Here is a 105,639-nt window from a genome sequence, read left to right on the forward strand (position 1 = left end):
TATGCAATTGGAAGATGAATATGTTTATGTTCGTGCCTTTGGTATGATGGAACCATCTGAAAGTATCAAGAAATATTTAACGCTATGATATAAACTAGTGACTTAAACTCACCAACTTCGACGTCATAATCCAACTTGCGTTCTATATCAATTCTGGCTGTATAAACGAAGACCTTCTTTAACCACGCATTCCATATATTCCATTGCATTTATATCTTTAGTACTGATGCATTTAGCATCTTCAATAATACTTGAGATCTCTTCGAATAACTTCTCTTGAACATCCTCGTGCTTGGAGAGCTCGTAAAGGATACTCGATAGGACAGACGTCACCGTGTGATGACCCTAAATCATCTCGCACTAAGTAATCGAACTCAATAATTTAAACTCACCGCAAGCAGAAACGTGCTGAGCTCCTCTTGATGTACTCGTAAGGCAAATCTTCATCAGTTTTAAATCGCTCCAATATAATGTCCAACAACGTGGACTTCTTTCTAATACCGAAATCCGAATCTTCGGAGGTATCATCACCGCTTTGTTGCTTCATTTCTTCCCTCTTCTTATCGACGATAGCAGATGTAAAATTCAAAATTTCTTGCAGACGCTTTTGCTGTCTTTTTGTTCAGGCTTAGTTGGTACAAAAAATCGCTTCTCTTGATGGCGAAAAAATGCGCTAAGCAAGTGTCTATGTACTGGTAAATAGTGTTCGAATACTTCAAATTTTCCTGATTTTCTTCGAAATTCAATCCCAGTATACTTTCTACTATTATCAAATCATTAGCAACTCAAGAACATATTCAATTAACTTACCATATGTAGTTTCCATCGTACTGCTATTATGTAAGGGCTAACATCCACTTGACGTTCCGAATTTTCTCAAACTTTTTCAGCAATTTGTCCCGTTTTATTGAAAATTTTATTGAAATCTTCGAGCATTGCATATTGAAATGCCGGCTGCAGCGCTTTTCTATTATTATGCCAAATTGGCCCTAGAAAGTTTAAAAAATGTATATTTCATTTTCACGTGTAATACCATCATCATTAAATCCTACCTTCAACACTTACAATTCCTTTTCCAGTAATACCTTTGAAGAAATCGTAAAAATTCGTTTTTTCTATATGCTCCGAAGAATTCTTGAAGATTTTCTTTAAATATTTCGGATGCGAAACCACGACTACAACCGTCTTCGGACCTAAGAACAACCTGCAAATTCCGTTGTAGTTCGAGCATATTCTGCTGAAATTTGTCATCATATCTGAAATTTGTTCAAAGCAAAATTTATATATTTCTATTATTTTTATTTGATTTGAATTTATTAAATTGATATTTTTTATTATAAAACTTTTTGTCTTTAAAATTTTATAAATTGTATTACTAGTAATGTCGAATCCGAATTCGAGTATGTTTCCGATTATGGGAAGGGGCTTCGGCCCTGGGATTGTTGGCATATTGTACTTCTTGGTATGTCTTTGCCATTTTACCAGCAAATTCGAGAGAAACAGAATGCACGCGGTGAAGATTAGCAAGGCAATCATCATACAAGGAATGCTTTAGAGAACTGCATCGAGAATTTCGTTGATGAGAAAAGAACGTTTGGACTTATGCGACTGTAACAGATTAATAAATGTTTACATGATCTTTAACGAGTTTTTATAAATTAATCAAATCAATAACAGTCTGTAAAAGTTAGATTCGTCATTTTTATCAATAATTATGAATGTTTTCAAGAACTAATATTTGCCTGTTGTTGTTTCATTTTTCGAATAAAACATATTTTTGTAATTAGATCTAATGTTCTACTTCAGATGTAAGAATTCTTGGAATAATTATTATATATTTTTAACAATCTATTGCTAATTATTATTACTAATAATATATATATATTGTAGTTGCAGAGATGTCAAGCGTTGAGTATTAAAATGTGAGCATTGAAACTAGGAGTTCACAGCAGAACCGTAGAAAAGTAGTTGTTGTTCTACAATTTTTTACTTATTCCATTTTTCTTACATTACTTATATAAGTTTTGCCACGTGTACATTTTCATAAACAAATAATTTAAAATATATACATTATTTAATATATGTATATATCAAAAAACTTAACTTGATTTCATATAAAGCAAAACTGAAAAATTGTATCTTGTAACACTTATTGACTACAAAAGAAACGCATATACAAATAACTATTGGCCGTATTCACAATTATTATTAGTGAGTTTTTAGATATGGTTTGAAGAGACAAATCATCTTCTTGAGAGGTTAACGGGAAAGCCGTTCTTGGATTTCAGAAAAATATCGCTATACAATTGAAGTTCGAAGTGTTGCGACAAAGGTTGCATTCTGTAATTGTAGATAATTTTGGCCAGGAGACACTTCATCTGAATCATGGCGAATTTCCATCCCATGCAATTCCTGATCCCAAAACCGAAAGGAATGAAAGCCATAGGGTCTCGTCCATCCATGTTGGCAGCGGAAAATCGATCCGGGTCAAATTTCAATGCGTTTTTGTACACCTGTTCGGAGCGATGCAGCTGGAATATGAATATGTTTATGTTCGTGCCTTTTGGTATGATGGAACCATCTAAAAGTATCAAAGAAATATTTAACGCTATTGATATGAACTAGTGGACTTAAACTAACCAACTTCGACGTCATAATCCAACTTGCGTTCTATATCAATTACTGGACTGTATAAACGAAGACCTTCTTTAACCACGCATTCCATATATTCCATTGCATTTATATCTTTAGTACTGATGCATTGAACATCTTCAATAATACTTGAGATCTCTTCGAATAACTTCTTTTGAACATCCTCGTGCTTGGAGAGCTCGTGATACTCGATAGGACAGACGTCACCGTGTGATGACCCTAAATCATCTCCGCACTAAGTTAATCGAACTCAATAATTTAAACTCACCGCAAGCAGAAACGTGCTGAGCTCCTCTTGATGTACTCGTAAGGCAAATCTTCATCAGTTTTAAATCGCTCCAATATAATGTCCAACAACGTGGACTTCTTTCTAATACCGAAATCCGAATTTCGGAGATATTATCACCGCTTCGTCGCTTCATTTCTTCCCTCTTCTTATCGACGATGGCAGATGTAAAATTCAATATTTCTTGCAGACGCTCTTGCTGTCTTTTTGTTCAGGCAATAGTTGGTACAAAAAATCGCTTCTCTTGATGGCGAAAAAATGCGCAATAAGCAAGGTCTAGTACTGGTAAATGGTATTCGAATACTTCAAATTTTCGTTCTGATTTTCTTCGAAATTCAATCCCAGTATACTTTCTACATATTATCAAATCATTAGCAACTCAAGAACATTATTCAATTAACTTACCATATGTAGTTTCCATCGTACTGCTATTGATGTAAGGGCTAACATCCACTTGACGTTCCTGAATTTTCTCAAACTTTTTCAGCAATTTGTCACCTGCTTTATTGAAAATTTTATTGAAATCTTCGAGCATTGCATATTGAAATGCCGGCTGCAGCGCTTTCCTATTATTATGCCAAATTGGCCCTAGAAAGTTTAAAAAATGTATATATCATTTTCACTGTAATACTCATCATCATTAAATCCTACCTTCAACACTTACAATTCCTTTTCCAGTAATACCTTTGAAGAAATCGTAAAAATTCGTTTTTTCTATATGCTCCGAAGAATTAATGCTTGAAGATTTTCTTTAAATATTTCGGATGCCAAACCACGACAAGAACCGTCTTGGGGCCTAAGAACAACCTACAAATTCCGTTGTAGTTCGAGCATATTCTACTGAAATTTGTCATCATATCTGAAATTTGTTCAAAGCAAAATTTATATATTTCTGTTATTATTTTTATTTGCTTTGAATTGATTAAATTGATGTTTTTTTTATAATAAAACTTATTGCCATTAAAAATGTATGAACTATCTTACTAGTAATGTCGAATCCGAATTCGAGTATGTTTCCGAGTATGGGAAGAGGCTTCGGCCCTGGGATTGTTGGCATATCGTACTTCTTGGTATGTCTTTGCCATTTTACCAGCAAATGCGAGAGAAACAGAATGCACGCGGTGAGGATTAGTAAGGCAATCATCGTACAAGGAATGCGAAAGACAACTGGATGGAGAATTTCGTGGATAAGAAATTAACGTTTGGAATGACACGACTACAACTGTATACTAAATATTTATTCGATCTTTATCGTGTTTTTATAAATGCATCAAATCAACACGATATTCATTTCCTTATATTTTAACTGCACGTTTTAATTACAACATCGCACTAAGATAATCAATAGCAGTTCAAGAGAAGTTCAAGTTGATTAAATGTTAATGAAATCTGAAAAATGTTACTTGTTTCGACTTTATTTCTTGTTTTTTGACTACAAAGGAAACACAAATAACTATTTGTCGCATTCACAAATATTATTAGTGAGTTCTTAGATATAGTTTGAAGAGGTAGATCATCTTCTTGAGAGGTTGACAGGAAATCCGTTCTTGGATTTGAGAATGCCGTCACTGTACAACTGAAGTTTGAAGTGTTGTGATAAAGGTTGCATTCTGTAATTGTAGATGATTTTAGCGAGGAGACACTTTATCTGAATCATAGCGAATTTCCATCCAATGCAATTCCTGATCCCAAAACTGAAAGGAATGAAAGCCATAGGGTCTCGTCCATCGATGTTGGCAGCCGAAAATCGATCCGGATCAAATTTCATAGCGTTTTTGTACACCTGTTCGGAGCGATGTAACTGGAAGATGAATATGTTTATGCTCGTGCCTTTTGGTATGATAGAACCATCTGAAAGTATAAAAGAAATATTTAAAACTATTGATATAAACTAGTGGGCATAAACTCACCTACTTCGACATCATAATCCAACTTGCGTTCTATATAAGTCGCTGGGCTGTATAAACGAAGACCTTCTTTAACCACGCATTCCATATATTCCATTGCATTTATATCTTTAGTGCTGATGCATTTAGCATCTTCAATAATACTTGAGATCTCTTCGAATAACTTCTCTTGAACATCCTCGTGCTTGGAGAGCTCGTAAAGGATACTCGATAGGACAGACGTCACCGTGTGATGACCCTAAATCATCTCCGCACTAAGTTAATCGAACCCAGTAATTGAAACTCACCGCAGTCAGAAACGTGCTGAGCTCCTCGTTGATGTATTCGTAAGGCAAATCTTCATCAGTTTTAAATCGCTCCAATATGATGTCCAGCAACGTGGACTTCTTTTTAATACCGAAATCCGAATTTTCGGAGATATTATCACCGCTTCGTCGCTTCATTTCTTCCCTCTTCTTATCGACGATGGCAGATGTAAAATTCAATATCTCTTGCAGACGTTCCTGCTGTTTTTTGTGTTCAGGCATTAGTTGGTACAGGAAATCGCTTCTCTTGATCGGCGAAAAAATGCGCTCTAAACAAGTGTCTATGTACTGGTAAATAGTGTTAGAATACTTCAAATTTTCCTCCGGATTTTCTTCGAAATTCAATCCCAGTATACTTTCTACGTATTATCAAATCATTAGGAACTCATGAACATAATTCAATTAACTTACCATATGTAGTTTCCATCGTACTGCTATTTATGTATGGGCTAACATCCACTTGACGTCCCAGAATTTTCTCAAACTTTTTCAGCAATTTGTCGCCCGTTTTATTGAAAATTTTATTGAAATCTTCGAGCATTGCGTATTGAAATGCCGGCTGCAGCGCTTTCCTATTATTATGCCAAATCGGCCCTAGAATGTAAAAAAAAGATATCATTTTTACACGTAATGTCATCATCATTAAAGTATACCTGTAACAATTGAAATTCCTTTTCCAAGAATGTCCTTGAAGAAATCGTAAAAATTCGTTTTTTCTATATGCTCCGAAGAATTTTTGAAGATTTTCTTTAAATATTTTGGATGCGAAACCATGACTACAACCGTCTTCGGGCCTAAGAACAACCTGCAAATTCCGTTATAGTTCGAGCATATTCTGCTTAAATTTGTCATCACATCTGAAATTTGTTCAAAGTAAAAATTTTATATTTCTCTTATTATTTATCTTTGTTTTGAACTGATTATTTTGACGTTTTTACAATAAAACATATTTCCATTATAAATTTGTAAATTATCTTACTAGTAATGTCGAATCCGAATTCGAGTATGTTTCCAATGATCGGAAGAGGCTTCGGTCCTGGGATTGATGGCATGTCGTACTTCTTGGTATGTCTTTGCCATTTTACCAGCAAATTCGAGAGAAACAGAATGCATGCAGTGAAGATTAGTATGGCAATCATTGTACAAATAATGCCTTAGGCAACTGGATCGAGAAGTTCGTGGATGAGAAATGAACATTTGGACGTATTTAACTGTAACAGAATAACAAGGATCTTTATCGTTTTTTCTATAAATGCATTTTTTTGATAACACATTCATGTCACGTTTTTCCTAAATTATCAATGTTATCAAGACCCAATAATTTCCATAGAAACATATTTGTGTGTAATCACTTCTTCTGATTTAACAATTTTTGAAAATATTATTTACTTTATTATATAGTTTTAACAATCTGTTATCTGTACTATTCATTATTGATAATAATAGATAATATTGCTATAAATTTCAAGCGTTGAGCATAAGAATGTAAGCATAGAAACTACGATTTCACAGCAGAATCGAAGAAAAGTAGTTGTTTTACAATTTTCTGCTTACTCCAGTTTCTTTTATTACTTTGAAAAGATTTGCCGCTTGTGCATTTTCATAAACAAACAATTTACAGTCGTTATATATGATTTATGCTCATAAAAAATATTAATATAAATAGGAAAATTATTAATTTTATTAAATATGTAAACCTGAGATTAACTTAGAAAAAATAGGGAAATTAAAAAAAAAATGTCGATGGATGTGACTATAATTCTTCCAGCGCTCTTTTGATTTGGTAAGTGTTTATTGACACAATTTCACCAGTCTCTCACAACTGACTATATAGTTATATAATAATTTGAGTTGGTATACGTGCCTCGGTTAGTTGTCAAATTGACAATACCATTTATTTATTATTAAACATGCTAGTTTCATAGTTAATTTTAAAATGTTCATTATTTTTATGACGTCCTTCACAGACAACCTTCGAACGTAAAATTATTCTATTATATTTATAAAAATTAAACATCGACATCAATAAAATTAGTTTTTAGTTCAAGAAATTCTTAATTCATTTAGTTTTTATATCTTAATTACGTAATATTTAATTCCAAATTGGAAATTACATTGATTAGAGCAAAACGTAACTCAAATTATACAGAAAATGACTTTTTTTTCAATATTTTACCAACAAAATAAAAATCCGCTTCTATTTATTTATATAAATCTATTAATTCTTAATAAAAAATATTTATATTGGCAGCAATGATTATATATCCAATTCGTCCTTGTTTAAAATGTTACATAAGAATATCACGTAATCAAAGATAATTTTAAAGATTTTTAATATAATATTGTTAATTTAAAGATTAATTCGAACGTTTATTGTTTATTTTCATTTAACATAGTTGGCAAGACTCGTTATAAATTAGAAATCGTCTTCCATCAAACTTAACCTCAAAAAGATATAGTCGTATCTGTCATGATACAAATCCATTGTAGTTGTTGATAGTAAACATTGGAATATATATAAAGTTCAGTTACTTTTCGTTTGTTAAGTTAGTAACTAAGTTTAAGCTTGTGTCAGTTAAATTAAAAATAATCGTAAGTAATTTAAATATGTTTCCAAGAATTTTTTTAAATTAATATATCTTTATATACAAAATATCTTTTATATAACATTTGTGCATCAAGTAAATGCTTTTGTAGAACTACGTTGTTGCGGCTATTTATTACTAGCAGACGAACGGAATTCTGTAATTGCCGTTCTTCCTTTGGTTTCCAAGACGGAGTGATCGTTTTCTTGGGAAACAATTTATTATACGATGTTGCTCGATTCTTTTTTTCCTCCAACCTGCTTCACTATCATTTATCTTCGATGCTCTAGACCTGCTCCAGTTTCCATACCAGTTGAAACTTATCCTCCATTCGCCAACAAAAATATTTTCAAAAGCGTACAAGATCCGAAGGTTTATTTAAACTCTTTTTACTTTCGATCAAAACGTATATTTATTATGCTCTGAATATGTTTTATTTAGTCTAATATTCGCAAGAATTCTTTCGACTTCTCGTTATAATTTTTGTTGTTTGGATGTTCGCGTTGTGAAAACAGAATGTTTTATTACGATGTACTTAGCATGTTTGCTAGAATTAATGAATACATTAAACTTTCGCTGATATTTTCATTTTCCTCTTATAAATAATACATGGATTCGATGGAAAATGTGTGTTTACAAAACAAGTCGAAGAAGGGCGAAATGTATGTGCTTATTTTATGTAAACAGCGGAAAAATATATACAAAACAGAGCTAAATGTAATGACCATTTAATTGTATTGCGAATTCAATGTTTCGGGCATAAACATTTCCAAAGATAATTTGTATAATGGATGTTGATATGCAAGTTCTTGTAAATAATTTGCGCGTGTGAGCACAGTTGGAGTTTCCTTTTGGTGGAGAGAAGGAAAGTATTCTGTAGTATTGAAATTTTATAATTGCCGCTCGTACTTTCTTCAGGTCAACAACCTACATTTGGTACGAAATTTTATACACATCCCAAAAGCGGCATGTTTTGTATTTGGTATAAAAGTATCGATTATTCCGCGTCTGGTTTACTAATTGTATTCGTTTTTGTGTGAACGCTATTTTTTTTTATTATTATTTCGGTGTTACGCTTTAATTGCGAACGGTATTTGTTGTTGTGCAGAGATCTTCGTTCGCGCCGGATGAGCAAAAAGAAAGAGAATGAAGTGAGTGAAGCGAGTGTAGGATTTATATTTATATACATATATTCTTCGCAGGCATTTAATAATGAGAGTTTCGTTGCGTTGCTGAAGTGGAATGGTAAAAGTTAATAACCTGCATTTCCAAACATAACTTAGTGTGCGGAGTGCTAGCATGCCGCTTGCACTGGTCTATTTCAAGAACAATGTCCGATAGAAGTACGTGGCTCGAAGAATCCTAACGGAAGGAAAGGAAAGAAGTTATTAAATTGTTGATAGTAGAGTTTAGTGCAGAATGTTCGTCGCTGTATCTCGCGTTTGCGTTTCTAATTAAATTCACGATTGGCGAAAATCCGTAAGTACTTGCACTCATTGAACGAACAGAGACATGAAGAATATCAGCGCTCATTAAAGTAATTCATTAATCGTTGATCGATATTGGAATGGAGGGAGAGAGAGAGAAAAAGAATGAAAGAGAGGTGTTGGGCTGCTGCGCCTGTAATATGGGTCAAACTAGTTTATTTTTAGGAAGGAAATGCGTTTACTGAATATCTGTATTCTTCCGTTCCAGCACCTGTTGAGATTCCATCGAATGTGTCGTGCTTTTCGCCGGAGGATTGGGTTTTATTAGATGCGATGGGGTGCACACCAATCCCCGGCTGCTCCGGCCGCTTTCTAACGATGCATAAAAGGCGCCGTAAAAAGTTGCAAACTCGAGCCCTCATCCAGGATCACGGCATCCTCGACGACATCCACCATGGCCAAGTTCAGGTATCCTCAATCGTTTAATATCAATATTTGAACGATATTTAATATCTTTATTTAATTTTTTTTTGCAGAGGATATTGGATAACTGCGGTTTATGGGGATTCAACGCGTTCACTTTGGAAACAGTTGCAGGAGGACGTTCCCTTCCGGTCCTCTGCGTTCACTTGTTCTACTGGTACGGATTGCTGGATCATTTCAAGCTGGACGTAGTCAGAGTTTGGAAACTATTTAGTAAGCAATTCCGGGTTAATTTCAATCGGCGAAACAATCTTATTCTTTTTGTATTCTCAGCACTCATTGAGGAAGGTTACCACAACACGAATCCCTATCACAATTCGATCCACGCGACGGACGTGACGCAGGCGATGCACTGCTTCTTGCAGGAGGAGAAGATCAGAAGATTCTTGTCGCCCATCGAAATCATGGCTTCGTTGATCGGAGCCGTCGCGCACGATCTGGATCATCCGGGCGTTAATCAGCACTTTCTCATATCCACATCCAATCATCTTGCCACCTTGTACGAGGTACGCATTCTTGATTAATTTGCATTTTATTCAATTACTCATCTCATTTATTTATGAATTTTGCAGAATAGCTCGGTCTTAGAGAACCATCACTGGAGATCCACAGTCGGATGTTTGCTAGAAAGTGGCGTCGCCGAACAATTGTTACCTTATCGAAATGAATTAGAATTGCTAATTCGTGATCTCATCTTAGCCACGGACATCAATAGACAGCAAGAATTTTTGACGAAATTTAAAGTATGCATAACTCGTTTGTGATTTATTTATTTTGGCTTTTATTAATTTGTTTTTTCTTTTTCGAGTAGAAACATTTAGATGAGGGAACTCTGGATTTAAGCAAAACGGACCATCGTCACTTCATCCTGCAAATCTCGCTAAAATGCGCCGACATTTCGAATCCCACTCGACCCTGGGACATCTCGCACAAGTGGAGTCTCAAAGTCTGCGACGAATTCTTCAGGCAAGGGGAATTCGAACGAAAACTCAATCTTCCAGTTACTTCCATTTGTGATCAACAATCCACATCCATCGCTAAAATTCAGACTGGTGATTTGTTGTTTTTTTAATGTAACATTGAGTGAGTTAATGTTAAATCCTTTCAGGTTTCTTTAAATTTGTTGTTACTCCGCTGTTTATGGAATGGCACAGATTCTTGGATAGTAATCTTTCGACGAACATGATGGATCTGCTGGAGTCGAACAGGAAGCGCTGGGAAGCAAAAGAAGCGGCCGAGCAAGCCGAAGAAACGCATACGGAATTGTCGGATGCTGAGCCGGAGATTGACTTTAGCGAGGAGGAAATGTCGAAGACCACTTCGCCGGAAACGCTGAGCGTCGCTGAATTCGTTAAGCCCACCAGGTAAGGAAAAATTATGCGAGTGATGACAATGTTTGTATTCATGGTACGTTGAATTGCAGCGATTTTAGGAGTTCGAGAAGACAATCATTAGCTGTGCCAACGGTGGAAAGTGCCATCGGTTTGAGGAGACATTCAGTACCTGTGAATATGGAACCGCTATCACTGCCAAGAACGATTTATAGACGCGAAAGCCTTCCGATACGACGCCACAGCCCTGCAAGATCAGAGTCGCGCATTTCGAGCGGACTGTGCGAGGAAGATGAGCTGATGCGTTTCGAATCCAGATCATCGATTTTATCGTCTGGAAGTGGAAAACAGCATTTTTCGGGTAATTAACTGTCCGCGTTCGTAGATTGCAAATTGTAACGTCGATTGTTTTATAGCTGAGGATAACATGGAGAGACCGCTGAGCGCTGAGAATTTATTGCCGGAACCGAGTATCGCTTCGATGACGAGCTGCGCGGCAGCGAGTCGATTGAGCTCGGTGCTCCAAGGCCATCAGCCGGTGAAGGCTCTCACCAGACAGCAGACTTTCCCACCACCGCAACCATACATCAGGATGAGATACATGTCCGCAACGGTTGAAATGTCCACATGCGCCGAAACCGTCCATGAAGGTAATTTGCGTCGAATCAACTGAAAGAACTATTTTTTTTTAATACCACCATGCATTGTTTATTTGCAGACGAGAGTCGATCATCGTCCTCTCACAGCTCACACGAAAACATATCAAAGATCCCGCAGTACACAATTCCGTCTATAGCAGTGCTAAGTCCGAACAACGGAAGACAATCAGAGCTGTTGGAAGCGCTTGCTACGAAACCGGCGATGTCCTCTAGCAACAAGAGGGAGCAGGAGGAGAACAAGGAGAAGTGCTGCAAGATGGCAAAGCTCACAGATTCCGGGCAGAAGGAGAACGTCGACCCAAGAAGAATGTCCTCCATAGTAAATATACGATGCATTAGAACCTAAATTCATTAACTCTCATCTATTTTTGTTTTCTTTGTTTCACCTTATTAGATTCTATCAAAGCGACGAGGCTCGGCTCCGGTTACATTACCTTTCATACGAGGCGAGGAAAGCATTATATCCGCTGGCGGAGTGATGCGCCCTCCTGACATTAATGCATTGCGTCGGGGCTCTATGCCGGCGGATGTTATTAAATACAGTGAGTGATTTCACTACATATTTATTTTCTCTTTTCGTCCCACAAGAAACCTATTTAACGTCGCTCGATGCTTCTTTTCTCTAGAATACGATGATGGCCATCAGGAGAAGTCGAATGTGCAGCCTGTAGACCAACCTTACAACCTATGGCAGTACCAGAGAAGAGGATCTGCTCCGACGGATCTACCTCCATTGGGTTCGAGCGAGCGGCGGGATCTGCTCACGCGACACACCAGTCTGAACGGGAAAAGGCGAAAGAAACAATTGCGCAGAAGAAGCTCCGGCGGGTCCGAAACTATTTGCGTATCTGCAGATCACACGTTGTCCGAATCGTGTACCAGACTTCTTATTCATAGGAACGACATCCCTGAGACGCTGCTGGCTCGGCGCAGAGGGTCGCTCCCTATCGAAGTTCTTACAGTTGGACACTCAGGTATACTTTTTGCTCCAATTATTCAAATCTAGATTTGATACCTACTAGAATTCTTTCACGACACACTCGAACAAACCTATATATATAAATACACAAGATACACATGCAAATATATATATAAATATATTCAAGGAACGACGGGTTCCAGGAGAACTCGCATCATTTTATTCTACTTGTTTTAACGTAAATATCTTTATTTAAATATATACTTAGAAAGTCCTTTTTTAATTGCTGTTTTAATTATTCACATTTCTTTTATTACAATTACATACATGAAAGATCCATCAATAAACAAATGTTTAAAACAATCTGGTTTTATATAGAAAAATTGCTAACAACAATACTATTTCGCATTAAGCATTACAAATTTAAAATCATCACATGATCATCAAAGTATTTGAAAATAACGATTTCAAGCCAAATCAAGATTTTGTAATTATTAATTACGATGGAAATTTACTAACAATTCAAAATATAAAACCAAAAGAATTATGCATAAATAAATTAAGATTGGTTTTGAAAGACACTTCAGTGTTAATCGTTCCACGAATTATTTAATTATGGAAAAAACACTGTTATCACACCTTCGGTAATTGATCCAAACATTCCCATTACTAATTATTCTCGTGTTTATATTTATTTTTTGACTATAAGATCTTGGCGATTCGATAAACATATTTGTATGACTCTACGAATGGTCACGAACGTACACTGTTATTAGTTCAATTAACGAATATCGCCAACCGAATTTATTAGTTAATTAGCATCGGACGTTTGCTATCTTCGTGGAGGATCACCCGGCGGACGCACAATGGACGTGGTTGGTTGTTGCTAATTAACGAGCGCAGTAATGCACTTTAATTGATATCGATCTATTTATCGTACTAATGCTACGCCACAATCACGATTAGTTTATGCATTGAGCAATTCAAACGACTAATGCGATTCTCTCTCTACAATATCTACACGAGGTTTTCACAATTATACGTGTTATTACCAAGATTTACATCTTTGCACAAATCTTTCTTCAATCACGTTGCGCTAATCATGGAATAATCAATTGTTCCATTATTTTCTTTAATAATGTCAATTTGTACTGCGCAACTTGAAAACAACATTAGACAACTAATTTTACTTTCGCGTGATTCGGATTATCAGCAAAGTTCACAAATATTTCCAATCGTTTATTTAACCGAATCTTGATGTTCATTAACTAATTTCCTATATTGTTTGTACTAATTTTCGTCATGAATTATAAAGACGTCAATCTATTACTTTAGCCGAAATGCGTAATTACTTTTGTTAACTTTAAATTACATTGAATACTATTATTATTGTTTACTAATATTTTTTAGGAATTTGAAACTTCCTAATTACATATTATAATCTCAATATAAGATTTAAATTCATAAAACGTACCAAATTATTCAAACTGCTACTATATTAAGATAGTTTTAATAATTTGGTGGTGTATTTATCGATTTTATTGTCTGGATTACCGATGTTTTCATTATAGACCAGCGACATCAACCTTTTTGCTGCATAACGCAAAATATTTGTTTGTAGTTTTAAATGATACCAATTGCTAAGAGTATTTCTCAATATTAGATTGGTTGAGAAACGCTGTTATAGACTAAAGCGAGAATTGATTATGATAATACAATATCCCAATGATGTAAATGTAATGTAAAGATTTCATTGTCACCATTCTTCAACTTTAGACAGAAGACCATAATTTTATATATATGTAGCAAAAATCGTCGAACATTTGCAAATAAAGGAAAACCATACATTTTTAACGCACATGAGAAAATGCGCAAGAACAAATAATATATTCTAATGTTAAGTTATTATCTTCATTTGTTTAGTTGTTAGCAACCTTTTTAGATCTGTAGTGTAACGTGAAATTCGTTATTTTATTAGAGAATTGTATTGTTGTTTTTTTTTGATAAATGTATTTTGTTTTTTTAGTATTTTGACGGTTGCCTCTGAAGCCGTTTTTCAGGCGCAGGACATCGCCGTCCGACATGCAATAAGGACCAACGCACTTGACTGATAAAACCATCTTCAAGCTAGCTAGTTCATTAAGATAATCTATAATATACACACTTACATACTACATACATACATATATATATTATATATATATCTCTATATAATAATTATTCATCCCAAGCCAAATTTTATTCGTAAATGTTAAACTTAATGTGAAATAATCTTTGTAGGATTCTTTCTTTGTTTCTTTTTTAAATGTACGACTGTGTCTGGACGAAGGTAGTAGCTTAATGTTAAGGAAGTATAAGAAACAAAGTTCTTCTAGTTTAATGTTCTCTCAGTATACCTATAAAGTGTTCATTGTAAAATTGACCCTGACTGTAATGTTAGTTTTATTTTTTACTTCTCCCCCCCTTCGAGTATTGGAAAACAGTTTTCTTTTCCTTTTTTTCCATCAACAAGAATCTTGGGTTTGTTTTCTTCTTTGCTGCGAACATTTACCACAGTTTTAGTAGATGTCATATTATATATAAATTAAGTGTGCAATTCATGTATTCGTGATGTTTTCTCAAGATTATTTATTCTCAACTTATTTATAAAATATACACGCATATTGTAATAGTGTTTAGTGTTTTGCGCCAAAAAAAAAACGGAAAACTTGTATGGAAACAGAATTTATTGTACCGCAATTTAAATTAATGGACGTAACAACATTTGTAATAATAATAATAATCTAGGACGTCTGTAGACTGGAAAAATAGCATCGTCAAATCAAAAATAAATAATTTAAAAATGTAAACTTTACTATTTATAATGGTCATAATTTCAAAGTAATTGTTTTGGTTTTCAGTTGAAGCGCTGCTATTTCACCTTTCATAGAACAACTAACATAAAATTCATAGTAAACTGTGAACTTTCAACTTGGGACTAACTAGATATACTTGTTTATATCTAAAAGTCAATTTAAGCCAAAAAAAATATGATATATACATGTATAAGAACAAGAATGATGAACTTTACCATTTATAATCCGTATTAAAATAAGTCTCTAGAAATTATTAAATATATATATTTAAAGAAAATCAACAAATATTTATAGTGGAATTTCTTTGTACTGAAGATGCAAAAGCCATATATAATCATCAGCGTAATCGTTAAACTGTACCTTTTTGGGTTTATATATGTACTAAATATACTATATGTCGTAGGATTTAAAACGTGCAATCTAAACAAGAAAATAATAATATATATAAATACTTAATAACAATACGATCACTCTTGTTGAGGTGATCTCGTTTCCCTTTTATGTAACGATAACTTAAATACCCTTGGTAATATTTATAATGTTTTTTTTTCGTTCGATGAAGATGAAGCAACAACAATTAACGTAATTCTCTAATTGCATGATTTCAACTATGATTACTTACTGTACTCGAATATATGATAATATGTGAAATGTCGGGAAATAAACAAGTAATGTGTATGTTTGAAGGTACCAATTGCAGGACCACAAACCGTTAAACTTACAGGGTTAATTAAGAAGTGTTTCCAATAAGACTGTTTAAATGATGCCACTTTGAAATGAGAAATGAAGATGATAAAAAATTGAGATGACTTACGAGCGAAAGTTAAGAGAGAAAATGGAAAAAAATGAAGTATATATATGTATATGAATATATATGTATATGGCATAAGGGACATATGGGAATTTTCCATTGTTACGCTTAAATTCAACATTATTGAGTTCAATATTATTGTGTACTCATTAATTAATAAAGTGGTAAAAATATAATCAACGTAGTTTCTTTCTCAATCCCTGTCCTGTTTTGTTTTTTTGTTGTGATCTTTAGGAGGTTGTGGCAAGCCATCGGTATGTTCCTCTTAACATTATCTGACCTTTGCTATAGTTAGCTTAAGAATATTTAGAATGAGTATTTACGGATCGTGTCAGGTTTGTTTTTAACATTAGGACGACTATTTATATGGTGACACCGTTCGGAGCAGACTGTAAATTGGACCTATTAAGGTAAGGAATATGATTCAGTGACGGATTTCCACTCTAACTCCACGAGGGTCCAGAAATTCTCAAATATCTAGACAACTGAATCAACATTGGATGTTATGGTGATAGTCCATTCATCCCTTGACATGCTAACCAAATTAAAGGATAATTCCTCTTTGCAAATCTTAAAAGGGGCCCACAATAATCTTAACTTTAAGAAGATACTTTCATCATTTTTTTTACTGGTACCTAGTGCCCACAAAAAGCAGTGTCTTCACATTTTAGTAATTTTCTCATAAACTGTAACAGATAGAATAGTTTCGAAAGATGTATATGAAATTTGGATATTTGGGGAATGCAACGTATATTCAATTATTGATGCGGTTTCATCCCTTTCGCTGTAATTCGTATTCAAAAATGAAATTACGACAAATTAACGCTCGAAAAAGCAGAGCCTTCACATTTTACTGATTTTCTCAGCAACTATAACAGATAGAATAGTTTCGAAAGATGCATATGAAAGTTGGATATTTGGGGAATGCAACGTATATTCAATTATTGATGCAGTTTCATCCCATTCGCTGTAATTCGTATTCAAAAATGAAATTACCAATCAATAAAGCAGTGCTTTCATATTTTAGTGATTTTCTCAGCAACTATAACAGATATAATAGTTTCGAAAGATGCATATGAAATTTGGATATTTGGGGAATCCAACGTTTATTCAATTATTGATGCGGTTTCATCCCTTTGGCTGTAATTCGCATTCAAAAATTAAATTACGACAAATTAACGCTCGAAAAAGCAGTGCTTTCATATTTTAGTAATTTTCTCTGCAACTGTAACAGATAGAATAGTTTCGAAAGATGCATATGAAAGTTGGATATTTGGGGAATGCAACGTATATTCAATTATTGATGTAGTTTCATCCCTTTGGCTGTAATTCATATTCAAAAATGAAATTACGACATATTAACGTTCGAAAAAGCAGTGCTTTCATATTTTAGTGATTTTCTCAACAACTATAATAGATAGAGTAGTTTCGAAAGAAGCATATGAAATTTGGATATTTGGGGAAAGCAACGTATATTCAATTATTGATGCGGTTTCATCCCTTTCGCTGTAATTCGTATTCAAAAATGAAATTACCACTCGATAAAGCAGTGCTTTCATATTTTAGTGATTTTCTCAGAAACTATAACAGATAGAATAGTTTCGAAACATGCATATGAAAGTTGGATATTTGGGGATTGCAACGTATATTCAATTATTGATGCGGTTTCATCCCTTTTGCTGTAATTCGCATTCAAAAATGAAATTATGACAAATTAACGCTCGTAAAAGCAGAGCCTTCACATTTTAGTGATTTTCTCAGTAACTATAACAAATAGAATAGTTTCGAAAAATGCATATGATAATTGGATATTTGGAGATTGCGATGGATATTCATTTATTGTTGAGTATCGTATCAGATTTTGAGGGTCTTTATTGGATATTTGTAAGGAAACGTTGAAAAACAATGGTGTAAAGAATAACATAAATAAATTTGTATAGATTTTAATGAAAACATCGCCATGTATGGGTAGATAGCTATTGGGTTTCATTGTGCAAGCAACTCCTTTAAGAATAGACTGATCATTATTCAAAGCATTGTAACAGCAATTCAATGGCTAATTCATAAATATTTAATTCACGTTTCGACATCTGTCGGCCCATTCAACTTTGTTGCGAGTACAAAACCATATTCACGTATGCAACCAAACGAACAATTTCAACTTGGAATATTGCACGATTTTAAAATGTATGGATTTGTTTGCTCCTAATTAGAAGTACGAACTATATTTAGATAACGCTCTTGACGAGTACATGCATGGATAGATACTTTTATCTGAGTTTTATCATCAGCATTCCATACCTTAAGCATATTTTTTTCTCAACTGTCACACCGCCATTTGCCAGATGTAGTTGAAAATGTTGAAAATTCGCTGGACAACAAAATAAACAAAATAGTGCCATTCCATTTGTTCGCGAGTTCTCAACGTTTCGAAATTGTCGCATCTTTGGTTGCGTTCCGTCCAGTGTACATCGATAATTGTTCAAGTGCAGCGTTTCTACGATTCAGTAGGAGACGTACATCATCATAGTTTGTGTACAGGGAGTGACGAATCTGCAGGTGTTAGGAATCCTAGTTTTTTTTGTTCAGTTCTCGTGCAATGGTTTAAACTTGATGCGATCATGGATACAAACAAGTTGAGCCCTATGATGACTCTGCAAGGTGGTAAAGGTAGGTTCACAAGCAGACAAACAAATGAAAAATACTAAAAAAAAAAACATTGAATTAGTTGTGTATACAGGAGATGCTGAAGAACCCTACCCTAGTCTTTCTGATTACCATGACTATGAACCAAACCTTGAATTTGATGACTCCGAGCTGCATCAGACACCCACAGAAGTAGCTGAAGCTAGTATGTTACCTTCTCACACTTTATCTACAAACAATGTATAAAAATGTTTTTTCGTTCACAGTTGATTTGCTGCAAGAAATGGATCCTGACGAAATTGCATCTCCAGTCTCAGAATTCATAGATGATAATTTTGAGGCAGAACTAGCTGACAACACTGACATAAACTTTCAGAGCATGCTGAGTTCATATCCAGAGGTGGGTGAAGCTGTTGAAAAGTTCATGATGATTGATAAGTGTGGGATTGTTGATGTCAAAGGAGATGACAGTGTTGGTCGGAAAATCATTGTGGTTTATGCTTGCAAATTACCACAAGTCAACAAGATTGATCATCAGAAATTCTTAGAGTAAGTGTACACTCATTAATTATCAAACAAAATATTTATGTATTTAAAAAATGTTTCAATTTCATGATTTCATACAAATTCAGTAAATACAAACAATTGATGATGATTATTTATAAATAGAATGATTTCAATACTACTAGAATTAAATGCTATTAGATATTTTTTTAAGTTATTGATTTTGAATATAGGAAGAGCTTTTATTTAATGTTGATATGCTTTTTGATAGATACTTAATTTACACGTTGGATAAGTACGTCGAGCAGGATTATAGTTTGGTCTACTTCCATTATGGACTGAACAGTAGAAATAAACCATCCATAAGGTGGCTGTGGCAGGCTTACAGGGCGTTTGATAGGAAGTACAAGAAGAACTTGAAAGCATTATACATGGTACACCCGACGTCCTTTTTGAAGATAATCCTACAGATGTTCACGCCCGTGATCAGCGTGAAATTCGGAAAGAAGTTGAGCTACATCAACACCTTGGCCGAGCTCAGCGAGCACATCAACCTGGAGCAGCTATCTATACCGGAAGAAGTGACAGAGTAAGCTACTGTCAAAACTGACGCGCCCTTTTGCACATGGTTTTTGCCACCTCTAATCTTTGCATGTTCATCCACAGGCACGACAAGAAACTGTCCAAGAACACGGAGACTAACAGGAGGACTGGAGAGAATCCGACTGCAGTCCTGGTACCTTTACCTACCAGGCAATTTGGAGTTTCACTTGCAACGATAAAACAAAATTACAAAAGTGTAATTCCGCCCGTCATTAAGCAGACAATTGATTACTTGGATCATCCCGATGGTAGTGACATTCAGAGATCAAGTAGTAACAACATTTATATAATGCGTATTTTTTGCAGTGCTGGAAACGGAGGGGTTGTTCAGGCGATCCGCGAGCACCGTGAAGATTAGGGCCCTGAGGGAGGACGCAGATCAGGGCAAAGTGTTGGAGTTCGATGATCCGCACGAGGCCACCGTCCTGATGAAGCTCTTCTTCCGCGAACTCAAGGAACCGCTGCTCACTTTCGATTTCTACGAGGAAGTCATGAATTTCCAACGTAAGCACGTTACGCTACGCTTCATTCACCTCCTCTAATCACTGTCTTTCCATAGAAATCAGCAAGGATATGCAATTGAGACACGTTTCCATTTTGGTGATGGAAAAGTTACCCGAAGATAACTATAAGATTTTGAAATACGTCACCGGATTCCTTTCTAAGGTAAGTCATTACTCATATATTATCGAAAATACAAAAACGTGTATTAAATTTCAAAATTGAATATTTTTCAACCGAATATACAAATTATAAATGGATTTAGGACGATAGTTCTTTGGTCTCAGCTAGGACCAATAAAAGTGAAAATATTTAATTAAGACATTTTATTTTAATTGTGATGTAGAAGACTAGAATTGATGCGTCTCGTCGTCAACGCTTTAATAATAATCAAAAATAGATTAAAAACACATCAAGCGACTATTTAACTATTAAAACAATTTAATTATTAAATTTACTATAAAAAAATTAATTATGGTGTTTATGAAATTGCTGGTTTTTAAATGTAAACGGAGCGGATAACCTTCGATTTAACCTTAACCCAAACTTACAAATATCGGGTCTCTAACGTTAAAACCTAAAACATTTACAAAACAAACCAGCTACTATATTTAGACTTAATAGCGTTTGCCTTCAACAAAATATATACTTAAAATATTTATAGTTATTGAAAGAAATGTATGTCGTGCGACGTAAACAAATTCTTTATGTAAATAAACAAAGAAAATCAAAATTTGATTACTGAATCGTGAAATTGTTGAATTTAGATGTAATTGTTTATTATGCTGTGAGTAATAATGTTATCATTGCACAGATATAAGATATAAGCATCTTTGATTCAGAATATTATCATTTTTGTATTTGTAACAGGAATGACGATGCAAATGTAAATAATTATTTTTTAGAAATGAATTCATTTGCAGAAATTCAGCATTTCCAAATTTGAAGAAATATCAATTAATGTTTTTCCGATATTCCACGATTTTTTTTTATAACTTATCTCAAACATATTTTTAATAATCTATGTCAATTAATTGAAAGTTTTGCAGAATTAATAATCTTCATGTTAAATACATTTCGTGACTGTATTTGTATTAATAATATATATTATCTATAATTAAAAGCTGTTATTGAGTTTACAAAAGTTAAGCAACAAATTGAGATACTACTAATCTATGAATCATAATTGTGTAAATGTTTAAATCTTTATTGAATATAGGATTGAACAAAGTACATCATTTTTTTAGTAACTAATTACAATTGTGTTTGTTATTGTTAAGCAGCAATTAATATGCGATAAATGGATGTTTCTTTAGGTGATGGAAAGGGCCGATCTGAATAAGATGACAGCCTCGAACCTGGCAGTGTGTTTCGGACCGAACCTGGTGTGGTCCGAGAACAAGAACCTCAGCATAGCAGCGATAGGACACATTAACACGTTCACGCAGTTTCTTTTGCAGCATAATCGAGAGATCTTCATGATCTGAAGAGGCCCAACTTGGTATATATTTTAATTGTATACAAAAAAAACAAATATATATATATATGAATGTATAGTTATTGACTGTGTATTTAATTTTGAAGTTAACTTAAGCCTAAAGAAGTAAAAGTAATGAACACGTTTATTTTGTAGTTAATTATGCCAAAGAAATGTATTGGTTGTATAAACAAAAAATATTGATTTTTATATATATACATATATTATAAAAATGTTTAAGTCTGTTACTCGATTTATTTATGGAAGAAGTACGGAAATTGTTAGAAATTGTATCGAGGATTATTTACAACGGAGTATGGAAGAAATATAGAAAAAGAAAGAAAGAGATTGTAAACGCAATTATTATATAATATTAATAATAATATACTGTTAAAATTTGATTTTTTTTTCTCTTTTTTTTTGTAAACGAACGTTTTTTTTAGAAGCATTGACGTGTGTAGTCTTTATATGCTCTTGTGTTTCCGCATCTGTACACCTCTTTGATTAACCATTCCTATTAACATTGTACGCATTTCATTTGTATTAATAAAAAGAAACAAGATCATTCCTATCTGTACAACAATATTTTATATATAAATATTATTTTTTATTTATCAAACAATACTTATATATGTTTTGTTAAAATGTACTAAACGAAAAAGAAAACACTACAAAATAACATGCTTAATAAAGTATATTTTATAAGTGTATTGTTTATTGACTTTTTTTTATTACCTGCATTTAGAGTTTGTTCGTCAGATTGTTATAAACGTAATCGGCCTGAAAATTATATTAGTTTACGTAATTATTAACGTTTTTGTTTGTTGTTAGTTTGTTTAAACTTACACTAGCAAACCACCAAGTGTTTGGTCTGAATATTTGTCTAGATAGGAAGCCCATTTGGGATGCTGGTGAAATCAAATGCAGATGCAAATGTGATATGGAATTGAATGGGGGCCAATGGAAACCCATCTGAAGATCATCCACTTCAGCTCCATTCTCAACTAAAACCCTTTTCCCAGTTTCAATCAGCTTCAGCACTGAAATATAAGATCATTAAGAATTGATGAAAACCATCATTGGTTAGGTAAAATATACATAGTTGGCTGTCCTCTGGTTTCAAATCCTTGGCAGTTTTAATATGGTTTTTGGGCACAGCCAAATAGTGGTACTTGGAAGCTGGTTTTATGTCCTTGAATATCACCATGTCATCGTCCTCGTAGAGTAAATCCGCAGGTTCAATCTTGGCGCAAATTTTGCAGAAAATGCAGTTTTCAAGAGACATTTTTTGATTGTAAAGAACGTTTTCGAATGGACTTTAACTGCAATCTACTAATATGGTATAGAAGTTCTGGTACATAACCTTAAACTGTAATTGTGTATAATTACTTAATTTACGTCATTTGTACATGAACTATGAACTATTCCTTTTTCTATTCATATACAAAAAATTGTACTTTGTACATTTAATTAAAAGTAATAAATTATTTAATCCTTTCAGACTTCATTATTTGTTACAATCATAGTTGATTGTATTACTACAATAGTTATGTACTAAATGGTTTAATAAACATTATATTTTTATTGAATTCTTCATCTCATAATAATGTATTATATTGTCCTGAATAATCCGTTTAGTCCATGTAAATATGATACTAATTTGCATGGTGATTTAAATGCAATACTAAGATAATATAGATGTAATAAGATGCATATTAAGATGTGTTGAAGTCAAAGGCTGGAATCTATTATAATATTTGCAACTAAGTTTTAATAATTTTTAACAATTTGAATTCTAAGTAGTTCCACTACTTTCCGAAAGGAGCAACTGTAGTATTTAGTGATTCTAGCTTAAAAAAACTTGTATTTGTTTTCTTCTGAAATGGAGAAATATTGTTTTTGAAAATAATATTGTGCTTTAAATATCTTTAATATAATAATAAAGTCGTAAGGTATTACGGACTTACGAACAAAATTCTAAAACTTCTAACTTGTTACAAGGAGATATATAGAGAATTTTCGTTCTTAATTAGCCAAAACTATTATAGTCTTGTTAGAAGATCAATCAATAAATTTTATGTATTTTTTTAAATTGATTTGGTATAAATTATGTAGGTAATAATAAATAAAACACAATATTTATAAATGTACATTTACTTTCCTTTTTCACTATTGTTTGCAAATTTATTCAAATGGGGCCTATATATATAATATTTTGTAAAACTTGTGATTACAATTTGCATTTTTATGTTTTTTTTTGTTGCAATTTTTCTTTTTAGAGACGTGTGGGGGATAAATCAATAAAAAGTTGTTCCGAAATGTTATTTACATGCAGTAAATTCTATTGTCATTATTATTCTGTGCCTATGAACGTACTACGAACGAGTACGCAATTAAATATATGTAAAATATACAATGTAACACCTGCTCTAAATTAAGGGAATTATATTATTTATGCATATATATAGCAATAATATGAAAAAAAAAAGAGAAAAATAAAACAGTAGACAAAAGGCGGTCAAAAACTAAATATGTAAATTAAGTAATTAATATTTCTATTTCGAAATAAACAACCAAACGAACAAAAACAAAACTATATATGGTTGGGGGTAGCCAATTCGTAGTTACAGTAGACTAGAGTACATGAAATTTAAGAGTAACAGCAAATAGAAAGGGTCGAGTTATAGTGGTAAAATAATGTAGGAAGAGATGAAGTGGTAGCAAGAACAGAGTAAAGTATTCAAGGTAAAATGAAGTAAGAAAAGTATATATTATTGCACGAGAGGAAGGATGGTGGTGGTTGGTGATGGCGAAATGAAATGGGTGGTGGTTAGAAGAAATAAGGAACAAGAAGACTGTACAACCTAATAATATATAAAACTATACACTACCTAGAGCGATTAGTATTTACACTTACACATCAGCTAGAAGTTGAGACATTAAAAATTTGAGCCAAATATTGAACACCCTCAAAAATTTCTTTGCCTTACAATAATACTAAACGTACGAACTAATACAAAAAAAAACATTAAAAATGAATCATAAATACGGATAGTAGAACCCTAGAAATTACAATAATAATAATAATAAAATCACGAATTAAATGGCAGATATACGTCAATAACCGATAACAATTAAATAATGAACGATTAATTTTTTGAGCCTATATATATATAAAATATAAAGTAACATCATCATCATCTATTTTTTTTTTCTTATTCTCTTCATCATTCCTCCGTTCTTTGTTCCATCGATTATCGCTAGTATTGTTAATACAATATTTATTATTATTATCCACTTAAGAAGTTAATAAGCCTTTACATATTGTAGGCTACGTAGATGGGGTCTAATTGGTCGGCGAGGAAGCCGTCTCGCAGATGCATGCGCTGCTTCTCGCCGCGACTATTAATTGGCACAACTCCTGGGTCCACGACGACGACCACTCCCACGATCAGCTGATGCTCTTCCAGCACGGTATTAGTTACTAGAGGTACTAAATCCAACGCTTCCGTCTCGTTCCCATCCAATTCTACTACCACTACTAGAAGATTGGTCCAAGTGAAAACAGCGCTAGAAAAGAAAAATACAAAAATTAATATTTTAATCAAATAATGTTGAGCATAATGTTCAAAGCTGAATAAATAAGGATTAAAAAGTGTATTTGAAGCTTTTGTCCTTTGGCTGTAATTAATTAATAAAATAACCAATAAAATTGTATTGCAGTTGATTAAATAAATATATTTTGAATAACGTACCATTCCGCTATCTTCTTGTGGCAACGTAATACGCTATTTTCAATGTCAATAGGATGATACCGCATTCCTCTAAGCATGATGGTTTCGTCCAATGCACCAACGACGAAGACGGCATCATGAAGCTCTGGCGCATCGGTAGTTATGTGCTGCTGAGAACCCAGTGATTCAGTATCGCTGCCTCCAACCGTAGTCTCTTCGCCTCCACTCTCGATGCCTTCGGTGCGCCTCAAGAACCCTAAATATCCGGTTCTCGCATAAACCTCCCCGGTATTTCCGGTGACTAGACGCGCATTAAAATGATCGGCGTAATCGCTCTCGTCGCCGTAAATCGTGAAATATCCGCTTGCGTTGTGTCCGCTCTGCACCCAAATCTCACCAAGATGAGAATCGCCGCACTGGCCCTTCGTCTCCGGATTTGCTATGATCACTTTAACGCCGGGCAACAGCTTACCCGACTCCATAACGCATAAGCTGTTCGGGCTTCCGCGCTCTACCAGACTCACTCTGTCGTTCCTGAGTGCTCGCAAATCCACGTACACACTTGATGGTTCTGGGCTAGAAGCGCCCTGCAGACAGATGGCCACGTTCACTCGGCATCCGAACGAGGTGGACACGGCCCTTGGGCTCAATCCCAACGCGCTGAAGAGCTTCGAAAAGCTAGTTGTAAGATTTATTCTAGGCCTCTCTTCGGCGACGACCACGCAGGTCCTCACGCAAGCTAAGTTAATGTTGCGGGATTTCAAGTGGTTCACCGAAGATCCTAAACCCTTGGTGCATAGCTCCATAACGCCGTACGAGCAGAAGGTGTCTCGCACCTTATACTGGCTGACCGCGCAGAGCCATAGAGAAGGATTCACCTCAACTTCGGAAGGAGGTATAAGAATCGAGTGGTGGCCCGAATATATGCTGCTCAAGCACCTGAAACAAGCACAACAATTACCAAATCTGCAAATTTTCAGACCAAATCTAAGCACTTACCATAGAGCGAAGCCCAGTCCGCAATAGGGATCCAAACAGAGTGCGATGTGGCGACTTGGGTATAATTCGCAGGCGAGCTTCATGCTCCTGCACAGATTCGTAACAGCTGCATGAGACATTTTAATTCCTGCAAGCATTCCCGTGGTGGACACGCTGAAATCCAAATATGCCAGCATTTCGGCAGTTGGGGCTCTGTAAGCCAACGGGTTTTTCTTCTTCGGCATATCGTCTGTATCCAGAATCGATGGCCAAGACTTTATATCCACCACGTTGCTCGCTTCCTTAGACTTCAGCAGCTTGATGACTGCTTGCGTGGATAATACTATCACAGATTCAGACACATTGACTATCATCCGAACTGTGGGTAGAGTGGTCTGCAAGTTTTGTGGATGCGGAGGTCTTATCGTCACGGGTACTGCACCCACGTAGAGACAACCGTAGAAGGCGCAGATCAAATCAAGACCAGGGGGGAATATCAAAGCCACATGATCTCCTGTATTGATGCGACCCTTTTCGGTCAACAGATTACCAATCTTCTCGGCGCGCTTGTGCAGTTCCGAGCAGGAAAGTGCTTTGGCTATAGCTCCTTTGCTGTTGAGTAAAGTAAACAGGACATGGTCCGAAGTACTCGTCGCTCTCCAACGAAGAATCTCTGATATGAAATGCAACTACAAAAGGAACGACATTAACAATACAAATTATGCAATAAAATGAAACTTCGGCGCGAATGTATGTAATAAATATTAATCAAGTAAGCACGGGGAGAGGACATACCTTTTTGGCATCATTCTCGTCATCTGGTCCCATATCCCTTCCTTGTGCACTAGCCAAACGATTACCTTGAACGAGGTTCCCAACAATGACAGACGCAGGACCAACGTCTGAAACACAGTCCGTTGCTGAAAGGCAGAGGAACAACATGCTATAGCATCACTCAAGCACAAGCTTTTATAGTAAATTAGTAGTAGAGGGTATGAAATCAGAAAAAAAAATGAAAATAAACGAAAATAAAAACAAATGTGAAATGAGAAAAGTGGTACATCAACGAAAATAATAATTATATTAAACAAACAAACCATAATAAATGAACAGTTATACGATGTCCATTGTTTAATAATGAAAAGAAACACATACAAAAATAATTAAAAAAAGGATGTGGTGGAAAGCGACAATGTATTTTAATTATAATTTTTCGAAAAGAAAGAAATGACGCATTCCCAAATCCCCAACCAACCAAAACAAATTGTGTGCGAGTTGTTAAGATTCATAAGAATTAAATAAAACTGATGATAGATGTGATTTGCCTTATGTTAGTGTTAGCTATTGCAATTGTGCAAAATTTGCCACACGTATTAAAGACGGAAATTAAATACAATATAAATATCATACAATCACTGCTGTGTGTAATTCTATAGTTAATTAAAATTATTATTATTATGTATATGTTTTTAATCAAATTCCGTGTAGGAATAATAATCGTGATTTAAATCTTTTCAAAAAGTTTACGTTTCTTAGAGAAGAATATTTATCTTGCAAGATAGAGTTTATGTACAGCAGATAGAACTACGTATGTACAAATATAATATCAATATCTAACTAACTATATTTTATAGAGTAAATTACCAGTCTAAAGTACATGAAAAGTATGGTCTTTGTAATCGAGAATCACCCTTACCTGAGTGGACCTCTCTGGGTTTCGGTAGATTTGTGACGCACGTGTGTGGGCACAGTAAAACGTTGGCTGGATGCAAAGTTCCCTCCAAGAATCGTCTCTTCGTCTCAGACAGGTGGATGCCTCCGAGGGGGGTTTTCGGTAAATGATTTGGAGGCACCAGGGCCAAACAGTAAATGCCCACCTGATGGATGGAATCGACAGCCTGCAATACTCGTGACATCCACTGGAATGACTAAAATAAAATCACGTTATCATCGACAGTCCTAACTAAAGAAATTGTTCCAAATTCTCTGCGAATAATACCTCCTCTTCGCTGCAATCAGGTCGCTGCTCTGCGATCACGCATATTCTTTCATCCCTCAACACACGGTGGCTGAAGACGGCAATGCGACCTCGGTAGATGAACTTCATCGGTTCGACGGCCAGCACTGTGGCGATGATGTCATCCGCGTTGTGCTTTCTTCCTGTGACGGTCATCAGACCATCCCTAGAGCCGCATATGAAGACCAGTCCTCCAGGTCCGAGGAAGCCCAGCAATCCGGACCTGGTGTACTCGGCGTCGGAGAGGATGTTTCCATCCGTACCGAGCGGTTGCACCTTAAAAGTGCTATTGGTGAGCCCCTGTAGGCCCCAATACTCGGCGCCGGTGCATCCGGAATTCACGCAAATCTCGCCCACCTCGTCGGTTTTGCATAAATAAGCGGGTCCTTCCATCTTCACCACGACAATTACGCAACCGGGCATAACTTGGCCGCAATCTTGTAACGTCAGTGAAGTGAGACTGTTCTCTTGATCCACGCGCACCACGCCGTAGCTTAAACCTATTAAACGTACAAATGAGATTAGTCTTGCTCCCACGAACTCATTATTTGTTAACTCTGGATTTTCCAAGTATTCTCATCTCAAATCAGCAGATCATTTTCAAACATACATTTTTGCTTAGAATCGTTCATTTAACATTTGTTTGTGTGAAATGATTGAAGTAATTGTTGATATAAATATTCCATAATTAAATGTATAGATATCATAATTGGTGCTCTGCCTGGATGCAGTTTGCAAATTGTTTTACTGTTTGGAGGGAACAACTTTGTATTAATTAATGAACGATATCATGTAGGGTATCTCCTACATTTTGCAAACTCGCAATATAGAAGCTAACTTTCCAATGAAGCCATAAATGTAATTAATAATTTATAAATGTCTGAACTTTAAAAAACCGCATAGTTGCCTACAAGCGTTCAGTTTTAAAAAGTTACATCTCCATAGTAACAAAGTGAATACAATTTGTAAATTCGATAAAATGTCATTGGATGGATATGGGTTTGACTGGAATTTAACATAATTAAATTCCCAGAGAAGGAAAGAAAGCCAGGACTACTATAGATTCACTTAGAAACGCAAGTCACAACATGAAGAAGGTATCAAAGATAAGGATGTTTATATAAAACAGTAAAACCAAATAAATATTATTTCATTGTGACTTTTTCGTATTTTGTTCAATAGTTTTAATTATAAAGTATACTTGCATAACTATTTTATTATTATTAGTTAACGTGTTGTTGAACAAAATATCAATATTGAAGTTTTAAATTAAAAAGAGCTCATTGTTAAAAACTTTCATAACTCATTTTCGCTATTAAAGTCAGATTATATAATATCTTGTTCATTTATTAATGCGTCAAAGTTGATTAAGAAGTTTGAAAACTTATTTCTTATTTTGGAAAAAAATGTACTCGAGGATATTAACATATCGGACATAACCGTCCGAGAAATAGACATTATATAGATTGACTTGTATAAAACAAACTTTTCGCCTATGAAAAGTGTGACATAATTTTATATTTTTGAAATTATTGTTTGAATTTTATATTAAGATATTGCGAATATATTGACTGAATATTCAAATTGAGTAGATCGAAATAGAATATTGAACATCTAATAAATATAGTTGATTGTTATTACCTTGCATAGATAGGACACCTCTGCCGGTTGCATTGACTCCAGCGCGTCCTGGTCGTCTGACCGAGACAGTTAAAACTTCGCTGGAGCTGGCGCAGGGGCAAATGGCATCAGATTGCAATCCTTTAGCCTGGAAAACTTGCAAGAATTGATCGCAGGAGCTCAACGACCAAGGATTCGCACCGTCGGCTACGAGCAGCATACGCAAGGAAGATAAATTGACGTCCTTGTGGTCCTTGGTAGCGAGTAGGCCCCAATGAAGATCACGCGATTTGACGACGGCCACGCTTGCCTTGTACTTGGTGATCATCTGCATCCAACTTGCTGGATTGACTTTCATCAGGGCGTAGGGAATGTAAATAACATGCATTCCATTCAGGACGCTCGTCAGAACGGAATGCCACAGTCCCACCTCCCTCTTGAAATCCAGCACGCACACCATGTTTTCTCCTTCTGTATAGCTGCAGGCCATCGTCAGGGTGCGGCAGTGCGAGAGCATAGCAGCTCTGGTAATGCGGACACCCATTACCGAGCCATCTCGATCGGTGCTGTACTCGATGTATGCTGGCGTTTCGTCGGTGAGACGCGGTGCCGGTTGCCAGTCTTTGGGTGTCTTCCCCAGATGCTCGGTGACAAACCAGTGCAACTTTGGCCAACCCTTGAACTGGGCCACCTCACCGGACGTCGTCTTGGGCAGTCCCTTCTGGCAGGCCTCGGAAGTGAGAGCAACCTGCACGCCGCAGCTGCCGAGCAGAAATCCAATCTGCAGGGATCCCGCATCGCGTCTGGTGATTGGTACCTCGATGGGCACCGGAACGATACCGGCCTGAAGACACCCGTAGAAGGCGCACAGGAAATTGATGGGATCGCTGTTGGGATAGACGAGGGCGACGCGATCGCCGCATTTTAAGCTGGTGTCGCCATTCCTGTTGAACGCCTTCGTCAACAGAGCGTAAGCAATTTTGTACGAACGGCTGAGGAGTTTCCCATAAGTCAGGGTTGTGGTTAATTTGCCGTTGGGATCCAGAACGGTTGCCACTTGGGCCTTGTATGAGCCGGAGCCATAACGGGAGATAGCTGCTTCCAGATTGCGTGGCAATCCCGACGGCACCAACAACTGCTCGCCCACAACAGGTGACATGCAACTTCCTAAAAACAATCAACATAATTACATCTGAACATCGGACAGCACGTCAACCTTCTCATCGTACCTTCTGGTTTGGGTGCATTCGGATCTTTTGGGTTAGCTGCAATTTCCAGATCGATGTCGTCGTCCTCGTAGAACTCCGGCAACGGTCTGCGCTTCGGTCTCTTCAATGTGTTCAATAGCTGCTGAATTTTGGCGGAGACCTTCCAACGGCCCGTGCCCATGCTGATGGTATCGCCGGACGTGGATGTTGCATAATGGTTCACCCGGTCCGCTCCGGTATTCCTACGGCCACCCTGAGCAGTATTGTGAGTCACGTCCGGTGGTTGGATATCTGAATGTTAAAAGAACACGAAATAAGAACGATCTTGTTGAAGAATGATGGATCTTTCTTGATACGCACATGGCCTGAAGTTCTGCAACTCGTGCGATATATCCGTGATTTCCGTGTTACGCGAAGATCTGTTTTCCCAGACGGGAGTCGGCGCTGGTAAGCGCGGTCTGTGATGTGGAGGAGGCGGAGAACCGGTACTGCTCGTGTCCGACATCGGGGGTGGCGGCAACATTTGTGGAGTCCTTATTTTCTCGCGCTCCGGAGTACTGATCTCTTCATTCAATATGCTATCTTCATCTGACGAGGATTCTGCAATTATCAAAACAATAATTTACACATTATATTTGTTAATCATCTTTACTAATATCACTAATTTTAAAACAAACAAACCATCAAGAATTGATGACTTTTTTATAACTTCAAAATAGCAATTAAATTAACGATGTATAGATTAAAAGCTCCAAACAGAGAACAAAGAAGCCGATTTATACCTTTTAACTGTTTGGGTGTTTTATTCTACGAATTTTATAGCAAATTAACATATGAAGATATTCTCGGAATGTTCCTTCTGTTCATTAATTGATTTTAGAAGATTTTATTCTCAAAAGTAAAAAAAAATAAAGCAAATTCTAAATGTTTTGTAAGAGGAATAATTTTGTTAAGATCTTTCTACCTGTTGTTTAAATATCAAGTTCAATTTATCAACAAAAAAAAAACAATGTTAATAATTCAGTTAAACAATCTTAAAATCACAACAAATTGATTAATTTATACCATTTAACTATTTCGAAACTCATTTTAGATTCAGATTTTATTTTTAAAGTTTTCCATTAATGTTCAATAAAATTGTTTCAAAATTATTAAATAATAGAAAGAAAAAATATGATCAAATGTAAATCAACGAAATGCGTACAAACACGAAAAACAAATATTATTTTTAATCACTTTACGTAAAAGTTAATCAAATCGCGCTGTTTATTATTTCATTTCTCTCTTTTTTGGTAGAAAAACCTTTTTATATAATTTGGTTCATTCAAATAAATATTAATTACACAATTTCATTGTATAGTAAATACAATTGAGGTTTTCGTAAAGAATAAATAGAGCTCCACCGCCTGCGGTTATTATTTTCATAATAACAAATTTTAATTTAAATAATTAAAAAAAAAAACGTGTTGTTCTTTTCGCCGGAACCGAGACCAACCGTCATAAAGCATCGCCTCGGCGTTTTGTTATTAAATTAAAAATAAAATTTAAAAAAAACAAATATGAACGTTCGTAATTTTTCGTGGCGACTTAATGAAGCCGTTCCTATTAAAATAAATTCAAATTTTAAATGCTCCGCGAGAAAAATTGCGCACCTTAATTCTATTTTGTCCTAGCGAGAAAATACAGAGGAAGAGATGACGAAATAACATATGACTTATATTTCAGTGACATTATGAAAAAGAAGGACAAACGTAAACTTTGTGTGAATGAGAGAAAAGGACAAATCTAATTTGTGTGGGTCTAACAGAGAGAAACGATAGCCAAATATTTGTATAGTTGATTTTATGGTTTATTGATAATCGAAATACATGAAACGCTTTCATCCTTTGACTACTACCATTACCAGCAATTTCTATACGTTTCCACCACCGATATTTACTACCAACGGTTTGAAATCGCTCTCGAATGTGTTTATAAACGAATATTGCTGCAACACATGTTTGCAAACAGATTTTCCCTTCTATAAAAGCAAACTAATTACAGATACTTCATTTCATGCACATACATTTTTTGTGTTTAGTCAGTGTTTTCAGGTTAAACAATTTCGTTTGCATTTTGTATCAGTAATATCAAAAAAAAGTACAGAAATTCTACGCAGAGTTCGCCAATATCTCTGACAGTTTGAAACCGGACTAATCGAGGAACTAAATACATATAACGCACAAAAAGAGACTGTCTGAAGAAAAACAAAAGTATCTTTAATCTATAATTCTGTGTAGTCAATTACAATTATACATTTGTATTTTGTCAATTACAATTTAATTTGTTTTGAAAATTTAAAACCGGATTATAGTGAACCCGACCTGATTGAAACCGGACAGTGCGAGGTATCGGTAAGTACAATGCTAGTTCTCATTATGCGAATTCCCGAATTTGTTCTGAGCTATCAATATTTGCAAATTTCAGAAGTACGAAAAAATTAAATCATTTGTTCTTTGCATTAATAAATTTGAATTTTGTTATATCTACAACTAATATCAAGAATCTACAATAAAAAATGTTGATGAAACATTCCGAAAACTCCTTAGAGACAAGAAAAAAACTAACAAATATTGATTACTTTATAAGAAATTAAATAGCTTGAGTCATTTTGTCGATTTCGCATGGATTTACAACAAAAAAAAACATTGAAGTTATGCAAAGGAAATCAAATATCTACTCGAGGAATCCATGTTCGTTATTTTTAGATGTTATGAAACTAAAAAACATCGTGGAACTCGCGGTTCTCGGTGATTATGGGGAAATTGCAAAATCCGCATAGTTTTAAATCGCACTCAGATATTATTCATTCATCGGTCTGTAAGAGACTCTGTTTGGAATTAGTTTTCGAAATAACTTAATAAGTTACTCACTCTGTCATGTTTTCACTTTGAAGAAATATATTAATATGTGCACTTGTGTATAAAATTTTTGATTTTATATTTTTTCTTCTTTTTGAAAGTCTTTGTGCGTACACAAATATGCAGTGAATGTTTCAAACAGATATTTGTAAAATGAATTGATGGTGAAGGTCTGAAAGCAAATTTTGCAGGTAATTTGGCGAAACTAATGCAGGACAGATTGCAGGGCTAAAAGCAAATTTAAGAACAAAGATGATGCCGGACTGCGGAATCCTTTGTAAGGGAACGGGACTTGAGAAAACAACGGAGAAGAGCGGAGCACAAAGATCACAAAGACGGTTTTTTTTGTACTTGTTGTTTTTTATATATATATTTATTTATTTTTCCTGCTTTCTTTCCACGGATGAAGCTAAGAATGGAAACCGGGCCAGGAGGACCTTAAAGGTCGACAGCCCTCCGCGTGAAGTGGGAACCAGATATAATAATATATTTGCTGAACTGCTGCAGCATTCATACATATTTTTTTTTATTTAAACTTGAAGCATTCATTAAGAAAACAATAGTAATTTATAATGAAAGCTTGAAAATCTAGGAATTAATTAAAATTATATTAAACTGTATTATTTACATTAGCTGTAATTATTAACATGTGTTTAACGAATAATTCTGTTGTATAAATAAACATGATTTTTTTCAATTTCGTTTTATTTTGAAGCAATAATTTGAGTTGTGTAACTGAAAAATTTGGAACGGAAAGTCTCTGTAATTGAAGTAACCGATGTTGTTGAAAAGCACCAAGTAGGATTCGCATACAAAAGAATCTCTTTGAAATGTGATAATGCTGAAAGTTGTCGTACGTTCCTTCGACTTTCGATGATATCGTCAATGCAATTTGAATGTAACGAAAAGGCAATTTCCTTTTAAGAAGACTTTTATAAAAAAAAAAATTAATTAAAAGACGCTCAATGAAATCTTTGTATACCTTAAAATGAAGTAAAATGAATTTAAATAATGTAATTGGATCTGCCAATATATTAAAGTGTTTAAAACACAAATAATTTTGCCTAAATAAAGAAAAACAAAACGATAATTTATTTATGTTAAATGAAATTGAGGCCGCACTGAGCGAAGCATTTCTGTACTAAATTAAATAAATAAAAATGTTTTAAACAGTTTAAGTTATATGAAACATTTACTACAGTACATTTTTTTAACTAGAAAAAACTATGGTCGTTCACCCTTGGGTTTACGACTCGGTTATGCAGTAAATCATTGCTTTTTTCTTCTGTCCGCGACTTCCACTAAGTATGAATCACACATGAGTTGCATATTTTTGTTTAATATTTACTGTACACAAAATGTGAACGATTCGTAAAATCTGTAAAGTTTTATAGCACAAAAGAAAGAAGTTGAAAGAGAAAAAAACATATTTCGGAGTTCCATTTTCCGGGAACGTCTAATCACTTTCTTCTTGCCCGAACATTTGTATCGCATATTTTTTTTTCGTTGTTGTCCTGATGGAATTTACACAGGACCTTTAAGTGGGGGCCATAAAACTGACTGTCAACGAGAGAATGGTCAAAATGTTGTGTTACACGTAAACCGAAGCGAATTTCCATTCTTCCCTCCGAAAGTTTTTACAACAAAAAAATAAGATTTGTATTGTTAAAAGTGTGATTAGGAAATTGCAAGAAACAAAAGTTAGAAAATTGAAATACTATAAGTAAGCGAAAGATGATTTTTTTTAAACAATTTAACATAAATATTTAAGATACATTTAGTTTGTCATTTGTTTAGATGATTCAATTGTTTCAAAACGTTCAATTGTCATGTAAATACTTGCATAACAAATCAAAGAATCGAAACACGTTGAAACAAGTTTCAACGTGTAATCGAAATTATATAAAACTGAAATATTCACGAAATTATAGATTTAAATAAAGTATTTAAAGAAGTAAAAATGTACATAATTTTAAGTATTACAAAATTATTACATGTGCTGTAATTATTTAATTAAACCACTTTTTGTTAATTAATTATTATCGAATTATTGCATAAAACGTAAATACTCTCGACTTAAAGAGAAAGTGAGTTAAAACAATATGATTGTCTTGTGCTGTGAGATTGTCCTGATAAAAATTTCTATGATAATTCACTTATCTGATCGTTCTCTAGTGTTGACAAATATTATGAAATACAAAATAGCCGCATTTTCTAAATAAATATTTTCACTTTGTTATGTCATTAAGTTTTCATTGATTTTAAGTGTTATAAAATATATTTAAGTGAGTAAACATGATTAAATCTAACGATTATCTTTAATTTATACATAATACTTAAAAAGTTATTAGTTGTTGATTATTTATAAGAAAAAAAGCAGTAATATCTTCAAATTGTTATGAAACTGTTACAAAATAACTGATTTATTCAGAATATGTACTTAATACTTTTGATTGTTGATTATTTTTTAAAAAATACGTAGTAAATACTATTAGATTTGGATAGGTCAGTAAGTAAGTTTGATCTATTAAAAAAGTTACGTGCTATAAATTAAAATATTACGCATGGATGAAAATGTAGGGCACGATCCATATTTCGGATATTCCTTATTGCATTAATCTGCACTATTTGAGTTATAATGTACGTGATAAATTGTGTACACAGCAGCAGTCACAATGAATCAAAAGTGATTAAATTCGAATATCCAGAATTGATTGTATCCACTATGCACAGATGTTAACAACTGAATGTTTTTCCAAAAAAAAAAATATATATACAAATAATAAATTGCACTTACGTTTGCAATAAATGTTTGTTTCACTAACAGGAATGAATATTGTTAATATTGTTTTATAAATGAGTAACGAGGTGAGCGCATCATAAATATAAATAAATCCAAAAGAAGTTGAACGATATGTATGAGTCACAGAGAAACTAAACTATGGAGAGCACCGACAACAACCGCAGTCTACAGTGTCGCACTTTTCACTCGACTGAGGAGGAGGCAATGGCAATGAATCTTATCTGAATACCATACCTCCAAGTTGGGGGATCCCTATTCAAATATTATTAAACGACCGTGCACAAAAACCCAAACATGCCGTAAAAATAAATGCGAAAGAAGCCTTTTTCTCTTATGCATCCCCTCTCTCACTCTGCAGCCATCAGTTCCTCACTTCGAGCATCCAAAAAACCGTAGACTTCCCAAAACGTTTCCAACAATTTGCATCGATGACCGAACGCTAATAAATCTGTCACACACATACAATTGTAAATTAATTTAAAAACACTCAGATTTAAATTCTTTCTGTTTACAAAAATTGACACGTTTATGTATGAGGAGTAGAGATTTTATCGCAAAAGTTATTTTATGATCTAAATAGTCTAGTGGTCACCACCGGAAGTTGATATAACATTATTAGAGGTCGATACAATTTAAGAAATGAGAATTGGTTTATTTTCAACATTTAATGACCTTTGACACAATGTGACAGCTGTCATTTTTGTAGTCGAACTGTGTTTATAACATACATTTTTTGACGCTTTGACACAACGTGACAGCTGTCATCTTTGTACTTGTATTGTGTCCAAATTATTTATAACATAATTATTTTGACGATTTGACAATTAGGTCATTTTTAGTGACCAAATTGATTATAACATTTTTTTTGACATAAGGTAACAGCTGTCATTTCGCGATCCATAAGAAACGCGTTCTATACTTTATCTAAAATAATGTAAATCACAGTAATAAATTTATATGAATATAAATTAGATATTTCTTATAATGTTTAATGCAATTAGTTAAAGTATAAAATAGCTCTGAATTCTATACTTTAACTAATTATTTCTTATAATGTGATCTATAAATTATTTCTTATAATGTAATGTGATATATAAAGTGAGAAATACATAAATGAATATTCTGACCTCAAACATATATAAACTGTTCAGGTGTCAACTCTTGCGTTTATTTGCATCGATGACCTAATGCCATTAATTATTTAAAGCAGTCACACTCGTATCAGTGAAATTTCATTAAATCACTCCACTTCACATTTGCATACAGATTTGTATGTAATTATTTAAAGTATTGTATAATACATTTTGTATATTTTTTAAAATTTCTTTATATTTATATTCTATATATTCCATACTTTATTACATAATTGTGTATATTAATTTTAATGTATGGAATAACTAGATAAAGTATCAAATAAAACGTATTAAATCTAATCATTAAATACCTAGTAATTACTATAAACTTTAACGGTAACACATATTTCTTTTTAAAGAATGGCTGTGTTGATATTAAAATACTTTTGTTGGTTGGTTTGTGGTTTATTTCCGTCTTATTTTTTTTTTGTCAGTGAGGACAAATAATTTGCATCACGTACACCCGCACAGAATTCAAATAAACAGATAAATATTTTCCCCTTACCCGAGTCGTGACGATCTCTATCTGGACTCCTGGCCATAACGGACGTCCTTTTCGATGGCATCGGTAAGGAGGGTTTTTGCCTGTTCTGCATGGCCTGTGCGAGGGCCTGCTGCACCGCCTCCTGCCTAACTTCTACAAGAAGAACACATACACATGATTAGCGTTATATACACAGACAGAAGAGGTTCTTCGTTTATGGATGGATTCGATTCGCATGCTGAATCCGTAAGTTTCGATAGGGCGAAAGAAAGAAAAGACAAACATTGATGCAACATTCAAATATTAACTACGAAGTCTCGAAGAAGAGAAGTGAAGAGAGGAGGCGGCGGCAGAAGAGGATGAGGAAGAATAAGAGAAGAGGATGGGACGTGGAGCGGAGCAATAAAGTTGGTAGGTAAAAGGTCAAGATAAGGAGGCTCTCGCTCTCGAAAGTTATGGTTGGTTTTTACAATACTTTACGGGCAACAGTCCAACGCTATTTATTCCTCCTGGAAACGAACATTCATTAGGTACGTTATTCGCTTCATTTCTTGCAATATCTATAACTTATCGAATCTTGTCCATTTTTTCTTATTTCCGTCGATTATTCAACTACGCTCGAATTATTCCAATTACCTTGCATAAATAATTATAACTCTCAACTTGAAATACTTATATTTATTGATTCTTGCTATATTTACTATAGGTTTTTCAAGTTCTATTTCTTAACCCTTTGTCGTCTGACGGGTCTATATTGAAATCCCGACAACTAGATAAAGTATCAAATAAAACTCTTCGTATTTAATATCTCAGTAATTACATAGTAATTACATGGAATATCAACACTATAAACATACATATTATGATTTTTTTCTTTAATCATGTGATTAACTCAATTTTGAACAAAAAAACAACAAAAAGTTAACTGATGCAAAGCGCTATTGACCATAGGTCTTTCTCAAACGGGGATTTACGCACAATCATATAATTTAGATAATAATTACTATAAATAACATTAACTTACAGAAAAGAAAAATACGAAGAAACCGCAACTAAATAATCTGATGAACAATTTTCAGTTGTTATTTACTTTCTCTGTTTATATCGTTTCCATTTCCAAGGAAAGAAAATAATCTGTTTGTATTTATTTACTCATTTCATATCTTCTCTAAAAACTATTCATTTTTATTATCTATACAGAAAATAATATTTTCTTTAGATTATTGCTTTTTTTTCACTTGATTTCAGGCTATTATCAAAATGGATACAACTAATACAATAATTTGTATTAATCATATATTACTAAAAATATTTTTAAATATGATTTTTTTTAACCAATTAATAACAATAAACAAAAATATCTATAATCAACAAATTAATTATTCCTCCAATTTGAATATTTATATTATAGCAATACCTCGTAGAGTGCGGCTTCAATCAGTGCGGATTCATTATAGTACGATTATCAAATTTCAAAAATCTAAATAAGTTTTGAAAAATTAGTACACATTTGTTTTAATTCATAAATGTTCGTTTTTCCAAGTCAATTTCTGTGCAAATTATTTTTAAAGTCTTCGATTTGTCCACAGCAATATACAAGGTATTGTTATATATATATATTTTCAATTCCTAAATTTATTATATTTTATTTTTCCAAAATTTCATTAAATTCCATTTTTTTTTTCAAATCAACTTAATTGGATTATTTTTTTTATATATAGATATATTTTTGTTAATTTCTTATAAAGAATTTTTCGACTTGATATAAGAAGAATGTAATACAGTTATAAAGGTCGGTCCAGAAGGACCATTCAATTTCGCATCTCGTCCTAAGCATGTTTTAGCGTGAAAGTGCTCTCCTTTTTTTTAATAAGAAATTTGACCCTCGGAGGAAGAGAACGACCATCATCAATAAATTCTTCATACACGCGTTTCACCCCTCAAGACGATACCCTTATCCTTAACTTATTGGAGGTTAAATATCCAATATCACGTCGATTTCTTGATACTAAATATAGGTCACAGAAATATAAAAGCTAAAACTATTTTTATAACAATTTCGTGTTTAAATATAAAAAATTAATTAATTAAAATAAATTCATATAATAATTATGTTATTTTAATATAAAATATGATTTTTTGATATATAAATAATTAACATTTTATGCGGTTAAATAATTCAAAATCATAACGTTTCGATTAATATTAAATTAAAATCATATTTGTTTTTCTGTTCAGTGCACTTCGGGTATGACGCAGAGCCGCATAAAAACTAAACGACATGCATCAATCCTCGGAAATTGGGAATCCATATTTCATATCGAGAGAGACCTGCATTATTTTTTTTTTGTTATATATGCTTTCATCATTCATTTTTCAAATCGATTTCGCTGATTGCGAAGCGACGTGTTGACTTTTCAATTATTCAACGCATACTTAATACATTTTTAACTTAACAAAATCAGTGAAATCACTGAGAGATGTTCCAAGTCGTGCGTATGGCTGCAACTCGAGCGATTTCGTAATGTCAGTCTCACCGTAAATGTGTATAAGCCACGAATATTTATTGGTTTTAAAATCCTTTTTAAAAGAAAATAATAATAATTTCTCGATAATTTACTTTACTTTTATTTTCATAATACCATAAACCAACAAGTTTTACCATGTAAATTGTGTATGAGTTTTCTTTTTCTTTATTGTTGCATCGAATATATTCAAGATTTAAGAATCGTATTTCCATTTAAAACGAACTTGATTTAATGTATAGTTTATATTCATCGTTCTTGTTCTGAGATGGTCTCATTTTTTTATACGAGAAAAGAATTTAAAGCAATTTTACAAAAATAAAAGAAAAATCGAACATTTTTTTTTCTCAGCCAAAACGGCATAATTTTGCATGAAAACTGTTTTATTAAAATAGTGTTCAAGTTTAGAATTGTATTTTTTTAAAGATATAACGAAATTTAAAAGCTTAACAGCTTAGTGCGGTTTCGATCAGTCCGAATTCACTATATTCCGATTTGAATATTTCGAAACAAACAAAATTTTAATTTAGTAAAATAAATTCTACAAAAGTAGTACACAAAATTATGTTTAGTTCATAAAGTATCGGCTGAAGTCTCTTTTTTTGTGCGGGATATAGGTGAAATTGATTACCCGGACTATGTGAGGTATTTTTACAGTGAACTAGTTCATAGTTAAGAACTTTTCGTGCCCAACAAAACGGATTGTTTAAACGCGTGCAGCTGCAGGTGATTTACCGTTACGCAAATAGCGAAGTTTTGTGCCCAAATAAGGCGATTGTCAAAGCAATTTTACAAAAATAAAAGAAAAATCGAACATTTTTTTTCTCAGCCAAAACGACATAATTTTGCATGAAAACTGTTTTATTAAAATAGTGTTCAAGTTTAGAGTTGTATTTTTTAAAGATATAACGAACTTAAAAAGCTTAATAGCTTAGTGCGGTTTCGATCAGTCCGAATTCACTATATTCCGATTTGAATATTTCGAAACAAACAAAATTTTAATTTAGTAAAATAAATTCTACAAAAGTAGTACACAAAATTATGTTTAATTCATAAATTATCGGTTCTAGTCTCATTTTTTTTGTGCGGTTTTAAAATTATCGATTAGTCCGGTTTCAAACAGTCCGGAATATTGGTGAAATTGATTATCCAGACTATGTGTATTCACAGGTAAATAATTGAATGTGCAGTGAACTAGTTCATAGTTAAGAACTTTTCGAGCCCAAAAAAACGGATTGTTTAAACGCGTGCAGCTGCAGGTGATTTGCCGTTACGCAAATAAACGAAATTTTTGTACCCAAATAAGGCGATTTTTTAAAACAATCGCCTAATTATGACGAGTGTGAAACGCACTCTTCTCATGCCCAAATAAGGATTGTTCAAAGGTGATTTAGCATAGATAAGTGACGTTTCGTGCCCAAATTAGGCGATTTTTTAAACAATTTCCTTGCATTTATGATTGTGTAAACTGGTATAAGTTTCATGGAAAATATCGCTTATTGAAGCTGAACAATTTATAATGCTAAATCAAGAGATTTTAATATGTTTAATGTTTTATTTTAATAAAGATATCTTCTATATAATGTAGTTTCTTCTCACAAGATTTGAAATGAAACGCAATAATTTTCTAATTTTTTTTCGCACTAAACTTTTTTGTTCTGAAGAGCCATTTTGATGATTTTATCTGTGGGCCGACCCTACCAATAATAAAATAATTACTATTTTACGTCAGATATTTGCAAATTACTTGGAAAGTTACGAGTATTATTCATATAACTAATTACAATATATAAGAACATTTTTTTAGGCTTCTCGTACAAATACTTATATAAATTACTTGCAAATATCGTTTAATAAGTACAGTGGAACTTCGCTTAACGAGCACCTCGCATAACGAGCATTTCGCTTAAGTATGATTTACAAATCACTTTTGTTTTAAAAACGCGATAATTTTCGTGCGCATATAAATATTATTTATTCTAACGTTTGAGATTCGTGACAATTCGTGTTTTGTTGAAAACAATTGCTTATCTTTTATTACTCTCTTATCGAGTGTGCGAAACGCATTCTCTTCATGCCCAAATAAGGATTGTTTAAATGTACGCAGCTGCAGGTGATTCATCGTGACGTAGATGATTAACGTTTTCGTTCCCAAATAAGGCAATTTTTAACAATCGGCTAATTTTTATTGCTTTCTTATCAAAAGCGCAAAGTTTATATCGCATTGATTGAACATTTACTAAATGAGTATATAATTTAAATACTTAAGTAATTAATAATTAGAATGTTTACTGTATTATTAAAGTTTACTATTTGGATAAAAGACAAATTTGTAAGATTTTGCACGTAATACATGGTTCCATTTCTCATAATAGTATAACAATATACCGAGAAACCATATCTAAGTACGGACGATATTGACCGATGAATATAAATTATTGCATTAATCTAGAGCGGGTTATGCAATATGTAGGCGAGTTTAACCGCATAAACTGTTCGCAAACATAATGAGGCCTCGTATATAACAAAGTTAATTAAGATCGCCGTTTTCAGTGGATTTAATAAACACACATAATATATTGTAACAACAGTAACAAAAAAATCATTACATGAATAATTAAATGTAACTAAAACGTAAAAGGATTATGCAGAGTAAATCATAAAGTTTCTATGATTGAAACTGCAAATATAGTAGTAGTTTTTTTTATAGCCAACTTTTGTATATCAACAAGTTTATTTTCTCGACTATTTGGATGTAACTTTTATCAATTAAATTATTAATCCTTTCTCAATACTCACATTTTTTTTTAATTAAAGCTAATAGAACTTTCTTTATATATCGAGAAAATGTTATATTAACAAACGTGAATCATTATTAAACAATGATGACACGAACATGTTTTTGATAAATAATCAAGTGCTAAATGTAATCTTCCTCATATCTTAAATTTGGTGTAAAATCATATGAAATATTGTGGTTTCTTATAAATTGAGTTGGCAATTATGTATTCTTTTCTAATGTTTTTTTTTGCATCGGTTACTATTTTTGGTCTACTCGAATATGGTGCATCCTGTATACTTATACGATTATATTTAAATTCAATAACCAAAATTTGCAACTAATGCATATGAAGTCATCACAAAGTCCAACTAACTAGCTAATTTTGCATTTAAGTCTTTGTTTAAATTGTTAATTAAAGTTAGTTTTTAATATATTTACAGTAACACCTCACATAGTGCGGCTTCGATCAGTCCTATCGAAAATTAACTACAGTATAGTTTTTTTTGAATAAACTATCTTTTAATTAACAAAACAATAATAAATTTCAACATAATTCTTTTTGTATAATTTATTTTTTAAATTCGCAATTAGTCCAGTTTCGAACAATTCAGGACTATCCGAGGTATTGTTGTAATATTAATTATTAACTTATTTTTAGATATGAAAGTATCTTAGTAAATAATGTAATTTATTTAGATGTTATTTGTCATTAAATATTTACGTTATTACACTTCAAGAAAAAATGTTCAGTCTTTTTGCAAAGTATTTTGTTGAACAAAATATATAAATAACGTGGTGAAAGGTTGACGGCGCAGAAAACATGCGATTAAGCTGTGGATGTTAACCAAAAAAAAAAGAAGAGAAAAATAAAGAAGGGAACAATACATTTTGTAGGTAGAAAGGTGTCGGAATATGTAGATTTTCTGGTGAATTTAGTGATGAATGGGGGAGATGGAGGGCGTTTGGGTGATGTGTGAGTAGGTTAGTTTGGAACGGCGATGAAAGTCTGCGAAAAATGGAAAAGACGTGAGAGTGATATGGGTTTGGTGTAATGTAAAAAAATAAAATCGCCCGTTCGGTTTTAAAAGACCGAAAGAACTTGTTTTATTTAAATCTTCCCAGCGGTAAAATATGGAAAGCAATTCAACAACTGAAACATTACAGTTCGTTTTTTATTACAAAAGCTTTAGGTATAAATTATTGTTTGTTTGAAATTAAATGTTTGCTTTTCAATTATATAAGAAAATACTTAATAACAATAATTTATCTATTTGCAATTGGTTTCTTCAGGCTTCGGTTTTATGTCCAACATAAATTTATTGAATTTCGACTTATTTTTAATGATGTTTTTACACATTTTTTATAACCATTTAATTTTGTGTTCTCACCTTTGTAAAGAAACTTATGGACTTAAAATGAAGTGTTTTAAGTTTAAAAATATAATTGCACAACGAAATTAAGTTGAAAATGCAGTCAAAATTTGTATATTTGTTTAAAAAAAATAAGATTTTGTGCTGAAATTTTTAGGACGAGTGGATGATAGTGACAGAACTACGAGTGGTCCTAATTTGTGGATAGAAGCCACCGTTTTTGCAAGGATAATTACCTTTGCAAATAGGACTACATTTGTGAAAGAGGAAGGACGAGACTGCTTCGCTGCAGAATAATACAATTCTTTGCCCTGGCTTCTCTAATGTCCTTTTCCATTTTTATACTATTTAATCTGCGAGTGAAATTACAAGTTTAACATGAATAGACTGGAGCGCATTTACATTTCATTCTACCTTAAATTATTGCGATTCTCCGCAACTTAATCCCCCTTCTCGCATTAAACCATATTTATTAAAATCTCCATGTATCATTAAAACTTCTTTACTCATAAACCGTATTTATTAAAATCCTATAATCCTTCTTTATTCAAATATCCAAACATGTTTAAATACAACAATATCTCGCATAGTCCGGATAATCAGTTACGACTGTTTGAAACCGCACTAATCGAGAATATTGAAAACGTATCAGAACAAAAGATACTCATTTTCAAACCGGATTTCAGTGAATCCGGACTGATTGAAGTCGGACTATGAAGAAATAAACTAGTTGAATAATTACATTATCGAAACGATTCATTAGTTTGAGGATTTGCCGTATTTTATTGATTTCTGTTCAATTTAATTAATTCGAACTGTATAAAATAAAAAGCGTTTAAGAGTAAATATGATTCATTAAATTTTAATTGCACAATCGTGTAGAATTGAATCAAATTACGGAAAACAAGGTTTTATATGCAGCAAATAAAATGCATGAATTAACACCTTCAATTTATAATGATTGTTACAGTTATGCGAATAAATTTGTACTTTATTTCCAGTTATTAAAATTAAGTAATATTTAAATTGTAAAGTAATTGTAGTTAGTCATTAATTATAATTATATCGTATATAATAATACTTTTTATATAAGTTTAAGTATTCACTTTACTATCTTCATTCAATGTGTTTTCCTTCGAGGAGGAGTTGCAGTTGCTTGATAAATCCCATAACTGGAGGACCGTTATATCCATTAAGCACAGGGCCCACGAGGTTTTCCGGGTCCACGGTACTTTGCGGGGCCCACAAAATGTATTGTACAAAAATAGTTGAAATTAGAATATATATTTTGTTGTTATAAACTCACCTCGACGATGTACTTAAATGCTGCTTAGGGCCCACGATCACTTTAATGTGGCCTTGTTCCGTACAACCGCAATTGTTTAACGATGGTTTTGCCAAAGCAATTTGTTATGCAACGACAGTTCCTACTTTCTTACCAGCAGCAAATAGTTGCCAGAATTTAATTCCACAAACTCGAGCTGGACCGCAATTTAGTTGAAACCTAATCAAAATACTTCGATATACTTATAAATTGTATTGTTTCTTACGGTATTCATTGGTTATCGTGGGCCTTAGGCACCAGTTAAGTATTTTAGCAACTTAACATTAAAAAATATATTTTTATAATTCAAATATTTTCAAAAATTCTTGTTTTATATATATTTTTTATGGTAATCTTCTGTTTTTAGAGTTACAATACTGTGGGCCCCAAAAAAATCTAGTGGTCTTCAAAAATTATCATAGACGCACTCTAGTGTGTCTAATTGATAAGACGGCTCGAAGAAGGCAATATTATTTAAGAATTTATTATTTAATACGGACACAAGTTAGTGGAAGACAAGTTGAGAATTGCTACGCAAGCGAAACTCCTGTTTTCTCGTCTTCGGATAACAAACAACATTGTTAAATCCGTCCGCTATTCCAGAGAATTCCAGTCGAACCCCGCGGGTATTAGTAACTTGATTTGCGTTCGGACAGATCCAAACTCCCAACTTAAACTATCTTCCCCAACTTTTATCATCTAAGCACCAATTATTTGATTCCTAGTGCAAATTTTCACCACAAACAGTTTACTCAACCACTCTAGTCAATAATTTAATTTCATGTAATTTAAACACCTTTTTTTAAATTAATTATAATTGTTAATTTTTCAATTACTTCATATTTATTAATTATATTCAAATAGTGTATATATTTATTCAAAAAAACTTTAATACATATGTTCAAGTGATTATTTTAAAAGTACATGTGTGTTTATAATTGTATATTATACCTTTTCTCTGTTAGTTTGATATTTTTGGTGATGTATATTTATTTTGTATAACATTAATATTATGATTATCTGACATTGCACAAATTAGATATTTTCTGATATTTTACTTATTTTAACCATAATAAACTTTACATAATTATTATTATTTATATACTTAATTAAATTTTTTGCTAACAATATATTTGATAAAAATGTATTTAAACATAGAGAAATTAAGATATATTAAAATTTATATGAAATTATATATAGAAATACCTCGAATATCACTATTTGAAACCGGACTAATCGAGAACTTTAAATCCGAATTTATGTAAAAATGATGTATATATAAAAAATTTCAAACCGCACTATATCGAATCCGAACTGATCGAATCTACACTATGCAAAATATTACTATAAATTAAATATAAATGTACATAATAATACAAGTACACATAATTCAATTTCAGTATTTCAATGTGTATTTAGGTTTTGATTCAACTCAACTGTAAATTACTATATGAACAATGGAATCGACAAATAATTTATTTAAATAAAATTTAGTGGATTTAGCAGTATCTGCTTTTGTTATTTGAGTTCACGTTAATCACGAAATCCTACATATGTGAATATTATTTGATTGTGTTTAATATTATTAAATCATTGATGTACTACAAAATGTCATAAAAGAAGCGTTACCAGCGTTTTTACCAAAAAAATTTATATTCCAAATGCAATTAGGAAGATTATAAAAAAACTAGTTTAATTAAATTATTAACAAGAAAAAAAGTATTTTTTTAATAAAAAAACATTAGTATTTTCATACAAGTCTGTTGTAATTTTTAATAAACTGTTTGTTTAGTTTTTAATTCATATGTAAATAAATAGACAAAAGCGGGATTTTTTTTAATTTCCTTCATCATGTATATTTTTGGAAATAAAATTTTGTTAGAAAAGACGTTAGTGAATTCCCTAATCTGTTATTTATTTAACATTGTAAATGAGTAAAACAAGGTATGTCTATGGATATATAATGAGTAAATTGTATTACTTTATAAAAAGGCTGAACTAACTTTGAAATATACTTGAGATGAGCTTCATCAATTACACCAATTCCTCGCATAGTGCGGCTTCGATTTGTCCGGAATCACTGTAGTCCGGACTGATTCGTTTTTCCCCCTTTTATTTTTATACAATCATGTCTCATGTTTGTGCGGTTTATTTATCTATGTATTTAAATCCTCGATTAGCCTGGTTTAAAATAGTCGAAGATATTGGCAAAACCGATAACCCGCACTATGCGAGGTATTGCTCTAATTGTAAAGTACGCAATGAAAATATACTACATATAATATCAAGAAAGAATCACCTGATCTATTTTTTTGTTAACCTTATATTTGTAACAAAATTACTTTAGACAAATTCTATTTTTTTTGTGTATGTTATATAGCTTTTGTAATATTTATAAGTAAATAATTATGTCAATAGAGATTCAAAGTAAATATATTGATAGCATTGATTTCCAGTTTGCTGAAAACTGAAGTATTATAATTTTGTATATTCAAAATGCAATTAGGAAGATTATAAAAAAACTAGTTTAATTAAATTATTAACAAGAAAAAAAGTATTTTTTTAATCAAAAAAAAAACATTCATATTTTCATACAAGTCTGTTGTAATTTCTAATAAACTGTTTGTTTAGTTTTTAATTCGTATGTAAATAGACAAAAGCGGGATATTTTTTTAATTTCCTTTATCTTATATATTCTGGAAATAAAATTTTGTTAGAAACGACTTTCGAGTGAATTCCGTAATCAGTTATTTCACATTATAAATGAGTAAAACAATGTCTATGGATATATAATGAGTTAACTGTATTACCTTATGAAAGGCTGAAATAACTTTGAAATATACTTGAGATGAACTTCATCAATTACACCAATTCAGTTTTTTTCCTTTATCATGTCCATTTACCCATTTACCCAATGACAATATACTACATATAATATCAAGACCTGACTTAAATTTTTTGTTAATCTTATATTTGTAACAAAATTACTTTAGACAAATTCTATTTTTGTACCTATATTAATATAATCTTTCTATATCATTTAAATTGTAATAGCTTTTGTAATATTTATAAGTAAATGGTTATGTCAATAGAGATTCAAAGTAAATATATTGATAGCATTGAATTCCAGTTTCCTGAAAACTGTAGTATTATAATTTTGTATATTCAAAATGCAATTAGGAAGATTATTAAAAAACTAGTTTAATTAAATTATTAACAAGAAAAAAATATTTTTGTAATAAAAAAACATCCGTATTTTCATACAAGTCTGTTGTAATTTCTAATAAACTTTTTGTTTAGTTTTTAATTCGTATGTAAATAGAATTTCCTTTATCATATATATTTCTGGAAATAAAATTTTGTTAGAAACGACTTTAGAGTGAATTCCGTAATCTGTTATTTCACATTATAAATGAGTAAAACAATGTCTATGGATATATAATGAGTTAATTGTATTACCTTATGAATGGCTGAACTAACTTTCAAATATACTTGAGATGAGCTTCATCAATTACACCAATTCCTCGCATACTGCGGCTTCGATTTGTCCGGAATCACTGTAGTCCGGACTGATTCGTTTTTCCCCCTTTTATACAGTCATGTCTCTTTTTGTGCGGTTTATTTATCTATGTATTTAAATCCTTGATTAGCCTGGTTTAAAATAGTCGAGAATATTGGCGGAACCGATAACCCGCACTATGCGAGGTATTGTTCTAATTTTGAAGTACCCAATGAAAATATACTACATATAACATCAAGAAAGAATCACCTGATCAATTTTTTTGTTAATCTTATATTTGTAACAAAATTACTTTAGACAAATTCTATTTTTTTGTGTGTATGTTATATAGCTTTTGTAATATTTATAAGTAAATAATTATGTCAATAGAGATTCAAAGTAAATATATTGATAGCATTGAATTTCTGTTTGCTGAAAACTGTAGTATTATAATATAGAGTTAACAGAATCGATAAGGGCTGGAGACGAGGGTACAATTAACACAGCGAGCATACACTCCTCCCTCGTAATTCTATCAGTCAAATAGAATCAGCTGTCAAGAGAGGAGACGCGTTGGTGTGTGTGTGTATCTATATATCTAGTCATGGAAAACATTTTGTATAGATGCAGGAGAGTATCTGTAAAACGGCGTGGGAACACCGCACGTACACACATCTAGATAGAACAATGATGGAGCAATGTGATAATTAAATGGCGATGTGTGCGGGTTGGTTTTAATGGAAAAGCAGAAATTTGCGGAAAAGCGCATTTCTCCTTGGCAACATACTTACCGGAATGATAGCGACTCTCATTACGGGTGAGACGTCGATTTCCACGTCGGAAGGCCCTTGTGGCAGGACTGACGCCCCTCGACTCACCTCCGGCAGCTACACATGCAAAACAACAACAACAACAACACTCAACATGCAAAAATAAAAAGAAGAACAAAACAAAAATAAAATAATAACGGTAACGACGACAACGACAAAACAGAAACTCATTAACAAACAACAACGTGTGGATGAGAGCAAACGTGAAACAAAAGTGTGAACCAATAGCATTAGGTGATTTGTGTAAGCGACATGCGAACAAGCAAGTGGGCAAATTAGCCAAAAATAAAAATGAAATGAATTAAACAAATTATATATGAATGCAATTGAAGTGGTAAACAATAAAAAAACAATTAAGAAATAAAAAAAGAAAACGAGTAAAATGCGAAAGGGTGTATGAAGGGCGAACCTGAATGATATCTCTTCTCGTTTTGCGTGACGCGGCGCTGCGTGCGGCGTCTCGTGTGTTGTTTTCCGACGCCGTAGCCACCGCCGCTATTTCCGGCATTTCCATTTCCGGTGCCGCCATCGTTCCCAGAACTTCCGGCTACGACACAGACACACACAGGACACACATGAACACAACGTACCCATCGATAAATAATAATAATCATAAAAATAACAACAACAATAATGATAATAAGAAAATAAAAACGAAACAAAAATAAAGTAAAAGAAAATTTAAAATTTAAGGCAAAACCCCCCCCATTTTTATCATGCGCAACGTAAAATCAGAAACAATCCCAGAGGTGGTCTTCTGTTGAGTGATATATGGGCCATCCGGGGAATGCATACTATATTTTTTTGCACGTAACATGAAAATTTCACAATTTCACTGAAAAATATGCTTACTGTTTTATACTTGCTGTTTGATTTATGAAATGCACAGTGAACAACGATACTTAACTCTTCGAGAGGACAGAAATTCCTAAATTTCTAGACACAATTTTAGACAACTGAATCAGACAACATTAGATCATGATTTATTCCTTGACTAACAAACTAAGTTAAATAGCAAATTCATGTACATTTTCTAGAAAATTATGCCTACTAGACATGTTCAAAAGGTGGTACATTATGTAGTACCACCGCCTCTCAAAGAGTTAACTGAAACAGGGGCGAATTTAGGTATGATCTTCATAGACTGCAGCCAGTGGAATCAAAGGCGGTCAAGGCAAGCAGTGTTAGTTGAGAGTCTTAATCAGTGTTAGGACACCTATAAGTAACTCGTAAATGTGTTTGCTAATTTGCAAATTAAGGGTGAAAATCGAATCAACGTTCAATATATTTTACTCCTCAAATGTAAACATTAACATGTGTTAGGTATACCAACATTAGTTATCATTATGTCTAATGATAATGGCAGTAAATTGACAGGTAAATTTTATTTTGACAACATAAAAAATGTTGGTGCGCCTGACTGACGTTACTTATCACGCATAGTGAGGATGCAGCTTACAAAATGTTACAATGCCTTAAGTCCTAAACATAATTAATTTAATCAGAAATATTCACTTTATTAAATAATATATGAATGTTAATAGTAGGTACCAAACAATAGTAGGTACTAGTATTTTTCATTGTGCAATATTTTTTTCAATAAAAATAAGATTAATGTAGAAACATCATTGATATTTGCAAAATTTAAATAAATATGTAAATAAAATAATCAATGTTGTATTCTGATGAAAAGAAAAAGTTAGGTTAGGTTGTATAAATAAATTGCCATATGTAAAAATTTTGGAAAACATAGGTGTCTGTAACAAGACGTCTCGATTTTATTTTATTAATCCCCAAATTTTTGTAAATACAATAAAAATTAAGTAAAAAATACTTCTTGTTTATAAACTTCTTAAAATTAAACTCGATATTCTTGATTATAACTGTTGGTTGGAAAAAATTCTTTGAAAGAAATTTAATTTTAATCCAAATTTTCCTAATATAAGAAAAAAAACTTTTCACATCCCTGATCCAATATCTAAAATTTTCAGAAGTTTAAAAAAAGTTTCTTTTTTTTTATACTTGAAAACTTGATTAATTCTTTGCAACAACTTTTTATATTTCAATCTATAATTATACCAGAAAACGTTAAATATTACTCAATAATTCATTACAACACATTGACCTAAAACGGGTTAATAACTTGTTCAATAATTTATTAAAATAAACACTGATTTTTTTTCTGTTTGGTTGATTTTAATCAAAACTAACGTGAACGAAATCAAAGAGAGACGTGGCAACAATTCGCATTAATTAAACGAATGCATCTTTTAATTAGTGATTTTAATTAACATCAACTGTTATACTAGTTAATTATTTTGCACAAATGAAGGGCTAACGTTTCCATATAATTGCTCTATTAATATCACAGAGAGAGAACAATGTTTACTTTTTTATATTCTAGTTGTTGTTTTGTGGCATTATTGATTCCACCGTTGCATTTCAAATCCAAATATGAAATACTTTAATTGGCATATGTCTACTAATTAATTAATTATGAATTAAAATATATATATATTTTTTTTAAATTTCATTTCATAAATCAACTAATAATATTAATGACAAAATTTTAACTTTGATAATCAATTAGTTGATTGTACTTTTGTAATAGCTGCTTACAAGTTCGTTTCAATTTAGTTAAGTGCAATCAGTGAGGATTGCGTTTTCTTGGAATGGTATAGATTTCTTGTTTTATGATGCAACTCATATACCGAAGACTAGATTGAAATTGCAGGACTTTAAACGGCACTTATTTGCATGAAATAAAATGAATCTTCTGAAATAATACGTTTTTTCTTCTTCAAAGACATTGTAACAATTCAAATAATTGAATTTCGTTGAAAACTAGTTGAGCAGAAAAAAAAATGTTGCAACAAGACAAAACAGCATTCCTCGTAGAGAGAACCCAGGGAACAACGATCGTTTACCTTATGAAGCCGTGTATACTACATACAGTGTACGAATTAATTGAATGTATCGAAATGTGGCCGTCAAATTGCGGAAGCAAATGTGCTAATAGCTGTGTATTCATATCTGCAGCAAGTTAACAGTGAAATTTCATGAGCATAAACCTATGCAATTAAATCTACACAAACGCAGTTTTTTTTTTGGAATGATCCCGTCTCTCACAGGAACGCAAGTAATACGGGTTTTCTGCATTTTGTTGTTGTTTTTGTTGCAGCATTCTTGACGGGGATCAGAGGCGTTTCGTATGCAATACTCAGTGCAGATCCGAACCCACCCACTGTTACGGACGGCAGCAACGAGTGTTTGCTCGAAGATATGCGGGTCGCTTTACGTTTGCAATAAACAACAACTAAAGAAACGAAAACAACAAAACTCTTATTATCCGTAGTCACCTAACAGACAGGTACAGTTCGTCAGGACTTGAGGACATGTAACAAAACTGACTTTACCGTTCCTCAACTACGAGAATAACACAAATAACTTCAGCATCTGATTTTGTTTAATGTCGAACGAAATGAATCGAAATTGCTGTGAGTTACAATACAAATAACATCCCCCAAAATAATGGAAATAATAATAACAGTAAAACAAAACCAACTTTTTGTTGAGATACTCACTTGAATTTTGTTTAGGCACATAGGGAGTAAGTAGACGTGTCCTCTTCTTCTCGTATCCTTTTTGAGTAATGTCCCCTGAAAGCAAACACAGAAGTTTTTCAATGAGCGCTACCAACATTCGCTGCAGTGGATATATAAAATTTTCACGGAAAATATGAACGATAAAAGAGGAAATGGAAATGATTTCCTCCGCTGGGAAAAGCAATATATATATATACACGTACATGTCTCTCTCTTTCTCTGTGTGTACTTAATATTGTACGTTTCCGCGTGCAAAGAAATTTAATAAAATTTGCATAAGCGTGACGCTTGAAATGAACCCCTTTTCATTATTCGCTTTTCTTCTCTGCTAATAACGAAACCCTCGGGATTTATTAAGAGGCTGGCAGCTTAATATATATTTTTTTAGGGTTATATTTATAAAATATGATTCGCTTTGCCTTTGCGACGCCGAAGAGAGAATCGTGGTTCCATTTAATTGTTTTCTTCATAATACTCACGTCCACATAATACAATTAATATTGCGCTTCATATCTTCAATATTATATGAGTAATAGATAAAAAATATCTAGAATTAGTAATGTACAAAAAAAAACTTCTTCATAATACTTAAATCCATGAAATACACTTAATTCACGATCAATATTACTTGAATATAGTCTTTCTTTATTAAAAATATTTTAAATATATGATTCAAAAAATAATCTTAAATGTCGCAATTATTTTGAAACAAAAATACAAAATTTCTAAATTATTTGAAAATTTATGACTAGTGTGAACGTATACATTTTTACAGCATTCTTATTGATTTTGTTGTATTAATGATGAACAACATTTAATGTTTAATTTAAATAAGATCATGAGGATGGAACATTTTTATATATGTTTAAATGTTTCAATAAATATTGTTAAGATCATCTCTATATAAACTTTATACAACGACAAAAGTTCAAGAAAAAAGAATCATTAAAATCATTTAATATAGCACGAAGAAAACGTGCTATTAATATCACATTTTTAAGTGCTTTAATCGAAAGTTTTTAACCTGCAGGTCGCAACAAATTGCAATTTGTTATTGAAAAAACGTATTCACCATCACATTTATTAATAAACGTGATTATTATGTAAGAAATACACGTAATTTCTTGTGATTTTTCTTAATAAATATTTTTCATAATTAATAATTACTATAATTTATATAAGAAAAGATTTCGCTTACGTTTTCTATTTTTTTGTAAACTTTCTTACAAAAAAATAACAAAATTAAAATAACTATTCATTTTAATTTAGTAATTTTTGTTACAAAATATATAGTCATGATTCAATTTAAATTATATAAAGTTAAGATTATTCTTGGACAATTCAAATAAGAAATTTAAAACAATCTAATAAGAAAACCAACGATTTGTACAGATTTCAACTTATAAAGTGATAAATCATGGAAAACTTTTAATTTCAAGAGTTAATAATTGTTCGTCTGAAAAGATTTTTATTACAATTATTATTGGATTTTCAAAATCATTTATCTCTAACTAAAACCTGTTTATTGCTATTGTTCGAACTTAATCAAATACATAAATTAATTATAATCTTGTAAGAACTTCTTATTTATTTCGACCTAAATTGTAACTTTGTGAATTTTCCAAATATATACTTTTTTCACTGAAACACAAACTCTCCAAATAAAATACAATTGTTGCAAAACCTTGAACTACATTCATGTAATCGGATTCGAATCCGTTTTGTTAAAAATCGAAGCATTTAAATGATTATGTTTCACTTTATTCGGACGTCGTTCGCAAATGGAAATCTGAAAGGACGCGGAGGAAGGACATAACATTACAATTTTCAATTTCGCGCAGTGTACTTTCCGGATCAAAAACAAGAAAAAATAAAAAGTAAATCCGACAAAATTATATTTGCTTACAGCGTAAATCAGGATTTGCAGCACTCGCCATCTCACAAATAGCAAAAAAGCGCAGGATTAAGCATCCAAAATCTCACTGAACCAGCAAATGACGCAGGATAATGCACGTTGTATGTTTTTTGGTATATGGGTTAAGTACAAGAAGAAAATTGTGCAAAGTTTGCACAATTTTTTGTTCGGCTCGAATCTGCTTAAATTATAATTTTAAATTACCAATTACTTTTTGTGTATAAAACTTAATTATTTCATTTATTATATAAAAATAATATTTCATTTATAAAATATTTGAATAATTTGTATACAATTTAATTAATTTTACGTATTGTTAATTACAACTAAACCATATTACAGCTGCTAAACTGTTATAAAGCAAATTATGTTCCATTATGCACGCATAATAATCCTATTGTCGTAAGCTAATGGAACGAGTAACGAATTATTAGTTTACTGTTGCTTCTGACCAGAAAAATGTAAATTATAAATAAATACAAAAGATGACAAAACACAGAAGTAGGTCTTCCGAAAATACACGAATTTAGTTCGATGGTCAAATGTAAACTGGGTAATGATAACAGTAACAAACTTAAACAGAAGCGACAACAGATTTCTATAAATAATGGAAAAAAGAAAATCACTCTTCTGAACTGTTAATAAATTGTAACGAGAAGTTGACACAAATTGCGTAAAAAAATTAATAAAAATTAATAATAATGGGGAAATATTTGTCGATAATAATTTTGATGCCGGTCCGACATTGAGCTTAATAGACCGTGATTTCCATTACGCGCTTCCCCATCAATCATAATTACAACATGTCAATAATAATATTAGCGTTTCGCACATGGACAAGCAACGTCAGAATTTTAAAAACAAAAACAACTAAACAAAACAAAAAAAAAACGGTAATGCCCTAAATGGAATGTCGAGCTGTGCATGAACACAATATATATATCGAATTAACCAATTTGTTCCGTAAATCTATTGGACAGTTTTAAATTCGAAATATCCGATTTTGGACTGGTATTTACAGTTGTGTAAATTGCGTTTCTGTTGACATTGAATTCTGTAATTAAATAGTTTCAAACACATCGGTAGGTATTCACTATGTTACATATTTCGTGGTAATCTCTTTATTTCGAATAACTTTTCCATTCATCTGTTATTTCAGTATTACTTTTTTTAGCAGTTTTTTTTTAATTGATTACAAAATACAATTTTTTCAATAATTCTTTGTTTTATCCTAGTCTATTGAATAGGCCTCGTGTTCCTTAGTGCTTCCAGATTTGACACATATACTACTATGCAGTTTTTGGTGTTAATCCTCATTTTTTTATAAACTTATTTCAATTTTCATGTTTTAGCTATGTATCTTTGTTGAAGACATTTATAGCAATAAAAAAAACATGTACCTTTACCAATTTTTTTTGGAAGTTTCTAAAACAATATGCTTTGTCTCGCTTATTTTTAAAAATATAATGCATGCGAACTATTCAATAATTTTGTACTCTTAATGATTTAAAAGAAGATTATATTTAACTACATATAGAACAATCATAAGTTTCTGTCATTTTTGCCCCAAGTTTTTTTTTCTCTTTCTCTCATCTCTGCATTTTACCATAACTATCCCATCCCTAATTGAAAGCACGTTTTTGCATATACAATATAATTACTTTGCATTCATCGCTTCTATGGTAATTGTAAATATCTCGCATAGTCCTGTTTAATTAAAAAAATCAAAACTTTTATTGATATATTATACATTTCTAGTTACGTATACACCATTTTGATCTATACACCTTTATTCGTCTTTTATGAAACTTAAACATTCCATCCTCTCAGAATTTAGAAGGTTAATTCTGTGGGTCTACTAATACAATTCTGTCTAACTTCAACAACTTTCGTATGGCAGTAAAAGAAATATAAAGGCTTTGGAATTTTTGACTTTCCAGTAATAGAAAAGTATAGAATTCTTTCATCTTCGAAATATTACTAAACTGATACAAATCATTTGATCCGAACCAAAGTTTTATCTAAAGACATTCCTGTTTAATTTAAAAAATAAATTTTTTTATCGATATATTATACATTTCTAGTTATGTACACACTATTTTGATTTATACATCTTTATTCATCTTTTATGCAACTTAAACATTCCATCCTCTCAAAATTTAGAAGGTTAATTCTGTGGGTCTACTAATACAATTCTGTCTAACTTCAACAACTTTCGTATGGCAGTAAAAAAAATATAAAGGCTTTGAAATATAAAGTTATTGGATTTTTTGGCTTTCCAGTAATAGAAAAGTATAGAATTCTTTCATCTTCGAAATATTACTAAACTGGTACAAATCATTTGATCCCAACCAACGTTTTATCTAAAGACATTTCAATCACCATTGTTTTTAACAATTCTGATAAATTTAAACATGAGCACGAACTATCCGGACAACGCAATATGTGATGAATGAGATGAAAGGTTGTGAATTTTAAGAAATTATCCTTTAGAATTATTATTATCCCAGTATATTGGCAGATGTTGTTCTTATTTTCACGTTTTGCGCAAAATTACAGAGGAAAAGTGAGCGATCTTGTATAAATTACGAGAGTTAATTCCTCGGTGGTTTCGAATCCAAGAACCGTGGACGGACGGGTTCGAGATAGGAGAGTCCATCGACGATATAAAAGTGCGACCGTTAGGTTTATAATATACATTTAAGGAATATCTATATTTATATTAACGAAAGTAACGGCACATTATTATGCAGCGAATTTCGTATCGATTTAATGCGACGTCTATGAATAAAATCATTTCCATCGCAACGTTCGTTCGTTCTTTGACGTCTTCCATTAATAATTGCAAAAATCCAGTGCATTCAGCGAATAATGAGACACACAGGGAGAGAAGAGAAGAGCACTCTCGAATAATAATGATACAGTAATAATTTTGCCAACTAGGTAGGTTTATTTGTATTTTCGCTAATATTGCTGCATTGTCAGGCATAAAGGTATCATGTTTTTTTTTTGTTTCAACTCAATCCAGTTTGCACTTGGAACTATACGTATGAAAGGGGGAATTATTATGGAAATACTGCATTTACTGGGACACATATATCATGGAAACTAATTTACAGATAAAGCTTTGTGCTTTTAGGAAGCAAAAACAGTCAGAGAAAATTCATTAGGTGCATCTATTTTGCATATATTGTTGTATTCATTTTAAACTAATGAATTTATTGTAATTAAACTGTCATAAAATTGTTTAATATAATAAATATTACTCTTAAAATAAGTTTTTGTATTTTTACCTTAATTAAAAAAAAATCATATAAATTAAGCTTTAACTAAAATTTAGTAACAAATTGATTATTAAAAGAAGTATTACCAATTTTTCTACTACTTTCTATTCAAGAGAACAGAGAAAATCAATATTTCAGGAATTATCTGAAAATATAATAAAATCTAAAACGAATAGTTGACAAAGTTAATTTAAAAAAGGCTTCTTTTATGACACGTTGTAAATGTAATATTTATGCTCTCTACCATAAAAAAAACTGTGTACAGCAATACCTCACATAGTGCGGATTGGATTACTTCGTATTTACTATTGTCCGGTTTCGATAATTTCAAAAGAAAAAAATATGCAAAAATTGTTGTTTCCCCAAAAACGTGAAGTGTTTTTATAATTAATTAAAGTATCGATTGCTTTAATTACAGAGATTTATAAAGAAAAACACTATATTAAATGAATCTCAACTGAAATTTCCAAGTTTATGTGAGTACGAAATCGCGCACTTTACAAGCAAAATAGGACTTAGAATCATCCCAACTAAGGATCCGCGCGCCGTTCAGTTGTTAATTTGAAGGTACATAAAACGCTCCGGGCGATGCCATTCCCTCGACTTTATCACCAGATTAACTTTAAGAAAATAGTAGTTAATTGCACTTTAATACCTTTAAGACTTAATCACATTTATAATGAAACCATTATTTTATTTTTTTTTTCAATTTATTTAACATCATAATCATTTTCTTCGTGCTGCCTTGAAAAAAAGAAACAGTCTTAAAAAAAAATGGTAATTATTTATACTTTATTGAATTATTATACTAAATTATTTTTGATGTATCTGTAATTAATCTCTGAGACATGTATAATCATCAAAGTTGGGTCATCCATCAAGATTTTGCTTTAATGTCAAATTGCTTCATTAATCCTAATTGTTTTATGGAGATATAACTTTGGTCTGATCTGTCAAGATTAAATTTAAATATAGTAATTTCTGCATTTCTTATTAGGTTTTCCTCTTTTCTGACTATAGATCATCAGTTTCTTTAGTCGTTCTACACAATTTCACACAATAATTCATAACATGTGCAAAGATTATCCAAGTATTAAACACTATAACAATTACTTCTACAATCTTCTGAATTATTAGTAGATTATGCTATATTTCAAGTATAAGTTAAGATAATTCAGTCGTTATATAGAATTTTACACAATAATTCATACTATGTGAATTATTCTTCAATTAAGACTGTTGAAAATTATTTCAGAGTTAACAAAGATTATCCAAGTATTAAATACTCTAACAATTACTTCTATAATATTCTCAATTGTTAAGAGATTATGCTATATTCTAAGTATCGACCATAAAGTTCATTCATATTAAGTGAATTATTCTTTAATTAAGACTGAAGCAAGTTTCTTCAGAGTTAGCAAAGATTATCCAAGTATTAAATACTCTAACAATTACTTCTATAATGTTCTGAATTGTTAAGAGATTATCCTATATTTCAAATATAAGTTAATTCAGTCGTTGTATACAATTCTACACAATAATTCATACTATGTGAATTATCTTTGATTAAGACTGTTGCAAATTTCTTCAGAGTTAGCAAAGATTATCCAAGAATTAACAACTCTAATAATTACTTCTATAGTATTCTGCATTGTTAGGAGTATCGACCACAAGTTAATTCAGTCGTTATACAATTCTACAAAATAATTTATCTGAATTATTTAAAAAAAATATATTATGAAATGATAAAAAATTAGTTTGTAGTTTATCAAATTTGAAATGTAATACGATTCAGGTCGTGCGTTTATTGTGGTTACAATAATTATCCTGGTATTATTATATAGTATAACCTCCTTAATTCCCGCAAAAGCTCGATGATAAGAAATTTAAGTAAGAATTAAAAAGCGTATATAAAAGTTTCTATTACATAAATATTAAAACACAAATAAAAATCAATAAAAGATAAAAAAAATAATCATAGGAAATCAATAGAAACATCCCCTATATAATCTATTTACTTAATAAATAGCAGATAGTGGACATTTTCACACCAAATAAAAATCAAATATCTTCAAATCTAAAAACCTAATATTTATAAAAGATAAATACACGAAATATTTGAAGAGTTGAATATTTCTTTTGTGATAATACATACAATCATTTAAAAATTAACGAATTTAGAACGAATATGAGCTTTGGTTAGTTGAAAAAAAAAATTAATCAACTGAAGTTCGCATGATTCTGTACTACGTTTGATTCTCAGAATTTGCAATAGTTTCCAAAAGCAACGGATATAATGTGAAAGGTGGATGATTAATGCGTTTCGTTTGAACGAATTTTATGTCAATGCAATTGAATCATCGCTGAATACGAAATTGGCTTTATGACTACACTCATAATACGACAATACGCTTATTGAATTCCGCTATATTTAGTATCGTTTATGATTGATTACATATAAATAATCAATTGGGAAATTCAATATTTCACAACTGTATTCTAGTCTAATTATTATAAAGAAAGATGAGTAGTGTCAAATTTAGTGCATAGATTTGTAATTAATATTGTTTTTTAACTCGAGAAAAAAATGAATATTAACAAATTTGTAGATAATAATATAAATTAAAATTGGTGTTTAATAGTTGGAAGTTAGTTAAGCAAGACAGATCATGAGTATTCATTGGATTGGTGATTAATAGCTTTTGGTAGCTTGAGATAAAATGAATGTTAACAAACATGTAGATAATAGTTGAAAGTTAAGCAAGACCCGTAATTGCTATTAATTTCATTGGTTATCAATAGCTTTAGATAGAAATTAATATTAACAAACTTGTAGATAATATACAGTTATAAAGTAAACAATTCTATCAAATAATAGAACACAGAATTAGTGTTAAAAGTTAAGCACGGTACGTTGTGGCTATTAATTGGATTGGTGATCAATAGCTTATGGTAGCTCGAGTTAACATTAATGTTAAATATGAAGATAATATGACAATATGCTAGAAAACAATATAATATAAAATTGGTTTTAAATAGTCGAATGTTAAACACGGCACTTTGTGGCTCTTCATTGAATTGGTGGTAAATAGCTTTTTGTAACTCGAGAAAAAATTACTGTTAATAAACTTGTAGCTTTTACAGTTTTACTACAAAATGTTGGTATTAAATTAATTGAACGTTAATAAATTTGTAGAAAATAATTATACTATTAAATAAAAAGAATTACTAAAAAACTATGTAAATTATAAACAAATACATAAAAACTATAAATTAAAGAATTATTACATTCTGAATAATAATTAAAAAATAATTTGTATGTAAATTACTATTGAAGGATTCTATGAAGTTTTCTAAATACTTGACATTATTACCTACTAATTAACTTACTTAATGTAGCTATAAATTATAAATAAATAGAGAAATAATAATTTCTTGAAGCAATTCATATTTCGATATGCTGATGCAAATACGGCAATATTTATTCTTCAGATGATTTGCGTGGAGGACGATTCATATAACATAATAACATTACCATTCCATAATCAAAGAATAACAAATCAATAGAAAAATATAAGCAAAATTGATGAACTAATATATTTCTTACCTCGCTTTATGTTATTTTAAATTACGACACTTCTACATAGAATAAAGGGAGCCGAAAGAAATAATTTTGCAAATATTTATAGTTTACTATTACGTAAAGTACGAGGCATTAAAAACCCTATACCTGCCTTCGCGGCATCAAATTAAAATATATATATATATTATCTTTGTTATGCGGTGTACGGAATTCAATTCAATTCTACATAAAATTTTATCGTCATCGCTCAGTTTTAAGTGCCCATTCAGAATATATAGAGAATTGTACGCGTAAATTCCGCAAACATAATACGCAAATTTAATTCAGCTTCCATTTAATAACTCTGATACGAAAGCAGCGATAGAGAAAAAAAAAGGAAAAGGGGTAAAATATATACTTAAAATCGTAAATTAAATAACGGAAAAGTGCCGAACATTTACTGGGGTTAAATGCACGTGTCGAAACTCTGGTTAACTCTCGTTAAAAAACATCTGCTTCGAAAAGTTCAAAATGAACGAAGCGTTGTGTGTGCTTTTTTTTGGTACAGTTGTTTGCGTTTCGTTGTTTCGTATGGTTAAATATTTAAAAAGACTCGCTTTTCGTTTTTGGGCAAACTGAAAACTCTATTCGGTAATTTCGCGGACGTCACTTATTTGCACAAAATGTAGTTTAGTTCCGTTTGAAAATATCTGCACGTTTATAAAAGTTTTCATTTGACTCCTTCAATTTTATAACAAGTTTAACTGAAAGAATGTAGTAGAGCAGGGTTTCCTAAATCCTGAAATTTTCACGTTTATTTTGTAGGATACAAATTTAAAAAAATGAGAAAAATATTCATTATTTATTTAGTTATAGGTTTTCACGGAACACCTATTAACTTTTAACACAGTTTGGGAAACGCAGTTGTAGATAATTGCTATTACTCGTGATCTTGTATTATATTGAATCCATTAATTGTTTATATAATAACGTAACGATTTAATCTGTTTTCATTATAATTAATAATGAAATATTCATATTATATAACATTATTTTTAAATAAATCTTTTCAATACTCATAAACTAATTATATGAAAACTTTCATATGTCAAAATGTCATTCAATTTATGTCAAAACAAAAACTTAGGTTAAGTTATGTCCTTTAATACTAAACTTACCACGGCTAATTTGACAGTTTTCAAACTTTGGTACAACTACACAAGTTTGAAGTAATTAAATAAAAATAAATTTGAAACGTCATTTCATAAAAGCTAAACAACACGTTTAATTACAAAAATAATAACTTTTTAAGCACCGGTCATTCTGACCTTCCATGGTATACAGGAAAATTGGGTTTAGGGTTATGTTTTGTCTATTGGATTTGGTTAGGTTTCATCCATTGCATTTAGTTATATTAATTATAGTTGATGAAATTTCGTTAAGTTTTGTTTCTTTCATTAGATATGATAAATTTAACATATTCGAAAGTTGATATTTTTCTATTTACTATTAATCTTGTATGATGCTATATTATCATGCGTGGTTATCCTGTAATTAAATAAAACATAAAATGTAAGTGCACTATTTCAGCGTTGACATTTTTGACAACTCGTAGCAAACGAACAAATGACAACACTAAATTGCTGGCATCAAAATATTAACTAATAGAAATTATAATATTCAAAAGCCAAAATACACTGCAAATATTTTATTATTACTAACAAACTTAATACGCAAATACACTTTACTTTATACATTTCCGCATGGAAATCTCTTCACTCGTTCCACTTACTTCTGGGAGTACGTACTACGAGGAAGTGTTATCTTAACTATACATCGGATATACCAAACACCAAACAACACAACAATTGCGACACTTGCAGATGACACAACACTACAAGTTATCACATAACAATCTCAAGGTGCTATCTCGAAAGCAAGAAACTCTTATACAATGCAGAAAACTTGCTCAGGAAATAGCGAAACCAATTATAACTGATTTAATCTTTACTTTAAAGTGTCTCAAAGTAACTGCAAATATAAACGAACTACAACCAAGAAATAATATAATTATGAATTTGATAAATTCATTGAAAATTTTGAATAAAGCGTATAAATATATAATCATTTTGAAAAAGAACGTCAAATCAAGATAGTTAAGAATAAAATTTTGAAGATTAGTGAAAACAAACGAATACATTAATACCTCGCATAGTCCGGATTCAGTATTGTCCGATTTGAAAATTTGATAAATTGAATATTTTCAATAAAAAGAAAGGAAATTAAACAATAAATTAGAGATTTCATGTATATAATAATGTGGAATAAGAACTTCAAATGAAGATAGTTAAGGATGAAATATTTAACTTTAGTAGAAACAAACGAATACATTAATACCTCGCATAGTCCCGATTCAGTATTGTCCGATTTGAAAATTTGATAAATTGAAAATTTTGAATAAAAAGAAAGGAAATTAAAAAATAAATTAGAGATTTCATGTATATAATAATGTGTAATAAAAACTTCAAATGAAGATAGTTAAAGATGAAATTTTGAACTTTAGTAAAAAAGTACAAACTTCATACATTAATATCAAGTTTAAAAGTTTTATAACAATCTAAATTTTAATTTGAATTGAGAAAATGCATTCTAAACAATTAGTCAACAAAATTGTTTCTTTTTTATTATTTAAAAATAAATGATCGTTTATTTTTCGCTGATACATTCAAGTCTCTTTTTATGTGGTTTATTTTTGTATTTATTTAAGTCCGATTTAATATAGTACGGGATATTGACAGATTACCCGGACTATGCGAGTTATTGCTGATCTCGGAATTATGTATTTAATAGACAGAAAAGTAAATAAAATAAATAATCAGTGACTACATTTGAACATGCTGAGAACAATTATTATCAATTTACATAATTAGAAAAAAACTTCTAAAATGATAATTTTAATAAAAAATTAGAAATGTATAGTAAATTAATATGTGAACTTTAAAATTAGTACAAAATACATAAATAGAAAAAGCAAATTTTCGGCGATTTTTAATTAAAACACATTGATATCAAAAACTGCAAATAACGTTAAAGGTAAAATTCTGAACTTTAGTCAAAACAAAACGAAACTATAAACGAATAATTTAATTGAAGACTGACGGTCAAATGACCAAAAACGTTTGAAACTGGTAATTCAATCTGGTAATTTGCCGTTCGCAAATTATTTGCCGAAAGTAATTTCGTTTCGGAATAAACCGTTCGAAAATAACTACGAAATTTATAATCCCGGTGGTGTTATGTAAACAGTTCCGCTTCTAAACTTAGGGAACCGTGACCCGCTTTTTTATGTGTATTCCTCATTCGCATTGCTGCTTTGCGTTGATTCTTTTTCGCTTGGCCATTAACTACCACTTGAAATGGAAACGTTCAGAACCAATATTTATAGTGGATAATTAGTCGATGGCTCAATGGCAGTAAAGGAGTACTCGCATTACATTAGCTCCGAAGGCAATATAAGCAGGATGGGAATGGGAATGGCGTGCATTTATCGAAAGCATCCTTAATAAGATTACAATATTGATATATGGAGCGCATTTCCCATGTTCCGACAAATCGTTACGTTCAATTACGGGCGGATCTCTCCCCGCATATGTATATAAACGTACGTACACAACAGAGAAACACGCGCATAACGACTTGATTTATGTGCATAAATACCCCAATAACTTACTTTCGCGATTTACGGCTTATTATGTGATCTACTCCGTCTCACTCGCATCGAATTACTTAACTTTAATTAAATTTAAACACGAGCCATAAACGATACACACACATTCTGTAATTTATCTAAGTGCAGCAAAATAAAAAATATCAATTTATATATAACAACTTGCAAATGACCTGATTCGTACACGGCTCGTACCGGCTTCTAATCGAATTTCATTCATATGGAATTCGCCCGCTTTTGGTATGGAACGTTTCGCTTACACAAAAAAAGTAAATATATAAATTCTGCAGCAAAATAAACCGAACGGTAAAATGTAACTCATTTCATTTACAAAATACCATTGATCCTTCCAACCGTGAGCTATTTATGCGCATACATCCATACAGCATCACAGAAACGCGCAATTAATTGTATAATTTAATTAAATTCGAATCAACGCCGCTGTCGCGAATGGAATTCAGGGAATTCCATTCGTCTGCAGGTGCAAACACAAATAAAAAAAGAAGTCATATAACAATAGGTTAAACGCAAATGCGTGATGGATTGCTGCAGAATGAGATTATAATCTAAGCACAGAGCTTGAACTCATCTCGTTAACGTTTTTTTTAAGTCTGCAAAGACCATTTCTTCTCTTCCTACTACTACTACATTTTTTTCGGTACGTTTCCTCCGCTAATACTAAATACTTTTCTGTTTAATTAAACTGCCGTTCGCTTCAATTTAGCTTTTCCTCTGCAACGGCTATTTCTATCTCCATTACGCAAAGAAGAAGGAAAAAATAAAGAGATGTTATTAGACTAGACGCACGTTTCATCCTCAATAATCAAGAGGTTCTGAAAAACAAGAAAAGAACGGCGAGACACTTGAAGTTATCTCGTTAACATTTTTTTCCCTTTGCAGCGAAAAGGCTTTCTTTACATTTTTTGCCTTCTTCTTCTTCTTCAATCTTCGTTACCGAATACCGCAGACCGTAGATTCGATTTCATTTTTTTTATATCTCTTCAAATATTATCAAACTTGTTCTTTTTTTAATATTAAATAAGATTGTCTGTCTCAGATACAACTTATATGAAGTGAGATGTTTTTTTTAATAATTGATTATCGACCAAGGGCTCTTTCAGACGTATTTATTCACCAAGAGACTAAAAAAGTATATTTTATTGGAAGGTTTTCGTTACAATTGATCATCTACTTGGTCATAGTAGAGCTCTTTCAGTCATTCTGATAGACGAATGTGAGAGATATATAAAATTCATGCCAATAAGTTGTGAGCTAGTATACTTTATTTTAAAAAGTATTTTATTTACTAAGGTATAAATATTAATAATACAGAATTCACTTTAGATCTACACTAATCAAACAGTCTATAAATAGACCAAAAGTATAAATCTCTAAGGAATAAAAAAAAGCTAATAACGATCTGATTTTGTTAAGCTCTTCGAAAACGTTTGATGTACTTCGAAATGATTGAAGCTTGTTATTCAAATGTATATACTAAGAAAAATATAACCCACATTCAAAACATCTAAAGCTAATATTCTTGTGAAATACTTAACTACAAAATTGTTACTTATTCACATTAAAGTTAAACCTGGATACTTTGAAAGTTCAATGTATCAATACAATTCCAAGAAAAAGACAATAAAAAAAATACTAAACGGATTATAGTTATAATCAATATTTCCAAGATTTGATGAAGCTCAAAAGAAGTAATTCATATATAAGTATAAGAAAGTTAAGCAATATAATATGGATAGATGGGTGACTAAATATAGAATTGAATTAATAAATTGAATAGGTAAATTTTAATGGTCTTGCTCAAATTTCTAAAAATGAGTTTAAAATGAGCAAGTAAAAAAAATAATACATAATTTATATTATATAATAATATATAAAGTTAAGTTGTTAATGTTGCATTGTTGAACTGAAGTAATAAATTTGAATAAAGCACTAAAAAATGAGTAATAAGAATTTAAAAGAAATTGAAAACTTGTAAGAAAAAAACAAACAAAATGAGAACAAAGAGAAAGAAGTATATTAAACTTGAATCCTCTGTTGGATTCATTAATCCTTCATGTCTGGCCATTTCATTAAATCAGATTTACGTGTTCGTTATGATGTGTGTCCAGATAAAAAATAAAGCTAACTGCCGTATTACGTTTCCTCCTGATGATGATTAATGAAGCAGTTTGAAAATAATACATTTTATATTTGCAACAGATTTACACAGGAAAATTAAGTACAATGTACTACTGCTACAAACCCAATTTATAATTTAGCACATAACAATTGTGAATATTACTTTGAAATCGATTAAAATTTGAAACATATTCATACAGAAATCACATTTTCATTTGATTCTATACATATTTGCTTTTTTATATACAAAATAAATAATAAAATTAATTATGTAATCTAGTGTTAGAAACTACATCCCACGGGCCTGAGATTTGAAATACCGACAGTATCAAAATGTTCGGGATTTAAGCGGATTTTGGCCTTAACTATAAGAAATAATCTAAAATACAATTAGATTGTTAATTGTTGTTATATATTAATAATTACTAATGTACTATCGGAATTTCGAATGTCGGGATTTTGATTGTGGGGATGTCGATTTTGCCATATAATCAAATTCGAACTTAGTCCAATTTATAGGATGAACAGAAGATCATTTTCTTGAAGATCTTTGGTTTTCAAAGGAGAAAAGCAATCTTTTATTATAGGTATAACGTTTACATAGATTTCTGAAATGGTTGCGAGATGCCGGCTGCTGCGGTTTGGAGGAATCGAAACCGCAATGTGCCGCTATCAAAAGCAAACGTATATATTAGTAATAATCAAATTCAAGTTTACGATCAAGAGAAATTCATATCAGCAACGGTTGCGGTTATCTTAAGGAATCAATGAAAACACAAACGCTTTTAATACCATCATTAAAATAATTGATGAAAAGTAGAGTTTATTAATAATAATGTAAAAAATTAAACAATTTTGTTAAAATACAAATGTATGCATGATGGAGAATTAATTATATCAATTATTGGATGAGCTGCGAATGCAGTGAAACGATCGAATATATACAAATATAGAGAATATGAAAAGGAACAAAAGTATATTGAAAGCGTTCGTATAATTTAAATAAAACACAACAACAACAACAACAAAAAAAAAACACATACACATATAATATTGATATTCGATACTGAAATATTACGCCGTTGTTCCATTATTACGGCTGTAAAAATACGAATTTGAACAAAAAAAAATCTATCGAAGCTAATATTTCATGAACGCAAATCCGTCGAATTTATTATGCACCTCTACAAAATATATACTCACATAAACCTCCAGGTCTCTCACCTTGGTGGTGGAGTAGGTTCGTTCACCTGACGTCGATGTCACTCAAAAATTTATAGCGAAACTCGACCCGAAAACTCCATTACCAGGTCGAAATCATTGTCAGCCTGTTGACATTTCATGAATAAAGCCTTCCGCACACTTACAACGATTAAGTGTCAACTTTGGTAATTGCAGACTTCGCGCCGCACCCTCTTCTCCGACCAACAAAAAAAAACTGCGTTAATTTTCCGGTTCAATCTCTTCGTGTTTTACGATATTTTCAACGTCGATTAATCGTTTTATGTATGCATTTGAATGTATTGAAAATTAAATTTGCACTTCGAGATTTACCATCTGCAACTGAAGTTGTTGCAATACAAAAGTCGTTTGATTTCTGTTTGTTTGTTTTCTATTGCTTGGGTAATTATGCGATAGTGGATGGATTCGCATTCGAGTGTCTATTTGGGAATCGGAATCTGCCTTTGTTCTGTCTATTAGAAAGGGTGACACTGAATATAACGCAAAAATATCTGCGAGAGAAATCGATGGTGCGTTGTGGTCTGCTTTTGCGCTCGCTCCACTGTTGTAGCTATGTACTACTACTACATTGTACATATATACCTGCGACGAGTATAAAGATGGACCGAAAACATAGGTAGTCCATGCAAAACAATTAAATCATTACTAATTACCGGCATAGATTCCAATTAATTAATGGTTCGTTACGAGCGTTTTCATGTAGCTGTTTTCGGTTGATCGAATATTGATTTTTTTTTAAGTGGACGAAATCAAATTATTCTTTAGTTTATTATTGAAATAATATTATTATTGTTGAGTTTAATGTAGACAATAATAAAAGATGGGCAGAAAGACCAAAATGACTTTTCGTTTAATTAGTATTATTGTATGAAAATTTTAAATTATATATTTTTTTTGTATTGTTGCAATAAAAATAATTATTATTGTTAATAAAAGAAATAACATTTAAAATTGTGTAGCCGCGTCCATGGACAGACCACGCCTGATACACACATATTTATTGTTCCAGAATTTATATCATTTTCTATTATGTAGTACGTATACAATTTATGTATGCGTACATATACTTTTGAGACTCGATTTATTTTGTGCAATTTATTAAATAAAATATTAAAAAACCTTAATCCTGTATTTTTTGTGGAATTTCGGATAATTTCACAACCCGCTTAATCGAGACAACATGAACTAGTTCCGATTAAAGCGGAATCGATTGTATTTAGTATATAAGAAAAGATACATTAATTAATAGACATTTATACATAATAAAATTGTTTCTAAGTGAATTAAAACATAGAAAACTCTTAATTTTTCAAATTTATTGAAAGTCATTACTAATTACCGATACATATTTCATTTAATCTAATATAAAATACTGAACATTTATTGCGGGGGGCAATAAAATGGATTACTTTTGTTTCCAGGTACCATACAAAATCGATACTACTTTACCTGAAAATATACCTTTTTACCAGGTTAAAAAAAGCTCATAATTTCATATTGAAAGCTTTAGCTTTTCCAATAATTTCTATATAATAAATTAAGTAAAACAAAGGAATTATTGTTAATTACTGGCATAGATTCAAATTAATGAATGGTTAATTATGAGCGTTTTCATGTAGCTGTTTTCCGTTGATCGAATATTAACTTTTTTAAATGGACGAAATAAAATAATTCATTAGTTTTATTATGAAAATAATGACTACAATACAATTTTTATTACGTTTAATGTAGACAATCATAAAATAAAAAACATTTAGAAATGATTAATTTTGCACCTGAGAAAGCAATTAATAATTTAATATAGAATATAGCGTATTTAATATAGCGTTTCCAATATCTTCTATATAATAAATTAAGTAAAACAAAGGAATCATTGCTAATTACTAGCGTTCGTTTTCATACAGATATTTTCGGTCTATCAAAAATTGTTTTTTTAGGTGGTTGAAATTAAATTGTTCTTGAATTTATTATAAAAATTTGACTTTTTAAAATAAACTACAACTTTTTAAATATTTAGTATATAAGAAAAGATACATTAATTATATAAACAACATTTATACATAGCAAATTGTTACTTCGTTGTTATGTTATGTATGAATCTTTTGATTTGATTTACTATTATTATTTTTACAATCATTTTATTTTAGGTATTTACTAATTATTTATATTTTGTTTATATTTAGAATATTTCTGTTCTTTTTTGGGTATAGAGATATATTTAACATTTTCAAATGTTACAAATCTAATTAACTGTCAGCATTTGTTATAAATTATTTTGTGCTATTCGATTAGTACGGTTTTAAACATTTAAAAAGGAAAGTTACTTTACATTGAAATTTGTCAAAGTTTACCTGTCGTATTTTCCCTTTCAACCTTTTTCTAAGTACCTAACGATAGTGTAACGAGGTGGTATGAAGAGTATATAAACCACTCCAAAAAATAGTTCACCATCAGTTTCAAATCATATCTTCAGCTACACACAGCAAATTTTTGTAAACTATAAAATGGCTAAAGTTATCGCTTTATTCAGATGCCTCGAATTCGCAGAGGAGTTACTGAAAAATAACGCCGAGAGCATGAATAATTTTATACCTTATTACATAGAACAAAGTAAAGCCAGGGAAGATTTGATACAAAACAGATATCAAGTAAATACATACTTAAATACATGTTTAAAGCAGATCCAGTACAATGAAATAATTTTTTGGGATACAGTGATATCTCACTTTGCTGAAGTACGGGATGCATTTTTTGAATGCCTAAAACGTGCAGACAAACAGATGCAGGATGACAGTATAATACATACAGACTACTGGAGTACCTTGGAGTTGTGGACAGGCAATTTAGATCACATTTTGACACAGATAGAGGATCTCATGGATGACGCAAAATCTTTGCTGGATTCCGTACAAAATGAAATCAAGATAGAAATTTTCTTGGATAATCTAACGATTATAAATAACTCCTTTGATGATTTCCTATCAAGAATTGCAGATTTTAAGGATCTTTCGGAATCTTATCTGAAGGAAGCAATTAATTACTTATACAACTCTTCTTTAGAAATATAAAAAAATAGCAATATGATGAACATTGTTGCGCTGGACATCTATCCAAAAGTGGAGGACTTGGAAGATGAATCCCAAAACATTCAGTCAATTTGTTTACATATGTTTTGTAAAATATTAACTGCTTACTGTTTTATGTAAATATATTTAATTTTAGTACATCCCATATCTGTCTTTTCTTTATCCTTTCAACCTATTTCAGCCTATATTAATCAAATTTTAGCAAAATCAAGGTGTACCAATGATGATTACAACAGATTACAATATTTGCATGGTAAGTTAACAGTAATCAATTTATTTTGGTACCCAACACCAAACATTTATTTAAAGTTAACTTTAAAGATGACGAAGAAACGTTGTTTTTTGTGCCCAGCTTAATACGACCCAATAATTGCAACACATTTTTTAATAAGTAAGTTAAAAACAATACATTTATAATTTGACATTGATAACCTAACATTTATGTAAGTGAAGTAGGTAATATCCAACATTTAAAAATAATAATTTGAATCTATTTCAACACAGACATACTATTTTAATCAATTTAGTTTCATCAAAAATAGTTATTTTTTGTACAGTTTTTGCTGAAATTTAGATATGACAAAGCAAAAATCAATCAAGTAATTTAATTACAATCAATTTATAATTATAATTGCATTAGAAAAAAATGTGCCCTAATGAAATACAACAAATTTGCTTTTTCAAAAAAAAAGAATCAATTTAAAGCATTTTATGTTTTATCATTTTAATAATTAGTGATTTCGAAAATAGATTCCAATTAATTAAGGGATTTGACTATTTTGGTGGAATTTGGAGCGATTCGAAATTAAAGTTATTATTACGTTTAGTGTATAAATCAAGATGCTCTATGGGACAAAGAAGTTTCCCTGTTTCATAGCACACGATCGGTCTCTTGGGTGTTATATAGACGTAAAGAACGCATATAGATCACAAACCGAAGGCACGGTCTAAAGTTGTCCGAAGAAGAAAATACTGGTGACTCCCGAAGGACGGCCGCAATATTAAGCGTCTCGAAACCTCCATACCATTAACATGTCCACCGGTTCTCAAGACATCCTCAGATTTCAATATAAAACTACTATTTTTGTTGTTGTAGATGAAGAATTGCTACAGCTGTTACGCAAATGGATACGATCATATATAATATAATGGATGACACTTGCTATTGGGTTTGAGCATGAATTCTTCGGACGATCACGCCACGAAGATGATGGGAATACTAAAAATGGGATACTCCATCGCTCATCCTCCGCATCCATCAGGTTCGTATCACAAACAAATATGTACGTATGCACGTCCATATATCAAAACTGCGTTACGCTTTATTCTTTTTTTCACCACTAAGCTACCTTCGTGTATTTGCCACGCGTGATTCATTATATCCAGCAAAAAAAACATCCACGTAAACATTTATCATCATGAAAAATTCGCAAAGATCCATATACCTAATCCATTTGAAATGATAAATATTTAACAGCTAGGCCTCGTTTTATGAAACCATTAGATTCCAGAAATATAAAGATAGAAACATTTGTTTTTTTATAAAAACATGGATAAAATTAATAAAAATGCTGTGATTTTTAATTTTTTCATTTAACAACTTCTAAAAGGGACGTTAAAGTGATAAGTCGTAAAATGAACCTAAAGATGGTCTCAAAAATAGGTGGTAAGATATATGTACGTACGTAAGAAATATATACTCTTTTGATACAGTCGGGATTTTGATAATGTCGGGATTATGGTTGTCGGAATTTTGATTGCCACCGGTAATGAACATATTTTAATGACAAATAAACTACAATACTTTACCAACTCCAATTCTGATTCATCTTGCGTTAACTCACCTGAAACAAACAAAAAATGTAATTAAACATTTGATTTCCAAACATGTATGAAATTTTAAATAGTCAATTTTACATGTACAATAATACAAAAATCTTATAAATTTAATATATATTAAATTTAAAAAAATCAATCAGAAAGAAAAGTTAATTAAAAGTTTCTCATTTTTAAAATGTTTCACAATAATTAAAGTGTAAGAAAAACATTTTTCATTTATTCGTAACGTGTTTTTTTTTTCTTATTTAATCAAATCATTTCTTTAAGAATCTAAATATAGTAAAAAAAAATTATAAAAAATACAGTTTCGTGCAAATTTTCTAGCCACTTTTATTTCATTCGAATTAAAAAAAGACGCTGCCCGTTTAATTGTCCTATTTTTACCTTTTTCTTTCAGTTTGAAACTGTTTACAAATCAATGTTTACACGAAAAAATACCTTGGCATTATTCCAGGAAAAATACAAATCGGGTTACGAAAAATTATTACGTGCATAGAAAACTCGACGAGTTTTTAATGAACCTCACAATTATGATTTGAAAAGTAAACATTTAAAAAAAATACAATCACTTTACTTCATCGAAATATTATGTAATTAAATTGTAATTAGAAAAACTAAGGTAAAAGTTAAATGTGCACTTAAATAACATTTCGGAGAAATTAAATAAAAGATAAAGAAAAGTAACTTTTTGACAATATATGAAGAAAAAAAGTTTAAATAAATTGAATAAATAAATAGGAAAATGAATAATATAATGAAAATTATATAATTTTTATTGCCTTATTTACTATACAGATTTATTCTTTATTTTAAGCACATGTGTTTTTATACCATTACATATAAAAACAATGTGCGTTTTGCGTTTGACGCATGAGATGACATCGTTTGTAATTAATTGGACAAAGCTTTGATACATAAAGAGAATAACCGGTTGGTTTTATGTAAAAAAAGGAGAATAATAATGAACAGAATATTAATAAAACATCGTGTGTTTCATCTGTGTCCCTGTGGACAGAAATACAAATGAACAAACGTGTTGACAATTGTAATATTCATGTAATTGAATGATAAAGTAATCATTGTTCAACATTTTTATTCATTATCCACAATACTTAATGCATTTAGTAATAATAGTCCTTGTATTAATGAGCAGTAAGTTGCATATCAATTCTATTTGGTTCGATCACCCATCCAGGAACTAATAGTTTTTTCTTGCTTAACTGTGATACAACTGTAAAAAATAAGTTTTTTTAACTCATTATATTCAATGTCTTTAATGATACTAGTGTTTGTAAAAATGTGTACAAAGTTACATACACATGTATTATATTTGTACTGATCACCCATCCAAAAATTACTGGTATTTATTTTGCTTAACTGTAAAACAACAGTGAAAATATGTATTTTTTACCCACAATATGTTTTTAATAATAATAGTGTTTATATAATTGTTCATTAAGTTGCATACAATATATTTGTCTCGGTCACCCATCTTTTCGACAAATAGTATTTTTCTTGCTTAACTGTGAAACAACAGTAAAAATAATATATTTTTTTTTACCAACAATACTAATGTTTGTAAAAATGTTCACTAAGTTACATATCAATTCTATTTGTCTCGGTCACCCATCCAACAGCTAATAGTTTTTCTTGCTTAACTATGAAACAACTGTAAAAAATAAGTTTTTTTACTCATTATATTCAATGTGTTTGATAATACTAGTGCTTGTAAAAATGTGCACTAAGTAACATAAAAATTCTATTTGTCTCGGTCACCCATCCAAATTTCGTTTTGTTTAACTGTAAAACAAAAGTGAAATTATGTATTTTATAACCACAATATTGAATGTATTTAATAATAATTGTGCATTAATTATATTTGTCTCGGTCACCCATGCAAGGAATAATTGTATGTTTCTTGCTTAACTCTGAAACAACGATAAACCAATCGACTCCAGACGAAGTATGATACATAAAAATAAAGTAATCAATTTTTTTTTCTTTAAAATTATGTTTTTAAATGAATTTTGTTAATACAAAATACAATCATCTAAACACAACTTGCTGTTAGTTGATATGGAAGACTGCATAAGAAATCTTGTAGATAATCATCGGTTAGGTTGTCAAAGATTTAGTTTGAAGATAGTCCTTCGTCATTAACAAACATCTCAATCTGTTACCACTCCACGTGACAAACGGCACTATTTATAGTATCTACTTATGCAATCGCCGAGGCTAATTAATAAAGATATATTGTTGTAGATGTACAAGATATCATTTATCTCTTTACACGAATGTCGTCTGCTCTTTGCATCTTCAATATTAACAAAACTACTTAATTAACACATTTAGTCATGATTCAATCTCAACTAAATAAATTTTATTATTATAACAATTGGAAATTACTATTAACTAATTCCGCCTTATTATTATATTTTTTATAACATTTAGTTTCAATTAATTTAGAAAAGAATAAAATTTCAGGTTTTCAATAGTCCGAGATAATGATGGAATCGCTTATCCGCACTATGCGAGTTATTCTAGTATTTGATAATTACAGCAGTGAACAATCAGTTTTTTCTTTAAACATTTTGTATTATATTTAGTTAAATTTAAAATTAACTTTTTTTTGCGTTAATGAAAACAGAATCCCGCTCGGATTTCTTTGCAATATTATCCGGTTAACAATTTTATGCAATTTTAATTAACACGGACGAATATTATGTTACTCATTGTGCACAAGAAAATTAAATATTTAGTTACATTTATATGCAGCGGATTTTGGTTACTTCATATCTGTTTCCACAATTAATTTTGGAATGAAACGTAATAAAAAAAACATCTAGAATAAATACTTTAACGAAAGTTATGATAAAATTTCCTAGAAGTAATTTAATACAATTTGTGCACCTACGATGTTTCATTTTTTTTTCAGAATTTAACATGAAGTCAGCAGATTAATTGATCATAATGAATTCCAAAAATTTAGTGTACAAATTATTTTTTATACTTAAATAATTGTATTATTTACTAAATCCTCGATTAGTCCGATTACCCGCACTATGCGATGTACATAATTATACGTTTTTAATTTAATCGCTTAACGACTTTACTCCGTTCCAAAATTTCCGGATTTTTACTCGTATAGTGAACATATTCAAAAATACACATAATATGTGTACACAAGTTTTAAAAATGACGTAGCAGACGCGCAATCCGGGACTTCTCTCCTCATCATCACTCGTTATGCAAAACGTCGCTCGTTAAGCGAGGTTCCACTGTACTTCAATTGATGCTAAAAACATAATTGTTAAAAATCGATTATTGCTACCATTTAAAAAGATTTTTTTAATATGAAAAATGAATACTACATACAATTCCACACCCATTTGAAAATAATCCTTACACAATAAACCTTCGTTTTTTTTTTTAAATCATATTTACATATTTATATAATTCTATAAAATTGAAATGGATGGGAAATAACAGAATTGGTTATTATTCAATTGTGAAATTTATTTCATACAAGAAAATAACACTAGTGAATCGATCAATAAACGCCATTCGAACATGTTCGTTTTTAACAAATATGTAGTTTACATATACAAATTTTCATTAACGTAGTTGGAAATAATAGATACGTAATGCAAATATTTGTTTTAATTTAGAATATGGGAGTATCATTTTATCGTAACAAATTTAGTTCAAACATGTTTTTCAAATTATAGCTTTTTGGTCGAGAAAAATCAATACATTTTTGTAAATAATTGTTTATACATATTTTTTTTTATCAAATTAATTAATTATACTTAAATTGATTTTACTAATAGAATTTGGTATTAAAGTAAAATTAATTTTATAAAAAATCGAAAATAATTTACATTGACACAATTATAAAAACTTTTTAATTCAGGAGATAAAAAAAATCAATTAATGCATAAATATGCAAGTTTCATTCAAATTTATAGTTTTTATTAAAAATTACATTAAAATTAATAATTAATTTCAACTAATTACTTTTGATAATTCTAATTACTAAAGTTAATTCTTCATTAAAAAAATATCAGTAATTAAATTTATTGTATAACAATAAATTGTTCGTTTATACAATTTTAATATATTATATTTATACTTATTTAACAACTTAATACTTGAGTTAATGAAAGAAAATATTTAACCAAAACCAATTTTTCTTGGATTTTCTTCAGAAATTACAACATTTTTTTTCGTTTCTATAATTATAGGTAAAGTTGTATAATTTTTGCATTAAATTCTATTATTACTTTTTAACATTGTTTCTACAAATCTTAGACAAGGTAATTAATTTTATTCTAACATTTTTTAGATATAAATAATAAATTGTTACTCAATGTTTGTTTCAAAACTAAATTTTAATAATACGAATTGAGAATCGTTTTATTAGTAACATAAAACACTTTGAATTTATACCATTCATTACACCTAGATTAACATCACGAGAAAAAGACACACTTAATAATATACAAAGACGAAATTCTTGATCTGCAAGTTTATCTTTTCTTTACCATTTCTGAACTGTTGAGGCGGCGGCGGTCTCGGAGCTGGCGGCGGATCCTCGAATTGCTGCAGCCACTCGTACAGCTGTTCGAGATCCTTCAAACTCTGTTGCCTTTCCGCCTCTGCCCTATCGGCCACTTCCTCCAAACTCTCCATCATTTCACAACAAAAAAAAGTTTCCAATATATATATTTTTTATATATTAATATATTTAAATCCAAACTTAACAGTACCAGTCAACTTTCAATTCAACAACAACGAACGAACTCATCTAAATAAATATATCAAGTTTTAACACTTTCTTTGTACAATATCACGTCAGCTTTTGAGATAAATAAAAAAAAAATAAAAGAAATTAGAAGATTGTGTTGGTACAACAACGAAAATAAAACTTTTAACGTTGCTTAAAAGTTTTATTTATTTCTTTTTTTTGTCTAATTGGAATTATTGGAACTACTCCAGATGGGGTAGAATACACGACTGGGAGAATTCCACGACACGAGAAACTTTCCGAACGCGAAAAATAAAGCGAAAACTTCTTTTTTTCTTCTTCTTCTTTAATATATTTGTATCGATCGGGCGTGTTCGTATAAAGTATTAGAAGAATACGTTACATTATTTTATATATATTTATATTGTGTGTGTGTGTGTTTCTTTTTCTTTTTGGTAATAGTGAACCGTGCGAAAGCTGAAATCGATTTTCAAATATTACGCTCTTTCGCGCACGTAAAAGGAGCTATCTTTTATCCTCTTTGTCTTGAGGTTTTTCTTTTAAATGATATTCGAGGGTGAACGCGTGGATAGAATTAAATGTTAATGCTCGTGAAGGAAAGAGTAAGTAATCCGAAGCTGCTGCGGTAATGAGTCATCTGGTTGAAAGAAATGGTGGTGAACAGAGGAAATTTCAGCTTTGTCTGGCGCATCACATGCTTCTTCTTTTTTTTTGTTCTCTAAAAGTGCCTTGAACTCAAGGATGGATTCAAATGATCCGTCACGATGAGAACCACTGCTGTGTCTATTATTAAAATTATTAGTAGTTTCTATTCGACACTTGTAGAATTTTAATTTTATTTAGATTGTGAAGATGAAGGTTTTGTTTTAACTACTTTTGGATGTGTACTTGCAAACTTAACGACCCTTTGTTTCTTTTGTGTTTTTTGGAAACCGCACTTAATAACTGTTTTAGTAAATAACTATAATCTCATTCCTCGCGAAGACTATCCAAAACTATTAACAACTTTTTTTTTATATTTGGCACTTTTGCAGTTCGAGAACGCGACGACTGTACGAACTCTCTAATCAACAACAACAATATGAACAACAGGAACAACAACAATGACCATCTGATGGGTTGGTGATGGTGGTGGTGGTATGTCACACGTCGCGTCGGGTGCGTCACGGAGCAGCGATGGATTTATGCGAGTGTGAATTGTGGATGTGCTCGAACGGCACATGTGAGATGGTAATTGAGCATGATGAGCATGTGTCATCGCGAATAAAGCTCGTTCGCAGACGGCAGACGGCGTCGCGACGGTCATATACATACTGAGGACACCGACGCCGTCGCCGTCGATGCGCCTCCCTCGCTCTTCCCGGTGAACTCTGGCGTCGTCCTGACCTGCGCCTCAGCCGCAGCCACAGCGGCCGGACCAGACCAGATCTCCCAGAGACCCCCCGATTCTAATCCGCAAAACCTCTAATTCTCAAATTGTGCAACATCTCTCTCTCTCATCCTCGCTATATGCTAAAATCTACCTCACATCCACACGTAACACGCACGAGCTATTTACCTTACCAATTCATAACTTCCCAGCAAAATACCCAAATCCCCCAATTACTGACGCTCTCGTAATACCATCACTAATATCACGACAAGCATTAAACGCTCTCATCCTAAAGACGACCACTTCATCATTGCCAATCAAAACTAATCAAGTTTTTTTTATAATATAAGAACTTTGTTATATCCAACATCTAAACTAAATTTGAATAATTAAGACTATATATTTTGAACTTTTAACATAAATACAGCACATCTTATTTTTTAATGAATGAAATAGTGAATAAAATAAAACTAGATAATCATAAAAATAAACTGTTTTATGAATTTATTGAAAACATCTCTTAATGAAGAAGGCAAACTAATATTAAAGTCCAAATACAGTGAAAATACATATCACAAGCCCGACAATCGAAAGACCGTCTATTGAAATACCGACGTTCGAAATCCCGACTGTATTAAAGTGCAGACGCTTGAAATCCCGACAATCAAAATCCCGACTATATCGAAATCCCGACTACCATAAAAATGTTATTGTAGAAATATAATAATAATAGAAACTGTCAGAATTTCGATATAGATGGTAGTCAGGATTTCGGTTGTCGGGCTTGCGATTGTCACCGAAAATATATACATATATTTCATGTTAATAAACAAATAAAGGAATATATTTTTCAAAATAATTAATTTTAATTAATTGAAAAAAAAAAAAAGTATTTTGCTCAAAACTCGAACGTTAATCAGTTAAATAATGAATAGACATAATTGTTTTCACATTATTCCAATAATTTACTAAAGTTATATCACTTTATTGGATTTGTCTTTTAAGTTAGCTACAGTATCATATCATAAAATGTACTGATCTCATTATTAACGATCTCGAAAAAAACACAAATAAGAATTAACGTTTTTCTTAACGAAAGAAACTACAAAAAACTATACACTTTCTTTGAAACTTGCCCTAACTATCTCAATTGGAATTAAACGTTTTTCATAATTGAAACGCTATGATTAAGATTTGTTCAAAATAAAATAAAATTTATTTAGATTTTTGGTGAAATAAAAGTAATTTGTGTAAGATGTATATCGAATCATAACTTGAATAAAACACAATAATAAACCACATATTCAATTAAAACAGAACATTATTATCATCATCATTAATAATGAAAGTAAACAAAAAAAAAGATTGTATTTTATTCTAAAAATGTATGTTTTTCATTGAAATCTGAAACATTGATATAGTTGTATTAATTACAGTAATTGTATTTAATCACTTATTAAAGGCAGGGTCGTAATAGACTAGGATTTCTCAATTAATCATTAGTACTTTTTGGATAATTAAATATGCATTCGTTGAAAATTGTTACTTAATTTGTATCTACCCAAAATGCAGAAAAACTTAAGTACAAGTTTATTATTATATAATTTTATTGAAACTTTTAATATAAGTTACACATTTCTTAAACTCAATTCGAATAATTTTATGTTACGGACTAATCGAGAAACGAAATACTCACATAAATATACTTGACTGTATACATTTACAAATTTGGATGTAGTGAGAATCCGGACTGAATGAAGCCATAGTATGTGATGTATTACTGTACTATTTTTTTTGTAAATTATATAACTTCTTGAGCTATCATTAAAATATAGTCAGTTACGGTAATAGCAGATGTAAATCTACACTTTAATCTAAGATTATAGTAGTTTCTGTTAGAACAGTAATAGGAATCTAATATCTTCGAGTTAACATTAAAATTCCTTCATACATTTATTTAGTAGGATAATAATCCGACGTCATATTCCGTGTCATATAAAATAGACAGAGCTCAGGTATAAAATATGATTACCATAAAACACCTCAAGACGGAAACTTTTATACAGATATAGAATGCATTACGCTATATATTCCTCAACCATCATTTATAAATAACCGAAGCTGAACATTCTCTTGGGATTTGGAGAGAAATTTGCTGCATTTACTCAAGAATCAATAGACGTTTGAATCATCAGCAAATATGAGAAAAAGTTGGAAGCGTGTTTATAAAACAAAAACAACAATTTACAAATAAGTAATTATAATCTCATCATCTACACTCTATTTCAATCGACACGTGGAACAGTGTTTGATTATAACGGATTTTTTGTACATTTACATTAGTAAATTGAAAATGAATTTGGTGTGAATTATATCTTACATAATTAGTGTTGAAAAGAAAGAAGTTGTATATTGACAAAAGAAAAATGTGAAATTCAAAGGGAAATATCGATTCGAAGTGTTGTTTAGATCTGAGACAAAGTTAATGACACTCACGAGACGGGTAGACCATAAAAATTATGTAACTTTACGGCACCCCATGGAGTTTAATTAAGGAATGTCGGAACGCCTCTTTCGACTTTCCCGGCCATACATCAAACGCTAATTATATATCACAGTTAAATATAACACCAATAAACATTGCTGAAGAATTACTCTTTTTTTTTGTTGGTTTTATAAACTACGAATTAAAGTAAGAGCTCGTCTTAGCATAATCGTAAATTATGCTTCAGTTTATTAGCAATAAATTTCGGTGGAGGTTTTATAGAACACAATCTTCGTTCGCAAATTAACAAGCTCGAGGCTACTTGCTGTAAGTATATCGAAAGCGAAGGATAAGGAACGCGAACACTAGTATAAATATATCTATTCGGAGTTACGAGTATTTACAAGTAATGTCATTGGTGCATATACAAGTTTCGGTATCTCTTCGTGAATCAACAGTTTGTTTCCATCTGAGGATTAAGTGTCTACGTAATGGCCGGAGAAATCCAGGATAATTCCCAGTTTTCCCATCGAGTTTGTAGTATACAAGTACTGGAAACAATACTCTACTAAATTTCCATTCACATCTAGAGCAAAATTATATTAGTTTTAATGATGTAGTGTTTTGTTAACTTTTTGATTCGAATGCAAATGCAGATTGTCTTTGAATAATAATTCCCAAACAAATAACACGCATAGTTCAATAATCCGGACTGTCTGAAACCAGACTAACCGAGGACTTTTACTCTATAAAACCGATCATTTAAATGTTTTTATTTTTAATTTCAAACTGGACTATAGTAAATCCGGACTATTCGAAACCGCACTATGCAAGGTATTGTTGAATTTTATTATGAAATGCAATTACTATTAGGTTTAATCAATTTTGATTTTGGCACATTTCAATCAAATTATCAGAGAAATAAAATAATTCTAAGTAATCCCCAACTAATTCATATCCTAGTAAAATAATACTTTTGTAAATTTCATTTCTGATGATTTAGTTTTTTATTACTTCTTATCAAATGCAAATTGTTATTCGATATTCATACATCAATTTTGATTTGTACAATTCAATCAAGATACTAGGAAATTCAGTATAATTCTCAGTTTTCCCACTAATTCATATACTAGTACAATAATACTTTACTAAATTTTATTCATATATAAAGCAAATTTATATATCTGTCATGATTTAGTTAGTTGGGTTTAATCAAGTTACCAGGGAATTCAGTATAATTTTTCAGTTTTTCCAATTAATTCTAGTATATGAATTAAAAATTAAAAAATAATACTTCACTAAATTTCATTCACATGTAAAACAAATTTATATAATTTTTCTTTTTACAATTTTTTATTCCAAAGCAAATTGATACAGTTGTTGGGTTTACATACATCAATTTTGATTTGCACAGTTTAATCAAGTTTCCAGTTAATTAAGTATAATTCTCATCTAATTCATATCTTAGTAGGATAATACTAAATTTCATTCATGAATGTATTTATTTATTACGTTTTGGGATGTAAATGGAGACAGTTGTTAGATTTTATTAAATCAATTTTCATTTCAATCAATTCAGAATCTGCAATAGACAGAAGGAAAAAATCCAACGATCAGCGATATTGGATTGGATATTACGAGATTAACTGCTGTTGCGTCAGTTTATTCAAACGTAGAAATTTTATATGAAAGCCCTCACATTTTTTCCTCTCTCTCACCATATATATTTATATATATTCCTCACAGTAGATGGATGTGTTTATATAGTAAATAAATGTGTTTTTGATGATAATGTTTTAGTGAAATATAATCAATATAGAAAGCAAATAAATCCCGGTTGTGGCTCAACTAATATATAACACAGAGTTGCGTAAATGTACGATTTATTTTGATGAAAGAAAAAGAACATAATTCTTGTACTTCTTGCGTATAGTTTATGGTCGAATTTCATGCATGTTTCCTAATTGTAATGTTTATATTACATTGATGTTTCGCTACTTGACCCATTAATGATGTCAACGGGATGACTCAGCTGAAATTCCATGAAGCGGCGAACACAAGATTCCCAAATGGCTTATACGCAATTAACATCAATGTATCGAGATTATCGCAGACTAAGAACTGCGGTTTCCTCCTAAGTTAACATGTTCATCAATCCATAAAACTTCCTCTAATGATTAGATAATGCAATTATGTATAGATTAAATACATTTTCACGTGAAAAGATTAATGTCTTAACATGTTTTGTAACATCTTTAACATTAAATTTAACATTTTTTTCAGATTTCATAAATAATTAATGAAATGTAGAATAACCAAAAGACTAAATTTAAAATAGACAATACGATTTTTTTATATATAGAATTGTGTACAAGAAGGAAACGAATTGCTCTAAAAGGATGCACATGTTAACAAATGCAAAATGAATCAAGGATATCCTATATTTAGTTGGAAATCAGAAATAGAACAAAGGACGGTAAATTATCTTATGTTGAACCCTGCGAGCAGAAAGATTTATAAATATGAGATATTAAATGGAAACTCAAACAAACTTCCAATTGGAATTTATTTTAAACTAAATTACTTTTTCCATACAATAAACGTTTTATATTTAGCAAATGTGAATTTTGTAGCAAATGCTACAATTATTCAATTAAATTAATTAAAAAACAACTTAATTAAATTATTTCAATAATTATTTGTAACTAAATGAACATCTGGATTAATTAAAAATATATATTCAATGTAGAAATAGAAAAAATATATTTTGGAAAAATGTTTTACGTTTATTAACACTAAATGCATTTTTGTATAATATTTATTCGTATATTATAGTAATATAACAAAGAATAAGTTATGTAAGCTTTTTGTGTAATTTATTATTGTTATCGTTTAAATTTGAGAAATATCTGTAAATTTAGCTTCTAGAAACCAAAATAATTCGAAGATTGATAGTCTGCAGCTGGGGTTGGCAACCTTTTGGGAGTAAAAAGACATTTCTAAGATATTGCTTGTTATAAAAACCAAGTTTATCGAAAGCTATTTGTACTTGTGAAATTAATTTTCGAATATAACCGCTATATAAGCTGGGAGCCGCAAATTTTCATAAAAAAGAGCCGCATGTGGCTCCAGAGCATTAACTAAGTTTATAGCAAACGCTATATGAGCTGGGAGCCGCAAATTCTCATAATAAGAGCCACATGTGGCTCCGAAACAGCAAGTTTTTTGTACTCCACTGTAAACTACTATAAACAGATACTCTAGACTTTCTCATCAACAAAAAAATAATATCTTCCAAGTTACTTAATACACTCTCAGTGATATATTGGTAAATGGTGAATTCTGAACCTAATTGGATTATTCAATAAATATCATTTATTGCAAAAGAACGAAATTGAAGTTACATATACTAGAGAACGAACAATTATGACGCTCTAATAATAATTTATATAAGAAGTTAACACGTACAAATTAAATTTATGTCTTTTCTTTGAAATAAGCTGTCCAAACCGGAGCAATTTCAACGAAAATATAGGTACGTTTCAAGAAAACCTTTTACGCTGCTAAAAAAATAAAACAAGACCATCTAAAAAGTTTATACTTATGACAATGGAGATAGCTAAACGCCCAATCCTTTCTGCTAAAAAATTATGCAACTTCTAATGTAAATCCACAATTTGTTTAATGAATATTTCTGTATATTTAGCATACAATAAATTGTTATGTAGTTCTGCATTTCAATTACATTTCTTTCACGATTAATTCGATGAAAAAAAAAATTACCCTCTGCAAACCAGAAAACTTGAGTCGCTGTATGGGAAGTCCCCAAAGTGCGAACGCAAGTAAATAAATGCGGATTTCAGTCTTCAATAGAAACTCGTCGAGTGCTTGGCCTTCTTTGAAAGTCTCAAGACATTATTATATAATAGCTTATATTTACGTAAATTGGGCTTAATTGGATAAGGTTCTAATTGTAAAATCCGTTTAGTTTGAGAGTAGTATTCCGTAAATTGAATCAAGTTATTCTTATTGTGAAAAGGAGTATAACAATATTAGTACAAGTACAGTTAATGCAATTGCTTTCGATCTATATTCGCGTTACAAATTGGAGTGTATCTCTCTACTCGATGTGCGCTGAAAGCTAAACTTAAATAATAAAATAACACAGGAGAAGCATATTTCAGTGAAACAACAAACGGCAACAACAACAACAAACAAACAAACAAAAACAAAAAAGAGGAAGGAATGTTACGAGACAATTTCTTCGGTTTCTCTTTTTATCGTTCCATTGTGCTGCACAGTAAGGCCTGTGTAAATATCGAAACGACACTGGAATAAATATAACTTATTTATAGCGAAACACACTGAAAGTTGGAGAGCTAAGGCCGATTTTTTTCTGCTCTCTTTAGCAGGACAACGTATGGACCCAAAAGAAAATGTATATTTAAAAAGGAATAGATAAAATTCGTATGTTTGGTCTTCGGAATTGTTTTTTTTTATGTAATAAATATGGTAAGAATTGTTAATATTTGGACGTGCGTAACGTGTGTCTAAGATGTAGATAGCAGAGCACGTAGGACGTAGGCACGTGTTTCGAAAATATTGATCCGAAGGTATTTCCAGCGAAACAGGATTTGTAACATGTTACGAGATTCATATTATCAGCAACTAATCACGTTCAAGGCGTTGCGATGAAGGTTATTTGTTTCAGTGAAATGTCGGAAAATAATTTACTGGTGCATTTGTGAACCTCTTGTGATATTACTCTGAGGAATTTCGAGTAATTTAATTACAGCATCAAAATCTGTAATTTATGTTTATACTAAAAGTTAATTGAAAACAGTTTAGAGTGAAATAAAATCATTTCATTACAAAAACATGCATGAGAAAATGTTGTAATATAAATAATTTAAACAAATAAATAATTTGTTCAAAAAATTTTATTGTTGCATTTTGTAAATATTGAAGAAAATTTCTACTCCAAGAAAAATTACAATTTTTTTCCATTGAAAATAATGAAGAAAGATACATAAATTATTTAAATATAAGTAAATAAAGGTATATTTTTTAGTAATTAAAATTATTTCTTCTTCCTAATTGATTAAAACATAGGCTTTTAATTACTGTATTAAAATTTATAATTAATTAAAATCTGTCCATACTACGAAAGTTTCATTAAAATTTTAATTAATTAGTTACGTTTTAAAACAAATTGTATGACGAAAAGTTTAGAAACATTACAATACAATGGTCGTTTGAAATAAGAAAAAAAAAGTATAACAATATAGAAAGTAACATAAATTATTTAAATATAAGCAAATAAAGTAAACGCGAATTGCACGTTGTATAATGCAGAAAATTTTATTGTAATCCCAACGGAGAAGTTAATGGAGGTTTCCTTTTACCGACGTATTTTATATAATATTACTATTATTATTTTTCCGGAAGTTTTTCTCTTGCTGGCAATTTTACGCTCAAACAGAAGTGCGGTGTGGGTTGGTTGTCGGCTTGAAAATTCACCTCCTCTTCATCGATCCGCGTAAACCGGAAGCTCTCGCATCGTACAGGAAGTGGAAATTTTTCGTTTACCGAAAAGTTTGAAATCTATTTTCAAGTAATTAATCAAAGTAAAATTTGTATTTCATCTAAAATATATTCAACTATTTTTTGCTTGAGATTCAGCGAAATGCATGATTTTGTAATTTTATTTTCATATCGCACATCCATATTACAACGTATATAAAGTTTATCCGTTGGAGCGTTTATAACAACAGTAGTAAAGCATACACCATATTCCAAGGCACACATAACCATGGATACGTATCAATCAATAGTTACACAGGATTCAAATATCTACAGCAACTTTGTAACTATGGTTACAAATATTGATACATATTAACTTTACAAAATTAAGTTTATAATTTACGTAACTATTGATAGCTTAAATGCAAAAATAGTTATGTATATAGTAAAATACATACATTTCTGTAGTTATTTATATTTAAAATGTTATATTAAATAAACAAAAATTGTGATTGAGACTTTAGAGATTTCGATTCTAAAAATTTGTGTTTTTAGCAATATATCTTTCTTTCAAGAAATGCAAAATATCAAGACATGTATGAATTAATTTAGCTTTAAAAGTATACTTTTTGTATACAGTTTGTGCTAATAACTATAATTGTCACCTTTAAAGACTATATAGAAAAATAAATCATATTTTCAATTTCTCCTTAAATACTGCAAATATTGCATGAAGTCAAAAACATTCAAAATATAAACACATAATGTTTAGAATATTTCCATTTATTTATTGCTATAAATTACAAACTATTTATTTTAAAACTTACAATTTGCTTCTGTTCATACTTTAACGTATATTATATAAAACTCTTCAGGGTAACTCACCTGTAACAAAAAAAGTACATAATTTAGAATAGAATACAAAATATCTTTTAACATTGTTATTATTTCTGGTATAAACATTTGATGTTGGTAGAATTTCAATTTTCTTGAATCAATATTTTTAGAGTATTTTCATATTTTATATTGAATAATTTTTATAGATAAGTTTTCTTCATTTCTTTAATGTTCAATTATTTCATAATTTTCGCAATTTATAAAAAAATATTTAATTAACATAGTTTTATTATTTATTAAATATTTCAATTGTTTCCCTACTTGACAATTATGTTCATCGTCTTATTAATTTTGTTATTAAAGAGTTAAAAAAATAGCGAATTTTAACATCTACTTCAAATTTACTTAAATCGCATACAAAAACATAATGAATTTACTTGTATTTAACATAAACTTATTATGTAATTTCGGTATAAAATCAACTGCTAAAACAAAATCCTAACAGCTGTGTTTTTGTTACAACTTTAATCCATATTCTGACTGCATAATCCAACTTGAATAATTTTCAACAAGCAATGATTATTACGGGTTGTCGCAAATTGAGCAACAAAAAAGTTGTTAGTGTTTACTCAAAACTAGTGTATATTATAACAAAAAACTATTTCAGAACTAAAAAATCGCGCACGTCCCGCAAACCCACGCCTATAGAATACGCATACAAATTAAATTAATTGTGCTCGAACCGTGAGCGGAGAATATATCATAATATTGAAAACGTATTCATTCATAAGCAATTAAGTATGCTAATTTATTCGCATATAAATGAGGAGTCACAGAGTCTATATCTATATACACTGTACAGATTGTATGTATGCATCTTTTATCAGGATTTAAATTATAAACGCATGTGTGTAAATTTCTTCGTTGATACTTTTTGTTTTGTTGTTGTTGTCATAATTTTCATTGTTGATTTTTATTTTCATTGTTGTTGCTGTTGCTATGATGCAGATACATCAAGAATGCTATTTTCAAGTATCATATAGCGTCTATACGGAAACGGCTATTAAATAAAAGTGCGACCATAAATTTGAATGTTACACAACAAAGTTCGCGAAACGAAAATAAAAAAAAGGGAAGCAACATTATAAAAGTTTTTTTCAGCGCGTCGGAGGTGGAAGAGAGAGAGTTTCGAATTTTTGTTTTTATGTTACTACGTTTACATTAAATGAAAGTACAAAAATGGAGCGCATTTATTATTTAAACGTAACAAAAGCTTGTACGTTTTTTTTTGTTTTGTTTAAATATGTAATACTGCAGCTGATAGAAATATTTTTTTGATACAAACTGAAGGAATACAAATAGCAAGAATCTAATCACATTATCGGTCTTGTTGATATTGTACAATGGTATTGTGATTCGGTAAGGTTCGCAATAATTCAAAGTGGATGACTCCTTCCATATCGCACGAAATTCGCGATATTTATCTGGGGACTCTCTCCGCTTTTGTATCGATTGTGTCCTGCTCCTGATTTGTCCACCACCCAAACGTTAGCCCCGATATCGCAATGGAAGGAAGGACCTTCCTTACAGCAAATACATGTTCATTCTCTGCGTTAGATCGGGGTCGCAGATAGCTTGCTCTTCTTGTAGAAATCAGTTTTCCATTCCACCCTCCAAATATCTCGTGCGTCCTTGAAATATGATTGTTTCCTTTAAACTGGTCGTTTTCAAACTCGCGAAATTCTTATAAATTTTCTTTTTCAATAGAAAATCTATGAATATTTGTTACCATGAAATATGATTGTTTCCTTTAAACCGGTTGTCTTCAAACTTTGTCGTTACACGAAATTTTATATATAAGAATATTTGTACAATTTAAGTGAAAAATTAAAATTAAAAGAAAAATCATGATATTTTCTGATTTATCCTTGGAATATTATTGTTTCCTTTAAACATTGTCAATTCACAAAATTTTTAACGATTTTTGCTCAAATAACAGAAATTATGTTACAATTTATGTATAAAATGGAAAGAAATTTATATTTTCTGTTTTCCATTCTCTCTTGAAACATGGAAATATCCTTGAAATATTAATATTTCCTTTAATCAAACTTTTTCGACTTGAGAAACTTTCAAGATAATTTATCTTGAAAATTTTCATGGAAACATTATTGAAAAGATTTTAATACTTTTAATGTAATGTACAAATTCAAAAGCAAATTCTATTGATGTTGTTTATAAACGTTTCATATTCATCATCCAGTCTATTTCTGTAACTTGTTTTCGTTGCTACATATTAAGAAAATGTGTTTCTTTGGTATACTTAAGTTGAGGTGAAAGACATTAGGATTTTTAATGCTTTGTAAAGAATTTGTAAGCAAAAATAAGTTCTTAGTAATTTATTTATTAATTTTGAAGATGTTGAAAAGTAGATTAATAATTATTTTTCTTTCAACAAACTGAATTATACTTTTTAAATCTTAATTTCATTTGTGAAACGTTTTCAAACAGTTTTCTTTTCGTTCAAACTATTAAACGTCTTTAATAAATTTTTAACATTTTCATTTTTCTTTAAATCCAAACTTTTGATTCGCAGTTTCAAGACTCGTTGTTTAAACCAATCCGAAATGGTATTTCCAGCACCGAATTAACGTTAAAACTAGACCTGAAGATGAAATACTGGGTGCCGCCGCATTATACGGACGACCGTGTAATTGGATAAAACAGTGAATTATTTGTGGACGTGTTGGATTACATTTGGGATTACCGGCATCCTAATAATCTCATCTGTTTGCCGGTCGCACAATAAATTAAGTGGAAGAAATGCTTGGAAACGCTGGAAAGATTGTCTGGATCTGTTATTATGCGAATTTCATCGCAAGTCAACATCCGACAAGTATTATTTTCCAGTTTACATACGATGTACAACAACAACAACAAAACGATTCCAATATAAATTGCGTCTTGGATTTATGTCTTTTTATTGTTATTTGTTATATTTATTATGTCATGTATTGTATACATGTGACAGTCGAAACCGCTGACGGTAACAGCAATTTGCGTAATTGCAACTACCGAGGAGGATCATGTTCGAAATGGTAAGATCTATCAAGGAACATGCAGTTTAATAGAGTTTCGCTATTCAATCTTCATGATCTGACTGAGGAATTATGGACGAGGTACATTTAGTTAAAGTGATACTCATTTGCTTGATAAATAGTTTCCGTCGAAGAGACGTTAGTTGATTTGTGGCCCCTCGAGGAGACTGGGGAACATTGTTCTCTTGATTATTCTCGGATTATCCGCACAAGCGTGGATCGCATTAAGATATTTATACTGTTTTTGTAATTCCGTATAATGTATTCACCTTTTTGCTCGAAAATTAACATAATTTCTTCGAAAAGTTTATTGAAATGCGTTAATGCACGCACGAGACTTGGAGTATGTGAGATTAAGCCATTTATAAACGCTCTCAAACGTTGATTTAAGCGCTTTTTAGGACATAAACAGGCAAGTGCTTTAGTAATTGCCGCTATAACCGGGAAAGGCTATTAGAAAATTAATATGGATAATAACGATGAATATTCATACCGTGATAGGAGTTTATGAAAATATATATACCCTACAGTCCATTTGTCGATTTCGAGAAGCTTTCTATCAAGGATCCTATATTTATGAGTCGTTACGAAGTTATAGGCATTAGCTTCTATGAATATGAAATATGCATAATCAAAAATAATGTATATTATTCAATTGACTTGAAATTATATATTATTCTATTAAGAATCACATGAAAGTGAAATGAATATAATAACAAAGACAAATCTGATTACAGTTACAAAAAATACACAACTATGAGATATCTTAGATTCAGCTCCTCTACAAATAGGTTTTTTTATATTTAAGTTTAAAAAATGAATATTGAAAATATATCATTTGTGAAGAAACGTTAAATATAAACATTACATTGGCAGAACAGTTTAAAGGAACGAAGTTCAAACTATTTCTTCTTCTCCTTATTCAAGGATATATAACTTTCATGTCTATATTTAACGCCATAATTGATCCTACTTTTAAATTCACAAATAAACGAACAATATATTTGGATCACGAATTTTGTTTTTCATAAAAAATCAATTAAACTAGTTTTCAATTATTTATATAAGTTCAATTTTTTAAATATAAATTTTATTCTCGTTTAGTCAGAGAAATATATCGTCTGTATCTTCTTTTTATGTTCTCAAATGATAAATAACTCTACTTTGTTCAAATCAACACAATTTCTAAATGTAATTAACAATTTTGAAACATGCTTGTTGTCTAATTTACAGATTCATGAAATAATTAGTGGAATTCATTTAGTTTAAGAAAATTCATTTAGTTCATATTGAAAACAATATAATTACATAACAAAAATATAATAAAGTATACGTTGATTGTTATTACCTTAAGCAGGTATTTGATTACAGTTGCAATGATTCATGAGATTATACATCTCTATAATTATTGTAATAAATAATAAAATTTTAATGGTAAACACTTTGTTAAAATGTTATTGTGTCACTTTTATAAACTTTGTTAAAATAAATAGATTTTCGTCATTCAATTTGTTTAGTTCATAATTTATGTTTAGAAGATTTATATAGAAATACCTTGTATAGTCCGGTTTCAGTCAATATACCGGACTAATGGAAGACATTAAAATAAATCGCAGAAGAAGATACTTGACTGAAAAAGATCATTTATATATATAAAATATAATAATTTTTTAGAATTTATTTTTATTAATTTTCTCACCCGTTTATAGTAAATTCGGACTAATCGAAAACAGACTATGTGAGGTATTGTTGTATATTTTACTATACATTTTATATTATTTTAATGGTCAACACTTTGTTAAAATGTTATTGTGTTTCATTGAATCATACTTTTATAAACTTTGTTAAAATAAATAGATTTTCGTCATTCAATTTGTTTAGTTCATTATTTATGTTTAGGTCCGGTTTCAGTCAATATCCCGGACTAATCGAAGACATTAAAATAACTCGCAGAAGAAGATACTTGTCATTTATATATAGAAAATAATATTTTTTTATAATTCATTTTTATTAATTTTCTCACCCGTTTATAGTAAATCCGGATTGATCGAAAACGGACTATGTGAGATATTACCTTTTTATCTGATATTATTTATGTACTTATATAATAAATACATTTTAAAGTTTTCAACATATAGAAATTTGTTCATAAAGCTTACGATGTTTACTTGTATGTAAAATGAAATATGTTATACTTTTATAATGAAAATTTTGTTTTGTGGACACAAAATTGAATTTCGTAATCCAATTAACCGTTTTGTTTAGAGTCCATTGGTGACGATTTACGTTTTGCAGATAGATATTTCATTTGCAGATATAGAAGGCCGAAGTCATTTGACGGTTTAATTAAGAGTATTATAGTAACGTTATGGCATCCAGTTGCCATTAAATGGCGGATAATATCTACGTTAAGCGGGGCACGGGTATTTCTATGGAGGCGGCTGCTGTGGCTTCGTCGTTCCATCCCTCATCTCTCTCTCTCTCTTTTACTCTCCCATATTCACCCCGTCTCTTCTCTCACGTTATGCTTATAATTTACTTCTCTTATCATACTCACCACCACCCCCCAAGGTTCGCTCGAAGCAATACTTTATACATTTTTTTTCACGATTATTATTATTCGTTGACTCGCTATCATTCAAATGGAATACATTTCGTTTGGGCCGAAGAGACGTAATTACATTTTCGAAAATCATTTCAATCCGTTTTCAATGGATGGCAGCATTAAAGCAAACGCCGTCTGAATGGAACTTTTCCACGCTGCAGCTGGCTATTCATCAAAGTGGCGCCGAGCTGTAATTATTTTGATTTACACAAAAAAAATATATATTCACTGCGAATGGTGCACTCAGTCTAATGTAATTACAAACAAAACAAAAATATGCAATTTCTTAAATTCATTTCGAACGTAAATATTTCATCCAACGAATAATTCATTCGAAGAAATGAAAAATATTTTATTCAACAAACAATATCATTAATTAAAAGAAATGGAAAAAATACTGAATTATAAACTAAATCTGTTAACGTCGCGTTCGGTTATCGTCACGTTTTAGTGTGTATTGTTTCTGAACGAAATGCCTACGGTGGTAATCATAACAGTATTCATAAAGTGTAAGAGATATACCCGCATTCCACTATTCTATATTACCTAACGCATTCATATACGTTGGGCATTAGCTTTAATATCTTATCAAGCAACGTTATTAACTTTTACGGCTACAAAAAAAAATGTAAAATTAAAACAATTTTAATAGAAAATATTTAAAACAATAAGTTCATTGAACTATACAAATATAAACAATGATTTATCAGTATCTCAATTCATAATATTTATTTATATAATTGTGTAATTGTTACAATTGTTTATTATTTCAACCCTTTGTGGTTGTGAAATGTGAATTTAGGCCTGAAATACTTGTTGGTACTTTATGTAATCTTTATATTGTATACAAAAACGATTTGTTTTGCAATTGGAAACACCAAGTGAGTGTAAATCTATATTCAAGTAATACTTGTCACTTCTGTATAGATAATTTTTTATGTAACGAAATGAAAAATTGTATAGCAGAATACCATGAAATAAGTTTGTTTTGAAAATTGGTCAGTTTTTGTAATTTCTCTATAATTCACTTATTATACGATTAAAGCTTAAAATTGCCTGACTTTACCAAAAAGTATCACATATAAAAAAAATCCAAAGAAAAAAATATTTATTTTCTTATTTTAACTATGTTTAGGTAACAAAGAGTTAAATATCCATAATTAACATAAATACAATAAAAATTGTAGGCCTTTACAGTAGTTTATTTCATTTTTATTATTTTATTTAGTTTTCTTTATTTTGTAATTTATTGTTGCAATAAAGATTATAGCAATACCTCGAATAGTGCGGGTAATTGATGTTTGAATAAGAATAACTGCATAAAGGGAAAACGACCATTTTTATATTTCAAAGGAAATATTGTGACAAATAGAAAATATTATCAGACGGCAATAAACCAATGTTCGTACACTTCTTACGAAATAAATATAAGATATTTGGCAACATTCGATGACAAATGATAAAGATTATCGTTTCTTTTATAGTCATAAAATCTACGATTTACACAAAGGCTTGAAACTTTCTTTTATGATGGATTTAACATAGCAAATAGAATAGTTACAAGTATGATACTTTTAGTTCGTAAAAAAAATTAATAACTGATTTTCAAGTGATTATAAGAATTCTATAATCCTGAAATTCTTAAGGTGTTTCTAATTAACTTCTTTATTTTCTTTTCGAAATTAATTGTCAATAATATTCTGTACAAATATGTACTTGTTTTCATTACTACAAGAAAGTAACAAATTAATAAATTGATTTCGTTTGTAAGAAAAAGACAAACATTTCAAAAACAAAGTTAATTATCAAATAATTATTGAATAAATAGTATTGAAAATGATGTGATTTATTTTAGTAGCAAATTATAAATAATTTAAACCAATTTTTTGTTGATAAATATTTATTTACATTTTTTTAACTACTGACTGAAATCTTTCTGCATTTCATTAATATTTATTTTTATAAATGTCAATAGTTCCAAGTATGTATTTCAATAGCTTTGATCTTACTTTATGCATTTCTTACTTACTTAATACAGAATATTAGTAAAAAATCAGAAATAGTTTAACCGTCTTTAAAAGCTAAAAAAATACAACAAATTACTTCTTTTTTTCATTTGGTAATTTCTTACCAAACAATTTCTCTTTTTTTTAATATTAAATACGAGAAATGAATCTCGTGAAATAATTAAATGATTATAAATTATAATAGAAAAAAATCATTGTAATAATCCAATATTCCGCAATGACTATGAATTTATTTTCTGAATGCGCGCTCATCCTTTTTCTCATGCCATTACATTAAATCTTACTTTGTATCTGCGCTACTCGAGTAGTAATATTCTTACATCTTCACGAAGGACGAACAAAAAAAAAGGTAACACGAAATGTGTTCTTTACGGCGTGAACATTCATGAAACCCATTTTTTCTTGCAAGACCATTTGTCATGCCCAAAATGATCACCGGGAATCCTCGTAACCGCAACAACTCCTGAAATATTCCTCCCGACTTATTTTTATTGCAAGCGGTCTCAAATTACCGTGTGGTCAATGGATTCTAATAACATCTCGTCCTTTTTTTCAAAAAAAAAAACGAAAATATATGGATATGACATCTAGATTTCAAAGAATCGAATACCTGGAACAGTGCGGGTTACGATAATATCCCGCACTGTTTGAAACCAGACTAATAGAGGTACCAAATACCGGACAAAAAGAGATTTGACTATATAAAGTGTTCTTTACGACATGAAACCCATTTTTTTTTGCACGACCATTTATCATGATCCAAATGATCACCGGGAATCCTCGTAACCGCAACAACTCCTGAAATATTCCTCCCGACTTATTTTTTATTGCAAGCGGTCTCAAATTACCGTGTGATCAATGCCTTCTAATAACATCTCATACTTTTTTCTTTTAACGAAAAGCTCACTTTTCACCATCTGTATATGACATCGAAATATCAAGGATCGAGTACTGGAATACCTCGAACAGTGCGGGTAATCGGTTCCCCTAATATCCTGCCCTGTTTGAAACCGGACTAATAGGGGAATTAAATACATAAACCGGAAAAAAGGAGACTTTACTATATAAAACGACAAAACTAATTATATGTACACAAGCAATATTTTTTGCTAAATTAAAATTTAGTTTCTTTCGTAATTTTCAAACCGCGAATCCGCACTAATCGAAGCTGTACTATTGTTACAAGGTGTACATTATTTGTGTTTTAATGTTTGTAATAATTGCTTGAGAGAAAAAGCAAAAATTGTCACTAATTTTTCAAACTGCAAATAAAAATAACATCAATTGAATGTATGCATGAAAGGGATTACTAATTTATTAAAATCGTACCAATAGCAATTGAATGTAACTATTTGAAAGATTAACATGCAAATGAAGTGCACGAATCTATATCCATTATGAAAATACAGCGCTTTTCATTTTATGTTTAATGCCCAGCGCATCGCATTCATCGGAAAATGATTAGACCCGAATTTTCCATATTTGTATTTACATGCAAGCATTAAATTCAATTGATTGGAAATTATTAGTGCACAGAACAAAAAAAAAACATTATATCAATAACTAATTCGTACAATAATTCCAATATTATATAAAATCACAGGAATTATTATATGGGATTATTACTAAAATTATTGTACATAATTCACACAATAAATGAATGAAATTTGTAGAAAATTTTCTAGTTCAGTCCTATTGTTATGAACAAAACTAAGTTCATATCGATTAAAATATTGAAATCTTAATTTATACCATAATTATATACTTATTAAAATATAGAGCGGCTTCGATTAGCAAAATTAAAATAAAATAGAAATCAAAATTTTATAAATAAACGTTTACCCCAATATCTCTTTTTGTGATGTTTCTTTTCATGCGGTTTTAAAGTCCTCGATTTGTCCGGTTTCCTGAACTTTGTAATATTTAAGAAGTAATCTAATCTTTTGGAAGATGTGAGGATCATCTATAATTATCAATTATAATTTACTAATTTCTTTCCACTAAGAAAAATGTTGTTGAGGCAACAGAAGAAGTGACTGCTTTTGCTTTACAATTTCAATTGAAAGTTAATTATAGTGACACAATTAGAAATAACAAAATAATGATAACGAAATGAGAAAATCTTAAAGAAATTGTAACCTTTTCGATGCTAGAATAACTTTGTTGCATTTTTTTCTCTCTATATTTCGCACTAAACTGAAGCAGCAACAAGTATCGACTTTTATAGATAAGAAACTAAAAGAATATTACGTCTCGCCATATAAAGTTTCATTGTCATTTTATTATCTCGGAATTAAATTTATTGCGAAGACATGTTTTATCACTTTTTCCATTACAAACTCAAATGTATCAAATTACTAAGTAACTTTAAGAATTATATATTCAGCACCATTGATACGATTAGATAACATTGAAATGTAAATGAAATAATAACGTTTTCTGGAATGTGCGGCAATCGCGAATAGAGGTGCATTGTGTATGGGTAAATAATAGCTTTGCTAATAATATTCGATACAAGAAAGTTGTTTCGTTTTACATTTTCAAATATAAATTCTCGTCGAATGAAACACTTCGGCAAAGTAGCAGCTGTTCACTATTAAAATGTGCAAATTTTAGATTGCGCAACGCACTTAAGGGCGTAGTTGTAGTACACTGGAGACAATTTACATCTAAATCTTTAAAAAACAAAAAAAAAATTCAGTTTTCTGAATAAAAGAAAACACGTTTTAAACAATTGCAAAATAAATACTGCATTCACTGATTTTGTTTCCAAACACGTAAACTGATTTATATAATCAAACTGGATCTACGTAGTGTTCAATTACTTCAAATCCACAGAATAATGTTTTTTATCTCATTCTGAATTTCTTCCAATTAGCAGATATTTGTACAACAAATTGGACGAAATTTCACTGAGTTCAAGAAAATAATATGTGAAATGATTCTACTCGTTTTAGTTTCATAATGAAAATGTTGTCATATTTGCAGAAAATAATTCAATAAAAAATATCAATCAAAGTATCTGGTATTTCCTTATATATTCATATAGAAATTTCATCTAGAAGTATCAAATACTGACAAATATACGTCGAAATAAGATACTAAAGTATACAGCAATACCTCGCATAGTGCGGGTAATCGGTTCTATCAATATCCTGCACTGTATGAAACCGGATTAAGCGGAACTATACATACAAATTTTTCATCGGAATGGAAACCGCAAAGTGTGAGATATTGTTGTAATTACTATAAAAATAAGTACAAACTTTTCAAGTTTTAAGAACTTTCAGTTGAAACTATTAATATTAATAAGTTAAGATATAGCTGCCTTTCAGAACGCATTTTAACATTCACTAAGTTATTTTTTTTTCAAGAATTTAATATTTGAATTGATGTTTTACATGTTTTACTTTAATCATGAAAATGATGTGAAAATAATTCAATACAAATATCAAAGTATTTGGTATTTCCTTATATATTCATATAGAAAATGAATCTAGTGTATAGCAACAAACCAGACTAAGCGAGGAACTATATACATACAAATCCGGACTACAATGATCGAAACCGCCTTGTGTGAGATATTGTTGTAATTAATAATAAGTTTAAACTTTTCAAATTTCTTCAACTTTCAATTGAAACTATCAAAAAGCTAAGATACAGCTAATAAATAGCATTTCAGAAATGCGACGGGTCAGAAGGTCCCTTTTTTCTGTGCGGAGATAATGCAATCAATAACATTAAAATATGGCATGTCAGAATCGACTATGATGGATGATTGCACGGAGGATATGTCGCAATAAATAATTTCGTAAAAATATATAAAATAAAACGGGGAGGAAGTTAAAAACGGTTTTCTGTTCTGCAGCATTATTTCCCTCGCATTAGATTTCCTTTTTTTTTCATATTTTATATTGCGACTTGATGTATGTTTTATGAACTGTAAAATCTCATTTATATCAACCGGTGGAGATATGATTGATAGAAACGGTTCAACTTGGAATCGTTTTCTTGCAATGGAATAAACTCGAGCAACTTAACTTGGACTTCCTACAACTCAGTTCGTTTAATTAATATACAGAGAGATCTCATTTTACGAATTCTGCATTTCTACTTTATACGTGTCTACTGTAACCTATATTATTCATAATTTCTAAATAATTTTATAATTACAAATTTTTATTTATGTTTTTTTTATTAATTCTGAAAATTTATCGAATGATATTAATTGGTAAAAGTAGAAATCACATAAAATTGCTAAATATGAAAGAATAATTTCTCAATATTTACAATATTGATATTTCTCAAAATTAATTTTCATTAAGGAAATCTTAAAATTTCATAAAAATTATCAAAATTAAACAAATTGTCCTGATCTTAAAACACGCATTATTTTAAATAAATCATTCTGAAAATTTCAATATTTCTATTACTTCTACAATTCTGAAATTTATGTATCTTGCGTTTATGAAAAATATGTTCTCATTTTACAAAATTCATGAAAATCTATGAAATTCATTAATTTATAAAAGCAAAAACTATTAATAAATACAAAATATTACTTAAAATTTTCATTGTTTCGACATTTATTAATGTGTATATAATCAGTATTAATATTTACATCACATTTTCAATAATCATTAAAAAAATATTACTGGAATTTATGAATATATAAAAGAAGTGCAATTGTTACAAAATAATATAAATTTGAATATGAAAAATAAGCATAAATGGTGAAATAATGGTTTTGATGTTTTTAAATCTTTTATTTAAGGAAAGAAATAAAGAGGATTGTAGAAGGTCATTAGTATTTATGTAATTGACGTGTAGTAAACTTGTGTATTCGATAGTTTACAATTTGTGTATATGTAATGAATAATAAAAACATGTTATTCATATTAAATTAAAAAAAAATACAAATAGAAACAAACAGGATCATCAAAACTCATATAGTATTTACTATATGTGTGTGTATATTTTTTTTAATGACATTGGAAGTAGCGTCACGAGTCGCTAGTATAAAATAAATGAATGGAATATGAGAGCGTTTCGAAAATGCGGAATTATCGATCTGCATTATTAAGCGCGAATGTAACCGATAGCAATTCGTAATTGAAATCAATAATTTAAGCGAACGATGGCCGTAAAAGTAATAAAAAAAAAAGTTTAAGTAACAGACGGTTGACCGCAGGTGTAAAGTGACCACAAACTGAAACGCGTGGTCATAACTTTTAGCCGACCTTCGGAGTTCAGTTCATTGACCATTTCATCCATACGCTTCAGGGCACGAGGCGAAAAAAAAATACAACGTAGAGAGAAGAAAAAAAAACGACAACACCATCCTCGAGAGATAAACGAACGGACGAGGATCGATTTAAACCAACCAGTTTCGTTTTCGGTCCATCAGTTAGCTAGACACATAATAGTTGATGATATGTACGTACAATGTACGAAAAGCGGAACTTCGGAAAGAGCAAACAAAAAAAAATATCCGAAGGAGTTGAATTATTAGTGAAATACGATTTTGTTTAATCAATGATATTTTCTACTATTGATAATTCTAATCAATTCCGTTTATTTGTAATTTGGAAGATTTTTTTTTTATTTTCCAGAAAAATGTGAAATATTTTATATATTTTAATATTGCACTATAAATACACAAGATAATCAGATAATAAAAGATGTATATTAAATATGAGTATAAGTATTAGTTTACAACTTTACAACTAAAGCTTAATAGTATTAACTATTAAATCATAGATATTCTATAAAACATCGTTTATCAAGTTTTGACGTAAGGTGACAGCTGTCATTTTACGACCCATTACGCAACCCATAGGTTGAGGATCGCTATGTAATACCGAATTATACACATTGTCGTTAACGTATGTAAACCGAGGATAAAATCGACTGATTCTGAAGAACAATGTTGATAATCCAATTATTAAAAAAAATAACGCTTTGACGTAAGGCGACAGTTGTCATTTAGCGATCCATAGGTTGAGGACCAATATGTAATACCGAATTATACACAATGACATTAACATATATAATGTACGTAAACCGAGGGTAAAATCAGCTGATTCGGAAGAATAATGATGATAATCCAATGATTTACCCAATTATTAATAAATTTTGATGCTTTGACGTAAAGTGACAGCTGTCATTTAGCGACCCATAGGTTGAGGACCGGTATGTAATACCGAATTATACACAATGACATTAACATATAAATGTACGTAAACCGAGGGTAAAATCAGCTGATTCGGAAGAATAATAATGATAATCCAATGATTTACCCAATTATTAATAAATTTTGACGCTTTGTCGTAAGGAGACAATTGTCATTTAGCGAGCCATAGGTCGAGGACCGGTATGTAATACCGAATTATACACAATGACATTAACATATATAATGTACGTAAACCGAGGGTAAAATCAGCTGATTCGAAAGAACAACGTTGATAATCCAATGATTTACCCAATTATTAATAAATTTTGACGCTTTGACGTAAGGTGACAGCTGTCATTTAGCTACCCATAGGTTGAGGACCAATATGTAATACCGAATTATACACAATGACATTAACATATATAATGTACGTAAACCGAGGGTAAAATCAGCTGATTCGGAAGAATAATAATGATAATCCAATGATTTACCCAATTATTAATTTTTTTTGACGCTTTGACGTAAGGTGACAGGTGTCATTTAGCTACCCATAGGTTGAGGACCGGTATGTAATACCGAATTATACCCAATGACATTAACATATAAATGTACGTAAAATGAGGGTAAAATCAGCTTATTCGGAAGAATAATAATGATAATCCAATGATTTACCCAATTATTAATAAATTTTGACGCTTTGACAGTGACAGGTGACAGTTGTCATTTAGCAACCCATAAGTTGAGGATCGGTATGTAATACCGAATTATACACAATGGCATCGAAATCGTATTAAAGCTGAAGAACAATGATAATAATTCAATGATATATTCAAGCTTGAATTCCAATTGAGCGAAGAGGCTTCGGGATTTCTGCATTTGTGCAGGTTTCGATTATTGATAGAGAGAGCGAGACAGTATTGAAAAATCACGATTAAAAATTCAATGAACTCGTGGAACGATGATTCGTAAATTTTACATGAGCCAACAGAGAGAGAAAGAGAGAGGCAACATCAAGAGAACTAACGACATAACGATAATGGTACCAAATGATACCCCATTAAGTATGCTCTGGTAATAACTGTAAATCAAATGTTGGTCCATAAACAATAATCGAACATACCATTGGCGATTGATTTACTTTTCCACTAGATGTGTATTTATACCCTTCTATTACATCCACGGGCATCAACGATAA

At 30.9% G+C, this 105,639-nt stretch overlaps 7 protein-coding genes and 1 long non-coding RNA gene across 15 annotated transcripts; 2 read left to right on the top strand and 6 right to left on the bottom strand.

Moving 5' to 3' along the window:
- Window positions 1-874: 874 nt before the first annotated feature.
- LOC108561512 (cytochrome P450 4C1-like) lies at window positions 875-1,734 on the bottom strand. Its single transcript, XM_017919484.1, has 3 exons — window positions 1,377-1,734; window positions 1,053-1,256; window positions 875-989 (listed from the first exon to the last, which is right to left on the bottom strand). The coding sequence occupies exons 1-3, from the start codon at window positions 1,537-1,539 to the stop codon at window positions 877-879; spliced, it is 480 nt and encodes a 159-aa protein (XP_017774973.1). The 5' UTR covers window positions 1,540-1,734; the 3' UTR covers window positions 875-876.
- Window positions 1,735-2,133: 399 nt separating this feature from the next.
- LOC108561513 (cytochrome P450 4g1-like) lies at window positions 2,134-2,829 on the bottom strand. Its single transcript, XM_017919485.1, has 2 exons — window positions 2,641-2,829; window positions 2,134-2,581 (listed from the first exon to the last, which is right to left on the bottom strand). Exons 1-2 carry the CDS (start codon window positions 2,732-2,734, stop codon window positions 2,244-2,246), a joined length of 432 nt encoding a protein of 143 aa, XP_017774974.1. The 5' UTR covers window positions 2,735-2,829; the 3' UTR covers window positions 2,134-2,243.
- Window positions 2,830-3,046: 217 nt separating this feature from the next.
- On the bottom strand, window positions 3,047-6,192 carry LOC108561515. The gene is made up of 4 exons (XR_001891017.1): window positions 6,130-6,192; window positions 3,590-3,797; window positions 3,344-3,526; window positions 3,047-3,291 (listed from the first exon to the last, which is right to left on the bottom strand). It is a non-coding gene; the product is annotated as an uncharacterized LOC108561515 (long non-coding RNA).
- On the bottom strand, window positions 4,379-5,992 carry LOC108561511 (probable cytochrome P450 4ac1). Its single transcript, XM_017919483.1, has 5 exons — window positions 5,804-5,992; window positions 5,562-5,744; window positions 5,133-5,509; window positions 4,849-5,083; window positions 4,379-4,789 (listed from the first exon to the last, which is right to left on the bottom strand). The coding sequence occupies exons 1-5, from the start codon at window positions 5,922-5,924 to the stop codon at window positions 4,452-4,454; spliced, it is 1,254 nt and encodes a 417-aa protein (XP_017774972.1). The 5' UTR covers window positions 5,925-5,992; the 3' UTR covers window positions 4,379-4,451.
- Window positions 6,193-9,399: 3,207 nt separating the features above from the next.
- Window positions 9,400-15,614, top strand: LOC108561508. Of its 2 annotated transcripts, XM_017919478.1 has the most exons (12): window positions 9,400-9,630; window positions 9,699-9,858; window positions 9,919-10,151; window positions 10,218-10,388; window positions 10,457-10,697; window positions 10,754-11,009; window positions 11,069-11,337; window positions 11,393-11,626; window positions 11,695-11,954; window positions 12,030-12,177; window positions 12,262-12,609; window positions 14,581-15,614. In XM_017919478.1, the coding sequence occupies exons 1-12, from the start codon at window positions 9,496-9,498 to the stop codon at window positions 14,586-14,588; spliced, it is 2,463 nt and encodes an 820-aa protein (XP_017774967.1). In that variant the 5' UTR covers window positions 9,400-9,495; the 3' UTR covers window positions 14,589-15,614. The 2 variants fall into 2 exon arrangements, with proteins under 2 accessions (XP_017774967.1, XP_017774965.1); XM_017919476.1 differs by lacking the exon at window positions 14,581-15,614 and having other exon boundaries at window positions 12,262-12,837.
- Window positions 15,615-18,358: 2,744 nt separating this feature from the next.
- On the top strand, window positions 18,359-22,043 carry LOC108561509 (rho GTPase-activating protein 1-like). Of its 2 annotated transcripts, none has more exons than XM_017919480.1 (8): window positions 18,359-18,890; window positions 18,961-19,071; window positions 19,133-19,415; window positions 19,642-19,959; window positions 20,037-20,221; window positions 20,280-20,477; window positions 20,533-20,639; window positions 21,791-22,043. In XM_017919480.1, exons 1-8 carry the CDS (start codon window positions 18,842-18,844, stop codon window positions 21,959-21,961), a joined length of 1,422 nt encoding a protein of 473 aa, XP_017774969.1. In that variant the 5' UTR covers window positions 18,359-18,841; the 3' UTR covers window positions 21,962-22,043. The 2 variants fall into 2 exon arrangements, with proteins under 2 accessions (XP_017774969.1, XP_017774968.1); XM_017919479.1 differs by having other exon boundaries at window positions 18,361-18,890; window positions 18,949-19,071.
- A 368-nt stretch (window positions 22,044-22,411) lies between these two features.
- Window positions 22,412-23,366, bottom strand: LOC108561510 (histidine triad nucleotide-binding protein 3-like). 2 transcript variants are annotated; one of them, XM_017919482.1, is made up of 4 exons: window positions 23,050-23,366; window positions 22,798-22,991; window positions 22,687-22,731; window positions 22,412-22,465 (listed from the first exon to the last, which is right to left on the bottom strand). In XM_017919482.1, exons 1-3 carry the CDS (start codon window positions 23,234-23,236, stop codon window positions 22,693-22,695), a joined length of 420 nt encoding a protein of 139 aa, XP_017774971.1. In that variant the 5' UTR covers window positions 23,237-23,366; the 3' UTR covers window positions 22,412-22,465; window positions 22,687-22,692. The 2 variants fall into 2 exon arrangements, with proteins under 2 accessions (XP_017774971.1, XP_017774970.1); XM_017919481.1 differs by lacking the exon at window positions 22,412-22,465 and having other exon boundaries at window positions 22,628-22,731.
- A 1,789-nt stretch (window positions 23,367-25,155) lies between these two features.
- Window positions 25,156-80,286, bottom strand: LOC108561506 (disco-interacting protein 2). Of its 5 annotated transcripts, none has more exons than XM_017919472.1 (14): window positions 80,102-80,286; window positions 54,743-54,817; window positions 51,568-51,705; window positions 51,120-51,215; window positions 38,850-38,981; window positions 31,869-32,108; window positions 31,530-31,799; window positions 30,322-31,467; window positions 28,663-29,180; window positions 28,360-28,591; window positions 27,459-27,565; window positions 26,685-27,352; window positions 25,707-26,624; window positions 25,156-25,521 (listed from the first exon to the last, which is right to left on the bottom strand). In XM_017919472.1, exons 1-14 carry the CDS (start codon window positions 80,250-80,252, stop codon window positions 25,269-25,271), a joined length of 4,944 nt encoding a protein of 1,647 aa, XP_017774961.1. In that variant the 5' UTR covers window positions 80,253-80,286; the 3' UTR covers window positions 25,156-25,268. The 5 variants fall into 5 exon arrangements, with proteins under 5 accessions (XP_017774961.1, XP_017774960.1, XP_017774963.1 ...); XM_017919471.1 differs by having other exon boundaries at window positions 27,459-27,583; XM_017919474.1 differs by lacking the exon at window positions 51,568-51,705 and having other exon boundaries at window positions 27,459-27,583.
- Between the last annotated feature and the right edge of the window lie 25,353 nt (window positions 80,287-105,639).

Source organism: Nicrophorus vespilloides, unplaced genomic scaffold (genome assembly GCF_001412225.1).
Source record: "Nicrophorus vespilloides isolate i.1.1-1 unplaced genomic scaffold, Nicve_v1.0, whole genome shotgun sequence".
NCBI classification, from domain to species: Eukaryota; Metazoa; Arthropoda; class Insecta; order Coleoptera; family Silphidae; genus Nicrophorus; species Nicrophorus vespilloides.

What these genes read in the sequence shown, in the direction of transcription:
- LOC108561512 (XM_017919484.1), bottom strand. Translation starts at nt 1,539, where the DNA reads ATGATGATTGCCTTGCTAATCTTCACCGCGTGCATTCTGTTTCTCTCG. An exon ending in ATTCGGATTCGACATTACTA is followed by an intron (nt 1,257 to 1,376) that starts GTAATACAATTT and finishes AACAAATTTCAG; the next exon opens with ATATGATGACAAATTTCAGC. An exon ending in AGGAATTGTAAGTGTTGAAG is followed by an intron (nt 990 to 1,052) that starts GTAGGATTTAAT and finishes TAAACTTTCTAG; the next exon opens with GGCCAATTTGGCATAATAAT.
- LOC108561513 (XM_017919485.1), bottom strand. Translation starts at nt 2,734, where the DNA reads ATGGAATATATGGAATGCGTGGTTAAAGAAGGTCTTCGTTTATACAGT. An exon ending in GGATTATGACGTCGAAGTTG is followed by an intron (nt 2,582 to 2,640) that starts GTTAGTTTAAGT and finishes TGATACTTTTAG; the next exon opens with ATGGTTCCATCATACCAAAA.
- LOC108561511 (XM_017919483.1), bottom strand. Translation starts at nt 5,924, where the DNA reads ATGGTTTCGCATCCAAAATATTTAAAGAAAATCTTCAAAAATTCTTCG. An exon ending in AGGAATTTCAATTGTTACAG is followed by an intron (nt 5,745 to 5,803) that starts GTATACTTTAAT and finishes TTTACATTCTAG; the next exon opens with GGCCGATTTGGCATAATAAT. An exon ending in TCAGCACGTTTCTGACTGCG is followed by an intron (nt 5,084 to 5,132) that starts GTGAGTTTCAAT and finishes GAGATGATTTAG; the next exon opens with GGTCATCACACGGTGACGTC.
- LOC108561508 (XM_017919476.1), top strand. Translation starts at nt 9,496, where the DNA reads ATGGGGTGCACACCAATCCCCGGCTGCTCCGGCCGCTTTCTAACGATG. An exon ending in CATCGCTAAAATTCAGACTG is followed by an intron (nt 10,698 to 10,753) that starts GTGATTTGTTGT and finishes AAATCCTTTCAG; the next exon opens with GTTTCTTTAAATTTGTTGTT. An exon ending in CAAGAAGAATGTCCTCCATA is followed by an intron (nt 11,955 to 12,029) that starts GTAAATATACGA and finishes TCACCTTATTAG; the next exon opens with ATTCTATCAAAGCGACGAGG.
- LOC108561509 (XM_017919479.1), top strand. Translation starts at nt 18,842, where the DNA reads ATGGATACAAACAAGTTGAGCCCTATGATGACTCTGCAAGGTGGTAAA. An exon ending in TTACTTGGATCATCCCGATG is followed by an intron (nt 20,222 to 20,279) that starts GTAGTGACATTC and finishes TATTTTTTGCAG; the next exon opens with TGCTGGAAACGGAGGGGTTG. An exon ending in TCACCGGATTCCTTTCTAAG is followed by an intron (nt 20,640 to 21,790) that starts GTAAGTCATTAC and finishes ATGTTTCTTTAG; the next exon opens with GTGATGGAAAGGGCCGATCT.
- LOC108561510 (XM_017919482.1), bottom strand. Translation starts at nt 23,236, where the DNA reads ATGTCTCTTGAAAACTGCATTTTCTGCAAAATTTGCGCCAAGATTGAA. An exon ending in ACCAGAGGACAGCCAACTAT is followed by an intron (nt 22,992 to 23,049) that starts GTATATTTTACC and finishes CTTATATTTCAG; the next exon opens with TGCTGAAGCTGATTGAAACT. An exon ending in ACACTTGGTGGTTTGCTAGT is followed by an intron (nt 22,732 to 22,797) that starts GTAAGTTTAAAC and finishes TATAATTTTCAG; the next exon opens with GCCGATTACGTTTATAACAA.
- LOC108561506 (XM_017919471.1), bottom strand. Translation starts at nt 80,252, where the DNA reads ATGATGGAGAGTTTGGAGGAAGTGGCCGATAGGGCAGAGGCGGAAAGG. An exon ending in CGAGAAGAGATATCATTCAG is followed by an intron (nt 51,216 to 51,567) that starts GTTCGCCCTTCA and finishes TTGCATGTGTAG; the next exon opens with CTGCCGGAGGTGAGTCGAGG. An exon ending in GTTGCAGAACTTCAGGCCAT is followed by an intron (nt 31,800 to 31,868) that starts GTGCGTATCAAG and finishes TTTAACATTCAG; the next exon opens with ATATCCAACCACCGGACGTG.